Source organism: Condylostylus longicornis, unplaced genomic scaffold (assembly GCF_029603195.1).
Source record: "Condylostylus longicornis isolate FDR11 unplaced genomic scaffold, ASM2960319v2 ptg000048l, whole genome shotgun sequence".
In the NCBI taxonomy this organism is placed as follows: domain Eukaryota; kingdom Metazoa; phylum Arthropoda; class Insecta; order Diptera; family Dolichopodidae; genus Condylostylus; species Condylostylus longicornis.
Window position 1 is genome coordinate 10,153,465 of NW_026578017.1, and position 110,657 is coordinate 10,264,121.

Here is a 110,657-nt window from a genome sequence, read left to right on the forward strand (position 1 = left end):
TTTAGCTTATATTCTTTTAGTTTGGGAAATCTATGAGTATCATAAATTAGAAAATCGGGTGGCAAAGGAAAATTTTTTAAATTTTCTAATAGCTATTCTGGTACTCCTAACGCTTTGCATTCGAAGTGCTCACAAGAAAAATTGTATTTTAAATTTCAAATAAATTTCTAAATAATTGTTTGCCAAAGCATGACAAACGAGGAAAGTAATTTTTGGTTAAAAATTTTTTTTGTTTAAAAGGTACTAAGAAGACAAAATTTTTAAAACAAAAATTTCATACACTTTCAGGAATTACTGTTTTATAATTAAAATTGTTCTAAAAATTGATGAATAAAAAAATTTTGAAAATGAAACTTAGAATTTGGAAAAATTTGAGATTTCTTAATGATATTTGGCCAATATAAAAAAAATTTTGCATATGCAAAATTATACCCTATCCTAGTGGATATAGTTTACATAATAAAGTTACTCATCCAAAACTTAAACAGAAAGCCACAATTAGATCCATTTTTCCTTTAAGCGAAATGTATTTAGTGTCGCGTTATTGAATTTCATTGAACAACTTAATTTTTGAATATTGTAATTTTTGATATATTTATGAATTTTACAAAAAAACACACCTATTTAATATTATACTTGTAAAAACATTGCTTATACTCCTCTACTTAACATATAATCAAAAATTTCCTTGAAGTTGGCAATTTTTCATAATATGTTTTAATTACGGCAGAAATATTTCATACAAAATTCCTTTACTTAACAGAAACTTAGCTGTTAGGTCTTAAGCCAGCAGTGTCCCGTTAGGATTCACACATGATTCCTCGGCATTTGCGTGATTTCCCTAAAGCGCTTCCGGTCGTAATTTCTTAAAAGCCCCAAACACACCCTCTATAAAATTTTTTTTTCCACTGTGACTACTCGTGCTGTGACACGAATATATTTCTTATATTAAATAATATATTTCATTAAGATTTTTTTATATTTAATTGCGATGAAAATTAAATTTAAATAATAAAAATTTTTTAAAAAATATTTTCAAAAGTAATTCATTTGGTTATTTTTTTTTTTATTTTGATTACAGAAAGAATTATTCCTACCAAAATCTGAAACAGTTTCTCCACAACACGGCGAACAAAGAAAATTTCCAGCTACTGCGCCTCCCTCAATGAAAACTAAGTGGCTAAAAGCTTTTAAAAGCCTAAAGCCGGCTGGTTCAGCGCAACCGGAAAGGTAATTTTCAAATACAATTTTTTATTTAGATTTTAAATTTTAATTTTTGAAAAAATCAATTTTGATTTTTTTTTAAGTTTCTTCTTTTATTTTTCAAACAAATTTCGTCAATTTTAGACGTTCAAAAATTTTATTACTTCTATTCTATACAAAATGTGAATTAACGCAATTTTCTTTTCTAAAAGAATATACTCGGAATATTTTCATTTCAAATACTCAATACACCATGAACAATTTATTAATAAACAAATTTCAATATACAAAATAAATTTTCATAATTTTATTTATTCTTTATTTTAATCAAAATTTTATTTCTCTTGAAATAATTGAAATTTATTATTTAGACTCTATAACGTCTGTAATTGAATATTAAAGTGAAATGAAATTTTATTTGAAACAAAATTTTAATTTTTAATTCTTGTACAGTATATTCTCTGAAAAAATGATTTTATTTTTAAAAAAAAAACATGAATTATCTCTTAAATTTAAATTAATTACCGAAAAACTATCATTTCATAAAATTTAACTTAATCATATTTTCCAAACCTGAAAAAGAAACACGTCTAAAATTGTGTTGAACAATAAATACATTGCAATTTTATTAAGGACATGAAATACTTACCAATACAATTATAAACTTATATGTATAGGATTATGATCAAACTGTTATATAAAATTTTTATGTTTTGCAAAAGAAATTTTGTTTGTTTCAAATATGTGTTAGAAAGTCTACAAAAATAATTACACACACTTTATGTTATTTAATAAAATGTTAGGTTTAAGTTTGTTCTACGGATTGGTGGTGGAATTTTAATATTTTGTATGATTGTCAAATTAACGTATATATACAAATATAATGTTTTTTTAAATAATAAGTGCTTTAATTTTTAGGTCTAGGTTTAAGTGATTATTATGTCTGCTATAAGCTGTATCTACTATGGCCTCTCATATTCTTGGAAAATGGTTTAATTTTTACTAGCAATTTATTTGTATTTAACCAATTATACTCGTTTAAACCTATTTGAAGACGTGATCTGTGATCCTTTTCTTAAATTTTTTTCAACCCTTTTCTTTTTGTTCATTTTGTTATATCTATAATAATTTCTTCGTTGCTATACGAACAGATCGTATTATAATAAAATAGTTTCCCATTTTAACACTTACCGTAAAAAATAAATATTGAAAATTTATTAAAGGGAATCAGATGTTGTAAATAATGTTAATTTTTCTAGTTTTACGGTATAAAATTTAATAAGAATTCGGGACTGTATAAAATTCTTGATCACTTATTACAAAATTTATTGATAAGTTACTACCAAAGATATTGACAAGGCATTACGAATTGTTAAAATTACCAAAAGTATTTGGCTTTTCAAGGTTACTTCTATTTGGAAACGGAAATAGATTCAATTGCCTTCTATCATTAAATAATTAAGAACTGGAATTTAAAATGATTTGTAGAAATTTTTATTTTCTTTCTGATTAAGAAATTTGTCGTTCTAAACAAGAATAAGTTTTGTTAAAAATTTATCTTTTAACTAGTTCAACAGAAAATTTCTTTAAAAACCTATTTATTATACTTCAATAACAATATTGTACCCTTTTAATAATTATAGCACTGCTTGTTAAGGTACATACATAATACCGTAATTACCCGGGCATTGATTATAGTATGTACTTTGTACAATTGAAGACGTTTGATAATGAATTTAAATTATTAAGAGTTTCATTGACCAGTACAAATAAACCTGAAATAATTTGATCATAAAATTCGTACATTTTCATAAAAATAATTTTGTTATTATTCAAATTTTGCAAGCATACTCATAACTTGATAAAAAAAAATAAATTTTATATTTAAGAATTTTTTTAAAATTCTCAATTCAAAAGTAGAAATATTTAAAAATGAATATTCTCAATTTTTGAATTCAAATTTAATTTTTTCAATAAGTGCATGTCATTTTGAAAGAGAAACGATAAATCTGATCTCGTAATAATGCAAAAAATTCATTGATAATTTCTCAATTTGAAAATTAAACCATATGTAGTTGCATATGTGATGCTGGAATTATATGTGTATCCATCACATATTGTAAATATTCACAATTACAATGTGTTAAGATAAGTATGTGTATATATACGAAAATACAATAAAAGTATTGTGTCCAACAAGTGTGACAAAATAATAATATTCTTGGCATTGCAAAATTTAAATTACAATGTTCTATCACAAGAACACTTTAATTTTTAAGTAAATACAAACAACTTAAAATAGGTATAATCCCTATAGAAATTATATAGCCCTTTTTAGCATATTTTTTCTGAAAAATTTTGAAAAAATTACTGTAATTAATTTTAAATGTTCATTTGTCATTCTAAGTCTCCATTTTGTGATTGCCTTTTTAAAATATGAAGATAAATTTTTATTAATTTTTTTTTTTTTGACAAAACTTAGGAAAACTTTTATTGTCTCTCAAATTATAATTCGCACTAATTTTCTGGAAAAACAAGCAAGTTGCCATGATTGCACTGAAATGTTTTTCAAACTTCTAGATTCGACCAACCAGATTTATGAATGAAATTTGAATTCATGCAAGTAGCATTTTTTCTTGAATTATTTATTTAATATTATAATTTCACCTATTCCACATGATATATGGTACAACAAAATAAAATTATGTTAATTTTTTCAATCCCATGTCTATTTTAAATTCTCTAAGTCCTAAAGCTATTAATAAAATTAGGAAGCAAAGATGTACTTCAAAATTTTATAGCGAAACACAATGTGCTTTCATATAATCAAACGACGGTGTGCGAAATATAAATGCAACTTGAAAGACGCATTTCAATTTTTTCTCGTTGTCTAATTTTGAATCTGCTGTCTGTTAAAACAGCATATACGATTTGATAGCAATTTAAGATCATTGTTATTGTTTCATTTAACAAAATTTTTAAATTATCAAATTTTTGAGTGCCGCTTTGTACCTTGATTATGATTCACTCGGCATAATTTGAGAAAATTTTTCAGTTGTTAGATTTTGTAGTGCATATTTGCCTTTTGATTATGTTTGTAACCTAAAATAAAATGTGCTATTTTACAAACCAAAGGTTCGATTGTAATAATATATTTTTCTTATATACAATTTTATATACAAACATACACATGCATAATAACATATTATCATGTTTTCCTTTGTGGTATCATTGCACACTAATGTGTAAATATGTTTGTATATATATTATTTTATTTGTATTTTAATTTCCCCTAACAAGTTTTATTACAATTTTTAAATTTGCTTGCTTGGAAATAGATTAAAAAACTAAGAAAATAAAAATGAAAAAAGAAAAAGAAAAGTTCAAATAAAAAATGAAAATTTTCTTTTCTGTTCGAAAAATAAATTTTAGAGTATTATCTCGAACTATGTGTCTATATCCTTTTTATATAAACTAAAGAATCAAGTTTCTTATTAAAAACCCATGTACATATGCATATAGGTACTTTGTAAAAGCTAATAAAAAAAGAAGACTTTTTCTTTTATTTTTGCTTTTGTCGTTATTCTTGTTGGTCTTCCTTTCTATTATTTCCTTTTACATACATACACAATATAATAATTTTGTTCTAGTTTTTCATTTTTTATATTTTTATTTTTCTACTTTATTTTTTTTTACTTCGAAAAATGACTATCGCAGCTCAAGATGTGCTTAAGTAGCATTAAATATTAAGAGGATCGATAAGGTGTGAAAACAAGATAAATTTTATGTGAAATAAATTCTTTTTATATGTATGTGCACATAACTACACACAAATATATACAATAAAGAATTTCCACAAAGAAAAGAATAAAAATTTAAGAAAAAACATTAAAATTAAAAAAAGACGAAAAGGAAATTTTATTATCAATAAAAAAAAAATAACAGGAAAAGAAAACGACCATAAGAAAGTAATAAAAAAATTTTCCAAAAGAAAAATTTTTTAAGTGCAAAAAAAAATAAACATTTTTCAAAGATTAAATTTCCAGTTCCAAAAATTTATATAAATAACTGTTCGAATTCGAAGGAAAAACAAGAGTCTTGGAAATTAATGTCCTATTTAATAAGAACATTAAAATCAACATTAATATTGAGGAATAATATTGGGGAAATTTGTTATTGGAATTAATCAATGAAAACATAGAATATAAAAATGGAATTTTTATTGATTAAACTTCAACAGACAAATTTTTTAATCAAGGCAAATTATTCATAGATATGCAAATAGATTTTTTGTTAAATTGGGTTGAACGTCTGTATTTTGACGAACAGGAGAAGCTAATTTAGGAAATTGTATTTGTTTTTTAATTATAATTTATAAGCAAAATACAGGATTGGATTATTAATTTGATCATTTATGTAATTAATAAGTATTTCAAAGATTTCTCTTGAAAAATTATATTTAGATTGTGAAATAAGATGTGCCAAAATAAAATTTGTTACAGTAATAGTTTTTTTATTAAAAAAAAATTAATTTGCAATTAACAAAATATTAAATTTACTTAAAAATTATATGATATTGTGTAAGACTGTTCCTAAATGAAGGCAAATGTTATGATTACAGCAAAATCATTTCGTTAACACTTAATTGATGCCAAAAAAGTCATATATTTTAACAGTGGTCAATTGAACCCACTCAATCTTGAATTCTAAATAAAAGCATTTATTTTGAAATTTTCACAACTAATTTCTGAATTGAATTTTTTAACCCAAGATTTATGAATTAATTTTTAACATAACTCGGTCCAAAAGAATTATGCCTTTTTAAAAGAGCCAAAACACGGACAAAAAAATCCAATTTTTTGGAAATATTAGAGTATTTGTGAAATATCACTTTAAATTGAAAAAATTATGTCGAAAATTAAAATTTTTGCACAGTCTTAAGTAAATGAATTGTTTGAGCTAAGCGCAATTGCGAGTTATAAGCGAATTTTTTAAACTGATTTAAAGCACTTTATGAGTGGTAGTTGCCGTTGTCCTGGAAAATAAACATAACAACTTTTTGCTTTATTTTAGTATAATTTACTTCTACTTCAAGTTCAACTCGAATTAATGCGAATTCTTGACAAAACATTAGGTTGACGATACCGTTGGACACATAAATCATTTTATCACTACAAATTACCGAAGTGCTTTTTGCTCAAAAAAATTTTAGAGTATATTTTGGAAAGTACTGTAAAAATCAAAAACATACGAACAAGTGAACAAGAAGAAAATAGAGATTTTTAATTAAACACGGCGTAGTTGCACTAGAACATGGCATCAATTTAATGTTAAATCTTTATTGTTGTTATTCGAATTTAAGCCCATAATTACAATTGATTAGGTCACCCTTATTCTGTAGCCAAATATTTTTTATAACCCTTTCAAATTGGGACTTAAATATATTTAAATCACAAAAAAAATTTTTCATCATAATGTAATTTTTGTGTTTTTTAATAAATGAGATTACGTAATAAAAAATGCAATTCAAGAATAGTTTTGTGTATGTAAAAAATGTGCAAATCTAAAACGGTACACCCACACAAACAATAATTGTTTTAATTTAATTTATAAAGTTATTCATTTTTTCCAATTTTTTTTCCAGATATCTGAAATATTTTCAGTATTAATTTAAAATTTGATTTATCCATTAAATTTCAAAAATAAAAGCCAACAAGAATAAAAATAGAAAATTGAACATTTTTATTTGAAATAATTTTATTTTAATGTGTTTAAAGAAAAAAAAAACAACAGACAAACAAAGAAAAATTCTTTTAATAAATCAGACACAAACTTAAACAAAAAGTTTTCAAATGAAATTTGGTATGATTTCCTAATATTAAAAAAATTTTCAAATTTTTTTTTGCTCCATGAAACAATGCGATTAAATAATTTGAAAAATTCTAATGGTTGAAATTTCAAAAAAGCTAACGAAAATTCTTATTAAAAAAAAATATTAAGTTTTTTTTGTATTTTCAAAATACTCGAAAATTATAAAATTTAAAATTAAATTTCCACAACTATTTCCGTTACAGAGAAGCAAGCAATTTTTTATACTCTCTTTTCTAATATTATACAAGGATTACCTATATATAAGGATTTTATAATGTTACCTATACAAAAATTATTTAAATTGATTTTTATCAAAATATTTTGTAAACCATATCCAAAAACCAAGAAAACAAAAAACAACAAAAACTCTTTTCAAATTTTTCATCAAACCGTAACCACAAACCTTACGTTACAAATACCTTGTATTATATGTTATATCTGTACTATATATCACCTAATATTCATACAGTCACACTCCTTAATTGAACATATTATGCAAGTAAAATAAAATATATTACTTTTGTTATTGTATATTGTACGTAATATGATCGAAATAATAATTTAATCGAAAATTGAAAAACAATCAATCTTTGGTTATAAAATCGCAATTTTATATAGTGTATACCTATATACATCAAAAAATTACATCATTTGGCTATATTTTCTCTGCGTTTTATAAATTAAAAATTCCAATTCCAAATATTTTACACACCTTTTCAATTGTGCACAAATTCTATTGCATGGTGTAAAGTAATATTCTTCAGAACAAATTTATTTTGTACGTACATATGCATGCATATATATAATTATATACAGTGCGTGCTCAATCAATTTATACAGCCTCTGTCGCGTCAATCCTCTATATGTTCTTATTTACTCTAACATTCTATACATTTACGTAAATTTATTATAAAATAATCACTATAATATACACTCATATAGTTATACATATTAAGTTTCCTGATATTTGCATATTACTTATATTTCAATGAGTTAATCCTTGCATTCAATCCTATCAGAATAAATTTATAAGAAAAATAAAAAGGGAAACTGTTTTATTCTCTTAACACGCAACAAAAATAAAAATTCAATGAATACAATTGGAAAATTCGAATAATCACAGGGTTATTTATAAAACAACAAAGAGAAAAAAAAAAACAAAAATTTTCTTATTTTTTCTCTTGTTTTTCATTCAATTTCTCAAATTTTTGCCATTTTATATGGTAAAATTTCCAATTGATTGTGTAATAAAAAATTTCTCAATTTACAATTGAAAATTTTTTCTTCATATATAATACATACATTCATACATATATGTAGAGAACAGAAGACTATATGAAGTGGCAATAATTTAAATGAAATCATATCCAGATTACATTACACACACATACATTAACATTAAAAGCAACATTATAAACATTATGGGTGTGTGTGTTTAGTTATCACATATATTTCAATATGAATAACCGCGATTACTTTACAATTCATAGACAAATAAGTATGTTGTTCACCTGTTCAACAGAATGTTTGGTTATATCGTCGTCGTCGCAACTTGTTATAATTGTTTTTTTTTTTGCAGGTTTTCACATATTTTTACATGAACATACTTAATCCTGATACGGCCTTGTTACGGCATAACCTTTCCCAATATAAATAAACGCAACCACAAAATGTACATTAGAATAAATTAGCGTATGTATATTTGGATGTGTATCTGTAGTAATGATATAAAAAAAAGATGACGGAATGTTTTTTAACTCCTCATTTTGTTGTTTCCTGTTTTACTTATTTTTTTTTATTTATTTTGCTGTGATTTTGTTGTTCTCTTCTGTTATTTTTCTGTCTGCATTTTAATATAGAAATTTTGTCTATCAAAGTATCAAGGTCGAATGATTTTAGTATTTTGTTTAACAATAAAACGGTAGCATAAATTTTATAAAAGAAACGAGAAAAAAAATAACAATTTTTTTGTTTTATTTAAAAATAAAAAGGAAGTGAAATGAGAACGACGCTCTTTATGTTTATATAGAAGAGTTGTGGGGTTTAAATTTAAAATTATCCAAGTTCAAACAAAGGCCATAAATAAATAGAAAAAACACAAGTACAAGGTCTATATAGATTAAAAGAAGAGCAGTAGATAAAAGATGTAAGAGTACTCGTTTGCATATAAGACACTTGAGTTTTTGAAATAGCTTATAGTATAAGAGCGTCAGTGATTTTCATATAAACTTAACTGTGAAACAAAGTAATTTTAATCCTGGACAAATTGTCTGAAACTGTAATTTTGTATTAAATCTTACTAAGTAATGCTTAATTTAAAATTATTAAGTCGTTTTCTTTTATTTCAAGATTCATTGAATTTATCTATACAATTGCTTTTGAGATTGTAATGCCAAATATTCCACTCATAATTATAATGTATTCGTATAATTTTTTCACTTCCTTATAATACGAATACCATACAAGAAATATTTAAGAGCATAAACATATGGTTTAGAAAATAGTGGATTAGATTCACGTACGTTAGACAAAAACAACATGAATTTTAAAAAAGTACAATTTTTAAAACAATAAAAATTTTTTATAATATTAGTGTACGTTATAATACTATTATTATCGTAAGTTTGAGACTCTTGACAGTACTCATACAATTACAATTCTTAACTTATTTGGAAACTTGAAGCCGTGAAATAGTTAAAGAAAAGATGAATTTATTACTCCCATAAATTATTGATAATACAAAAACAATTTTTGCAGCTATAAAATAATTTCAATCTTCAATCCGAAACCCGATTAAAAAAAAAATTAAAAAAAATGTGCTTATTAGTTTCATATTGCCGTCGGTTTACCATTCCACTTATTCACAGAACCTTCAATTCGTAAACCGTTCAAGAACGACTAACTGAGCTTTTTCTAAAAATTGACTCTGAACTAGAATATATTTTAATGCAAAACCTTTTATCCTTGAACAAAATTTTTACATATCCTTCCATGCTTTATGGTAAGAAACCACAAATCTGCACAAAATGTTTTTTTTCTGAATCTTTTGACGTAATTTTAATTTTAGTAATCCTGATTTTTTGTTCTTAAATCGTAACTGTTTGGAATTAAATTAATTAAGAATTTATATTTATATTTCATACGTCAATGAAACTACTATAAAACAAGTTTTATCGTATTTCTATATAAAAGTAAAAAAAATAACGGTATGTCAAAATAACAGGCTTATTAAGACGTTTAATTGTATACTATTATAAGCAATAGGAACACTCAATGATTGAAGGAAATGTGCTGCTTACAAACTATTTGAATCGAGCCAAAGTTAATTTTCGTTTTTCACTATTGCCTGCTTCCCCCTACACCCTCTCCTTCCGTTCATTTATCCATATTTAATATTGAATAAAATATTCCCATTTTAGTTTTTTTTTTATTTTATTTTTATAAAAGAAATATGGCTTTCGAAATAGATCATTACACATGAAAAAATTTTGCTGGGTTTCTTTATTCTTTGTGTATATACAATCACAATAAAAATAATTTCGATTGAATATTCGTTTACATAATTGGAAAAACCCACCAGTCATTACACATCTGCTCATCAGTGTACTGTTACCATTATTTATTTATTTGTTAGAGAAATTTTTTGATTTTTTTTTTGTTTTGTTTTCATTTTATTTTTGAAATTTTTGCTTAACACCATTGTAAATTCACTCACTCTCTTCACACTTGAATGACGACGAACATTTCTGATTTTAACTCACTTATTTTTCCTTTTTGTGTTGTATTTTTTTTTTCGTCGCTTTAATGTTCCGCTGGAACGGAAATTGAATTGATTTCTATTAATAAAAATTTGTATATCCCGTTCTCTCTAAAAACAAAGGAACAAAATCCAAAAATGGAAATAGAAAAAAAATAAAAACATCACATTTATCGCATGAATGTTTTTCTTTTGTTTTTTTTTTTGGTTTTTCCAAAAAAAATTCTGTTATTGTGTTGAGCAATTTTGTGTTAAACATAACTGTGTACGTAATTTCAGTTGTGTTGTTGTTTTGAGCGAGTAAAAATGGAAAAAAAAATCTTTATTTTGTTTGTTTCAGCTTTATATTTTTTCTTTCTTCTTCTCATTTCTATGATATATTTGGTATCCTTTTTGTTATTATATTACCGTTATTATTCTTATACATACAAGTATAGTAATTTTATTAATTTGATTGCATTGTACACGTCTGTATATACATTTGTCTTATACCAAAGATGTATTAGTGTATGAATGAAATATCTTAAGAATGGAAAACGAAAAATGAAAAGAAAAATTATAGGTTTTGTTGCGTGTCAATGGCATTTTATTATATATGGAAAATATACATGAAGGATGATCATAATGAATCAAAGAAAACTTGGAAAAAAAATGTAATTGATTCTTTATATTCGATTTTACTTCTAATTCTTATCAAATAATTTATCATACGTGCGGGAAAAATTTTCAATATATGTTTTTTAATACAAGACAAAAATCGACGAGGAAAATGAATAAAACCATATTTTATTGTTAGCCATTTAAGAATATTGTGACTGAAGATAAGGTTTCTGAAAAAAGTCAAAATAAAAATAAATCAATATGTTTTGTAATTTCGTATAAATATTGTGTATAGACTTACGCGCAGCTTTGACCATTCTGATTAGTTCAAGTTAACTATATTATGACTGTAAACATAACCACTATATAAAATTTTTATATATTGTATATGTAAAGTGATTCTGCAGTAAAAAATAGATAATAAAATGAAAGTGTGATAAGGGCAAAATAAATTACTTGTGGCCTACGTGACTTTTCATATTTTTATTCTATCATAAGAAGACAAAAAAAAAATTCTTTGTTTCAATTCTACTAAATAAATGAGATTAATTGACCCGATGCTTTTGTTCAACGAAATCCCTTATAGATATTTAAACATTTATTTATAGGAACGCTTGGCATAATTTTTAACTACCATAAATTAAAATTTTATGCTATGAAAGTATAGAAAAAAAATAATTTATTTTAATTTTGTATATTGGACATGAATTACAATAAAACTGTTTAATACAGCCTTGATATTTATTTATTTGATTGCTTGTTCTCAGCACTTTTCCAAAACAAAAAATTGAAAAAATATATTTATTAGATTCACTTCGTCCGTCTGTCCGTGTGTCTCTTTAAAAAACTTCTACATTCTTCAAGATAAAAAACTGAAATTTCTGGAAACTTATTTCCGTGAAAGAAAACTTTCACTTATCTTACCCCACTCTAAAAGTCATAACCTCTTCCGAAACCTAAAAATGTTATTTTTTATTGCAGCGAAACTTTGAGCATTTTTCAAATTCTGCAATGGTGGCTGGCTTTTTCTATTGCGGCATGTCATATTTGAACCTTAAAAGAACAAAATGGTCGTTACAATTTACCGTTATCGAAAATTCATTTTTCAAATTTTCAATATCATTTTTCTTCAAGATCTGAGGTTGTATGAGTCTAAAATTTTGGCATCTTATAGACACTAATAACATTAATTCATTTCGTTAGAAGAAATTTTTTTTCTACCTCCACCTCTTCAATGGTGGAGGAGGATTCTACCTGAAAATGCAAGCTTCAGAAATATAAAAAGTAACGCTAAAATAACGCTAAATGCCTACCATATAAAAAATATTGTTATTCTTTACTCACGCCATTAACCCTTAAATTCGAGCATTATGTTAACGCCTCTTTCAATTTTTGTTTTTGTTTATTTCATTGTATTCAACATTGCTCCTCCTAAATATATGCAATTTTTTTTTCTTAAAAGCATTATTTTCATTTGTTGAAGAGAAAAGCGCTGCAATACAAACCATTGGTTTGACACAACTTTATTTTGGTTTTTTCGAGAATATCTCAAATGCATTGTAAATTAGAAAAGTTTACTTTTCCAATGAAAATTATCTTTTAGATGTCTTTCACAAAATTTTTCATTTAGATTAATACCAAAAATATTTTCACACAATTTTCTCAAGCACCATATTAATTCGTATACAATTTATATAGCAACATTGATTAATAATATTTATTCAAAATATTTTATATTTTGCATAAATAATTAATTATATTGTTTGCAATAATAATGAAAATTAAATAATAAAATCTGATTACGTTATTATTCTGTATAAGAAAATTTCTGTTTACATAAGAATTTCATAAGAAGTGTAGGGTATTCGTTTTATAATCATAGTAAATTGGTAAAGATTAGATAAATTTGTAATTTATATTTCTATGTAAAATTATTTGTAAATATACTTTAGAAATTTTCATATTTAATTATAAATATAACGTACTCTTCAAAAAAGAATATTTCTTTGAAAACAAATTAGATTTTATAGAAAGCATGAACACTAAGTTAACAAATAATGGTCATTGTTAGCTTAAATGCACTTCTGTGCATTTATTTCAACAAAAATTATTTTTAATTCTTTAATAAAATTTTTGGAATGTTAAGGGAATCTATTAAGATTACATTAGTTTTCTTAAGAAGCTATTAAGAATGATATAGTAGTTTTTAACAGTTTCAAATAGTTGGTTTCGTAGACGAACAGAACTCAAATAGTAAAATTTGAGCAAAATTTGATCCATCGTTTTAGAAACTTCAGTTTCCCATCTCTGATATTCCCGAAAAACTTGTTGGTTTATAATCATTTTAATCAGGCAAAGTTGAAATATTTAAAATAAATCTTCTATGATATTTTGTTCATAAATTATTCATTACTTAGTAACCTGATTTCGTTACAGTATACGTGATTTAACCTTGAATTAAAATATTTAGATCCATTCTGTAATATTTTTCATTTCTTTCCAGGATCATAACAACGAATTTACAAATTCTATTTAAGAGTATATAAAACCCCAGCACATTATGTTTAGCACGAGCAGGAGCTCAACTACAAATTTTGTTAAGAAAATCTTTTTATTTTTTCTGAATTATAAAGCAAATTTAATTAACTTCAAACAATAATTATTTTAATATTTATTTTTAATCTGGTTTTTAGTCCGTTTCCTTGTTAATGTAGATTTTTTGTAATTTTCTTAATAATTTAAATTACATGTATAATAAATTATTTTAGTAATTAAACTCAAATTAATATTATTAAATTTTCTATTTTCACATAAAAGTGGTTAAAAGTTCACTTAAGTTTTTCGTTTTCCTTTTGTATGTATTTTACTTTTAATTTAGTACCTACTTTAAAAACTCTATATAAAATTTTTGCAATTAAAAACTTCTTAAAATTTAAGAAAAAAAAAAAAACTTCAAACTTAGGATTTTTAATTCTTTAATAAAATTATTTTTAATATTTTTTTTTGTTTTTCCTCTTTTATATTTTGAAAATTCTTTAAAGTTCCATGTGCATGCTTTATCAGGCATTTTAATATTAAAAAATTCTTCAAAAACTACAGACTGTTTTAAGGATAAAAAAAGAAAAACTCGAATGCCTTTTCAAACAAGATGAAAAAAAAAATATATTTTTAGATTTCTTATTGAAAAAACAAAAATTTGTTCTGATTATGTTTTTTAGGTTACGTATACACTAAAGATTAAACAAAAGTGATTTTAAATTGATATTTATGGTATTTTTCATTATTAAATTAATTTTATTGGAATTATTTTCAATGTTGTTTTTAAAAAAAAATTATTTTATTAAATATATTCTAATGAAAGCTTTGGTTTGTAATGTAGCACATTTCCTTTGAACAGAGAAAATATCATTGTTTAAAATTATTCTCATATTTTGGGTACATTAAATTTATATTAGTATATTAAAAAATATTGCATACCTAAAGGGTGAGAACAATTAGAATAGAAACGTAATTATAATCGCATTAGCTCGATAGTTAATTAACATTTTTGTGATAAAAACGCATATTTTTTGATATAGAAATTAATTGCGTTTATTTTTCCTGTTAGCTTACAGTTTCAGGAAAACGAAAATTCCAATTTCGCCGAATTGTTAAAAAATTAAAGTGCAGCAGCTTTCCACTATTTAAACAATAGAAGCCAGAAGAAAAAATTTTTGGAAATTTCTGAGTTCATAACTTTTAGAGTAGAAGAAGTCGGTAAAAATTTTTTTCTATAAGAAAATTTATAATTCTATATATTTGTCAAAAAGATTTATTTATCGATGTATGCTCGTACAAGCGGATAAATATTCTATTTTGAAGGCATACGAATGGAAAGGTGTACAAAAGAACGGTCGAACGGTATGAGAAAAAAAAACTATTTTTTTTTCTTAATTTTGTTAGATACTATACAATTAACTATCAAAACTCTAGCTAGTCTTTACAGTTAATAGCTATATGATATTTTGAAGTTCAAAATAGCTACTAAAACAAAATATTTATAATTAGAACTTGAACAAATTTTAATAATAAATTTTTTTCCTTTGTATTTCTCAATGTACTCAATGAGATTTCAATTGTATATTTACTTTGTTTTTTTAAAGAGAAATAAAAATATTGTAATAATTATAAAAATAAGATACAAGAGACAATTTGAATATTTTCTCAAGGACAAAATAGTTATACTTATGATTTTCGTTTTGTGTCACTCTTCTTTCTTCATCGTTCTTGTTATATACGTTTCTTTTTACTCTACAGTCTTTGATTAGTATTCAAATTATTGATATTTTCAGCTTATTATTTTAAGGATAAAAACCAAAGTATAGTAATTTAATTGGATAACTTTACCTTTTTAAGAGTCGAAATCTTTAAAATAATTATAATTCTTAAGAACTTTAACAGCATATCGCATTATTATTAAGTAGGTTTATTGTAATTTAAAAATTTATTATTAACGTATATTATGATAATTATACAAAAAATTTTCAAAATAAAATTCCACCACTTTGAGAGAGAGAGACAGAGTCACATTGAATATCTAAAACATCATAAAAATCATATTTAAATTTTGTTTTTTTTTTTTTTAATTTACATTGTGTTTCAATTATTTAAGATAATTTTAAGATTTAATTATTATTAATTATTTAATATTACAAAAAAAAAAAATTTATAATTATATTAATTTTAATCATATTGTTAAAAACAAATTACTTATTAATTTAAAAAAAAAATAACGAAAAAACAAATTTTCTCATTATACAACAACAAAAACAAAAAAAAAATTATCAAACAAAAGAAAATTTTCTAAATTAAAAATATCATTTCTTTGGATGCCTATTTTATTCCCCCATACCAAATCATAATACAGAAGTTCAAATCTTAACATGTATCACGCAGTTTCAACAGTTTTAACTTTAAGGTAAAAAAAATTTCAAAAAAAAAAAAAAAATTCTTAAATGAATTTAAAATAGGAAAAAAAAATTAAATTAAATTTCATTATTTATTTTAATTATTAATGTGTGTATCAATGTTTCTCATTTTTAAAATATCTAATATACATAATAACGTTATATCTGTATATAAATATTTGTTAATATTATAATTGTTGTTTACATAATATTATTATATATGTGTCTGTTTGTAAGTTTTAATAGATAGTTTATTATTAATTATAATTAATTACAAAATAATACTCAATTACGAGCAAAAATTTGTGATACAGAATATCATATACTTTTAGTATAACATATACATATATACGATATACATATACGTTTATAGAACTTTGTATGTAATTACTATAAAATTTATTTCAAAGTAGATTTTGTATATTGTACGTAATTTTTCTTTTTTATAAATATTATGTAATTTAAAATGATATTCATAAAAATTTTTGGTTGTTTTGTATATACAAATATAAATATAGATTTATGCAATATGTACACATTTGAGTATATTATAAAAAACATAATGTTTTATACAACCGAACTATCATATAGTAATAGAGAATTAAAGTTTTAAAGCGATATTATATAATATAATTCAATTTTAGGGTTGGATCTCTGATACTAGCAAAATAATGTTAGAACTAACGCGGTTCAACAATTGTTCTTTATGAATTTTTAGAATAAAGTTTAATTATTTTACTAAAATTTTTCCTAAATCTCAAATTTAAAGAAAACTGCATGTAACTATTTAACCATGTGTTAAATGATTAAACTATTTGAATGCTAAATATAATCATTAATAAGAGTAGATATTTATAGCAAGCTGTCTTCTACTAAATTAAAGAAGTTCCACTTAAATATCATTCACGAATATATGAAATTTCAAATAAAATTCATGTGATCTATTTACAATATAATATTATACCGGTTCTGTCGTCTATCAATTCGAAAGAGTTAATACATGAATTATATTAATTAAAGAACCAGAAAAAAAAATTATTTCCATTAGAATTGTTGTGATTTTTATAATTAAACGGGTTGAACTATTATTGTATATGAATTTATGAATGCGATCACATTGGCACAACTAGAGCCTGCTAGATTGAGTGTAATCAGTTCGTTGCAATAAATTTGTACCTTAATATATTTAATACCTATAGAGTCTATTCTACACTATACCAAAATTTAAAATAAACACGAAATTACAAACTAATTTATACATTAAGAGTTTTAATTGTAATGGTATATATGTATATATTGTATATTTAAGTATGTATATAATAAATTTCGGAAGTATGTGTATTATGTATATTGTGTCTATTATTTTGTATATTATTCATAGTCACACGCTATAATTATTTAAATTATGTATATGAATTTTTACATGAAATCATGATGATGGCAATAATGGGAATGGAAAATTTTTTTATTTTTGTAAGATTCTATAAATATTATATAAATGGTCACATATGTAAGTTGTGGAATTTAAAAATTTCATTCTTCAGTATTTTATTTGACTTGTCATTATTGACAATAATTATTGTATCCAAATTAAATTGCTTAAAATTTATTTGAAATTTCTAATAAATCAACTTTATCTACTATATTTTATTATTCATCATTTAAAAGAATATTTAAAATTTTCTACTTACCTCCAATTCTACCAAATTGGTTTTATTGAAGATATTTTTTCCTTGAAATCTGTTTGAGATTACTGCTCACATTTAAGAAACAGAAAAACCAGTTACTATATTAAGATATGTTCGACAAATGTACTAAGCTTACTTAAATCATTCATTTAAGGAATTTATTTATTTTACATTTTATTTTTTTCTATTTATTACTCGTATGTGACCGAAAATTTTAAATAACAAACCGAATCTCATCGAAATTCATCATCTCATCGATGGGCTTCTTAAATAAAATTAAAATTCCAATTCGATTGATCGGAATTCTAAAATTATTTTAATTCAAATATTTATAGTCTGTTACTATGAATATATGTATGTAATAAGAATGCATTTCTGGCTCTTTATATTTTTAGTTTCATAATATTTTATAGATGTTTTTTTTTTATATAAATGTTTAAAATGTGACATGATTCATATTTGACTTTAGAAACTTTCTATATTTTTCTATAATTGTGTATAGTCTATTTATTTCTATATAAATTTAATAAAAATTTTCTTTCATTTTATCAATTACATACATATATTATATAAAATATATGTATACAATTACATACTATTTTATTGCTATAAAAATTTTCTCACATATTTACACATAACTACCTATATACTTCTGTTATTCTACATAAAAATTATTTTAATATAGTTTTGAAAATATTTTCTTTATTTAACTTAGTATTGTAAATAGAATTAAAAAAACAAAATTATAAATGAAAATAAAATAATTACAAAAAAAAACAGACAGAAAAAGGTAAGGATTTAATAGGATTTAAATCGTATAAAAATTTCTAATAATTTAATAATTTATTAAATATAACCTACATTTAATTTTAATTAAAAAAAATCAATAATATTTAAATTGGAAATTATAGATTTTGCAAGTGTATATTAGATAATAAATATTGAATTAATATTAAAAGTGAAACTAAAATTAAATATTCTCCTTATCGTAAGGATATTTACTTAGATTTCATAAACTTTTTATTTATTAGAACACACAATTATAATTTTACAGTATATAGCTTACACAAACGTATTGAAATTGTTAGAGAAAATTTACACTATATTTACAAATTATCCAGGACAATTTTATAATTGAGCAATAATTATAACATAATATTTAGTTTCCGCTTTAGTAAAATTTTAAAATGCTTTAATTAAATATTTATTTATAGTAAATATTTAGCTATAATATTACAATTCATAGGAAAGCAATATAATATTAATTACAAAAGTAATTTAAGATGAAGTTGCCATATTACATAATTGCGTGTTGGTTGTAACAAATTAAATGCAAAGTATCTGTGAACTTAATTATGTCGCATTAAGACTATGTATATGTAAGACTCCAATATAAGTAAAACTAAGCATTTTTAATCAAAAGAGCTATAACTAATTCTTATAGGTATTCAATAGAATTTAATCATTGGGTCATTTTATATCTGGTATACGAAAATTTTTACTTTCTTAGCAGAAATTTTTATTTTTCCTTCTGCATTTTAAATTAATAATCGAATTTGTCATCACCTCATTTCTCACTTGCGAAAATCACTCTGCCTCAAATGAAAAAATGATTTCTATACACTTACCTTATCCTTATCCGGTAAATCATAAGATTAATCATAATTTCTCATTATCAAAGAGAGTACATAATTTCTTATTTGTTTTTTCCAACTCATTTTTCATAACAAAATAGTGTTCTTAATTATAGTTATAAGTTTAATCGGAATTGCTGTTTATAATCGAAAATATGAAGGCACAATAGTAAGGTTACATTACAGTAATAATTTATTTTAAAATTATAAAATGAAGTAAGAGGAAATTTAATAAATGGTAGCAACTGCTCCATAAATTTAATTTTGTTTTGAGGTAAAAGGATTCGAACCATATATGGGTGCGATTTATTAAATTTAACTACTTCATAGAAAATCTTTCCATTTAAAAGAAGTGAAATCAATCTATAATATAGGAATGTTTTATTTACTTATACCCAAATGCATAAATTATATACTTTCAAATTATATTTAAAATATCTCAAAAGCGATAAAGATTTGAAACTTTTATACATATACTTAATTTTTTCCCTTAACAACACATTATTCTCAAATTTCATATCGATGCATTGAATTTTAAATCTTGTTTTTGTGAATTTTTCGAATTCTTCATAAAATATTTTTTTTTGCATAATGAAAAACTTTATAAATAAATAAATTTAAAAATATTTCCACATTTGAATTGAATTTATTTTCTTTAAGAATTTTATTAAAAAAAAATCGTTTCTTGCTAAACAAATCTCAATTTTTAAAAGTTTTAGCAAAGTTTATTAAAACGAAATTATTCAGGATGCACTAAAAGTAACTTTAAAATGACATTCAAAAATTCCGGATTTTCATACTAAATTTCAATATTGATCCAATTGATCTCATGAAATTCAGATTATTAAAATTGTTTGTTTCGATTTTTTTTTTATTACGATTTATCATAAGTTTTCAATTAATTCAGAAAATATAAATTTATTTTTAACTTTAATGAAAAGTGAAGCAAATTCATTTTTTTTTCCAACATCATCAAATATATTGCAAAACGATTTTGAAATTTCAATTGCAAGTGTAATTTTTTTATGTTTGTTAAAACTACTAAACGCCATATGTAAAGAGAAAAATTCTTCATGAATCATGAAATTTTTACGAAAATTGGCTAAAATATTTTATTGGCTCTGTTACATTAGCTGCTAGACCTATACAATATCACTATAGAAAATAAGATTTTATCGGACCTGTAACACATACATAGACTTTCCTGACTGTAATAAAGTAAGGCGTGTTGAAAGATATTTACGAAATTTTAAAATGTTTCTTAATTATATTTAACTCATGAATAAGGAATGAAAAAAAGCTATTAAATATTATTTGTTGTCAACTCATCTTTGGATAATCCATTGATAAGCCTTTTAAGTTAAAAGAACCGATTTTTAGAGTCTTTATGTTCAAATCGTCAGAGTTTGAAATTCATATAAGTATTTCTATACTTTTTTTTCAAGGCATCTATGTAAAATTTGAAAATAATGTCGTTAAAGGAAAAATTATCAACTTTCTTATTCCATATTTCGAATCTATACAAAAATTAACTCACCATTAGTTTACTTTTGCTTTTGAAAGCAACGAAATTAGTCGATCACCCTCTCCTTATGCTTCAAAATCATCTTTCCAACAGATTGTGGACGTGTAAAAATTTTTTATTTTAAAAAATCTTTTGTTTTATAAAATGAATAACAAAAATGTTTTTAATATCTTCTTACGAATAGAGAACGCTATAATTTTAATACATCCCTAAAATTATGCAATTTTTTTATATTTACGCTACGAAGCTATTACATAATCTTTTATAGAGTTTTTATAAATATGTAATATAAGTAAATGAAGTAGAATTTTTCTATTTCTATTTGAACTATTTTTTTTAATTTCAGCATACGGCAGTAGAATGTTGACATAATTAAATTATCTATACGGATCATAATGTCCTTAATTACTTTAAAGAAAAAAAAATTCTTTTTTTTTTTTGTGGACGACATATTTCTCTACAATAACCTTATCTACTTTGCTCTAATGTTAATAAAAATATTTTAACTCCTTTTATATTCTTTTATAAACCTATCCGTAATGCTTTACTATAAAAAAAATAAATGGCAATCATTATAAAATAACTCCAAATTGAGTTTTATATACCTTCCTATCCTTATAATTTAATTTCTCACAATTTTTTTTTTTATATACGTACCATTTAATTCGTATCCTTTTTTTGTCACATTTTTGTTGAATGAAAATTACAAAAGAGTAAATTTTTATCTTTATATCAAAATCTTTTTCTTTTCCCAATGTTTATGTTTTTTTGGCCCCCTTTGCTTCTCTATTCATCTTATCCTTTAATATGGTTATTATAAATTAGCACAAGGAGAGAAAAAGAAACCTTGTGGTTGGGATATATTATGTAATAAAATTATGTTGGTTTATACACATAAAAACGAATTGAAAAAAAAAATGCAAAAAGAGGAAGAAAAAAAGCATTCAAGATAACCGTAACTTTTCTAGAAATCAAAAACATTTTAAAATTTATTATCCAAAGTTGCACGAGTCATGATTTTTTTATTTTATAAAAAGAACGTAAATTTGACATGAATTTTATATCATTTTTGAATTTTCGAGTTCGGGAAATTTTTCCAACTTTATCATTAGCATCTTACTAGATAATTATCTTAAGTTTAAAGATTTTAAATCTTAAGAAATTCAATAAGAATCCAAATACTCCAAACAATAACATTTTAATCTAACAATGAAATTCCATGATTCTCACATTTAAGATTTAGTGAATTAATTAAAATATAATGAGTAAATCGTTGATGTAAATGGAACGGAAATAAAATTTTCCATCAAATTCAATTCAAACTAAATAAATGTTATAATAATTTTGAAAACATCCTGATTAAGGAACTTTACTTTAATAAAACTTCAACATCCAATTAAATTTTTGTCCTTAGAAATTTTAACTTCTTATACGGAATCATATAAATATATGCACTTATCATGTAAAATTTAAGCATTTTGAAGATATTCTTTTTTGTTCCTCAAAAACGTATTTATCACAGACCATGAGTAAATTTAAAAATTTATTAAAGGATTTTACAAGCAATCTTTTAAAAAAAATTTTTTTGTCGTTTTGTTTACTTGGTTTTGTTTATTTTATTTTTATATTTTTTTTTTGTCAAAGCAATAAGCTTATTAAGATAATGTCATTCGTTTTCAACAACTTTGGATTTAGATATATACAAAAACACCACCGACAACACAGAAAAAAAATTTTTTTTTTTTTACAAAAATTTTCTCAACAATTTTTTTTTCTCACTGCTTTTGTTAATACTTCTGGCTTAAAGAAAATTGAGTTTGTTATTATTTCAAAAACAGATGAAAAATAAAATAAAAAAAAAATTTATTTTTGTATTTTCAAAATTATTTATAAAAAATTTAAAAATGTTACGAGTAAATAAAAAATAAAAGAGATTAATTGCCTTAACTCTCGTATAATAAGGAAGAATTAAAGATTTTGAATAAAATAAGTGTAATTTTCATTCATATGAAGTTCAATTGATTTTCTCTTCTCTGTTAACCGCCAAAATTTATGCAATTTTTTCAATATTATAAAATTTAATACAATTATATGAAAAATTTATAATATAAAAAAAACTCATTTAATTATAGAGAAAAAAATGTTTTTGAGCAAGTTTTAATTGCATAATTTATTCAAGACATTAGATTTTCAATGAAATGAAACTATATGTATATGATAAGCAATATAGGGTGCGTATCAATAATTGAAGTTATGGGCTCCGAAATAACAAGAACTTAATGCAATTGAGAACCATATTCGTTAAGCAGCATCTGTTTTTAATAGTACTTGTACTTCTATATACTTCTTCTCATAATAGTAGTTTGTCTTTTCAAAGTCTTATATAGTTTTCCCAATACTGTGAACTAGAAAATAGGCGAAATATGAAAATAACTAAATATACATACAGGTACAAATTATACGCAAAGTAGTGAAACTATGAAATAATGTAAGTCGAAAACGTTCAAAAAGACGTTATATTATGATGGCAAAACTGAAAGGATTGTAATTTTCAAAGACGAAGTACCAAATTTCCGAAATCCAAAAAATTAGTAAGATACTTGAGAGCCCCTGAATATACAATTCAATATTAACAAGATCCCCTGTACTTTAATGGATTATTTTTATTTTTAAATATTTTTTTTTTCTAGTTTCTCTAATTTAATTACGTAAACATGTGAATTTTGTAAAGAAAAATATTAAAAACTAGAGAAGTTTTTGAACCTCAACTTAAGTTTTTGATTACCTTACATAACACCGCATAATTTTAACTAATGGTACTTAAATAAAATTATTAAATTAGTGCTTTTCTTCTAATAATTTTGAACTTTTTTAAAATAACAAATCTGAAATTCAAGAAATGCCAACGAAAAAAAATTGAAAACCAAAATCTTTTAACATTTTAGCCCTAATTATTTTAAAAAAAAAACTATTTTTATTCTTTCCTTTTACTTGTTCTTGTTTTTTTTGCTGAAAAATTCACACTTATTTTAATTTACAAAAATGGTTTCAAATAAAAAATAAGAGTATTTCCACCACGATAATTTAAGAAAAGTAAAAAATCTTAAGCATAAAGAAAGAGCGAAAAAAATTTTTTTTTTTTTTTAATTTTTCTAAGGACTTGCGTAATTTTCCACTGAAATTAATTGAAAAGCATAAAACGAATAAAAAAAATTTTATTTTTCTTTTTTTGTTTGGTTTCTCTGGAAATTTTTATGTTTTATTAAGGAATTGTTCGCGCTAGTTATGCTGATGGTTTTAAATCGCAATTGTATAAAAAGGATTTTCCATTTGTTTTGTAAAATTTAATTTAAACTAGATTTAAAAGAATGCTATATTTGTTTGCAATTGTAAAAAAAAGTTTGCTCTTTGTATGCAATATTATGAATTGAATGCTATTTAAAGATACCGTTACTTGTAAGATAAAACATGATTACGTTAGATTTTAGAATAATATAGAATTTTTATCATTTTAACATCTGAGTAATATTCTTGCACATATGGGGAAAAATTGGAATGCAAAACATGTGAATATGTTAAATCTCCAGATAGCGCTTTTCATCATTTACAAAATATTATTGAATTTATTGAGTTTTCCGAAAGGTGTTCTATAGTAACATGAAATTATAGCATTTATTGTGCTTTCTGATTATGCTATAAGTGTTGAATTTTATATCAGGGTTGCAAAAATAACTATCTTACATATTCAATTTTATATAATTTGGAAAATAATTCTCTTTGATAATTGGCATCATTTGAATATAGATTTTTGTTATAAGGATGCATTTTTGATTCATTCAATTTCATTTTCTTTTTTCTTGTAAGTTCACACAGAATATTTCATTTATGACGGGTTCTTTTGTTAAATTACCACAAAATCAACTAAAAATAAACTTGTATAGTTAAAAAAATTAATTCATCATGGGAATCATTCATGGAAATTATTAAAATTATATTTATCTTATTTCAATCGACATCATATTTTAATTTAAAATAATTCGAAAAACTTTTCAAGTAAATCTTTTATTTAATGGTGTAATTTTTATTAGAAAAAGCATTATTAAAGGAATGAAGTGAATATGAAATTCAAAACATCATTATCTCCTAAATTTCATAGAAATGCGATGTTACACAAAATTCTCTTGTATGTTTATCGTATTTTTGTAGATTATAATGTGTGCTTTCTGCAATTTCAAAATACATGCAATTTCATTTCATTTTATTATTTTCATGTCAAAATTCTTTTGTTTAAAGACAAAATGTGGTTTAAAATTGAATAGATTATAATTTCAACTTAACATTTGTATTACGAGTAAATAAACTTGTTACAAATTCAAATGAAAGAAACTTTTAAAAAGAAAATTTTAAATTGCAATCTTCTTTGCTTTCAACATTTTGAATTTGAAATTTCAAATTTGGAAAAAATATTTTCGCGTTCAGTTTAGTAAAGTAAATAATAATGTGCTCAACTAAACACATATATTGTCAGTTTAAAAACTAATATGTTCATATTTTAATTGAATACTTTTATGTTAAAGAAAAAAAATTTTTTATAAAGAAGAATTTTGTATGCATTATTTAATACCAACACTAATGTGTCAGATTACAAAGCGCGAACAGTATATATTGAATGGAATTCTTTAGAATTCTTACATTTTATCTTAAATTTTTCTATTTGAATTTTCGTATAATGTGACTTTCACTAGTATATGGCTTTATATACTCAAATAGAAAAGTAGAAGTTGAGAAATTGTTTTTTGGTTTTCAAAATGTTGGCTGTGTACTGATATTAGTGATGTGCGAATGCTAGCATCGTTCAATTCGTTGTTTCAATATTCTTTACTTCGAGGAATTGAAGTAATCGGTTCATCGTAGATCAAAAATTCTCGTTACTCAATACTCGCACATAATGGTTCCTATGGTCACATCATGTGTCTAGTATTATTTATGTTATATAGGTAATGGGATAATTAGAGTGTGACAGATTCTCATTAGAATTGATTCATGTGTAATTGTTGTCGCATAGACAATATTTGATGTAATTAACATCATTATTATGATGTTAATTACATTAAATATTGTACTTATGTAAAGGCGGAGAGAATTTATGAATTTTTTTTTAAAAGCACTCCGCTCTTAATAACGAACAGGAATATACTCTTAGTAAAGAAGTTTTGATATTTTGGGAGCCATAGCTCCTATCGTCTTAATTCAAAAAACGTACTCCCCGAACCGGTAATGGTAACGAAAAAGTAACGGTACGTTACTACTTAATCCATCATGAACTATAATTCGCATTCTATTGGCAAATTAAAGCTCATGGCCGACCCTGAACCTTAATCTTTCATAACGTTAAGTTGTTATAATCTTCAATACAATAACAAATAGCATTTATGTCATAACGTTACTCGGGTAATTACTTAAAGACCATAAATTATTTATGTATCTAAGCGTCGTCGTGTCTAAATCGATTATTTTAAAAATTTAATTGCGATTTTCCTTTATAATTTTAAAGAGAAAGTACCGGTTAATTTTAGTAACAATAACAAAGTGTTTGAGTACCAATACTTAACTAATAAATTTTAATTTTGAATTTAAATTTAAAAATTTTGTGTTCTTATAAAGTAAATTAGATCGGAATAGTTTTTATAAAGACCCACCACAATAGTTTTTAATAATTTTTAAAAATTCACAAAAAAAGACATATTTTTATTAAAGAAATGACACAGTGTTCAATGCAAAGTTCAGCTTTCTGAAACTTCCTTTCGTTAAAATATCAGTTTTTGCCATTTCTTTTAATCTAATATCTTTTATTTTATATAAAAACTCACGAAGTTTCAGGCAATTTTTATTTTTTGAAATCAATTTCTTTTATTTTGGATTTCATTAGAACAACAACCCGAAATATTTTATAATGTTTTTTTGGTCGTTTGATAAAATATAGAGAGTAAGATAAATTAAAATAAATTTTCCATTTTAAAGTCCCCCGTATACGTGCACAATCATTCCTACATTTGATGTGTTCAGAAACAAAAATAATAAATTTATTTGTTCGTAGGAGAGAAAAATAATTTTATAAAAATTTCTTTGCTATAACAATTATTTTCGTTTTTTATACAGCTTCGAAAAATTTCCTTTGAAGTCTTTTTAATAATATAAGCTTATATATGTATATTTGAATGAATGTGTGTGTGTATACAAAATTGACATTTGCAACATATTATGGTATCAGATCAATTAAAAACGAAAACAAAAAAGTGTTAGAGGGTGAATGCTGCGAGGCAAATTAATTTTCTTTCTTGTACTCGATCTAGATTTCTTTAGCATAGTATTTTTATAATTTGAAAATGGTAAAATATGTACGTGTATGTGAATATATATTGTTCTCAAGTGCAGAAAAAAACATACATATATCGTATACTACTCGTATATATCTGAAAGAAATTAAATTCTATTATGGCAAGATTTTTATATTTTCTTTTTCTTTTTCAAAAATTTTCAATTATTTTAATGTTTTATACATCGAGTATGCTAAAGAATTCGAACAGGGTGCTATGCAATGTGCACTCTTATCAAGTCTTATTTAAGAAAACTAATGCACCATTAGGATAAAAGCGTAAACATGAGCAAGAACATTGCTTCAGATTTTATTTTTTTATTATTTTCCTATCATGCGAAATAAATAGTTGTCTAAATTTTAGACGATCCAAAAAGTAATCGATAGGCTTCAGTAATAAGAGTGTCAAAGAACATTAAACATTGAAACTTCTCGAATTTTGAATCCCACAAGCCATTTGCGGTTACAGTGGAAAGTCCGTAATGACATGAGTGTAAAGGTTAAGAAAATTTTTACAAATTTAGTTACAGAGCCTTTTCGCTAACCGACACTGAGAAAATAAGGGCTCAAGAAATCTTAAATGGGCTGACAAAAAATAACTCTTACTACTATTATACAAAATCTGTTTTACCAAAAAAAATATTTAAATCACCCGGTTATATTTGAAGAAAATATTTAGTTTAAGGCTAAATTCTTAAAGATTTTTATTTTGAAAACAGATTTGAAAAATAATTTTCTTGTTTTCGTCTTCAAATTTGGGAACCTAAAAATCTATACAATTTGTTCAGAAAGAAAAAACTCTATATTTTACTTAAACAATTTTATAAAGGCAACTGTGTCAATAATTCAATTAATAATGCTAATTATAATAATGTCATAGACATTACGAACGTGTTAATTTTATTATACATGAAGAATTTATACAAAGACGATTTAATTATTGCAGAAATTAGTATAAAATTTATACGTAAGAAATTGTTGTATGAAGGATATTGAGTTAGTTAACTGCCCTTTACTTATCAAGTTACGGTAGCCAAATGTGAACATGAATTAATTTATAAACAGAGACTCAACTACTTGCTTTATTTAAGAAAAGATTTGTATAACATTGCATTAATTTATATAGCAGTTCTCATACAACACGAAAAGTTAATGTGAATAACATGAAATTTATTAAGGTTTTCCTTTGAAAATTTTAAAATCTTAAAGATTTCAAAAACTAACACTCAAATTACATTTTTCTTAAATTTGCAAATTTAAATACAAAAATTGCCTGTTGAACGAAAATATTTGAACCAATTACGAATGGAAAATTTAAAGTACCATCCAGGTTTTATTAAAAAAAAATTTCTTTTCAAATTATATTTTTATATAAGATGAACAAAAGGTACATTTAAAGGAGGCGTTAAAATGTAGAACAAACCTTTGAATATTATTACTAATTTTATAAATTTTTTTCACTCTTTCCTCTCACACACATTTTTATTTTGCTTTTTATACAATTTTATCCTGCTCTCATAGTAAATTCTAGTTATTGTAAGAAGAATATTGTGAGAATATATAGGAAGAATTATTGTTAAAGTCGTCTTCATTTAATTTATTCGCGACATAATTTTAAAATTGGAATAATTGTGTCATTAAAATTTATAATTCATAACTCTATAAAACCTATTCCCCCTACTTATTTTTATTTTCTTTTCCTCCCTTTTTAAATACATATTTTAGACAATTACTGTGCTGCAATTGCAACATTTACATGAAAATTTAATATATATCTGTACGCACACCTATACATAGACGAATTACAATGTAGGTTATGTGCAATGTAAAAGGAAAGTAGAGTTGTCATTTATCATAATTAATGAATTAATTTATTTAAATAAATTAATTCCACTTTTTATACCGACTGTATTATATAAGAGAAAGGAGGTATTGTGATCGTATCATACTTAATATTTCCTGGGATTAATTGCAACGGAAATTGTTGCATCATGCAAAAACGTGAAAAATATATTTTATTCAGTGTGACGACATGTTGGTCAGACAATTTGTCTGTCAGTGAATTTGTGATCTGGATTGTTGATGAAACAATTTTGATAAAGATTTACATCTGAACTTATTTTGATTTTAGGACGATTTAGCCAACGTTGTCGATAAATTCGGGTCCGCCAGTGTGACTAATTGCTTAACTTCAGGTCAAATCAAAATTTTTAATAGTTTAAAGAAAATTAAGCTTTATATGGAGAGTGGAATATTAAAAATATTTTTAAGTGGAAACTCTACGTTATAACAAACCAAATTAGGTGGTGCAATTTAGACTTTTTTTAAAGTAACAAATTCATTTCCTCACTATCACGAGGAAATAAACAAAATATTTTCACTAGAGGCCGATTTTCCATTTTTTAAATGTATCATTTGAGCTCTGCTTACAGGAAAACTTTCTGAAAAACTTTTCAAGCAAACTAGACCCCAGAAAAACAAACATATATTAAGTTCCATATATTTATATTTTTGATACTCATAAAGGACGTTTTGACAATCTTATGAAATCATTTAGCTAAACTACCGAGAATGAGATTTATACACATTGGAAATATACATTGCAGTCGTTTAGGTGCTGATCACTTCAAATTATTTTTTTTTTAATTATGTAAGTACATCCTTTTTTGCATTTGATTGCTTTATATAATAAATAATTTATGAATATACGTTATACACAAAAGTATGTGTGTATGTATGAGGAATAATTATTTTACTTTATGAGTGTATTTCCTTTACAATTTGTTTGCAGTAAAGGGAACTCTTTTATTTTAAATGAATTCCTCTTACTAAAAATGCAAATTCATTTTTATACTTACTATGTATGTATTTCTTCTCTTTATAAATTTATTCTGATACAGAAATGTACGTGTACACCTTTCTTTCGTTGTTGTTCTCCTATAATAATGTTACCAGATCTGTAGGAGTGTTATTTTTCACTGAATTGCAGGATTCAGCCATTAATTTTTTTTTTTTATTCAATTGGGTTTTCTAATCGAGATTTTCTAATCGAGTTTTTAAGACCTGATCTATGGGATTGTTATTACTCAAAGATGATTTATGTCAAATTTTAATAACTTGAATTTAAAAAATTATAGTATATCAAGATTATCTTCCGCATTAGAAAATTCACTTAACTCCTCAGTTATACTGTCTCAATGATGTTAGATGACCGATTTGTTAATAATTTTCAACAAATTCTTGCTTAATACTAACGTGACGTCATAAATTTTTTCAAAAAGGAGTGCTTTTATTATTGAATTGTGTTATTCATTATTTTCTAATTTATTTGATATTTGAGAGAATCAGTGAATGATTAAATTCTAACGATTTTTAAAATAAGTCCACAGATATTTTGTGAGAATTTTGATAAATGAATATAAAGCAAAATATCTAATTTTTGAAATTTTCGAATTCCAAAAATAATTCTAATTGATATTTCTAATGTTGTTTTTATATAAAGTAAAACTTTTTCGAAAAATTGATATTGAAAATTTTTGTTCCAATTAATTTAAACTAATATGTGCAATAAATTATTTTACAACTCCGAATTATTTTCCGGGAAGAAGTATAAAATTTTCAATTGTAAGTGAAAAGTACATATATAGAATTGTATCGAGCTTACAATTGACACATTCGTGACCAACTGTTGTATGATGGAAGGTGAGAATTCAGTTTCTTAAAATTAATGGAAATTAAAGTATCAGACGATTATTTTAATTAAACCTTACAACAATCCTATTGTTACAGTTCACTTAATAACACTGATTTATTTAATAATCTATAATTAAGATTTTTAAGTCCATAATATAGAAATTACAATTATTATAAAAGGATTACCATAAAAATTATATTGATACCTATACAGGGTGATTCAGAAAGCTATACACAATATACCATTGATTAGAAGATCTGAAATGGGTAAAACTTTTGTTCCGGGCTGGGTGTCAGATCTCTAGGGTTTCCGATTTCCAGGGGTTTTAACGAATTTTCACGAAATTTTTGCTTATCCAAGTTTTTTTAGTTATAACTTCCATTCTGAAAAAGATAGGAACTTCAAACAAGCAGTTTCAGAAAGATCTATTAAAGGGTTTTAAATAGACATGCTGCCTGATTCTTTATTTTATGTACCTTCAGAATACCAAGCATTAGAACTTTAGGGAAAATCACAACTTAATATTTCTTTGTCAAAAAATTTCGAAAAATACGAATTTTTTATCCAAAAATTTGCAAACTTCTTAAAACAAACATCAAATTTACCTATGAAATTCACCTAATTCGGCGAAAATTTATGTTTTCTTTCAAATCTATTTCTATTCAATCGCATATTTTAAATTAAATTCTTTACTGGAACATTTCTTTAGTTGCATCAGCGGTACATCAATATTAGTTTTTCTAGAAATATGTTTAAAATTTATTAATTCCATTAAATTATTTATCAATTATTTACTAGCTTCATAATGTTAATACATTTCATTTACAAACTCCATTTTCTTCAAAAAAATTAAATTTTCCTATTGAAAAAAAAAAAATTTTCTATGAGAATAAATGTCAAAATTTGTATGGCATGTCTTTAAAAATTCGCTCCAGCTGAATAATTTTCATAACTTCAGATGCCAAACGGTGTTTAGATTTCAAAAATATTTTCTTGAAATTTTTAAATTGCACCCAATGTGAGAAAAATGCAATTAAAATTTCAAACCATATAGGTACCATTTTTTATAAAAATTGGGAAAAATAAAAAACCTATCAATTTTTTTTACCAAGAAAAGTTTCGAAAAAAATTTTTGATTACTAGATTTTTTTTTGTTTTTCATAATACAAAATTCTAGTTTTTCTTTTTAAAAATTTCAAATTTTTCAAAATTAATTTTTGTTTTTCAAATTAAAAGTTTGTATAAAATTTCGTTTTAATTTTATTATTTTGCTTATCAACGGCTAATAAAAATATCAACTGTTGTGCATAAAAATGTTCGAGGGACTCTTGTCATCGAAAATTAATTATAGTTCATAACTACTACCTTTAAAATCTTGACATAGAAATTGTTTTTGTGCTATATCTGCTGTACCATAAAATACTTTTTAATGTTTGAGGAGGTAAATTAAAGCTTACGCAGCTAGGCAAAATTCTATAAAAAAAATTTCAGTTTTCAAATTACGAAATTATCTATGGCTAGATAAAACAGAAAAAACAAAACAAGTGAAAAATTTGATTTTCCTTAAAGTTCGAATGCATGTTATTCCGAAGGTACATATAAAATACAGAATCATGCAGCTTTTTTAAGCCCTTTAATAGGCTTTCAGAAACTGCTTGTTCCTATCTTTTTCAGAACGGAATTTATAATCAAAAAAATTTGGATAAGTAAAAATTCGTTTAAATCCCTGGAACTCGGAAACCCTTGAGATTTAGCACTGAGTCCGGAAAAAAAGTTTTACCCATTTTCGATTTTCTTACCAATGGTATATGTTGTTGTATGCCTTTCAGAATCACCCTGTGTATATAATAATTTTAAATTCACTCATATAACAAATTACATATTTATGAGTGAATTAAATCGCACCCTTTAAGTTTGTATATATATATGTATTTCTTTATTAGTAACAATTAAACTTAGATATCTTACATAAAAAACTTCAACAATTTGTCAAAAATATAAACCTAAAAATAGTGGTCTAATATTATTAACATAACTTTAAAATTTGATTTTTTATAACTGTAATGACAATAAAAACTTAAATATGGGTTAGAAAAGCAATATATAAAACTACTATTGTATTCTTACCATTACACATTTGTATATCATTAAACATATTTTTTTTTTATCTTTAAATTTATAACATTCTATACCCACCTATAGCCGAAAAATTTTAAAACTAACCAATTGTTATCTTGACTAAATCAAAATATTGTTTCAATGTTATTTTTAATATTTACTATCTCTTTATACATATTTCTATAATAATTTATCCAGGCCAAAATGGTTAATTTAGCATTATGAATAGATTCACTGAAAATTCAACTTGTCCCGTTATAGTCGAGCAATATATTTGATATTTCCTTGTGTAAATGAAACTCTGTTTCATATACAAATTTCAGTATTTTACTGAACTTATTTACTGTCCAAAAAAGCTGAACTATTACTTTATATTAAGTGGGAGCTAGAATTTTGAGACATTTAGAAGCTTTTTTGAGTCCGAAAGTTTTTTAAAAATTAGTGTTGTTTTTCCAAAAAATTAGTTATTCATATTAAATAAATTTAGGCAGCCCGTAAATGGTCTCTGTAGAAGTTCCTACAACGAAGAGGAGGAGAAAATGGTTACTCAACTTCTATGCTAATGTCTGGTGCTGGCGAACTCTAGGCAGAGATTTTGTAGGTAATACTCCTTCGGTCCCAATCTATCCTTTAAAAAAACAAATTATTTACGACAATTTATTTTAAATCAAAATATTTCGTGAAGAAAAAGTAATTGAGAGGATAGAGGAGTAAATCCGTGCAATACTTCCATGTATTCCAATTTCGACATACAGTTTGATTACGCCATTAACTCTTTTTCATTTGAAGATTGCACGATTATTAACGAAATACAACTTCTGTGTTTAATACAAATTAAATTACTCATAAAATTAATGAAAATTTTTTGAGGTTTCCCTAGCATTATTTAAAATACTTTATTAATCGCATTGTCTACAACATATTATGTATATGTATAAGGCTAATGATTGTATTAATGCGGGCTCTTTTTTAAAATATTTTAATGTTGCCATTCATAATTTGTTATGAAAATATTAATATTGTGTGTATATACTTCAATGAACAAATTATATATGTATGTATAAAATCACAAATTATAATTTTAAATTTTGTAAAATGAAAAGATAAATGGGTCCGAAAAAAATTCACTGCAAAAGGGCTCATAGAATTTTACGACTAAAACTTTTATCCTTTGTTTCTTTTTTTTTATATTTTGTACAGTGCCATTTGTAATAAAAGTTTTTAGCTACGTGTACGAAAACATAATATGTGTGTATGTGCATATTATTACTTTTTGTATTCTAATATTTATTTAAGTGAACTTTAAAACTTTTGCTGTATATGTGTTTGAGTAAAGAGTAAAAAAACTAAGTGTACATACATACATATACACAGTTGAAAGATGTAGCTATCAAAATGATTTAAACAAACAGTATAACAACAAATTAAAAGACCAAAAAAAAAGCAAATAAAAAATATGATAAATGTTTTAGACCATACAAAATTTATTATCCTTTCGTAGAGAACTTAAAGTGTTATTTTTTTATTTTTTATAGTTACATACATGTACATATAGTTCTGTTGTCTCCTTTTCAAGTGTACATCTGCTTTTTGCAATTTTCTATTATACAAAGAGAGTAAAAATTCTTATTGTACTATATTGCTTCTCTTTTAAATAACAAAGACAAGGCAACTAGTATTTTATTATACATATATGCAGTTTAAAAAATAGTAAAAGAATTTTAAAACGAAAAAACAAGACAAAAATAATGATACATAGAAGTCACAGAAGTCCTTTAAAATTAATAATACAATAGCACAGAGAGAGAGAGAGAAGAAAAGAGATAAAAAATCATTGTATCTGTGTTATATTTGTTTTCTATTCATAAAAATTTTATATGAGCATAACAGAACTTTGTGTCAAATGAGTAAAAATGTCATAACATTTATGACATACATATATGTATATATATATATATATATATATATATATATATACATTTTAAATTGTATTTATGTCATACGCATAATATTTTATATAAGTTGTGTATGTATGCATAACATACAAAAGGAAATAAATTAATTTAAGTGTAAAATGTAAAATTCTTGTGATTTTGAATTTATTCTATATTATGTGCGTACAAAATATATTGCACCTACGAGATAACAATACCGTATATTAAAAATTTATAATATTACAGGATTTTTAAATTTAAATTTTACACAAAGCTGTTGAAAATGAATTTTTTATTTCTTTTCGTGGAAATATTGTGGAATATAGGTACTTAAATCATTTGCAAAATTACTTTATATAAAACAAAATTTCTAGGCAACAAAAAAGTTTTCATGTTAATTTTAGAAAATGTTATCGTAATTTACACTTTTTCTTAAACCATCTGTATCTCGAAAGCTAACAGTTTTCCAATTTACCATTTTTTTGTTTGAAGCTCAAAGTGCTTCGTCCCGACATTGAAAATTATTGTGGAATGTCAGTTTCATATGAGCAATTGCGGCAACTATAATAAGAGCTAATAAATTTTTCATGAAAGCTATTTGAATTACTTATGTCATAAACTTCACTAAAATTATTTACACTACAGTTTATAAATCAAAGTACCTGATAGCTTAGTACCTGATACTCTTCCTGATAAATCAAAGTACCTGATACTCTTCATATTATGGCAATTTTGTTGCTCGGGGGTGCGATATATAGTTTTAAACACTTTAAATTTTAAGATTTTTGCTTTTACAATTATATTTTTATGTTAAACGATAAAGAATAATTTATTTCAATCATTTGTAAAGTGGTTGCCATTTCATTTGATTTTTTTTTTTTTTTTTGGTTTTTTAATTTTTTGTTTTATTCCACAAAGTTGACTTTTTTTATAGCATTTTAATGAAAAATTTACATTCATAATAATATTATGGTAAAAAATAAAAATATTATGGTTTAGGGAGAAAACAGCTTTTAGCAATGAAACTATTCACATATTTTTATTTACAAATGTAATGTATAAGAGGGTCTTTTATTTTTTTTTTGTTAAAAAACAGATTCTCCTTTTATGTTTTAATTTAGCTGTTAATATTTTTAATATGTTGATATGAATCTAAAAATTAAAAATGATTTTATACATTTTATGTGTAAAGACACTCGAAAGCCTAGTATAAAATACACTTAAACTATATGCAAAAAATTTAATTCATTTCTAATGCTTGTAATTATGAACATATTATTTTTTTTTTGTACAACTAAAACCACAAGGGTAATAATATAAAATTTAATGTATTTTTGCATATTTATAGGAGTAAATTTTATTTTTACATTACATTGAATAATTCAAAAGAGTCATTAATATAATTTTAAAAAATTTTCATTTAAAAAAAAAAACAAAAATGCAAAACATATTCATATACGAATTTGGAAGAGTTTATGAAAATTTCAATCCTATAATATTAAAAAGAAAAAATATTTTGAGTTGAAAAAAGAGAAAAGTGTCGCAGTTAAAGCACCTGATTTTTATATTATTAGACTATACATACACATTATTATTTAGGTATATAATGTGATTCCAACTATACATATGTGAAATTATTAATTAAATAAAATTTTGTAAATTAAAATTCTTTTATGAATTCAAGCACCATTAATAATAATGTTCGTATATACAGGGTTGTTCAGAAAGCTATATACAAAAACATATAAATTAGGTAAACTACCGGGTCGAAAATTGGTAAAACTTTTGTTTCGGACTAGGTGCTAAATGTCAAAGGTTTACGAGTTACTGGGATATTAACGAATTTTCATGAAATTTCTGTTAGTCCAAGTTTTTTTCCTTATAACTTCCATTGCGAAAGAGATAGGGCCTTCAAACGAACGGCTTTTAAAAGGTTTAGTAATAGGCTTAAAATCAACATGTTATTCTTGTGTTTTATGTTGTTTCGGTTATGAAGTATTCGAACTTTAGGAAAAAGCTAGTTTTTCTCTTTTTTTATGTTTTTAGTTTTCTTTAACCCGATAATTTTGTACGAAATTTTTTCATACTTTGAAATTTTTTTTACAAGATTTTAAACACAGTTGCTTAAGCTTTAATTTAAGTCCTCAAACGTAAAAAAAAAATTTTATGGCACGGAAGATAGAGTAGAATAGCCATTTCTCTGTCAAGATTTTAAATGGCCTAATAAATTTTAAAAAATCAAAGCAATTGTCAGTAATAATTTTCATTCATATAAAGTGCTGTAATTATCAACTAGTTTTACCAATTTTCGACCCTCTATCCAGTAATATATGTTGTTGTTATACCTTTCTGAATCAACCTGTATATACTATGAAAATGTAATTTTCAATTTCTTGTAAAAAATATTTTTCAGTTATGCATTAAGTAATTGACCTTGGCTTGGTTGAAAAATTGTAAATTACACTTTTTACCTTTTTTAAGTTTTATTTTTTTTTTTTTGATGTCAAATTAAACTTTTCTTTGAATAATTATAAATGGAAATGCACTCTAAAATATTTTTGTTTTACAAAATTGTTCTTAATGCACTAAATTTTATTCTTATTTAATTGATTTTTAAATAATTTTTTTTTTGTGCAATATTTTTATGAAATTATGAAAAGAAATATTCTTTAAGTTCGATTAAGTGGGGTTTTACAATTTGTTTTTTTGAAAAATGAAAGCAAAATGTTTGAATAATTAAGAAAAATTTATAAAAGAAAAATTACAAACATTATTAATGAAAATTCTGTCGGTGTTTAAAGTTATTAGGACAGGACTGAGCAGAACAAGAGCAAGAAGAACTTTATCTTCCTTTCATATTTTTCCCATTATTGTTTGTTATCAACGTGTGTTAAAACTTCAATACTTTTACAACAAAAATTATCGTTAAATCATTAAATTTGTAAAAATGTTTAAGAATAATATTACGTATAGAATTCTTAAAATTTAAAAATTTTTTAAAGTTTTTTCAACTTAACAACTTTCTTTGAGTTTAACACTTTTCCTTTCTTAGACCCATATTTCATTCGATTCAAATAGTTTTTAATTTTAGTAAAGAAATTTTCAATTTGTGATTTCCTCTTCTCTGAAATGAGTTCCAAATGGATTTTAAAACGTTTCTTTTCTTCTTTTCTGCAAATTTTTTCAGGTGCATTTTATTTTTCGCCAGATAAAATTAATTTCTTGAATTGAAATTTTAGTCCACAACATTCATAAATTCTTTGAAAAACCAAGATTTTAAATTTTGATATGTGAATTGAACAGAATTTTGAGTATTTTAAAAATATTTTGTAATTGTTGGAATTAATTTTAAATTTTTATTGTTTTAATTTATTATTAAATGCAATCGATGATGAAATATGAATAAATTTACCTCTTAAAATTGAATAGTAAAATATTACCGAATGAGATGGCGGTAACACCAAATACTTTTATTATTGTACTCAAATTTGAATTTATTGTGTTAGGAAAAATTATCTTAACAAAAAATAATATAAATTTTTGACAATTGACAACAATAGCCTGATGTTTGATAAAATCTCGTTCTACTCATTTGTTCTTAGGTGCAATCAAAGTGAACTAACAAAAAATTTCAATAGTAAAGTAAACAAGTACAAAATTTTTCAAACGAATTAATTTTAAATAAAATTGAAATAATAAGTCCCCTATACCCGAAAATTTCAATATTTGTCCCAGATACTCGTAAATGCATTATAAAAATATAAAAATTTTATTTAATTAAACAAAGTCATACAATCTGTGCGAAATTTAATTGTATAAATCTTTTAAATTTGATGCTCCTGTTATCTCATTATACACAAATACCCTTCTTATAACAATTGTTTTCTTATATCTATGTATGAAATTTAAAATTTTTCTTTTAATTAATTAACTTGAGTATATTTTCTTTTGATTTTAAAAAAGTTAATAAAATATTTCAGCAAATCCATTCTGCTTTCTTTTTAATGCTGTGTAATTTATGAGCAAATAAATTTTTATATTTCATTTACATTACTTCTTGCTAAATGTAAAATGTATGGGAATATAAAAATCTAAAATAATAGTTTTGCTTTAATGAATATGCAAATAAAATCTCTTTAAAATAGTTAAATTTAATTGCATTTTAATTTTTATCGAATATTTTCACTTTTTCTTTTCATTAAGTAATTGCAAATAAAATTTAAGCAGTTTTTATACTTTCAGTTTAGATTGCAAAACCATCACTAATTAAATGAATTTTAAGTTTATGTACTCACAATGTTCATGTACTCAAATACAAAAGAAGAGTTTGGCTACTAAATGTTCTCAGGTTGTACTACATAAAAATGTTATTTTAGTTTGAAATTTCTATATTCACTAAAATATTTCACTAAAAAATATTTTTAAATTGAATTTTTACACAAAAATAAAGATACTTTTAATACAACTGTAAAGTTTGAGTGCTAATTTATAAGGAAACTCATAATTTGATTGAAAATTTAAAAGCAAAGCCCGGAAAATAACCAAATTCCAAATTTAATGAACTACACAAAAATTAAATTAAATTCCTTGAGGCAGTCGAATAAAAAATTATTCTTTAAAAAATTCTTGATTGACTTTTCAACTCTTAAGAAATGAGTTGTTGACTGAAGAATTAAGATATAAGACTGTTTTTTTCCTATCATATTACTCCCTAAAAACAACAACTTATTTAATTAATTCCATCATTAAAACCGATTGCTTTATTAAAACAAAATAAAAAAAAAATTCCTATAATTTTTCCAACCAGGAATAAAAAAACTTACACACAAAAACACACTTATTATTTCTAGTAAGAAAAAAAGCATTTCTCATATATAAAAATGTATTATACTTTTTGCATCCTTTCTGTATATCCTTTCCAAAAACCTAAAATAAAATTAACAAAAAAAAAAAAGTCACTGAAAAAAAACGAAAAAGAAAATCAACCTAAATGAGGGAAAAAATATGCATAAAAAGCAAAACGAAAAAAAAATTTATATAATTATTCTTAACATTTCAGGAATAACATCTGCTTACAATTATTTCCTTAACATTTGAGAAAAAGAAATTCTCTGCGGGGAGAAAAGGGAAGAAATAACAAAAAAATCTAATAATTTTGTATATATGTAAAAAATTAAAGGATACTATTCCATATGCATGCTTCAAATGAACTATATTATAATATTGTACTGCTGACTGCAGGATAACCGAGGACATTTTTATGGGCCTTTATATGAGGAGACTCAAAAAAAAAAATTGCTTTTTTTTTTCTATAATATTTTGTTCTGTGTTGCTATTTGGTTTTATAGTGTTTTCCTTATTTATTTTATTTATTTTTAATTTCATAGTTGGATGAATTTTATTTTGTGTAATTAGTGTGCCACAAGTGTAATTACGAGATGAAAATTATACTCTTATTCATTTACTTATACTTATGCATATATATAATATAGAGCAGTTATTAATGAATTCATTTTGCATGCCACACCAAAACAAAATATTGTATGTGTGCATATAATAAGGTTTTCAGAGACCTTATTTAAGAATATAATGTTAGAATTTTGAAATTTACTTAAACAAATATGAAAAATGCTAAAATAATAATGCAATGTTGCTCTTATTATACGGTGTGCATAATAATTGCTGTACATTGTAAAAAAAAGACACGGTTACTGTATATAAGTATAGTCTAATGTAGTTATCGAGGAAAGTTGTTTTTAATTATTAGAAGAGTTTTTTTTTAATTAAGTAGGAGAAAATATTATAATTATTCGTACATAATTTTATTTTAATAAAGAAAAATGTCTAGACATCTTAAATTATTGAGAAAAGAAACAAAATATATATTTGATGCAATTATAAATCAACGAATTCTATTATAAAATTTGCATTCATGAAATATAGAACTAGAACTTTCATTATTATATATGTGTACACGAAGAATTAAAAATTAAAAGATTAAAAATTATCACGAATGTGTACATCACTTGGTATGGGAATCGTCAGTGTCATTATTTTGAATAAATTCTGCTTTGTTCCGAATATTTTAATTGCTAGTTATTTTAGAATTTTCCGTCGATCTGGTTACTCAATTAGACAACCAATATGATTGAGTATTTGTAGGTACATTTAAAATATAATATGTTGATGTCTTTTTTATTACACGCCGTTTTTGCTGCATTGTTTAAAATTACAGAATTCTGTTTGCCAAACAACTAAAATTATATATGATATATGAAAATTTCAGAATTTCAATATGCATATAAACTAATAATATATAAACTAGTGGAAATATTTAAATACATTTGATACAAATAATATACAAAAAATGTAATGTGATCAGCACATAATCGACCGCAATATGCATTATTTAGTTTAGCGAAAGTTTTATATAAGAATATAAAAATGCCTTTCCGACAGACCTGCAGACCAACAGTCCGACAAACCGGTAGATCGACAGACAAGCAGACCGGCAGACCTAACGACCTTCAGACAGGCAGACACACCAATATGCGAACCTACTGAAAGGATCGACAGACAGACAGACAGGCCGACATCAGACAGAGGCAGAGAGCGACATCTTTCTATAAATAGTTTGTTTACGATTCGCTGTCATGGAGAAATGCTAATTTGACATCCCAAATTTGATGCCATTACATAACCTACCCTTAATGTATTAAGTGCGTCGGTAATTATATCTGAAAAAATTCATCTATGCATAACTATGTTATGAATTTTTTAAATATTTTATAAGCTACATGAAAAAAAAATTTTTTAAATTTACAATATGATTTTAAAATTTTTTGCAAGTAAACAATGTTTTTCCATATTATAAATTAGAAAATGACACGGAAAATAAATGGGTAAATAATAATGAAATACTACTATACTATAGAGTAAATAAAATATAATATTACGTATTATATACATAGTAATCTACACAATATATAGTTTGTTGTATATAAGCAAAACTAAAATTATATAACATGCTATTAAAATGTAGATATTGTTAGTTAATTAAGTTTTATTTAAGTTAATTAAGTTGTAATAATTACGCTAAATTAATTAATTATTAATAAAGTAAAAATAGGTATATACATACATTCATAGCTTAACACTTAAAATATTTATGTATGTAAAACAACACAAATTAAAAAATAATAATTAAAATGAAAAATAAAATTTAAATTTAAGTTTCAGAAAAAAAAAAACATATACGTATGTGTGCTTGTATTTAGGTGATAAAAAATGTTCACATTTTCTCACATTTTTTCATTTTTTTTTTTTTTTTTTTTTTATTTTCTATAATTTATTCAAATTTTTCATTTTCGGATTCATGCATTTTTTAAAGCATCCTAGATATTTTGTTTTTATTTTGTTGTTTATTTTTTATTATTTTTTTTTTTCATTCAAATTCAGATTTTGTTCTATGTGTTCATTATTATTATTATTGCTTTTTTTTTTTTTGTATATGATGTTTTTGAAATTTGAATGCAAACTTTGACAAAAATTTTTTTATTTACATGTATTTTTATTATATATGCATATAATGTGTATATAAAAACTTATATATACAATATATACAAAATAATTGAGTGTATTTGTGAATATAACAGGGTGTTAATCGTTTAAATAAAATTCATTGTTACTTATCAAATTTTTCTAAAATAGATCACGAATATAAACAACAATAAATCATATAAACATTCGTCTGCATTCCGAATCCCCTAATAATTTTGATATTGAATAAAATTTATAAAACTAAACAAAAATTCACATAATTTCCAAATTTCTGAACAACAGATGAAATTCTTAAAGTATTAATTTTTTAGTTAATATTACGTACAGATCATTATCAAATAGAGCTGTTCATTTCGCTAACAATTTAAAATTCAAATTGAGTTCCAATATCAATCTCCTTTTCGAAGGATCTTCTCATAATATTTTAAATTAAATAAAATATTGTTAAAAATGCCGCATATGAAAACAAATGTCATGAGAAGAATGTTATTGAGAAATGAAGTTAATTGGTAGTATTTGATTAGTAAATGTTACCATATGTTCACAATGATTATATTTCGATTTATTTCTGTTTTCAAGACTCCAACAATATTTAATTTCTAAATATGAAAATGAAATCCAATGAACATTTCTGTTTTTGGATTTTTGGTTGGAATACATTTATTATAATTTATATATTATAATAATAATTTACTGAATTTATACAAAATTTAAAGAAGTGTATACGAACGCTTTTTTATCTTTACTTTTATCTTTTCTTAAAAAATCTAAAATTTCGGCTACTAAATGGCTAGTCGAATTAATCTTTAAGTTTTTAAAATTTTTTATGGTTGTTTAAAACTCATTATTTCTTGAATTATTTTTTTAAAACTCAAAAGAAACTCAGCCGCCTGTGTCGTTTGAGTGTTCAGTGCTCATTGAAATTCTTACTTATCAATAATTTGTATTCTATTTATTATTCTCCTATGTTAAGATTAACACCCTGTATATAATTTATAAATATTTTATTTGTAAACAATATTTAATATTCAATTTCTTACTACATTTATATATATTACACTTATATATAATGTGGGTGTGAGTAAAATTGTATTTTTTTTTCTATTTGCAAATATAATTGTATACATTTAAATAAAATATATATATATAGATGTTTTCGTTTCGGTGTTGTCATACTATACGTTTTTTTTTTAAATATTTCATATACTTAGTTCTCTTTAATAACATTTATTTATTGATATATAAGTATGTATATTCTTATTTAAATAAAATTTTGTATAAATCTATATACTTATATCCTTATATAATCGTTTCTACATATTATCTATTATTTTTTTTTAATCTCTTTCTTGTACTCTATTTAATTTACTTATACTTCTATATAAGTATACAGCATTAAAAATAACAATGATCGTTTTTAATACAATGTTATTTTTGTGAACATTTACAATGTTATATTATGTGTGAATTGTACAATTAAATTTTCTTTTATTCTCTTATTTCCAATTAATTGTTCCTTCCTATAAATTATAATAAAAAAAAAATGAAAATATTTAAACAAGGTGTATTTAAATGAACTTTTTCAATAATAATTATTGTTGCCATTAATGTTCTTTGATTATATAATTTTCGTTCAACCATATATATAAGTATTATTATTATAAATTTATATTACTTATACACAAAAAACTATGTACCAAAAAAAAAAAAAAGTGAAATTAAAATGAAAATAAAATTAAAAAATTAAAAATTTTATAAATTACATTTTACACATAAACACAAACAAAATTGTAATTATAAAACATCCAGAAATACACATACTCATTTACGGTACATGTACACAGCAAGAGTGATGTCCGAATTTTAAGGCAAGAGAACTTAAAACCCAAAACAAAAGAAGAAAAAGAATGACACCCAAATTAAGAAATATGACAAAATTTTTGCCGAATTCTTATCGAAAATTTAATCGTGCATTAAAAGCTACAACTCTTAAACAATGTTTTGTCTGCTTAAAAATCAACTTATTTTTACGTTTCTTACAGCAAACTCGCTAATCTCTTATTCACTCTATAGGCTTTAATTTGTAATTTGTAAATCATATCATTTTTTTAATAATATTTATAATCACTTTTAAAATTGCTTGTTTTACAATTACATTAGAATATTATAATAATATGTATGTAAACAATTTTTTTAAAAAGACAAATTATAGAAAGTTTTAGAGCAAACAACATAATATTATATATTTAAGATTTTTAATAAATTTTAGTTTGGAAAAATTACAATAATACTATAATTTGTACTATAACTTATATGCAATACTTACTCGAATACGACAACACTGTAGAACTAATAATTCAGATACTGATTTTAAAAATGTTATTAGTTTAATTAACAAATTATTTAAATAGAAGCTAATCTTCATGTAGTTAATCTAATATAAAGTAAGAAAAAAGCTAGAAATTTTACTATAAATTAAACAAAATTTAAACTTTTGAAATTTTTGAATTACATTTAAAGTTTTTGAATATATAACATTAATTTAGAACTTTTTATATTTATTAATATATATTTTGTGCACATTGGTTCACTAAATATAGTGAAATTGATTTGCGTTAAGAAAAAGGGAGGAAGACAGTTCTTCAATTTTTTTTTTTAAACAACTAGATTAACAATATTTTATTTAATACAACACTTAATGTCCTGAATATTTCCATTTATTATTAATAATATTTCCAGATATTATAAATACTATAAATATTTAAATAATAAAGTTACTTAAAAATAATCATTGCCTTCGTTTGTAAATTATGGTTAATATGCACAGAGAAAAATGCCTAGACCTACATTTTCTCTTTTTCTTTTTTGAAAGAGAATGTCGTTTGTTTAATTAAAAATTTCAATATGTTTTTTTTTCGCTTTAAAAATTCTCTTCAAAATTTAATTGGAAAATATTTTCATTTAAAATAAAAATAAAAGGAAAAATGTCACATTTCTCCTTATAACATAGCAAACATTTATGTATATTCCAAAATGAGAGAAGACAAAAAATAACATGATCAGAAGATTTTCAACTGAAATTCCAAAATGATCTGATGATAAAAAATATGAACCGAAAATTTTCAAATGAAGTAGTTTACTCAATATAGATTTACAACCGGCATAATAATCTTATTAAGAAATAAATTTTTCATTTATAGAAATTAACACTCTGTATTGCGATTTAGCACACTATACTTAAATAAATCAGAAAATTAAAAGGCTAGATGTAAAATTTAGAGTAGTTTAATAAAAAAATTTAATTTTAATTATTTTAAGTATGTAATCTAAATTCCATTCGATTAAAATTCCTGACATCACTTATTGCAAAAAAAAAAAGTAAAACAACCATAACAAAAGAAAAAGAAATTTTAAATACATTTTACATTAAAAACAAAATAAAAAATAATAAAAAATAAAAACAAATAAAAAAAATTATAAAAAAATATTAATAAGTTTTTTTTTTCATGTTTGTTTTTTTTCTCTCTTTTTTCATCTTTTCTTTTATATACAAAAGGCGAAATGGTGCTACTGGTGGAACACAACCAATCCGACCAAATGAAGATGGAAGTCACAATTTATCCGAGTATACCTACAAAAAGATCACACCATGTGATGTTTGCTCACAAATCCTCCGAGGTAATTAACCTAAAAAAAAAAATGAAAAAAAAAGAAAAGCAAAATAAAATGACAGTATCAAAAAAAAAAAAAAAAAAAAAAAAAGGAGTGAAAAAAGTTTAAGAGGAAAAACAGAACCATATGAGCACAAAAACGATGCTGCAAAAAAAAAACAAACAAGTGAAAATTAAAATATACCTATATACACATAAAAATCCCATTACATATTATAAAACTCCTTCGTGAGTTGATTACCATATTAACGTCAGGATAACAACATAAATAAGCATACGAAATGATGTTATAACTTGACATAATAATATGCGAAACCATTCCTTTTGCGTGTTCTTAATTTCCATCATGAATTCGTATACACAATACACAAAATATATGTATACGACAAGAGTGTATATATGTGTATAAGTATATCTTAAATATTTGTTGATTAATGTTATTAATGTATATTTTCCTGTACTTATCATAAAAATGCTGCATAAGACACTGAACAGGATATGTTCAAGTTATAAACTAAAAATAATACAGGATGCCAATGTATAAGAGTGTATATATACATTATACATATACTTTATAATGTTCTCTTAAAAATTAATGAAAATTTATATGAAAAAAAATATTCTTATCATTATCCTTAATATTTATATCCAAAACCTTGAAGAAAACGTTTTAAAAGGTAGATTTTCGAGTTTGAAGCTTTTGAAATTTATTACTCTTTTCAATTTTTCTTAAAAACTAATACTAAATTTGAATCAAACATAAAAATATGATCTATGGAAAATTACAGTTTAAATGCAGTTTACAGTTCTTCTAATTTGAAAGAATTGTAAGAAAATGCAGAGAGTCGAATTACTGCCGAAAACTGATCTCGTTCGACTATAATTTTTAATAAATTACGGCAACAATTACTAATCTTAACAATTGTATCTTTCGTAATAGGTCTTTCGTCAATATATTCAATGAATAAGAGCATTTTTATACATTTACGAACGTATATTCGAAGTTTACCTTTTCCGTCCGTCCATTCCAACGATAACTCAAAAACTAATTTAAATAGACTCGCCAAATTTCCACAAATGATTTATATAGTAAATACCGGAATCATATATAAATTAGATGTGATCGGGCCAGTGGTTCGATTAGCTACCTTACAACATTAATAGTTATTAGAATATATCTCAGAAATTAATGAAGCTATGATATTGAAATTTCGCATAAACAAATATATTATTAGCGCTGTTATGTATGATACAAGTCTAGGAAATTTCTTGAGTCGTTGTGGTAGATGCCATAAAACTTCCATAGTTTTTTGTTTATATTTTAGAACTTACTTCAGGGACAGTACTGACATTTTGTACAAACAGACACGGTAATATATAGCCACTATTTTCGATAGAAGCTATGATAGCTGTTATAGAACTTCATATGTTATTTGATTCTAACTTCAAATATGGTAAAATGGCCATTACTTTCAATAAAAGTCTTTGAAATCGAATAAATATATGTGGTAACTGCCATATCTGTATAAAAGCACTTAAAATAAATAAAAAACTAGGAGTACGTGAATCATTACTATATTGTAAAAGAGTGTGAAAAATTAACATACAACATTTAAAATCATTACATACTTAATAAATCAAACATTTAAGTTAGCCAATTCAATTGAGTTTGTTAATTGCGAAATGTGTTCAAAGCTCTATGTAAAATATCACTCCCACTTTTTCTGATACAGGTCAAAGATAGTGCACAATAAAGTGAAAAATTCCAATTTGCAGTATATAGTATTAAACTTCACATAAGTATTATGAAAGACTTGTCGAAATCTAAAATTTTTTGTACAATATTTGCATAACTTGCCAAATATTTACAAACTGTTCATATTAAAATTCGCTCTATATATAAATGAAATATGAGCTAATTTCTTTTAACTTTCGTATTTTATCTTAATCTAACCTTCATAAATTTTATTCGTTTGAACAAAACATCCTGTAAACGTAAAATATTTTCCTGTTAAATATTATTCCGTTCATTAGAATCATCTTTTTCGTATCATTTAACACATTTATAATATAATATGCATATACATGGTGTTCTACATAAAAATTATATATGTATATGTGAAAATAATCGAGTCATATACATAAATCATATTTATTAAAACTACCTACTTAAAATTTCTACATAACAACTAAATTCTCACACTATCCATTAATAGTACATAATAATATTTAACTGTACGTATGTGAAACTTCAAGGAAATAATAGGAATGGAGAGAAAAATCTGAATAAGAAAATAAAATAAAAGAAAAAAATTATTTTAATATTTTATAGATGAAGAACTCAATTTAAACGTGTTGTACAGTTAAATATTAACTGTTAAATTACAGTTAGAGTGAGTACATAAACACATACCTAATACATATACGTTATAGAATAGTGAATCAACCGTTGAAAATACAATAGGTTCTAATATTATTCCCAAAAGAATTATTCTAAAAACCACAAATAAAACAGAAAAACAAAAACAAAATAAAGCTATAACAAAAAGCCAAAAAAAAAAAGAAAATTTATTTTATGGTTTTGTTTATTATTTCTTTAAGAAATCTAGGATCAGAAATCTTTCAAATTTAGCCATATCCAAATATTTTATAATATTATAAAAAAAAGGATATATGGATATACAAATTTATATGAAAATCAGTGAGAAGGATAATGAAAAATTCGTAAAAGTTACATTTACATACAAATACGGTACAAAAAATAAAAAAAAAATCGGGTAAAATCAATGATTTCTAAAGCAGCACTTTTCCCTTAAGCAAATATAAGTATGTTCTTTTCCTTTTTTAAAAACATTCTCTTTCTCTCAAATAGCTACATAATTCTCATTTATATGAAAATTATTTTTTGTAATAAGAAATTATTGCATACTTATCGGAGAAAATTGAAGAATTTAAAATGGACTCAACATGATGGTCAAATGTGACAGTTAGTTAAGTAATTAAAGATAAATGATTATATTGAAGAAGATTTGAAACCCTTTTGAGGTGGTAAGGGCTGATCCGAGGAACGTTCTCTAGATAGAGGTACATGCCATTAATAAGTGCATGTAAAATCTGTTAAAGGACGTTATCGAGGGCAGCAAGTAACTTTTATTTTTGATAATTTTTTATTTGAAATAACACTTTTTTTAACAACCAAACTTATTTTTAAAATTATAGTTGGTTACATAAATTTGTAAAAACATCCAATCGTTTAAGAAGCAGAAAAGTGAAATTTTTCTAACTTTATAAAGCAATAACTTGGAAGAGGAGGGGGTTGGAAAAATAGACAATTTCTAGAAACGAAATAAGTATTTTTATCAATAGTCTACAAGTCCCTAGAATTTCAAACGCGTACAATTTATCGTTCAAAAGAAAATTTATATAAAAAATGTTGAATAAAAACTTCAGCGACCATTTTGTCATTGTGATATGAGGCTATTCTACTTCATTAGAAAAATAATCAAGGTGCTATTTCTAGGCATTTTCGAAACTTTAACAATGTTTATAGTAAAATTTCAAAAAAATTGTAGATTTAGAACTATGAAAAACTTAAATATTTAGAACTAGGTAACCATTTTCTTCTAAGGGAATTCCAGCATTCTATCTTAAAACGGGCTTTCAATTGAACGGGCTGGTAGCTGTACGTACCGGCAGATGAATAGCGGGACATAGGGAAACTGATAAGCATATTTCTTTCAATAATGTTGGAAAAGTGATAAAAGTAGAAAAACAAAAAAAAAGAAGAATTTCGTATATAAAAATTTTACATTAAATGAATTATTCAATACACGTGTTTGTTTTGAAGATTAACTCATAAAAATGGAAGTTGAGTGTATGAAACACATATATGGTATAGTTCTGCATATACAAACATAATATCAAAATATCGTATTAACGCAAAACCATGTAGATCTTAGAAAATGTACGTATATGTACATATTAGAAAATAAAAAATGAAGCACTGTTCACTTCTTAAGAGCAAAAGAAAAAAACTTTTAAAAATTAAAAACCAACAAAAATTGAGGATTTTTCTTCTTTACTTTTGAAATTCTTAAGTTTATTCTAAAGATTAATTTTCTGTTCTACTCAAAAATGTTGAATGACTATAGAAAAACCACCTCCTCCACATTTCTATCTTTATATATTCCTTTCAATTTATGCTCTGTTGTTTTGTTTCTATTCTTAATACACATACGAACAATGTCAAATTAGTGGTTTCTAGGTAGCACTTTTCCCTTTATCAAAATGAAAATCCTGCTTTTAAAAACAATCTACATTTGTTAAAATTACTCACATTCATATACTAAAATATAGTGAGACAATAAAAAATTAAAGGGGCGTTAATGTAATTAAGGGTTAATCGTTATAAGAGAAATTATTATATTTTTTGTTGGGATGGCATATACCACTAGCTTTTGATATTTATAGAAATTTGGGAAAGCTTACAATTCCGGAAATATAAGGGGCAAAAAATTCAAATTTTACAAATTTCGGGAGACTACAATTTAAGAGGGATGGAGTTGGGAATAAAGTTTGTAAAAAAGGCACTACTTCTTTGCATTTGCAAAATTTCAAAAGTGCTTATGGTTTAGAGTTACAATTGAGGCGCTATATCTTTTAAAGGGTTACCTCTCTAAATGTAAAAATTTTCTATCAAAAAAATTCTAATAAAGATCTATGTATATGTATCAAATATCAGGTGAACAATTTTTGCAAACATGTCCACGAAAGGACGGACAGAGTGAAACTAATAAGCACTTTTATTGCAAAATTTTTTTGGAAAATTAGTAAAAAACGAAGTTATTTCGCTTAAAATATTTTGGAAATTTTTTTTTGTCTTAATCTTAATAAATATCTTAATTTCATTGTGTTTTATTTTTTTTTTTTAATTTTTGAAATTTTCATAATTATTATATTTTGAGTGACAATGTTCGTAAGCATGTATGGGAAAAAGTATCAATCAAATTCATTTCTTAAATTGAATTTTATTTCATTTTGAATAATTCAGTAGATTGTTGTATATTTAAACTATTCAAAAATGTATAGAGTATAGTGTAGTTAAAAGAATATTTCCGTGGAAAATTGTAACATTGTCAATCAATTTGACTGAAATTGTTAGACGAAAATTAAAAGATTTAGGGAATTGTGGAAATATAAAAATGCTGATCATAAACTAATAAGTAAAAGATGAGTAATGAAAAAATCTTGCCACAATGTGATACTCGCTACTAAATCAAGATAAAAATTTGTTTGTTTAATACTTAATTGTAATTTACCTTGATAAATCTATTAAATGGTATTAAAATGGCATAAAAATTTAATGCAATGAAAGAACGCGCTTTGCAAATTTTTGTTAAATTCCAATAGATTGGAATGTAATTGAATAAATTGAAAAACATGAGACAAGTCGGCTTTAAATTTAATTTTTGGTGTTATTAACATATTTGTACCAACACTTGTAATTGATGTCATGCTTCAATGGAACACGCAATATGTTTTTACTTTCAAAGATTAGGAAGCAAGCTTGTTGAATGTACCAAACCAAAAACCAAAACAAGTACTTCTTTACAATTAGATGTTCTAAAAACTCTTGGAATGAAGTTAAGCATTACATATCTTGAGTATGAATCTGGGAATACAACAAGATAAATTTTGAAGTAATAAATTTTTCGAAAACTTTTCGTGAAGAATTCATTTGTTCGAGCTGAGTCTTTAAAAATTTCTATTTCATAAACGTTGGCAAAAACATACTTAGTTACTTACTTTAAATTCCTTGTCATTAATTACAATAATAATTAATAACATGAAAATAACAACTACAGCGCGAGTTAAAATCAACAATGTTTACTTATATTATCCCTTCTATTTCTACGAAGCAATGAATTTCCAAACAATTTTAAAAAAATACTCCGAACTAAAATATTGCAGGGGAAACTAGAACTACGCAGATTAAAAACTTTTTTTTGAAATCAAAAAACTTTTTTATTTTTTCAGTTTGTATCACAATTTTTAATTGCAATCAAATTACAATTGCAATTAACTCTAAAAATAATTTAAAAATAATCAATAATTTATTTTTATATTCATTAATTTTTTGTTTTTCTATTTATGTCCAATTTATTTTTAACAAAAAGGACATACACGTCAAGGACTTCGATGTAGAATATGCAAATTAAATGCTCATGCGGATTGTGCACCCAATTTACCGAATAAATGTGTACCAAAGCAAAAATTATTAAGAAGGCAGAAAAGTACATCAGAGTTAGAAAATCGTGTTGATATAGAAGAAGAAAGTAAGTTTTATTTACAAACAATTTTTTATTATTATTGTTATTTTATTCAAATACAACAAAAAAGATAAAAGCAGAAAAAGTTTATTGTCATAAAAATATTAAAATAGGAAAAACAACCAAAAGAAAGAAAATTTTATGAAAAATGGAAAAAAAATTTTTCCTTCTTTGAATTTTTTTTTTTGTTTTAGTTTTCTTAAAGTTTTCTTTTTGTTTTATTATAATTTTTAGTTGGTTTGTTTTATTTTTGACTTATTTTTGTTTTATTTCCTGTAATTTTTCTATTAACAGTTTACTAACAATTAAAAATCACTGCTTAAATGAGAAGAAAATTTTAAATTACGACGTCTTTTCTTTTCTCAGAGAATATTATTTAAATACCTATATATGTATACATACAAAAAAGCAAAAAATTGTATGCACAATGTACTTCGTACTTACTTGTATACATTTTAAATGCATACATTTGTGTATTTTGTACAGTTGGTAAGTGTAACAGTCTCTCAAAGTTACTTGAACTCATAGATACTAGCAATGTAAATTTCAAAATTGATAAATTTTTCTTTATTCGTAACCTTCCAAATCTAAGAATATTTTTGTTTTAAACAACTAAAGGTTACCAGCCTATGTAATTTTTTACTTAATTTTTTATTTCTAGAGAAATCTTAAGATAAGCAAGAAGTGTATTCTAAGAAGCTTTGTAAAAAACCATAAACTAAGAATAAGTTCAATACGTTCTTTTCTTTGATTGAAAAAACGGTTGTTCAGTTAGGAAAACCTTAATTTTAGAGACATCAATTAGGTATCTCTTATTTTAAATTATAATCACTTCACTTTTATATCTTGTGGTTCTAAATAATATTATTAGTGAAAAGAGAAAAATTTGTTAAAACTATTAATACACTTAAAATAAAGAAAACATTCACTAAACAGCAATATTGTAATTGAAAAAAGAAAAACTCCAAATCAAAATCATATTTAAAGGATTTCGAAAGTGAAAAGAGAAAAATTTGTTAAAACTATTAATACACTTAAAATAAAGAAAACATTCACTAAACAGCAATATTGTAATTGAAAAAAAAAAAAACTCCAAATCAAAATCATATTTAAAGGATTTCGAAATTTATAACCATATCGATATGTCAAATTTAACATTATACTTATTATGTACATACACGGCCTGTTTAACTTACTTGCATAAAATAAAATTGCTTATTGACAAAGGAAATTTTATATTAAAGCAATATACTTTACTAGATAATTAAGTTTCGACGAACAGATCGAATCTATCGCGTGTCAAACATTCACAGTTCCCTAATTGAGGCTACTCACTCAATACTTAAGTTACACACTATATTTTCACAATATTTTAAAATTTAAAAAAATTACAAATTTGTATGTATTGAACACCGAATTCAGTTGGCAACTCTTTTGTAATCATTATCAGTTACAATATTTTCTTTAACAGTTATTTTTTTTTTCACTAAAGTACTGAACAACCGTTAATTTTTTTTCATTTGTCTTTTATTCTACTTTTCTTGTACTACGGTAATATAAAAGTTTCAACTTAAAAGATAGAAGAGAGACAAACAAAAAAAAAAATGAGAAAAACAAATCCCGAAGGTGTAATCGGATATTTTTTTTTTGTTATATTTTCTACTAGTTCTTTTCGTTCTCTCTTTTCTTATTTTTTTTAGCTCTACTTTTGTTTTTGTTCTCTCTTTATTTTAATTCTTATCTGTTTTCTTATTTAACTTGTGTTTTTCTTATAAAGTAAAAGAAGTGTTAGTTTCTATTTATTTTTAATACTGTACTCTGGAAGTATATATGTATGTGTATATATACATATTACATACATAATTACTTATAAATAAGTTATTATTCTTCTTGATTTTTTATACCACTTTGAAGTTGTTTTTTAAGATTTTTATTTTTTTTTTGTTTTACTATTATTTCTGTTGTATTTTAAGTAACTGTTTTGCTCTTTTTTTTTATTTTTTCTTTTATTTATTATTGAAGTTTTAGTTTATTTCTAAGGTTTTTTTTTTTTTGGAAAATGTGAAGAAAAAAAAGAATATTAAATCTTTTGGCAATACTTTTTTGATGTTTTTCTTTAATTTTGCTCTCCTTTAAGAGAAAATTTGTGAAAAACAAAACTAATAATAATAATAATAATAAAACTTAAAGTTGTATTATATAAGGAGTCTTCAACTTAAACATAAAATACATACATATCTAAATATACAGACAAAAAGTGGTATATCTACAGGGTAGCCCAATATTAAAAATATTCAAGTTTATTATTCATATAGAAGAGAGAATAATAAAAATTTTGTTATTCAGGAACCTAATTACTGAAATCCTTTGAAATTCCTCGGGCATTTAGAAAATGTATACATTTACTTCTTCTTCGTTTCTGCAAAATAATACATGAAATCGAACATACATACATAATATGAAATCGTAATATACAGGGATCGTAATGTCACAGGAATTTCAAAGAAAAATATGAGATAATTTGCATATTACAAAGATAAGAATGTTTTTTTTTGTCGTTGATTTAAAATTATTTACATGGTATAAAATTCATTTGCCTGTAAGAGAAGTTTTCAAAACGTCCTTTTCTCCCGATAACTCCTCCTATGATGAAAAGCGTTTAATCCCGCTAATGAAACCTTATAATTATTTTAAAAAATTATTATTGACCGGAATTTGTGATAATTAAAATTAATCTAATTAATTATCATGAAAATTTCTTCACTTTTATTTAGTTTTCTCTTTTAATTGCTCAGCTTTTTCTCTCTTGATCCTCTTGAATATTGTGAACCCTGTCTGTGTATGTATGTATGTAACAAAAAAACTAGGTTTTCCTTATTCATTGTTTTTTTTAAATTAAATAAAAACAAAACAACCAATCTTTTTTTTTCTTGAAAATAGAAAAAGGAAACAAATAAAATCGAAAAAAAATTTTCTATTTTATATATAAAAAAAATTCTTATAAAAAAATTTTTATAGACAATACTGGTATAATAGTACGCTATTAAATTAAAAATTGAATAAATTGGTTAGGATTATTATAAATTTTTTTTTTTACTTAAAAATAAATAAAATAAATTACTAAAGTTAATTTTATGGTTTGAATTTTTTTCTTGAATAAATTAAACAAAAATTTATTTTTATGCATTGCATATACCTTCATGCATCTTATGTAAAATAGAACAACAATATTTTGATTCCATTTTCTATATTATTTTATTTATTAAATTTCGAAATTAATTACCCAAATGCATACCGGTAATTTGACCAGAATAGGAAAGAATTTTTCATTATTTAAAAAGAAATTTATTAAAATATTAAATGGCCCCAATGAATTATTAAGTATTTTTAGAAATAATTTTTAAAATAACGTTTTAAATTATTAAAATATAATTTTTTTATTTAAAATATAAAATAAAATAATAATTTTATTGTTGTGCACACATATTAAATTCCAATAATAGTAAACTCAATATAATTTTTAATTAATGATGAATTAAAAATCTATATAATTGTGGCAATCGTTGTAAATAATTTCAAAGAGAATTCTTCAATTCTGCATTTAATTCAAATTAATTAACAAACTTACATTTTTCTACTGACTTTATTGATTTTCTTGTTTGACAAATAATAAATTTGTATGGAATTTTATTTACCTAGATCTATATTATATATGATCGAATTCTTAAAATTTTTTTGAGAAAAATTTTTGAAATTTCAATAATCGCAATCGAATAGTTATCTTTTTTGAAGCAGATGGGCCGGTTTTTAAAGTTGAATGGAACGCATTCTGCCCATGGATCGCAATTTGCCGACGACTGTTGTAATGAATTGTTTTAAAAGCGTTTTATAAGAGTGAAATTATTTCTAAAAATTAATGGTTTTGTTGTTAAAATAAATTAATTTAAAACATTTTTAATGTTATTAAAATAAAAATAAGATTGAAAAGGCAGTCGATTTTTTAGCAACTTCCTTATTTGAATATCTTTTAATATCAACGATAATTTCGAAATAGAGAATACACGAATAAAGATAATCTTATGCTTGAAAATAAATCGAATGATGATAAAAATAACCTGAGATTCAAATTTAACAAATCTGAGTTAAAGGCACTTAATTCTAAAATTTTTATTTTACCAAAATTTTCGAAATTCGCATCAATCAATTTATATTATACCAATATTGTCTTTCTATGAAAAACAAAAAAAATATATATATATATATTATTTTACATAAAAATACACACATTTTAACACATTCAAACAAAAATATTATTAATAAACCAATTAACATTTAAATAATATTTCACATACTTATTACATAAATACTAAGCACATACAACCATATTATATAAATTATTCATTAAGAACATTATTCACATTATTAAAAAAAAAAAAATCGTCATTTGATAAATTAAATTCACAAATCAGCACTAATATATTTAGAGTAATAATAATTAATAAGCACACATTTCCAAAAAAAACACATACCCAATGCTCACATAACATTCAACATAATCCAAATCCAATTTTACCATAAGGATAAAAGAAAAAAAAAATTTATTATTTTTTAAGCACTGCTAAATTTTGTTTTGTTGATTGCCAAATAAATTATGAATACCAAATGGAAAACAATAAAAAAAAAATTAATAGAATAAAAATATTGCATGCGAGAAATTTTTTTCTTTCATGCTACATTTTTTTTTTTAATATACATATTATTATACAATATTATGTTACATGAGATAAACTAAAAAAAAATCATTGCGATAATAATATTGTTATAGTTTTAATGGTGTTTTAGTAAAAATAATTGAAAAATGCATAATTTATTTGTTTTTTAATTTTATACCATAAATAATTTAATCTTAAAATTATTTAGAATTTTGTTATTATAGATTAAAATCAAAATTTATTCGAATATAAAGTAAATCCACAATAATAGGAAAATGAAATTGGTGAGAATAATATTTTCCGTACATTTTTTTTTGGAATGAGAATAATAAAGTGAGAGAACTCGTTGCCTTTGTTGAAGAGAATTAAAAGTTTGAGCTAATATTTCTAAATCTTTGGAAATTAAAAATACTAATTTCATTCTTTTCAAGCTAGGATGACTAACTTCACGAAATATTTACAAAAGTAGCTATTTAGTAAATTAAAATAATTAGTTTGATTGCTATATATTAATTTGAAATTAGCAATATATCAGCCCAACATCGTTCAAGTTGAAATGGATTTAAAAACAGTTCTAAAACAAGAACTGAAATGTAAATAATAAAAAGTTTTAACAATTTTTTCGTAAAATTGAAATTCATTAACTGCAAAATCTGTTCATATATAAGCTAGTATACGATGCATTTCGTATTGAATAATACTTTCTTTCGTCTTAATCACACATTACAAGCGTTGCATGCATTAAATAGTAGAAACCTCCGGCATACTAGCAATTGGCACTATCAAATAATTTTTTGATTTCTTTTTTTTAATTGATGGCATTTTTCAATTATTTTCACATTAGTACCTTAAAAATATTTTTTTTTTGTTTTGAACGACTCAAATTTCATATATATTTTATCATTATTTTTTTAATTTTTAAGCAATATTATAATTTTCTATATTATTATAACAAAAAATATTATTGGAACGAAAACGCTTATCATATTCGATTTTCTTATTTATTTTTCTTTTCCTTATTTGTTTTTTTGTATTGTTTCCTTTTCCCTTTCCAAAAAAAAAATCGACCAAAAAAAAATTACTAATCAAATTGAATCATGTATATACTGCAATATAACCACCCTGCAAAATTAATCAAAAATTGGATGATGCCTGCCTCTCCGCAAAATTATTGATTGGTCAAACAAAAAAAAATCAAATTGCAACCAAAAACCTCAAAATTTTTGCTGCATACTAAAAAAAAAATAATCAAATAAATTTTAATTGTAAATTATTTGCAAATTTTGTTTATATAACAAAAAAACAAACATTTTTTTGCGCTGCATCATATATTTCAAAATAACATAAAAATCTACCATTAATAATTTTTATAATTAAAATCACACGTGTCACATATTTTAAATTCTAACAATCTAAAATAACAATTAATCAAAATTAATCGCACACATATAAATAACAAATACTAAAAAAAAAATAAAAATAAAAAATCAAAACACCACACACACACACAAAAACACAAAAAACATATTATGAAAAAAAAAAAATATTAGAAATTACGGAAATCGATCAAATATATCGAGTCCTAAAACAAGCTGGTGAAATTAAAAATAATTCAGAAAAACCAACAACATCTGTACAACCGCTTTCGCTTGCATCACTCGGTAAACCAGATTCAATAGCAGCAATAGCAAAAGCAGCTGCATTACAACAGCAACAACAGGCACAACAACAGGATCAACAAACGCAACAACAGCAATCACAACAACAACAGGATATTCCTATAGTCAATGTACCTGAATGTCCAGAACGTAGAGTATTACCGTCATCAGGAACAAGTCGTTCACCTAGGGGACCAACCTCATATAAACCACCACCATCTTCAATAAGTAAAAGTGGTGGATTAACAGCGCCTTCAATACAAGATGTTTCTAGTTCAGGTCCGAATTTTTAAGAATTTTCTCACCAATTTACTATTTTTTTTTTAAGTTTTTAACGTAGTTAAAAAAAAAGTTATCTGCAACAAAAAAACAACAAGTTTAAGTAGTTATAGTTTTTTTTTTTAAGCATTTTTATTCAAACATTTTCTTTTAGAACAAACTTTTTTATGTTTTCTCTTCTTTGCTTCCTGTATAAACTTTTTTATCCTATTTTTTTTCGAAAATTTATGAATCTTTAAGAGTTTTTATTCTACATAATTTTAGCCTTTTTTTTCTTTTACTACAACAAACCTTCTACTATATTTTTTAGATAGTAAAATGCACCTTTTTATCTTTATCAAAAGGAACGGCTATCATGCTCCGAGTCAATAACTTAAAACAAAATAACAGATGTGAAATCTCAAAAACTGCTATTCTAGACTATGCTGAATCAAGTTTTGTATTGCTTTGATGGGGTGTAAGTAATTATGCCAATAATGCAATTCTAGTTTAGCTTAAATTACAAAAAAATAGGTAAAAATTTATTGAATAATATGGTAACGTTCCTTTTGATGAGGTAAAGTGTCCAAAAGTTGAATAATATCAAAATATAAATAACAAGTAAACATGTTATATAACAAGATTATTACAATTATTCTATTTTATATCTCTTTTGTAATAAAAACATTCTATCCTTTTTCTCTCACTCTCCTGTAGCGTTTAGATTCAATAAGTACTTTTAAACTTCTTTTTCTAATTTTCTATATATATAGTTCACCAATTAATTTTTCTAAAATCAACTCTTTAATTGGCTATGGAACTTTTGTTTAATTAAAGGGAACGAACAGAGATGTTGAGAAGCAGTTGTTACACAAAATATAATAGAATAAATTTTAAAATACAGTAGAACCTTTTCATTTTGAACTCTCCAAAACCATAATATCACTTCAAAATAGAGAAATTATGTAATTATTAGAAAATTTCGAATATAAAATTGGATTGTAAAGCGAAGAATTTGTTGTTTTTAAGATTTCAATTCTTATTATGAAAATACAAGAGTTTGAAAACTTCAAATACAATCCAATGTAACAAAACGGCAGTATTCGGTATTGTAAAAAAACAAAGTTTTGACACCGACATCAAACCGTATTTAAATCCAAAACTAAACACAATGACAGTGCATATGTATAGCTACAAATTTTGGTTTTGAAATTTTTGTTCAAACTTACTTTAAAAATAACATTATAAACATTATTACCATTCTCCTTAAAATAAGCAGCCTGTTGTCTATTTTCTACAACAAAATTCAACGTAAAATGTTAAATATTAGAGTTATGTCAATTTAAGTACTAACTAACTCGTCTGCTGCCAACTTAATTTCGTTAAATCTTCGAGATCTACCTACATCTGTATCCTAAAACACCACGTAAGGTTTTACGCGGCTGTTCATAATGTTTTATTAACATTTTATTACTTTCGCTATACGTGCAAATGCCACAACAAAATAATATTCAATATAAATTTTTATAAAGTTCCATTGCTAATTTTTTAAACTTACTAGATAACCTTGTAATAATAACATTAGTAACATTTAACAATGCAATAATACAGCAAATTTTTATAAATTTATTAAGTAAAATACATACATATATACAATATTCAATCAAAAAACAGAAGCATGGCCGAATCAATAATAACAATATAAAATTACATGTAGTGATGCCAACTTACTTTAAACAAAAAGAAATATTATTACGTTCTATAATTTTAACATTAAATTATTAATAAAAAAAAAAAATTATTTCAAATATAAGATTAAAACAAAATTGAGGTTTTTGGTAAAAGTGTTGTACAAATTTCAATGTTTAGAATAGTTTATTTTTATTATGTATGTTAGAATTTAAAAAAAAAGTAACACTTCAAATATAATATTTAAAATAAAAAATATTTTAAAAGAGCTGTGAATTAACAACTTACTTTTGTGCTTAATTAACAACTTTAATTAACAATTTTTTAAATCTGTCACTTCTGAACAGAGATAACAAAACTTGCTTGCAGAGATAACAAAACTGAAAATATTACAACTTGCTTGCTTTTTAAAACAGAAAATTTTTGTGTTTGGTAGTCAGTTAGTAAATAAGAAGTACATTACAGTGCTCTATTTGCGAAATTTAGTGTTTTTCATCTAATTGTAATAAGATCTCCTGATCTGTAGCTTTATGTAATCAACTCATATTATTTCAAAACCTGGTAAATCTGGTAAAACTAATGACAATTACATACAATAGCTAAGAAAATAAGTCCAAAAATATGTTTGATTTTCTCTTGAACTATAAAAATTTTATATGCTGTTTTTAATTTTGTTGAAGAATATTCCTAAGCTTTATTCTATGTAAATAAGAGAAAAGTTCCTTAGTCGGCAAATTAATTATATTCTTTCATATTTTCATTTGACCCTGTTTAAATCTGCATTTCCACGAAATTTGCCTGGTTTCGGTAATTTAAAGGTGGTGACAAATTAAAACTTAAAAAACGTCTACGTCTTTGATTGAAATATATTTAATAAATTAACTAAATTTTTTTTGTACAATGATTTCAAAACAATGATTTCGGATACGCGGTCCTACAAGTCCTATAATTTAGTTTTAAAACCATAAATTTATTTAGTCTGTATTATTATTCATAATTACGAGAAAATTATAATTTGCACTTAGGCAGTTTTGATTTTAAAATGAATATTTATAATTTAAGGTTTTGGGAATCACAATCAATCATTACTCATAATTTTTATATAGCAGTTTTTTTTTTTAATTTTAATTAAATCCTTTTTCAAAATTAATCTTCGATGATTTTATTTATGCATTATGCAACAATGCATTATTTTCACACATTGAAGGCTTACAAACTCAATAGATTTTCAAATATCTCGAAAATTTTTAAAATAAACAAAATATTTGAAATATGTGCCTAAAATTTTTTTTTACTAATAATCTTTCAAAATACAAAAATTTAATACCTTTTATATTTTCATCTAAATTAAAACCAATATTTTTTAATTATCATAATGGCAGCATAATGAATTTATGATGCAAAATATTCTTTTTAATTTAAACCTGAACGATTAAAAATAAGTACTTATTAAAAAAATTTGAAAAATATTTTCCATATTCCTCAACATAAAAAATAAATTTGTAATCCGGTATAAATCAATGTACTGGGTTTAATTAACTAAAATTTTAAACAAAATATTGTCGAGGATTAAATTGCAAAACCCTAAATTTAGCGTTATTTATACTTGGAATCCGCAAAAAAATAAAAAAATTAATTTCAATAATTTCAAATTCATAATTCAATATGCTTTGATATAAAATATTTATTGATGCCATATTTTAAATTTTTTTAATAATATTTCTACAGGGTGTTTGAATGAGAAATTGGAACACATCAAATTTTTTTAAAAATATTCCCTGAGCAGCTCCTATAGAACTAAATCAGATAAAAGACAAATGATTTGGGAATCGGACATCGAAGTGTCTAGTTTTTAGATTCCCTCTTATAGCTTAAAAAATATGGTACACCAAGAGAACAAATTTAATTAGCAAATTTTGAAGTCTACAAAATTAAAAACTTTTATGCAATATACGAAATTGAATCTAAGGTCAAATTTAAAATTTTAGAAAGAATTGTAACAACTTTTCTCTTAACTTTTGTTTATTTACAATTATTAGATATTAATATATTTATTTGATTATGTCAAGAAAGCTGTCATGCATTCAATAATCATTGCGAAACAAAAAATTCAATAACGTTGAGAGTTCGAACAATTAAAACCTTAAAGATAAGTTTTTGATGTCTTTACGGAAACGTTATATTGATCATACTTCATTGATCTCGTCAATTTGTTGTACTAATCCGCATTCAGTCAAATTTATAGCCAAATTTATAATTTTATTTTTATATCATTTTAGATGAGGTTCAATTAAATTTTGTATAATACCTAAAAGGATGTGTACAAATTTTTTTAAAAACTAATCCGCGCACACATTGTTCATAAATTTTTAGAAATCAAAAAAAAAAATTGCATTTAAATTTCCGCTTTAATTGAGTTGGAAGAGGAATTTTTAAAAATGTTTTTTAATTTATCACTAAAAAATCTATTGTTATTTTAACGTCAAAATGTTTGTTATGTGGTAATGTATATTTCAGTTTCAACATTCATACATACAGAATTGCATATGTATGAACATAATTTATAAAATTTTTCTGATTTTTTAACTTCTTTATTATTAAAAACCATTTGATTTTTTGTTTTATTTATGGAATAAAAATTTTAATCTGTCACATCTCATTAAAATTTGGACCTAAAACAAAAAAAATGAGTTTTACAATCCGTAATTTAATTTAAATAAAAGATCTTTCCCTTAAATTACGAGTTGCCAGAATTTCCTAAATTTAGTGTTTCTGACAAATATTGACAATGTTGTAAATTGTCATTAAATTACAATTGAATTTTACTTGCAATTGCATTAGCCTAAAAAAGACATACGAGTATATGCCTAAATATATGCAATTTTTAGTTTCACTATAAATTATTTTTATGAAGATTATGCAATACGAATATTTATCAATAATAGATATCTTATAAATAATTTTTTAAAAATTATGTAGAAGATGTCTTAATTTTATAAAATATTTCTGAACATAGTTCTGTACATAATTCAAAAAATTGATTTGTTTTCATATTGAAAAGCAAAACAGAGCTTATTCTTGTTTTGGTCTACCGGAATATTTCATTATTACCATCACCACAATAATTTGCAAAATAAAAGCAATACGATGTCATATTACTATGTAGGCGTATATATGTAAATATTATGTCAATGGTAAGAGTCAAAGTAAATTGTAACGTTTCAATTAGAAATTAACCACTTAAATAACATTGCTTGAAGATTTTTCGAAAATTCTTATCCTATATAACATGAGAAACTATTTGACCATTGTTATTTATCTGTATAATAGAGTAAATGCAAAAATTTAGAAATATCCCATTTTTTGAAAACTAAAATTAATCGAAAATCAATATTAACCATTAATTAAAAACCTACCATTACATGCAAACCTAAAGGTAAAACATTTAAAGGTAATTGTAAAAATTTATAAAACTAAAAGTAACTAAAATTTTAAAGTAATGGAAGTATGTAAAATTCGCCTCATTGGTAACTATACGCATAGACAAAGTTGCAATGAATTTAAATCTACGTTATTGTTTCAAAAATATCCCAAATTTTATTTCAATACTCTATTGCCCATAAAAAAGTGATTTCAATATTGCAACTGCACTTAAAAAATCCAAATTTTAAATCCAAATTTAGCGATCCTATTGTCATTTATTCAAATTCTCTTCAATTGCCTTTAAACCACCATTTGTTCATTATTAACTATAAAAGCGATTTTGATTTAAAAATTTAACAATAAAGAATAATCCTCTTTTTGATTCTCCTGTGTAAACGAAAATCCATTAAGATCATACCAATAAAGGGAAATCACAAATAATTTAAATTGACAAATAAATTGTGTGTGCATAAAAATCAAAATAAAAACAAAAATTTTTTATTCTCTTTAGCAACTCTATTTAAAATTGTTAAATGCAATATTCGCACACAATCGACGTTCTCTTTAAAATTATCAAAATAAAAACAAGTTATTTTTAGTGTAATGCAAGAGACGTAAAATTAATTTTTGCAAATTTCTAAGAATAAGTCTTCTTGCACCATTTAAATTAATTCCCTTAAGCTCTAATTGACCTTTACTATTACTTTATGGAAAAAGTCAAAGAAAATGTTGTTGCTGATAAAAGCAATTTTTTTTTTTAAATTATTTTTTTTTCACTTACATTCGCTATTACTGTTAGAAATTCAGTTGGAATCAGATATACGAGTACTAGAGTGGTTTAACAAATATATAAGTCAACATTGGAACATGGGACACTATTGAAATAGGAGTATTAAAATATTCTTAAGACAAATTGTATTGTTCTCTTTTATATTATCAGAAAATCTTAATTTTGAATGAATTCAAGTATCTTTTCAAAATTGTGAAAGCAGTGCTATTTTTAATAAACTGGCAGGTAATTCACCCTTTCTCGAGAATTTTTCTACAGCCTGATCGTGAATCTCGCTTTTTTACTCACTTTTTATTCACTCTCAAATCAGAACTCTCAGTATTTTCTAATGGATGTTTAACTTTTCCAATAAGATTACTTATTTTTTTAATTGGATTTTTGCATCTTTTCTTAAATTATTGACTGAACCTCTCACTTTCAAAATCAAAGTGAATAAGTTTTGTATGCTTTTTTGAAAAAAACAAGATACGCAATACGAAATAATTCTTCCAACTCCGAAATTAAAAACATTTGATTGTTACCCACAATCTTCTCACTTTTCGAGTAAAACAGCAAAATAGACGATCAGGCCTTTAGTGTAAATTTTGAAGTTGTCCATAAAGATCGAAAACTTTTTGTCCAAATACGTATAAAAATTTGTGGTTCATATGAACAAAATTATATTTTCATCATTGCCACAGAAAATTACAAAAAAAGGGATATTTTTCGATCTACTCTAATTTCTATACACTATACACTATGTTTCTATGAATCTATTATTGCTATTCAAAAACAATTCGAAGAAAACGCAATTGTAAAGGACCTTTTATACCTTTAAATGTTATTTCTATGTATATAAACGAATTAGTATTGAAAACTCATTGATAGCAATTTCTCATGTCGCTAAATCCAATTTTTCTCTTTTCAAATTTTTTAAAAATTTGGAATAATTTTTCTATACTGAAAATAATTTTAGTAGGTATCGAAAAATTGAAATTTTTTCTTAATTTTTTTATTGGTTTTTCTATTAATAGGAAGAAAAAAATTTTAATGTATAGAAGACATAGCAAAAAATATATGGAGAGTTTTTCACAGTTATATTTCATTTGCACCGGAAAAAACAATTCACATTGAAAAACGTGCTAGCAAGCAATTGAAGCATAAATTTTATCTCTATCCTTTCTTCTTTTACCGTTTTTTTTTTGTGTTATTTGTCTTTTTTGTTTCCCATTTTACAATATAGGGCTAACAAAAATCTTATCGGTTTAAAAAACAAAAAAAAAATTTTTGAATGGAAAACTGAGAAAATTGATGTGTTAATTTCTGGCTACAGTAAAAAAGGATATTTTTCATTTGGATATGTGAATAAATTTTCAATGTAGAAATTTTTATATTTAAAGCATAACGATAAATAATTTGATCTGGGTAGAGAATAAGGCGTGATAATTGTAAAATTGCAATATACATTATAATATTTAGCACAAGAAAGAACAGTTAAAATAAAATAATCTCGTTTTACAAAAAAAATAGTTTTTTTCATTAAAATCCTTTAGTATTATATAGGTAGCCAACTAACATCTGATAAAATTTTGTACATGAGGCGCTTGATTGAGCTTGAAACAAAAAAAATTATCTGGAAAATTCAATAAAATTTGAGAATAATTGAATACCGACTGGTTATTCATTATATATTCAGGAATATAACAGTTATAATTGATGATTTTATTCTTGATAATGAATCAATTAAACCATTACGAAATATTAAATGTAAACCAAGTCAATTTACTAAAACTTTGCATAAAATTTATTCCATCGAATTTACAGCTTAAATTCTTCTTTTGCAGAACAAATGATGAAAGCAAACAAATTTTATTACTACTTTCAATTAATTTATGATTCAATATTATTGTACTAAAATGTTGTACATTTCCGTCACCTTATTGCTTCGCTTGGACCCCGCCAATGCTTGACATATATTCTATCTCTATAATTTCTCATATAATGGTTTCAGCATCTTTGAAAAAAAAAATATAAATAAATTAAAATAAAATTTATTGTTGTGATCTTGAAAAAAAAAAATAAAATAGATTATATATAAAGATTATCGATTATATTGCATCTGCAGGATTTTACAGCAATAATAACAGCGGTAGCAACAATAATAGTAGTAATAGTAGTGTTATGTTACCAATAACAAATACAAACAATCCATATTTATTATTACAACAACAAATGCAATTACAACAGCAACAACAACAACAATTCTTACAACAACAATTACAACATCAATCATCAATATCTACAATAGCACCAACATCATTAACAACAACTGTAACTGATAGTTCAGGATTAAGAAGACGTTTATTTGCTGGTTTTCGTCCATTATCCGGTTTTGGACGAACAATAACTGGTCGACGAAATCGCTCACCACAACATCGATCAATATCATTGCCCGAAAGTAATTACGTCACTACTACTTCTAACTGTAATTTTTCCATTTTTTTCTATCTTTTTTATATTTACAAAAAAAAAAAAAAATTACTTTATATTTATATTTGCCACTCCTTAAAAATATATTCGATATATAAATGTACGTGTATGATACTTTATAACACTTTTTAATTGTTTCTCATTTTTCTGTTTATTAATTTTATACGAAAAGTGATAATTCAAAAGAGCATTAAAAAATGGTAGATTCGGAAAAAAATTTGAGTTGTGATTTTCGACAAAATTTTTTGTTAAATTTTCCCTTCACTCCCAGAAACCTCAATTTCCAAATAATTTAATTGTAATCTAATTCGAACTTCATTTCGATGTAAATCTTCATTTCGAATATGTTATTACTTAACATACGTTATGCTTAACTACGTAAAGCAAATTGTATTTCGATGTCAGCTTTTAAAATATTGTCATTATGATCACATTCTTTAAATATTAAATCAACTTTGGACACCCCTAAATCTGGAAAAATTTGAAAAAAAAAAAAATAATTTCTGTCCAAAAATCATTTATTTTATTTCTTGTGTTTTTAGAATTTTACTGGAAATCTGACAGACTATAATTGTATTTTAAATTCAAAATAAAAGATTATTTTATAAAACTTTTTATTACAAACTCCACCTGTAATCGAAAATATCATTCAATTGTTGCAAATGCATCCTTATTTTAAATGCAGTTGACTCTATTAATATTTATCAATAGGAGAATACTTTGTTTGTTGACTGTTTTTACAAACGACGTTTCCAATTGCAGGCTCTGTAAAATATAAAATATAAATTTTAATTTTTAAAACCACCAAATGCCTTTTACATTTCAAACGTGGTATTAAGTATAAACATTCAATATCGCCATTCAAATTTCAACTCCAACTCTTTTAACAGACTAAATGTCAATAATGTTTGTCGCAGTATCAACGTTTTGAAATGAATTATCACTTTTTGTGAAATTACTTTGGTTCCATCTTTATTTTTTTTAAATTCCAAAAAAATTTTCAATTTATTTAAATTATACCAGCACTTAATTCAAAATTTACTCACAAAATATCAATAATTGGAATTTTTAAAATTAATTTTTTTTTGTATAATTTGAAATTTTTTATGTTTCCATTGTAAGTTTTTTTTCTGTTATTTTTTGGTCAAAAAGGGAAATTATTAGTAAAATTACATTAAATTTTAAATACAGCACTGTTAAATTTAATTTTTTTTTACTTTTTATTCATATTTCATAAATTAAATAATAATATTATGTAAAATTCGAATAAAAAAAAAAAACATTTTGTTTTTTGTTAAAAAAATAATTTTAATATTAAATGTGTTTTGTAAGTTCCAAAAATAAAAAAAGAATCGTGCCGAAATTTTTTGTCGCCATGAAATAACACCATATTACATATAAACATGAGGAATTAAACATGAGAAAATTTAAATTTTGTTGAAAAATTTTCGAATTATTACAAATTAATAAAAATGGAAAATTTAAATATTCAAATATTATTGAAATATTAACTGGAAAATATACTGAAAATTAAAATATAACTAATAAATTTAAACACATTAGAGTCAATTTCACTAAAAAGAGTAGTTTTTAACTTAAAAAAACAGGAAACACAACCGAATTGAAGAACTAGAAGATATAACAGAATCTTAATTGATATTAAAGTGAAAAGAACACAAAACAAATTGAAATCACGTAGTTTTCCATGATATAACGCACCTAGTATCGCGATGTTACACACATATTTTACAATACGATTTGTGGTTTCTACAAAACAGTTTACTAAAACAGGTCAAAAATTGCTGTTATTTAAAAAAAATACATTTATTTTTGATTTTTGCAGTGTTGTCAGTCATTTTAGTAAATTACTGTTCCTAACATTTTGTTACTTGTGTTCTAACATATAAAACGAATTCAAGTTTTACCATTATCCGCTATCTGAATTTGACTAAATTACATTTTAAACTATTTTTTACTCTGACTCTGGACTCTGAATATTACAGAAGACATTTAAAGTAGATTTCAAGTAGATCCATCGAACAATTTTACCCCCCACTTCCTAATAAAATTTTATTAGGAATAATGTGCGTTGTTTATTTTCATATGGTATTATTTCAAGGAGGCTTCAAGTTAATGTTGCATTAAAGTCCTGTTATAAATGTTATACAGAAAAAAAGTAACAATTTTTTACACACTTTTATTTTATTTTTGATATTTTGTTTTTTTGTTGTTTTTTCTGTCTTTTTTTTCACAATATATATGTGAGAGAAAATTTACCATTTTCATGTACAATATTCAGATAAGCCCTTTTATGTTTTGGTAATTTTGGATTACCAATTTATTATTATTGCCGTAGGAAGGAAAATTATTTTATATAAAAAAATTGAACACAAAAAAAAAATAATTTAAAAAAAAAATTGAATGGGCATGATACAAGAAATGCAGTTATTAAATGCAGGAAATTCATATTGGGCTATAAAGATAAAATCTTTTATACATAATATAGAGGTGCTCATCATCCTGTATTTCATTAAATTTATTATGTACATATATTGTATTTGTTTTCTTATATACTATAAAATGTTATCCTTACCTTACAAATACATGATATTAATGTTAATAATGTAAATATAAAACACATACACTCACAAAATATTTAAAAATTGAAAAAGTGAAAATTTATCGGATATAAATTTAAACCATACACCATAAAACTGTATTTTAAAACCGGATATTTATAAATACTTTAATAAAGTAAATATAGAATTCAAAAAAATTTTTGTAATCCTGTGTATACCATGCACAAGTAATTTTTGAAAATCTATGAATTTTTATTTATACAAAAAATTCCATTATTTTTAATTTAAATACTTACATATGTGCGTAAACAAGCAAAGAATTATAACATACCCGGAATTTAAGACATTAGAGCCGAAATATTTCGAAACAATTTTATCCTTTTAAGAACATGACAAGCTTAGCAGATATTTCAAAATTTCAACACGATCGGAGATATTCTTGTTACTCTATTTAATACAGAATTTTTTGTAAAAAATGAGAAACGAGAATAAATTGACAAATATAATTGAAAAATTCGGAAAAATTCAACCCTATCATGAATTCCTCCCTTAGAATCCTACTAATTACGAGCTTCATTACGACATAGACTTTTGAATGATCATAAATTCCTTCCGTGGAGATTTTGTATCACCAATGGCAGCACCATTTTTTAGATCACAATTTTATTTCAACTGTCCAATACTTATTTATATTATATTGTTGCAATTTGAAATTAAAATATAAAATGGAAAAAATGGAAAAAAAATTAGCAAATAAGAATTCATTTCCCTTCATGGTAGATGGTTTAGAGGATAAAGAAAACACAAAATTTTTAACTTTAGAGAAAAATTCAAAACCACCGTGCTCTGAAGAGTGCTCTAAATTTAAAAATTGCTGATTACGTGTGATTATTTATTTCGTAGGCCCTTGACGTGTATTTTTACTACATTGAATTACTAATTGAATATTAGTAATTTGGAATTGAGAGTATGATAATTATCCGAATTTCAGGGCTACGAACGGATTTCTCTTCACATTGTTATAATTTATTATTGTTATACAGGTTCAATATATAAGAAATTTCATTTTAATTAATATAAAAACTTTTTTTGTTGTGTTATAAGCTTACTATCAGCTCAGCATTATCTGTTTTCTGTTATATTTCTCAAGAGAAATTTAAATATTGAACTGTTTTCAGAAATTCCTACTTTGAAGTCTTATAACACGAGAACGAGGGTCCAAAAAAGCAAAATATCGCTACGTGGTTTTGCTTGTTTGGACGCATTCTATCACACTGCTACGGGAGTATCATCGAGTTCTCGGACATCCTTTATAATTGAAAACGTTTAAAAAATTTCAATGTTAAACTAAAATCGCAAAATCAATTATATTACCACCATTAGATTAGATTCAAAGTATAGGAAAGAAAACAAAAAAAAACAATGTCTGTAGATTAATAACAAAAAAATACCAAAAATTATATACCCAATACAAGAGCACACACGTGTACAAAATGTGTTTATAGTCCTGTATGTTTACATATTTATGCAATATATAAAATTGTATATACACATATTGTGTATAAATAATAATATTTTCTTACAATTTCATTTTTAAATATGGTGCTAGGGGTATGTGTATGTGTGCAAAGGTAACACTAGTACAACATAAATAAATCTCATGACCTCTTATTTTATGCTACACTTACACATTTTTTTTTCTTTTTATATAATTTCTTATATATTTTAGTTTAGAGGAATAAACTTAATAATATCCTTGAGATGCAAAGTCTATGGTATATATACAATATACATGTGTATGTGTATAGTTGCAATGGCATTACTTTTAGTTGTTTAGATCCCATAATAATAAAATATACTACATGTATTACCATTATTTATCAATATATACATGTACATATATATACCAAGTGTGTATAAATATTTACATATTTACATTTATAGTTTTTTTTCGTACATTTGCACTACATCCAAAAAATATATACCTATATAAATTTTGTATGTGTAGGTCCCCGTTATATTGAATAGTTTATCATGTTACCTTACTGCCTTCCTCTTAGACCTTTTTTTTTTAGTTTTTTATTATTTTTTGGGTTTTTTTTTTTAGTGTTATGATTATGTTTTTATCTGCCTGTATAAGTCTATACAAGGTTAATCCTTTTTATGTATATATATATATATATATGTCCTTTATGAAAACAAAACAAAAAACAGCATTTTTTGTTCACTAGTTCAACATTCCTTCCGACATTTTAGAGTAATTTGGTGGGTTAGTTGGAATGTTTGTTTTTTTTATGTTTGTTGATTCTATTTTTTTTTATTTTCTTTATTTTTTAATATTATTTTTTTTTTTCATTTTGAATTTGGTGTCGTTTTTTATATGTCAAGAGACCATTGCTATAAAGTTGTAGCATTTAGTATGCAAAATGTACCATCAAGAAGCAATATAGAATAATGAAATGAGATATGATGAGTCCTATAGAAATATTTGTGCATATAGAAGAGACGATAAAAAAAATAGTTATGAAAAGGAGTAAAAGAGTAGGAAATAGAATAAAGAAATGAAAATAATATGATGAAATGAATCTGTTCCTTCTTTATGATATTATGATTTTAGAATGTGAAAAATTAAAATATAAAATTAATTTTTTTGTTTTCACTTTTCCTCTCGCTGTCTCTGTCTCCCATTAATTGTCCTTGTTGTTCTCATATAAATCATTATTTATTATGAAGTAAACTTTTATACTAAAATTTATGTTAATTAAATTTTTACTCGAGAGGTTATTTAAGAATAACTTGTTTTTATATTATTATATTACTACCACTGGAACGAAATATCTAATTTATATTTACAACTATATGTACATATTAACTAGAATTAAAATTGCGTAAATAACACAGTAGAATCAGTTTAAAAAATTACATTCAATTTTATCTTATTTGTATAAGATATTGTAAAAAAAATCTCTTAATTATTATGATTTTAATTCTCCATTTAGAAAGTTTAAAATTCAAATATAAAAATTTTCACTTTACTCATAATTTTAGATTAATTGTAATATCAAACGAAGCCTTAGTAATCCGAAATTTGTGATAATAAGTTTTAAATACAAAATCAGAATTATTTTCCAATATTTTGCATATTGTCAGGGGTATTTATTAGAAAATCCCCTAAAGATATGCAAAATAATTTTAAAAAATTATAAAAACTTAAAAAAAGTCAATTCTGAACTGTTATAAAATGATTCAAATGTTTTTACAATATGATTCGTGTACAAGTCTACAACAATTGTAAATATTAAGATTAGTTTACATGGCTAAAAAATAAAAAATTTTTTTTAATGAATAATATTAAGAAACATTGTGAAATATTAAGACACATTAGTAAGTGGTTAAATTTCTAAACTTTCAATCATATATAAATGTTAATAAAATCAAAACGAAAAATACAAAACAAGTATAAATTGTATGTTTTTAATAATTTAGAACTCATTGGCTTCATTGGCGTCAGTTATTGGATTAGAGACGGTAAAAAGACAAATAAAATTAAAAAATGCAAGTAGCTTTGTAACAGTAGCTTTATAATAGTAACTTTTCATTACGCTCTAATTAATTACTTACTTAAATAGGGCAGTTCACACTTAAATAAAACAGAGACCAATATGATATATTGTTACTTTTTCAAGTTCCCTAACATACAACCAATATGTAACTAAATTTTAATTATTTGACATCTAACTCGTATTGTTGTCTTTTTTGTCAAAGTTTCTATCAAGGTTTCAATAAATTGAAGCTAAAAGAACTGAAAAATTCTAATTGTAAGCTTAGATAAAAAATACTCCCTTTACATACAGCAAATTAAGAATTAAATGTTATACAACCACATGCATAATTTTTAATAATTTTATAATTTATTTTTTGAAATTTAAAATTCAAAATGTATACTGCAATAAAATTATTCACTTTTGCTGTAAAATAAAATTATCTAGTTTTTTTTTTTTGTAATGAAAAATTCTATGTTTGTGTTTCAATAAGTTTCGTCACATATATTTTCTGACATATATAAGTTTTAGTATACATAATTATTTAAGTAGATTTACATTTCAAAAGTTCTATTTCAAAAATGAATTTCTAAAAAATATGCAATAACTTGGCATGCATTTATGAAAGCTAGATCTTTCTAATTTAGGAATGTGTTAATAGGAAAATACTAAGTAATAAATTGTAATAAATAAAATATTTTTTATATTCATTATTTATACAATGTTGAAGGAGAATAAAAATAGTAATGGCAACTTTAATAAAATAAGGAAACATTAAATGAATTAACATACATATACAAATTTGCATGCATGTGTTCAAAATAAAAATTTTAATTAAAATTACAATTACATAAAATGCTTTTGATTCTTAAACTTTGTTTTCTTTTATATTAGAAGAGATCTTTCAATTTTCAAGTTCGGCTCTATATTCTTTAAATACTGAGAGGTAAATAGAGGAATATAAAAAATTCCCCTCTTTATCATCAATAAAAAACAATTTTATGACAATTTTTGTGTTGTCAAATCAATTTTCAGAATACATGAGAGAACAAAAGAACAGAAAAAGTGAAAATAGTGAACATTTTAAGAATTTAATATATTGCATCTGAACGTCACAAATTTTGAGTGGCTGAAATGATATAAACGTAGAAAAACATTTAAAATAAATTTCTATAAATTTTGGTGGCGTGGAAGAGGGTTGTGATATACTGTCATATTAGTACAAAATTTTAATATTTCGAATCAAAAATTACAATTTAATTTTAGTCAATTTGTAACTTAATATTTATAGTGAAGTAATATTCATAAAAAAAGTGACTTCCTGAAATATTTTGGTTATTATTTATTTTTTCATTTCGTAAAATTTTCGTAATAATTGACCTTAAACTTCTTGATTTCTAAATTCTACAACTTAAAAACAATTATTGAAAATTGTTTTTTCTTTATTTAATTCTACATATACGAATGGAAAGAAAATTTTTCTTATTTAACAATATTATGGTATTATTAATGTCAATTACTGTTATTTCCAAGAAAAAATTCAAAATATAATTACTAACATACAAATATATTATTATAATTATAAAAACGTATATATATATATATATATATATATACCATTATACACCTTTAAATTATACATATCCATTATATTTTTCCAGGTAAATACACTTGTTTGCCATCACGAATTCGTTTACCATCACGCGATTCCTCTAAAATACATCATTATACTTCTGTGGAAACACCACCTTATCGTCAAATCAGATATCGTATTATTCGAACATCAAGAGTGTGATATTCTATGTATTAAAGCATTTCAAAAAACAAATTTATACAATATTATATACGAAATATAATATACTCGTTGCTATTTGAATTCAAATGAAAAATTTATTTAACAAAATTGGCTTGAAAAATTTCAAAATTTGAAAATCCTATCTTCCTATATAAAATGTAAATTTATGCAATTAGAAAAACAAATCAATAGCATAATGTTAATTCCAAAAACCAAAAAAAATAAATGTAAGTGATAATAGAGTTGATATTAATTTTTAAAATTTCAATCTGCACAAAATTCACTGTTTTTTTGAAATGATTTTCCAAAATTTTTATATATATATATATATAATTATATTTATTTTTCAATAATAAAGTAGAATATCACAATGTTGATTTAAATTTTCATTCAAATTTCAAACATTTAATTATTAAAAAACAAAAGAAATTTTTTCATTATAAAAATTTCATTTCCATTTCGATTAAAAAAAAAAATTAATCATATTCATTTCAAGAAGCAAAAAATTAATAAAAATATTTCCCATTAATTTTTTTAGATGGGAAAAATTAATAAATATTTTCATAAATACAAGACATAAATTCGTGAAACAAGCAATTCGCTCTATAGTGTGTTCAAATTCTTTTTTAAAATTTAATTTTAAAATCACTCCATAATTTCTGTACTACGGTTGAATATAAATTTTAAGTTACAAACATTTTATGTATGTAATATGAAAGCTGTAACAAATATGAGTACTTTTACATATGTCATTCATCCTTATTGTAAAACACGTTGTCCCTTTTTCAAAAATTTGCATATATTTATTTAAGAAATGGCACCCTAATATAGTTTCAATTTTATATTATAATCTCCAATAATGTTTACTGGCGACATTAAAACCGTAAAATACCTATGTAATTACTTAATTACATGTATTTATAAATGGTAATCTTCATAAATTTTAGGATGAGAATTATTTGCGCAGAAAATTGATATACGTATATATGTGTATTAGAAGTTAGTTAATTGTATATTTTAAATTTCTTACATATCATTGATCTCATTTATTAATATCCTGTCAATTCTCTCATTATCTTAATATTGTAAAAAACTATAAATCTAGCCTAAAAGTCAAGTATTTTAATTGAGAATAGAGCAACTCGAAAATTAATTCGAGAATTATTTTCTCATCCGTGAAATTTTCAACATTTGAGCTGTTTACCAATGGAGTTGGTTTGAGAAACTCAACATTCCGTATTTTGTTTGATTAAAATTTAATTTTTCCCTTAATTATTGCTATGTATATTACGTGTTTACCTTAAAACTAACGAATTTCTATCATTTAGATCTATATATAGGCTTTGATTTAAAGTGAGAGCGTCAAAATGTGATTCGTCTTTTGAAAATTTAAACACTTTCAATTTGAAAACTTATATTTTTTGTGTTTTATCATTAATTTGTAGATTTTTTTAACTTTGGTTTTCTTTTTACTTGTTTTGTACATTTTTTTTTGTTTTTCTTTGGATTTTGTATAATTAAAATAGTTTTTCACACATTTGTTTTTAAATATAATTGCAAATACTATAATCAAAATAATAATAAAGTTTACAAATAAATGTTTATATACCCTATTTGTGTCTATAGGATGCAATTAAAAAGCAACATTTTTAAATTAGAACAAAAAATGTTTCTCAATATACAAAGACGAAAAAAAAAAAAAAAGAGCAATGATGTTGATGTGATAAATTGGTTTTGAGTGTCGGGTTATTTTATTTTACTCTCTTTTGCTTTCTTTTTCTGTTTTGGTTTTATTTTATTTTTTTTTCAATATTTTTCTTCTAATCCAACTTTTTCTCTCTTAATTTTCTCACGTTTTCAAAAAAAAAAAAATATAATGGAGTTCTCAATTAAAAATAAAATTGTATATAAACAAAGTGCTTTTTATTGAATTTGAACAAAATAATTTTGAATCACTATTACTGATAACTCCGAATTGTAACACAAAAAAAAAAAATATTTAAGAATAATTTGAAATTCTATTTGCAAAATTACAAAAATATAAATTGCATAAAATAAAAAATTGTTTAGAAAACCGAAGAGTTCGTCCATTTGGTCAACCATTAAGTTTTGGTCCCGATGATGAAGATGATTATGATTATGATAATGATGACGTAAAAATTAAAAAAGATGATGAAAATGATCATAATAAACAGAAATCAAAGAAGACAGAAGATGATGAAGAAAAATTTAAAGTACCAGAAATACCACCAGAAATGTTACCGCCACCAAGGAAGAGTAATTTGAAAAGACCGAAATAATAAGAAATAGGTTTTCTTTTCGTACAAGAAAATTCATACGAGAAAATTATATTATGAAAATTTTTGTTAATTTTGAAAAAGAAATAAGAATAGAAATTTTTTTTTCTTATTTAAATTTTCTTTTCATTTTTAATTTGTTTGTTTTTTTTTTATTTAAAATTAAATTTATTTCTATATTGTATTATAAAAGAAAAATGAATTTATGGTATAATGAATATTATCAATTGTTGTATTGTACCATATTTAAATTTTAAATAGTTGAATAAAATATGAATTTTTATCATAAAAATTAAATTCTTGACTTTAATAATAAATGACCCCATCCCATATATACCTGATTTTGCCAGATTGTATTTCATATACTTAATCGGGATAAAATCTATCGGTTCTATTTTAGTTCTTATTTATTTTTAATTGTATAAGAAATTAATTTTGCTATAGTAAATCTTATATAAAATATCTTTTATCTCTAAAAATTAAATAAATAATTATTTTATTTCAAAATTATTCAAATTTATTTCTTTGAGAGTGATTATATATAGAGAAATGAATTTATTCAGAATATTTTCGTTTGAAAGTTTAAAAATTCCCTTATCACATGTGCATATCAAAATAAATTTTAATGTAAATGTGAATTTGTTAATCTGATAAAATACGATCAGAGTATATAGTATTGAAAATTAATAAAATTTTGTACAATAAATTCTAATAATATTTTGATTTCCCAAATAAAATGTATTTAATTGTACTATAGTTTATTATAATTTCATGGAGCAGATATAAAATTAAATTTTAATTTTAATGGGTGTTGATCATCTATAAAAGATATGCTTTCTCCTTTATCTTATAAGGCTATTATAGTTATAATGTCCCGGTTTGCTCTTTATATAAATATAAGTATCATCAAGATATTGTGGTAGGTTTAAAATGTGTCTATAAACTACGTTCCTGTAGTTCGAAAATTATAAAAATTAATTACAAATATAAAGAACGTTTTATATTTAAAATTTATAATTATAAATGCAATCAACAATATTAACATATTTATACTCTTGAATATCTGATCTAAAACAAAAGCAGAGATTTTTAATTAGTATACTTATTAGAGATTATTTCTTTTTAGTAAAAAATGTCACCCCATTATGTAATCTAACAAAAATAATGCATAATATTTATTAAATATATAATATTATTTGAGATAATTTGACTTAACTAAGTGTCATTAATTAGCAAGTGTTATATTTTAATATTTTGTTGAATACAATGAAATATTTTACTAATTAAGAAGGAAAAAAAATTTGTATACAATTTTTATTATGAGAGATTAAAAAATATAGTTCGCCTCATTTTAATACAATTACTTAATTAAAATTAAGTGGAAAATTACTTATACTAGGACTAAAAGAAATACATTTTATGCAATGTCATTTCATTTCATTTCAATTTTTTTTCGAATTGATTTTACACTCGTCGTACCCCAAATATTTTCACTATGAAATCAATTTAAATAGTATAATATATAATTTAATGTATACGTATTATATATTTACACACAATTGTATTAAATATCAAAATAAATGAAGTATTTTTCTTATAATTAACTAAATAAATTTTTATTTAAACAAATTATAGGACAGAAAATAATAATATTTCGAAAAATAATATAGAATGTTGAATAAGAAACCTTGCATGTTATTTATAAATTTATTTTTAATATATGTATATGTGTGTGTTATTTATATATATAGTTAAATATCACGTTTATATACTTATATAATTGTATATTTTTCATATAATTATAAATTGATTGTTAATTAAACAGCATTTTTGAACAAATGTGTACCAGTTTATTTGAAAAAAAAATATATTTTATAATAAAATTGCATAATAAAATAATTATAGGTACATATATAAATATATATATGTATGTGTAAGTCAATGTGTAAGTAGAAAATTTTTGTTATTTTTTATTTTTGTTGCACTTTTTCATTTCTTATTACATAATTACTGCATACTTAATGAAAATATCATCAAATGTTTTACCCGTTTTTAAAAAATATTTGTTGTACAATTTTTGTATTTGATTTGCGATTAAAAACGGCCATGCTAGTACAAAAGTTTTGCTTTAATTTTTTTTTTTATTTAAAAATCATTTTATTTCTTAAACTATTAAAAGTTCACCACTGCATTCCATTAATTCAACACTTCAATCTCACCTATATTTTATATAAAAATAATAATTAAGATTTATGAATAAAAAATTTTTTAATAAAATTAAAATAAATATAAAAAAAAAAAACTACAAATATTTTTTCTAAATTAATTTCAATTTTGAATGTCAATCAATTTAAAATAAGAAAAAAAAGTAGAAAATTGATTGAGATTTTGTTTATAAAAAAATACTTAAACTCTGACATTTATAACTGATTTGAATAACTGTGAGTTAACAAAGTTTGTCATTTATCTATTTTAAATTACCTTTTTTTTGAAAAAAAAGAAGCTACTCAAAAGTAAAGTGTCTTCATCACAATTTGGAAATCAATTAAAAATTTTGACATTTGAATAAAAGGTTACCCAATTTAGAATAACGAATTTTATATGACTACATTTGACTAGTTATAATCTCCACTTCCTTCATGTTTTAAACAATAATTCTACATATAACTCAATTTTAACTCAAATCTGAAAGGAGAACTGCCATGGAATTGAATTTTCTGCTAAAATGAGCTAAAAACTAATATAATCGGTAATTAAATTACCTGCTGGGATTTCCGTAAAAAAATTGTAATATTTATATTAATCAATTTTCAATTATAAATGTTAGATTATAAGTTTTTTTTTATAAGCATACACTTACCTTCAATTTTAAAATTTCAAAACAAAAGTATTTCTTTTATACCAGTGCACTTTAATTGAAATTAAAAAAAAAATGCCCTCCTATAATTTTTTTTTTTCATTAAAATCAAATTAATTACTTTTTTTTTTCCAAATAATTTTACTTAATTTTAAATCTAAATCAGAATGTGTTATTTTCTTTAGACCGTATTTTATATTTAACTTAAAAACTTTCTTTACACTATAATATTTGTAACAATTTTTAAATTTATATCTTAAAATATTAAAAAATTGTCAAAAAATTTAAATTCATTAAAAAAAAAATTGAAACAAAAAAAAAAAGTATAAAAAATAACGTAAAAATTTAATCAATTTTTACATATCGCCTCCACACACCTTTCTCGCAATTATATACGTATTCGAAAAATCACAAATGTATGTAAATACCAATTAAACAATTAAACAATATAATAGCTCCGCACTCGCCACGCCGTCAGAAGCTTAATCTTCGTATGAAATCATTAAGTTTGGATTCACCAGAATCCTCTGAATTACATGGTCAATTTCGTAGACGTCCTGCTGCCGGCCCAAGTACATATTATCCAGGTGGTGTCGGTGGAGGAGGTTCTGGTGGACATTTAGAGCATAGCACACCACCTTCTAACAACAGTAGATTACATTGTAAGTAGATAAAAACACAATATTAGCCAAAAAAAAAACAAACAAAACAAATAAAACAAAATTTTTTTTTATTATTCCGAAAAGGACAATTATTTACAAAAAAAAAAAATTTAAATAAATAAAAAAATATTAAAAAATTGTAACCAAAATTTTTGTTTTTGATTATTTTTTAAAGAATTAGTTTATAATACAAAATTCCCTCTATATTACTAGTATATACAATTTTTTGAGAACCCTAATTTTTAATTTAAAAAAATTATATTATAAAATTTAATTCCAAGTATTTTTTTTAAAAGTATTTTAGTATTTAATTAATTAACCAGATTATTATAAGTATAAAGAATTTAAAATAAATTCTTCAGAGGTAGTTTTTATTTTTTTTTTCTTTTATTATAAAAATATTTTTCCATTAAAAGTAAAATAATATTGCTTATATATTTAAATATATAAACATTATGTAATTGAATTTTAATTGTACGAGTACATTATTATTGTACAAGTAAAATGGTATATGAATTTTTATTTTTGCAGATTAAAGGTATTTCTACTATTATATACTTATAGTATTCAATATGAATATAGCTAGTTATAATTTCTATATGAAACAGTTTTAATAAGACAAACTTAAAGAGTATAATTTATTTTAATATAATTCATACAAAAATTTGCACTGGAAAAATAACAGAATAATAAAATCTTCGTTAGCTTAATCCATATATAAAATCATAAAAATTAAAATTAAAATATTTATAAAATTACAATAAATAAATTAATTAATCTTGAAATAAATAATAATATTAATATTAATAAAACACATCACAAAACAAGAACAAATTAAAAGAATCTACGACTTTATTGTTAATCAAAAGGGTAACTGCAAGGAAAAGGAATTCCCCTAATATTTATGAAACAATAAATTTGTATAAGAATACGATTACATCCATTACCATAAGCCATTCAACATTTCAAGAGTTTTTGCTTTGAAGAAGAATGTTGTGATATTGTTCAAATCACTGCATGCGATATTTTTACCTTTTAAAATGAAAATTTGCATATAGAAACTTTATACTAACGCAAAGGCTGTAAGTTTTTCTGCTTCAACAATTTTTATTAAATTTAAACTATTTAAATTTTATATAGAATACAAGTCAAATTTTTACTTAACTTGTATATTAATTAAAACAAATTTCAAATTTTTATAAAACAATTGCATACTTTTAGGATGACATATAATAAAGTTATAACAAATATTAAAAAATATGAATATTGTTATCATGGAAAATTCGAAACAAAAAAATTTAATTGGAATTAGAATAAATTATTTACTACTTTTAATAAATACTTATTTTAAAATGCAAGTTTTATTCAATTTTACTTAAATAAATTGAAATTTCCAAATTAATTTTGAACCTATATTGAATTTTACAATCAATCTAGAATTTCCTATTAATTGAATTTAAAAATTTTCAAGATGAATGATTATGGAAATAGTTAGATAAGATTAGAATTTCAAGATTGTTTAAAAATCATTATACAAAGTAAAATTCCCTGAAGCCATGTGATTTAATTTAAGACTTTCCTGTCATAAACTAATTAATATTTTGCTAAATATCCGATTATTATCAATAATATTCAACTTTTCAGTATTACAGATTTTTGTAAATATCGCAATATCAAATTTTATTACAAAACTTATTTATCGATAAAAATGTCTTACAAAGAATTTTTCAATCAAATTTACAATTTAAAATTGTTTACTCATCTCCTGAACATTGCAATATTTTGTGCATATGTTTTGGAATTTCATATATAGAAAATAATCTTCTATTTTAAAATTTTAAAATTATTTTTAAAAATATTTAAAAATAAACTTTTATTTAAACAAAAAAAAAAGAACACTGAAACATACACCATATTCATGTAGCTTTGTATAAAACAAAAGAGAGAGAAAAAAAAGAGAGAAATACATAATGTATATGTGTATAAAATATATTTTTATCTCTTTTTTTTTACCATCATTCAACTCAAATTGAAGCTTATCACTTTTATTTATTTTTTATTCATTTGTAAATTTATAATTTTATATATTTATAAATATAATCATGTACTTTAAAAGTAGTATTAAATTTAAAAATTAAATATATTTTATATAGAATGTATTTTTTTAATTATAAAGTTATTAAGTAAATAATTATATAATATAATTTATAGTATATACACATAATCGAAAACAAAACAAAAATTGCAAATTAAATTGCAAAAAAAATTTCAAAAAATTGACAAATTAAAAATGTCAATTTTATTAATTTTTAAGCACAAAAATATTTTTAATTATAGGGTTGGAGATTGAAAAATAATGTAAAAGAGGGCAATACGAAACAAAAATATTTACATAAATGAGCCAAAACATGTTAATTACATTAATATTATTTTATTAATATCGAAATATATTTGTTAAATTTTAATATAATTTAAATTGTTTCAGAAAAAATTCTTAAAAATCTTGAAATCGTTCAATTTTAAAATCAAAATTTGCAATTCAAAAATTCTAACTCTATAAAATTTGGTAAAATAATGATTTTGCTCTAAAAAAATTTTCAAATACATAATTATAAAAAAATTAAAATCTTATTTTTTAATATTTTTCATAATTGTTTGAAATAATTTAATAAAAAATTTTTAAATTTTGAATATTGCACTATGATATAAATATTTTGTAAAACAGTAATATTTTTACAATTGCTGTAAATTCAAATTTTTCCTAAATAAAAATGAAAATTTCACACAACGATAACACTTTATTTATAAAAAAATTTACATTTTAGTTTAGGCACAGAATTTATACGATTGCTAAGATTGATAAGAATTTTTATATAAACTGTTTGACTTTACAATTTTATTCAAACAGGGTGTTTTACCAATTATTGTAATATTGTTTAACACAGTAATTAATAATACTGTGCTCCTGTTCAAATTTATCTAAGTTTCGATTAGGTTTTCTTCAAACAAACTCAAAAAGCAATTCTACATTTTCAAAAATAAAACTCATATAGCACTTAAAAGGGCTATACGGATTCTATATTATTCTAACTATAAAATATTCGTAAATGTAATAAGCATTAAGCCAGTGTTATTAAAATAGAAAATTCTATTTATTCTTTTTCTGTTAAACTTATATTTTTTATGAATTTAATCGTACTATTCAAAATCGAATTTAAAATTTATTTTTATCTCCAACACTATACTTAATATAATATATGGTCCAGTACAAATATCACAATGTTTGATTCATATTCAATTATGACATACTGAATAAACAGATTAGTAGTATATTTTCCATAACATATATAATATTAAAAGTTTTACATGTTTCATATTAAGTAGTTTCTATATATATAAAGTATATTGATATATATAAAGTATTATTGAGTATAGTTTAAATATATACAAATTTTGTTTAAATATTTTATAGTATGAAAAGAAAATTTCTATAAGCTTTCTGCTTATTTTATATATTCGTTAATATTATTTTAAAGTTCTTCAAATATAAATTATAAAATTAAAAAAATATTAAAAATTAAATTTTGTTCTTAGTAATTTTATCAGTTAACATGAATATATGTATATATATAACATTCAATATTTATATTATTATATTACATACATAATTATTTATAAATAGTGTAAAAAATGTAGAATATTCAAAGTTATATTGTAAGTAATCACATTAAAAGATTTTTTTTTGCTATAATTTTTTTTTTATATAGAAAACTGCAAAAAAAAGGTAAAAACAAACTATAAATTTTTTTAAGTTTTTTTTTTTAATTTTCTTATAAAAAACAATAAGAAATGAATATTAAAAGAAGAATTTAAGTTAGAAAAAAATTAATAGAAAAAATTTTTAAACAAGATTAGTTGATTTTAATTTTTCTTTTAAATTTTTTTTTCTCTTTTTTTTTTTACTACAATTTGTATAAAGTTACACACGAATATTTAATTAAATTTTGAAAGTAGTTTTAGTATTAATTAAAATATATTTTGACATTTTGAAATTACTGAAATTTATATATGTACATATGTGCAAATATTTTATATACTATAATTTTATATTAACATAAACTTTAATTCAATAGCTCCGTCAAGTCCACCACAACAAAGGAAACTTTTATATGCGAATCGAGGTCTTCGTACAGGCTCCGTAGAATTACCAGATGAAGTTGAGAAATCATTATCATCAGCTAGTACATCACCTTGTCCATCACCAGTTAGACAACAACAGGTAATTACCATAATTGTAATATAATTAATCTTTTTAAAAATTGTTAATTGGCATTAAAAATTTTAGCATAAATCACAATTTTAGCATATAATTATTTGAAAAAAAAATCCTATCCTAATCCTAACAAGTCCTTATCCCCAATACCTATACCTTAATAGTATTGTATCATTAAGAAAATCTATAAATAATGATTAACCAAAAAAATTATGTCAGTTTTTCGGACTTTTGTAATTTTTTTAGCTTCCCAAGTTATGAAAACTCGTTTAATAGAGGTGAGTTTGAAACCAGTATGGTTATGTGGTTGACACAGCAGTTGTGCGACCAATCCTCACCTATGGAACACTGGTGTGATGACGGGCGATGGAAAATACATGTAACCAGATGGATAGGGCTCAGATGGTATTATTGGAGAGTTAAGTTCGACGCGCACAGATGCCTTGAATACGCTTCCGGCGGAATCACATATAGCTAAGTTGCGTCGTGAGACTCAGGGAGGCTAGATGAGGTGGTTTTATTCACCGACGACTCCAAGGATGACAATGATGTCGGTGTTATAATTCTCTCCTTGGAATACATGAAGTATCTCCCTTTTGTGGGTAGTTTTATCGTAATAACGGGTAGTGACCGACAGCCGGTCTGTGATTCTAGCCTAGAATCTCCTCTTATCTGGTGGGCAAATACTGTCGTGAGCTGCCAGGGGTGTTATTAAATGAACGTTAGTAAAGATGTAACTTCATAAAAAACTCAAATGTCCTAAAACTGGTCAGATTTTCAAAAATCATCAATTCTATAAACTTGTATGTATACGCCTAGTGCTTTTATCATTTACGCTGCGTTAAATTTGCATGATAATGGAATAAAATTAAATAAAAATTTCAATTTAATCAATATATTATAAGTAATAATAATGCGGTCTTTGAATTCTCTATTTTTTTTATTAATCGGGAGAATTTATAATTAATTTAATGAATGTTTTTCATTTAAATAGCGTTTACTACATTTATAACTCTATAATTTGGTTATTCACACATAATTGGAATGTGTTAGGTAAATAAATTATTTCCATCAATAAATTATGCCACCGCAATATTAATTTTTTATATACGATTCCTATATAATATAAATCAGTGTATGTGTATCCCAAGCACATATTTTCATAACTCATATACAAAATTAATCCCATATACAATTATCGAACTTATATATAGCATCGAATATGATAATAATAAAATATTTATAAAAGGTATCGGTAAAAAGAAACCGCACAATTTTTTTTTATATTTTTCACTACACATAGTCCTTTTTCTACAGCCCCTATTATCCTAGTTTGTTTTTATTGTCGTCGTACGTGTAATATTTATTTAAATAGTTATGTACATCATAATTTGATTATATGATGCTAAAGTATGTTTAAAATCGGTAAGGCAATTTAATAATAAAAATAAAAATCACCTCAAATTTTAAATAATTATATGTAAAGCACAATTTGTGAAATGAATAAAAAATTTTCAATATTTTTACATTTTGCCTTTTATTTATTTTTATTATTTTAATTTTATATTTTTATATATGTATGCATATAATGTAAAATTTACATATTTTTTTTTTATATTTCCAATTATTTAGAAATCACATCGATTACTTCCCACGAATCTCTATGTGGTATTGTATAATTTTAAAGCGAGACATGGGGATGAACTGGATTTAAAAGCTGGTTATAAGGTAAATATTTTGAATGTTTAAATTTTTAAAATTTTGAATAGTTAACGCAAAATTATGTTCCTATGTAATTCTACTGTGAATAGATATTAAAAAAATCCATTTTTTTTATTAATATCGATATTTTAAAGATATTTTTATAGAAACAGCTTTAAAATTACCCCAGCGAAATTATTGTATTTGCAAAAATTCTAATAAATTTATTTGTTACCATAATTTAACGAAAACCTTATAAGAGATTGAATAGGCAAATTTGTTGCCTCCTGAGTAAAACTATGCAAAAATCGTCTCATCTTAATCGTGGAAAAATCTACACAATCGGATCCACAGGTAGTTTCCATTTTCCTCAAAATTGAAGTGTTATAGAAAAATTTATGATACCAAATTCGTGCTTTGCACGAAAATGTTATTATCAGAGAAGTAAAATACTTCTGTCTACTTTAGGACTAACTATTTAAGAGATTTAAAAAATACATGATTCGAAAATATATTTTAACATTTTTAATTTGATTCGAAAATTTATTGAAGAAATACTTTTGTCTTTTTCATTAATACTCAAAATAATTTTATTCTCCTCGAATCTCTTTACACCATGCTCAATTTTCACCAAAGTGAGAGTACGTAATTCAAACTTAAATTGTTAAACTCTTTTAAAGCTTTTCGCTACTCATTTCAAGATTCTACCATAAATTAATTTTTATATTTTTTGTATACTCACATTAAAATATTTTGTACATGTAAGATAAATTTCAATCGAAAATAATTTTAATATAAATTTTTATTAATATTTCTCCTTTAATAATCAACTATAATCATAAATTGGAAATATTTCACATTTAGTTTGGCAAAAAAAGACCAAACCCTTAAATCAACATAAAATGAAATTCCAAAAATATTCAAGAAAAAAAAAATTTTTTTTTTTTGTAAATTCTTAAAACTTTATTTGGCCCATCATATAAAAGTTTTGTTGAACATTCATTTTTACAATTCTCAATATTATCATAACAATTACATTTTATATTCATATCCTTTTTGAAAATTATAAATCAATTCAAAATCCCTCCATATAAACACACCTACATTATATAATGTAGTTACAATAAAACATAAATAAAAAAAATAATATTAATAAATTTCACTAAATCAACACAAAAAAAAAAATTTTTTTTTTTACATTTTATATTAAAAGTATGTAGCTATAAATGATTTACTATTTTGTACAAGAATATTGTATGCCTATACAAATAAATACACATGTATGTGTAGAAATATAAAAATGTACTGTGTCAGAATCAGGACAATCAAAAGCTCGTATCATCATAATAATTTCCATAACAATTTCCCTCACAGTTTTTAAGTCATTTTTATTATTAAGCACTATACGAATAAGTCACCTATATATTTAATATACATATATTATTATGTGTATGTATACATAACATACAACACACAAAAATATTAAATAAATCTCAGTTGAAAGCGTCTTATGTTCCATCCATATACAATAATAATGTAGATGTAAAAATTTTATAACGCAATAAAAAGTGATAAAACAACGTGTCCGTTTTTTATGTTTTTCATAATATTATTTTGCATATCCTTTTTGTCTATATTATATTTTTATTTGTTTTTTCCTTTTTTTCTTTTTTTTGTAATGAATGGGCATTTAATTCACATATATACATATAGAGAGAGAGCGAGTAACATGAAGTTATTGTGTTTTATGAATTTTAATCATTATTTTTTATTTTTGTCCACTAAATACTAAATGGAATTATGATATAGAATAGAATCATTTGCATATATGAGCTACATCATTATTTAAACAATGTGTGAATTTTTTTTTTATACTCGTATTTTAAAAAATGACTTTAGTGGTCGACTTTATTTTCTACGTACGTGTCTGTATAATGCAAAGGTATGAAAAAATAATTAATATTTCATTTAGATGTTTGTTAGACCAAACATTTTTAATTTGCATAGGGATCAAAAGAGAGTTTGTAAGATAAATAAATTATTGAGTAAAAGAAATTAATTAATAAAATTAATATTTTATTTAACTCTTCGATCCGTCCGAACCTTCTCTTCGTAGCTTCCGGGCATTTTTCAGGCGAATTTAATAAACATGCATGTATGGATTTAAAGCGTTGTAACTACAATAAAACTTAATTAAATAAAATATATTTCTTGTAATATTTCTAAACAGTATTGGGTATTTTGTTGTACCTCAGTAGAACCAAGAAAAGGTTCTAGAGACATTAACTTGTCTTGAGATGTCCATCTCTATTTAATTCGCTATCTTCAAATTCACTCTCTGAAGACGATAATCTACGTGGAATATTTTTTTTCCTGGGAGATAAAAATTCGCTTTCATCACTTGAAACATCACTTTCTTCATCAAGGTTCTCAAACTCAACATCACTTCCCGATAAGTTTTCTAAAAACTCTTTGTTGCTTGCCATTTTAACCATTATAAAATTATTTAGAAATATTTCCTGAATTCAAAACTAGGCTCTAGGAGCAACAGGCGGATAGTACTTATAGATAATAGTATAAAGAAAAGATAATGTTCATAAGAATAAAATATAAAATATTTCGGTATTACAATTTCCGACTCCTATAACCTGCGATTATAATCAAAAATTTGTAAAAATCGAATTTTAGTTGACGGTAAATTTTAGCGGCTCTTTTTATTTTTTAATGTTTATATATGTATGTTATGATGTAGAAGAAGCCAGCCACTACTTTTCTGTGTTTGCATAATTTGAAAAATGTTTATAGTTTCTCTACAGTGAACAGTAACGAAACGGCATTTTTAGCTATATGTTTTAGTGAGGGAGAAAAGATAGGTAAAAATTTGTTTCTAAGTAAAGATCTGTATATATATATGTGAAATTTCAGCTTTCTATCTTCAAGGCTGTAGAAGTTTTGTAAACATAATATCCACGGACAGACAAATTGAATCTAATAAGCAATATTTTTCCAAAATTTTTTTACAAAAATGCTAAAAAGAATAGTAAACACTTTACTTATTGGAGGTGTACGCACATTATTATGTATTTGCACAGAAATGTCATCTAACATAAAATGAATTAAGCTCTACTATATATGCAGTAGCCACTAATTGCATGATTTATACTTCAATACATACATACATATGTACAAATGTACACATTTTCTAATATTTTTTTCAAAACATTTTCAAATGCAATTATATAATTTTAATACATGCGGCATTGTGTTGTCACTTAACCTTCAATAATTGACTTACATAATATGCGATGTGTATACAGAAAATAAATCATTCTCGTTTATTTGCTAAGTCAAATCTGCATTGTAAGAGCAAAATTTTTATTCAAGAATGTGACCTAATATTTTGTTGAAATGAAAAATGAAAGAGAAAATATGAAATTTGTTCACTTCATTTTTTGAATAGTTCTAAGTACACTTAATAATGATACAAAAATGTATTGCAGAATTAATATTCTAAACATAAAAATATTTATACACGAGTATAGAATAGATAGGCGGGCACAAGAATGCATGCATGTGTACCTATAGAAATTTTGAAAGAAATTGACATTATTGAAAGTCAATTGACTTGTTTGGCACAAGGTTAAATATCAACGAAAAAAAAAGCCTATAGTATACATATTCATTTATTCATACGTATGTATGTATATATGTATAAAGGGTGATTCTGAAAGGTATACAACAACATATACCATTGGTTAGAGGATCGAAAATGGGTAAAACTTTCGTTCCAGACTGGATGCCAAATCTCAAGGGTTTCCGCGTTCCAGGGATTTTAACAAATTTTCGCGAAATTTTTACTTATCCAAGTTTGTTTTGATTATAACTTCCGTTTTGAAAAAGATGGGGGCTTCAAACAAACAGTTTCTGAAAGGTCTAGCGAGGAGCTTAAAACAAAGATGTTGCTTGATTCTGTATTTTTTGTATCTTCGGAATACAAATCATTCAAACTTTAGGCAAAATCAAATTTTCCCCTTGTTTTATTTTTTCAGTTTTTTCTAATTATAGATAATTTCGTAAAAAATTTTTTTATAGTTTTGCTGCTTAAGCTTTAAATTAAGTCCTCAAACATTAAAAAAAATTTTTATGGTACAGGAGATATAACGCAAAAACCATTTCTATGTCTAGATTTTAAAGGCCCCATTTTTCCCTATTTTTGATTTTTACTTATTTTAAGCGGTGTAATTATCAACTATCATTAACTTTGGATGACGAGAGTCACTCGGAAAACAGTTCATATTTTTAAGAGCCGTTATTTTGATAAACAAATACGTTAATAATAAAATTGAAACGAAATTTTATACAAACTTTTTATTTAAAAAACAAAAATTGATTTTAAAAAATTTGAAATTTTTGAAACGAAAAACTAGAATTTTGTTTCATGAAAAACAAAAAAAAATCTAGTAATCAAAAATTTTTTTCGAAACTTTTCTTGGTAAAAAAAATTGATAGGTTTTTTATTTTTCCCAATTTTTATAAAAAATGGTGCCTATATGGTTTGAAAATTTTAAATGCATTTTTCTTACATTGGGTGCAATTTAAAAATTTGAAAAAATAATTTTCGGAATCTAGAAACTATTTTGCATCTGAAGTTACTAAAATTATCCAGCTGGAGCGAATTTTTACAGTCATGCCATACAAATTTTGACATTTATTCTCATAGAAAAATTTTTTTCAATAGGAAAATTTAATTTTTTTGAACAAAATGGAGTTTGTAAATGAAATGGTATTAACATTATGAAGCTAATTAATAATAATTAATAAATAATTAAATCGGATTAATAAATTTTAAACATATTTTTACAAAAACTAAAATTAATTTGAAAGAAGAAAAACATAATTTTTTTCCAAATTAGGTGAACTTAATAGGAAAATTTGGTATTTCTTTTAAAATTTTTGAATAAAAGAATATTAAATTGAATTTAATTTTAATTTTATAATTTTTATTTTATAGGTTTGATTTTAATTAAATTTTTGGCTCACAATATTTGAAAAAATTTTCAAGGTTCTAAAAATTTTTCTACAGAGTTATATAGTCAGAAAAAACTGAAATAATAAAATAAGGGAAAAATTTGATTTGCCCTAAAGTAGAAATGCTTTGTATTTCGAAGATACATAAAATACAGAATCAAGCAGCATGTTCATTTTAAGCCCTTTACTAGGCATTTCAGCAACTCATTATTTGAAGTTGCCATCTTTTTCATAATGGAAGTTGTAATTCAAAAAACTTGGATAAGTAAAAATTTCGTCAAAATTTGTTGAAATCCCTGGAACACGGAAACCCTTGAGTCACCCTGAATCACCCTGTATAAACTTTTATTTCAATTTTATTGATTTACATTTTTATTTTTTTTTCGAAATTTTATGATTTTATACCTTCTGTCAACACACGCATTGACGCTGAATTACATTATGTAATAGATAAAGAAGAGTACAGGGTAGTTCACTACAATTAAAAACTTACACTAAAATTACTTAATTTTTTTAATAAAATTGAAAGTGTTTAATATCGAACATTAAATTACAATATATTTAACAAACAGCTAAATAATATTTTATTAGAGAACCATTAATTCAGAAAATGTAGAATTCAGTAGGGTTGTGGTAAAAACCAGGGAAGGCGCGTCGAAATTCTTTTGTACAAAAGCTATTATTATCGTTAATATTGTGAAATTCTTATTATATGAAAGTATATCTAAAAATATAGACATGTCAATCACACCCGTTTAAAAACAGGTCACTTTTTTCTTTACTAATTTTAATTTACGAGTAGAACTTATATTTACAAATTTTTTACTCTAAGTATAATGAAAACGTTCTATTGCAACAATTTTCTGATTACAATACCATATAATTTTGAACAAATCTGGAAAAAGTCTAAAAATGATTAGTCTTAAAAAAAAGACTACGCCTACATTTAAATAAATATTCGATTATATATCGCTAATTAATAATTAGGTCCAGGCATAAATTGAGTTGAAACAGAGAACGTTTACGATACTTTTCTTAAGACTCATATTCTTTCATAAGGTTTAAAGTGGAATTTACTATGGAGTCAAAAAAATATAGGTGCTTTCTCTCTGACATGATTTTAATTAAAATTTGAATTACTTTCAAAAATTTCTAATTACGAAAAGAATGTAATATTGAACTGCAAACTTACATAGCAAAAATATCGAATATTAAAAACTTAATATTAATATATATTATATTTTAATCAATATTAAAAACAAATTCAAATTTATTAAAATCCTTTAGAGTATAATTTTAGTAATAATTTAAGCTTCACAGGCACATATTGAACCGCTCATATATTTCACCAATTATCATTAAATTTTGAATATGAAATCACCCTATATATAAAAAATAATCTTTATATTTATATACGATTAATGCTACTGGAAAAAATCATTTTTGCACACCTCTTACATTCATTTAGTCATATAATGTACATATTTACATACCGTTGTAACGTCCTTGAGTAACTTATAATAGAACCAGAGTATATTCTACATATTCTACTTATAACTCAAAAATTTTATATCACCTAAACTTTTGTGTACACAAATAATAATAATATGTTAGTGAAGGTATGAGTTTTTTATTTTTTAAATGGGACTAAATTTGACATGGGTGCTAAAAGAAAAGGTTGAAAAATTTTTGCTTTCTTTTCTTGTTTTTTCTATACAATTTTTATGTAGTATTTTTTGTTTCTAACATATTTCGATTAAAAGGTGATCAGTATACATAAATGTTAGTATGTACATACATATGTACATACAGTCATACAAATATGTGTGTATTTTTAAATATAAGGAAAAAAAGAACTGTTTTCTTCCTAGCTTTGTTTCCATCTTTTCTATTAATTTGTCGAATCATCAAGTGAATAATCAAAATTTAAAAAAAAAAAATTCATAAAATCAATTAATTATTTTTGCTTTCCCTCTAGAAAACCTTTAACAATATTTTAGTTATTGGGCGTTTGGCATTTTAATACCAATATAGAAAAAATAAACAAACTTCATTCCTATAAGAATGTTAAGGATGTGAAGGATGGTTGTTATTGCTTCATTTTACCTTTTTCTCCCATATAGATTTTATATATCATCAGTTTTCATTTTTAATTAATATTAATTAATCTTATAGAGTTGCAGAATTATATATTGTAATAGAATTAATGAGGTGTTGGCATACTCGACAGTAGAATAAAGTTATTAAATTAAAGAAAATTTAGTTATTAAATTAAATTTACTTTCTAAAATTTTTAAGTAATAAAAACATAAATTTTCTTAAATTTGATGGTCCAATTCTATTTAAACTGAATTTGATTTCGTTTGATTTACGGGCCGGTTGCTATTTGAACAAGAGATAGAAAAAAACTAATATATTTCAATTGCTCTTATTGACTATGACTGCTCAGTTTAGATTTTGTAGCGAATTCAGTCACTACTCTTTTGATGTATTGAAGGTATACTGCTCAGAAATGTCACATTTTTAGTTGTAATTTGTTACTACTGCCACACCAATATTAAGTATTTCTATGTTGTATAGCCTTTTACCACTGATATACCATTTTTTACCAAAAATTTACAAAAATACATACCCAGAATTCTAATAAATTACACCAAAAACACAATGCTGTTATTTATTTTCCCATATATTCTTCAAATATGTAGTTAGAAAAACAACTACTCCTTTCATGTTTTAAAGAAAAAATGTAAATTAACAAAGCAAATGTTCTTATTCGCATATACTTTTCGAAAAGTTTAAGAAAAAAAATCATTCCAGCGTGTTAACTAATGCACAAATTTTTCGGGTGTCACCACAACCGAATTTATTCTCTTTTTTTAGCAAGGCTAAATAAAGTAAACATTACGCGTTAATTATTCATTTAAAATAGATTGAATAATTTTTTTTTATAATAATTTTTTTAATTGCAAACAATTTATGTAATTTTAGGTGACGGTCATAGACACATCAGATCCTGATTGGTGGAAAGGTAAATGTTTAGGCCGTATAGGATATTTTCCTTCAAAGTATTGTGCTAGATTAAATGCTGGTGAAAAACCATTACAAGTAACACATAATTTACAAGTATCAGATGGAGAACGAGGAGAAAATATGACTTTACTAAGGGATCAAATAGTTATACAGGTAATATAATTCTTCTCTCACCTCTTCTTTAATAACATATTATCGATGATTGACTGTAAAATTTTCAAATTTTAATCAATCTTCAAAAAAAAAAATAAATTGTTCTTTATTTAGGTTGGCGAAGAGCAAAATGGCATGGTATTGGTACGTTCAGCAGACAATCGACAAGGTTACTGTCCAATAAAATATTTGCAAGAAGTGTGACAGCCAGAAGAACCAAGCTATGATCGTGATCGAGATAAATTAAAGAAAGCATCAAATATTATAAGTAGTATAATTAGTAGTAGTAGCACTAGTCGTCAACAAGATAAAACTAAACGTAGAATTAGAATATCAGATATTGTAACAAATAATAGTAGCAGCAAAATTCTTCAATCACAAAAAGCTCAACCACAAAAACAGCAACAACAACAACAACAAAAGGAATCACAAAGATCTCAAGATTATGATCAAGAACAAGATATTATTAAAATAAAATATTCGACAAAATGTAAAAATGATAAAAATTGGGAAAATTGGGAACGTATACGTGAACAAAAATTAGAACGGATGAAAAGTATATGCTTTGAAAGTTTAAAACGCGAAAGAATGAAATATCAGAGGCCACCAAAACCAAAACAATTAGATCCATCTTGGTATACTGATAATATATATTCAAATCATTCAATTGATTTGGATGAAGATTACATTCCAGATTGCTTTAAATATAGTACATATAGACGTTTACGTGATATTAGTGAAAATGATGAATTTTTTATACCCGATGATTATTTATTACATCGTTCAAGAAGTTGTAAAGATTTTTTACAAGGTCATCCACCGATTAAATCACGTAGTTGTTGTTTTGATGGATATGATGAAAATTTATTATATCATTATAATCAATTACATCATCATCATCATCATTTAACACCAGAACAACAACAACAGCAGCAACAAACTCCATTATTATCATCTTTAACAAAACCGGCAGTGCCAAAATCATATTCATTTAGTGGTAGTCGTGTCGCTAAAACAAAACCATTCGATGTCATGGATTATGAGTTACCAACATCAAAATCATTTAGACGTGATAAAAAAAATTTAAGAAAAGCTATGGATCATTATTTTCAAGATCCGCCACCAACAAGGCAATTTCGGTAAGTTTTATAAAATTATTATGTATTTTTTTTATTTTATTGTAAAAGTAATTTACTCAAAAAATAATTCGAAATTAAAGTAATCTAAGTATAACAGGTTTATTTAAAATAGTTATGTATTATAAGCAATAATATTAAAATTAAAAAAAAAACTATTATATAGGAGTACGATTATAAATTTGGTAGTAAAGTAAAAAAAATATTTTAATGAAAAATTTTTCGAAAGCTTGTTTTTCTCTTACTGTTTTAAGAAAAAATAATATTTAGCTTCACTTTTGCAACTAAGATCTTTTGTTTTATAAAGAGCAGCGGCTAAAATTATATTCCAGTTTTTGCTGCCCGTATGATTTTTTTGTAAATATAAGAAAATTATTCGTATTTCGACAGGAAAGCTCAATTTAAATTCAATTTTGTCCGCTCTTTAATATTTCACTCTTTTGGGAAATAAAAATTTCCTGCGATGTACCATCAAAATTTAAAAAAAAAATATTGTAGAATAAATTCCAATTACTAGTAAACTACAAAGCAAAAACAAATTTCAACTTTAAACTTAATAATAGAATTTTAAAAGGAATACATAAATAACATGAGCTTGAAATATTGCCTAATCACAGGTTAATATTTTCGATTAATTCAAGAATCTGAATGTCTACCTCAATTTTAAAGAGTTTTCGATTTAAATCTATTTTGTAATTAATTCATTAGCAGTTGACATTTGTGTTAAAAAAATGTTGGCAATAGAATCTAAACAAATTATAAGTTACATTTTACTTACACGTACGAGTAGCTTTTCATTCGAAAAAAATTTAATATGGTCAGCACATTACCGACCGCAATGTGTATTGTCTATAGATAAGTGAAAGTGCACACGCGTGCAAACACAGACCGACAGACCGACAGGTTGGTAAAAAAAGTTTATTTACATTTCCCTAACATGGAGAAGTACATTCCCACCGAAAACTCGATATGCAAAAATTGTTGCCATCACATAATCTACCTATTGTTTACACAATATGGATATAATAACAATAAATAATAACAAAATAATAACAAATTGTTTCACAATAGGAACTTTTAGTAGCTAGAATACCAAAAGGGAATAGTATAAAACAGAACTATAATATAAAACAAAATTATGTTCAATCAGATGAAAAATTCAAATCAATTTGTACTTTAATTGAGGATGAATATTGATTAGATTTTTATAATAATATTATAATTTATCAATAACAATTTCTTGATTATCCTACCATATAACAAAAATATCAATTACGGATGATAAAACGGCGCCAAATAAAAAATATAACAATATTTTTTTTGCATATAAATTTAATTATGATTTACTAGACGCGGGAATATTTTTTTTTTACAATGTAATCGTGAAAATCATCACTAACATTTTTTTAAGCATGTTACTGCTATCATGATATTGCCTTAAGCGAACAATTTAATTATTTATATCATATCAACAATTTGGCTTTAAAAAAGGATATTTTGTGAAAATTAATCCAGACGTAATGAAAATAAAAAAAAAAATTTCCGATACAACAATAATGTATGTTTCATAATTATATTCCATTTAATTAAATGAAATAATAAATTTAATATAATTTTCGGTCTTTTCCTGTTCTTCGTTTTGTTTTGGAATAAAAACTTTCGTACTTAATCTGATTTACATTTTTTTTTGTTCTATATTTTAATAACTTTCAGCTCATTTAAATATTAATTAATTTACGGTGGCATTATTTATTTAATTTAAATTAATTTCATTATTATATTTTACAATATGCGAATAATACAAATTGTATAACTTTTCTTCCAATTTTTTTTTGTAAAAATTTAAATTAATATTGAAAAAATGAAACATTAAAAAAATTAAAAGAAAGACAGAAATGTTTCGCAAAAATTACTGTATTTCAATTAATTATTTATGAATTGATTACATTATTAATGATTTTTACAACTTTATTTTATTACAATATATTTCTCTAAAAAAAATATATATGTATTGTAATATTGTAATTACAAATATTTAAGATTGAAAGTAGCCATCATACGAGAAATGTTTTAAAGATTTTTCTTCTGTAAGATTCACATAAATTTTTGATAAATTTTAAACCCATTCTAATTCCCATAAATATTCGACATTTCATGCCATTTATTTATTATCTACATAATAATATTTGCAAATTTGAATAAACTTTAAATTTCAATAAATTTCTTTTAAACAGGTTACTCAATTAATAATAATGTGTAAATTAATAATAGCGTATATAATAATTAATATTAATGTGTATCACAATTCTACCATATACCTAAGACATGAGAAAGAAATACGGTTAAAAATGGCGGCTAATGGGTGATTGAGGTAAGGCAAATAACTGTGTTTCTCAATGTTCAGTTATTTACCGCTAGATTTTGGCTCTCATAGAATTTGGGAAACACTTACAATTTTAGAAAAATAAGGTGCCGAAAATTATCAATTTGTCAAAAAATAACATGCATGGTTGTATCATTGAAAAGCACCATATGACATTTTCACTGTGTCATTAAATTTTGCAAGTGTAAAGAAAGCTCAGTTGTTAAGGTGAACATTTGCATAACAGAATAGACACACGATTTTGAACGGTTGTTGTATATTTTTCTGTTCTGTCATTGAAGAAAATTTGATATAAAATAAAATTTGCAGTACTCTATTTTTCTCAATAATCCCTAAATCAGATCAAGTAGTATGATAACTTATATATCAAATTGAAGATCAGTTGACAAGCTTACTAATGTTGTTAAAAGTGAACAAAGCTCTAATGTTACGCTATCTAGAAACCTAATCAGTAGAGATTGATTTTTAGACCCTGTAACTCCGAACCTATTGTGCTGTGAAAATCTTAACCATACAAAGGTTTTGTCTACTCATGAAGCCCTATACAATGGTATATGGCAGCACACTTTCATACGAGACACTCTGTATACTCTCTATAAAGTATATTATTACTATATAATTACTTATATTCTGGTATACAAAATTATTGACATGATAATATAAAATATTCCCTATTTAAAATTGAAATAATAAATAAAGAATCACGTAATAAAAATATTTTTTAAAAAGTAATTATGTTGAAACGGTCTTTTAAAATAAGAGTGTTAGCACTTCATTTATGAAGCAAACCTAAACATATTATGTACTCTTGGAAAGTACCATCAGTTATTAACACTATTAGAAATAACCATTAAAAAATTAAAAACCAACAAGCTTTTGAGAAAATTAACGTGAAATTTTTTTTTGTTTATTATTTTAAAACAAATTAATTTAAAAAAAAGTATTCAACGATATTTTTATATATAAATTAAAATTGTAATTTGAGTATGTAGTTTTTAAAAAGATATATGTATGTAATTATGTATTTAATAAAAAACCAAAATATTTAACCAATAATAATATTGATAAAGTAAATAAAATATTTTGAAAATCAAAACAATGTATGTACGTAAATTTATATAGATATTTGAAATAATGTGCGTAACTCTATATAATATATGTGTGTGTATTTTCAAATATATACAAAATTAATTATAATATAATATTATATATGTAAGTATTTCCCGCTAATAACCCTTATATATATATATACATAAAATATTAAATTAAATATTTTATATTCGTATCCTTTATATATTTTAATATAATTATACAAAGGAATGCTCAATTAGGGTAATTTGCCTCAATATATTATAAAATTTGCTGTAAAATCGAGGTTAAAAATATTGTTGGTAATATTAATTATTTAATTTTTGCTAATTATATTTTAATATTTGAATAATTGCTAATTTATAATGATAAAAAAATTTTTTATATATATATTATATAATATATTAAACCGTCTTTTAAGGTAAAATAAAAAAAAATATTATAAATAATTTATTGATTAATTTTCTATATACGCGGTTTTTATTATATTTATTATTCTAATTATTATTATTTATTTTTTTTTGATTTGTTGTATTAAATGAATAATATTATAATTTCATTTCAGTAAAAATTTTATTATGCTAATATTAAAAAAAATCAAAAAAAATTATCCTTTTTAATTACAGTTGCTATTGTGCAATGTTCTATGATACGCTTTGAAAAAGGCCGGTCGATAGTTGTTGTAGGTACACAATTAATTGAAAAAAAAAGACAAAAAAAAACAAATTGTTGAATAACAATTTTACTAAAAAAAAAAAAACAAAGAAAAAAAAATGAGCTAACATATTTTAATTTTTTTAGTATTTCGTATACATTTTATATAAAATTATTAAATAATTATATTATAATTATGCAGGATGTCCGAGATTTGATGGTATTCCCGAAGCGAAAATAATAGAACACGCTCAGATTAACAAAACATATTAGGAGATATTTTCCTTTTCTTGTTCTCTCTTTTTCGACTTACATATTATTGAAAATTCTCAATGCTCATAATTTTATAATGTCCATAATTCATAGAGAACATAGATAATACTCATAATTTGAAATTATGAACACTGAAAATAAATTATTAGAAATTTAAAGAAATTTCTGGAAGTATGTAAAAAAAGATGTAAGAAAAATTGGTAAACTAATTTTAAAGGTTTCATTCCATCCGAAATAACGTCGGGACCAAGGTTTTTTTTCAATTTACGAAATATTTAAATGCAAAATCAATATAAAAAAAATCAGTTCCAACAAGTTTCCATTAACTCTTATTTACTTACGATTCCACACAACATACATGATAGTTTTTTATACCCGTACGAACGTATGTTCGAAGGGTATACTAAATTTGCCTTACCGTTTGTAACGCTAAGAAATAACGGTGTTAGATATAGACTCAAGTGTATGTTTTTGATCAGCGTCAAATTCTGAGTTGATTTAGCTTTGTCTGTCCGTCCGTCCGTCCGAACGATAACTCAAAAACTAATTGAGCTAAGTTCACCAAATTTTCACAAATGATTTATGGTAGTAAGTGCCAGAACCCCGTTTAAATTGGACATGATCGGGGTACCGGTTCGGGTAGCTGCCATACAACTTCAAAATTTATTTGGCTATATCTCAGAAACTATAAAAGTTGTGGTATTGAAATTTCACACAAACGAATATATTGGTAGGGCCAATGTGTTTCATAAAAGTCGTTGAAATTACTTGGCTCCTTCTGGTACCTGCCATACAACTTCAAAAGTTATTTGACTATATTTCAGAAACTATTAAAGCTATGGTATTGAAATTTCACACAAACGAATATATTAGTAGGGCCAATGTGTCTCATAAAAGTCGTTGAAATTACTTGGCTCCTTCTGGTACCTGCCATACAACTTCAAAAGTTATTTGGCTATATCACAGAAACTATAAAAGCTGTGATATTGAGATTTCACACTAGTGAATATATTAGTAGGGCCGATGTGCTTGATAAAATTCGCTAAAATTTCTTGGCTCTTTCTGGTAGCTGCCATACAACTTCAATAGTAGTTTGGCACAACCAGTATTTTGAAAAACACAGTACTGAAATTTTGCATAAATTAATATGGTAATACGGCAACTTAAAGTCATAGTCTGCCCCCTAGTTAGTTATGGCACATTAGTTATTCGCACATACGATAACAAATTCGTACGGGTATCACAGAGTTGACAAGGTCAACTCTACTTTTTTTCTCGTTTTTACTTAAAGTTTTACATATGGTAATAATATCAGGAATAACATGCCTTCGGACATCCTGTACATACATAATAATAATTATATAGACATATACATATGATTTAAAGGATATTTTCATTAATAATTTTTCAAAAAAAAAAAACAAGTAATTATTAAAAATCAAAGTTAAATAATTTTATTTTCGTAAATCGTTAACTTGCTTTTGTAGAAGTTTATTTCTATTCCATTTTTCGTTAAATTGGATGATTTTTTATTGTCAGTAAAATTTATTGGTTGTAAAGAGAGGAACAGTAATTCTTTTCATAAAACATATACATTTACATTATGTTATGGATTTTATACTTGGCCAAAAAGAAGAAAAATGGGATAAATTTGTAAAAAACTAGAGGCATTTTAATACTACGCTATGATTGAATATCCCTTATCAAATTGGCTCTTGTGATGTCTTCAGTGTTACCCGCTTGTTGTTTTATTTCCCGCATCTATACTAAAACTTTCCATATACAAATTCATTTTCTAAACTAATTAATTTGAAAATAAATTTTTTGAACGCTATTAATTTTTTTTTTTAATATGAGCTAATCTCCGGTTTTAACTTTTTTATTCCTGGAGTGGGAATGCCGTATAAATAATTCAAATTCTTGAGCAGCTAGGGAATTCGAATGAAGATTTGATAAGTTTTAATGAATATATTTTCGAAGAATTTTCTTGTTGAAAATTTTTGAATGCGCAATAGTGCTCCTCAACTCTAAAAGACTTTTTGACCAAACTCAAAGATCGGAAATTGTAGACATTCATATCGCGAACCAATGTCGCATAATGCTGATTACCAATTTCACTTAGTCATTTGACACAATTACGTTCAAAAAGTGAGGAAAAGTTGTATATCGTCGACCGGATAGGTAATGGAGAAAACAACTAACATGATCATGCCACTAAGAATTCATTAGGTCTTTAGTTAAGTCAAGTCACGATATCGTTTACGACCAACAAAAATTACGCCAGCTTCCCAATTGTCCTCGAGAATAAAAACCTTAACAAGACCAAATTAAAACATCAGCAGCCACATTTTTCTTTGAAGGAAAAATTCAATAAATTTGCTCTTTTTTCTTCTAATTCTCTTTACGGTCAAACACTTTTACTGATAATAAAAATCATTCAACTTAAATCAACCTTTACAATTGGACTTTCTAAAATAATGCAAAAATAATATAGAATGTACTTTTAATTAGAAAATGTAGATTTTTCTTTAGACAAATTTAATTGTTCAATAAGATCATTAGAAAATAATTATTAATTTTATTAATTCATTTCATTTATTTACAATATTAGTAAAATTGTTAATTTACTCAAAAGTTTATATACCTACATAAATTAATTTTTTTTCTAGTTAGAAAATATATAGCTATTTCTATGTACTTAAATATGAATTTTTTTACAGTTAATTAATTTAAATTTTATACGTACATGTATTTTTGTTATTTTTGTAAATTATATCATAATTATACGCGGCCCTTATACAAGAATTTCATTTGTCAGTCTCTAATCTTTTAACATAGGATTTATACAATTGAAAATTTTACCTATATTGCTATTAGTAATGCCATTATATATTTTTAGGCATTAATAATTATTAGACATATAAGGCATTAGTTATTAGTATAATTTCCGTAATTAAAATACATAATTCGTACATACATGTGGATCATTTGGATATGTAAATTCTCGGAAACGGTCATCTACTTCTGATTCGGGCCTTTTTTACCGGAATTATTTCGAGAGAAATCGGCAAGTCTTTTTAGCCCATATGCCAATTCTGAACACTTTCTTGTAATTATTTTTTTGTTTTTATTAAATCTTTGGCTGTTTTTATTTTTTCAATTTTTATTCTAATAAAATTTAATTTTTTCATTTAGATTTTACATAATTTAATTTTTAATATCAAGTTTTTTAATATCATAGCAAATTTTTATATTTAAGAGTAAAAATAATGTAGTATCACTTTTAGAATTAGATAATATTAAAATACCTTCTAATAGAAAAACTAAATAACCGAAACGGTAATAATTTATAAAAATTTTTTTCAAATGTTAATCATCTGATTTTCAAGTTATTTTATTATATTATCAAATGTTTTATACAGTACTTTCACTATTTACTTGCCTTAAAAAATTAACAATAAACAAATACGCTCTCAATGAATTTAAAAAATTTGTTGAATTTAAAAAATCGTAATTTAAGGAGCTAGTTAATCTTCATACTATTATTGCTCATGTTAAAATGAGACTGTAAACTCTTACACCTACAAAAATTAATAATAAACATAAAAGTTGGTTGTTAAAGTGATAAAACAACAACTTTTTATGAATGACTTGTATTGGGACCTATAGGCAATTTGGTAAAATTTCTTCTTCAAAGTATAATTATGAAATCAAGAAAATTTTATTCGCCATTTCTTTACAAAAAGCAAGTTTCGATTTAGCGAAATTCGACTAAAACGAATTATTTGATTTTTTTTCAATTATAATTTTTAATTTTTTTAAAAAAAAGTATTATTAATTGTAGTTGTTAAAGTATAATAATTAAATATCCTTCTATATAGTAAGTAATAAAACTAAATATTTCGTTTCCTCATTGTAATATTAATGCTTTTATAATTTAATTAATAATATTGTAGGTTACTTGTATTAATATAGAGTTGTTTTTAATAAAAGTAGGTTAAAATAAAATATTAAGTGAAGTTTAAAATTTAATTAAATTTTAAATTGTTAAATGCAAATATTTATATTTAATTTCCCATTAATATCATCTTAGATTACATAATATTAATTATAATAATACTTGTATTATATTTTAATAAAACTTAAAAATTTTAAGTCAAATTAAAATCATAAAATAATTGTATAATCACTCAAAATGTAAAATAAGAAACTTTTCTATCTTTCATTACTTAGAATAACAAAAATATTTTCATTCTGTGATATTTAAATAAAAAAAGAAAACAAAAAAAAACAGAAGGCCTTTATTCAAATCAGTCATGTAGGAAATTTTAAAAATTTTGTTTTTATATTAACCATTCTATTTGAAGTTAATTAAATGTTATTAAAACTTTCAAAAATTCATTTATATTTTACTAATTCTCCTAACAATTCTTCTAATTACAAATTGAACAAATAAAATTATTATTTCTTTTTATATCATATTTTTCTTTCATTTACTTTTAATATAGATGCTGTGCTCGTGACCGCTGCACCAATCCCAAGTGCCTTCTGGAAGAAATTTATAATTATAATAGAAGACGCGAACGTCGGCCCCATGTTAACGCAAGTCGTCGTAATTTGATTGCAGAATGGGAAGAACGCAATATTAATAGTAATAATAATAGTAATATTAATAATCGTAGCAATAGACCACCATTACGTTATTCGAATAGCTGTGAAGAATATTGTACTTATCGTCGCCAGCCTGGTATCAAACAACATCGACCGTGTTATAGTTCAGATTATGCATTAGATCAACATTTTTCTGATAATTTTATTGATAATTCACCAACTCAAACTGGCCCTGAAATAGTTTATGATGATGAGTATCCATGTCATGAAAATGATTCATCAAATAGACCAAAACGTCATCATCATTTTCATCATCATCAACAACGTGATTTATATGAAACTGATTTAGAAAATTTTATACGTGATGAGAGATCACGTTTAATGAATCAAGATAAATTTTTAGATGATGATGAAATATTTTTAAGAAGACATCAATATCAACCGAGACGTAATAAGTCAATGATAGAAGTAAAACCACCAAATAAATATGATGATGATACATGCTCGGATTCAACTGAAATGGAATTAGAAGATTTCAATTTTGATATTGAAAAATATTGGGAGGAATTAGATAAACCACCGAGCCCTATCGATTTAGATATGCAACAAAGAAATATGAATAAAAATTTAAAAACTAAAAATGTTAATGTCGGCTGTTATAATAATGGTATGCCAATAAGTGAGCACGATCGTGAACAAGAACGTGCAATTATTAAAAAGAATTTATTAGATGGTTTACCATCACCTCCGCAACAACAGCAACCAATATCACAACATATGCAACAAATGCATCAGCAACAACAACAGCAACAACAGCAACAACTATCACAAAATCATCCAAATAATTTACAATCGGATTTTCATTTTTTTGATCATTCTGGTTCACCATTTCATCATAGGTATTCTCATAAAATATATCCTGAAACAACACCTATATATAAATATAATAACTTTTATAATCCACATGATAATTTACATAATCATAATTCAAATAATAATCAACATCAACATCATCACAATAATAATAGTAATAATAGTGCAATTAGTTTAATTAATAATATATTCTCAATTTATAAGCCAAATAAATATTCACCCTTAAACTGCCAATTAAATAATTCTAATATTAATAATAATTTATTAAATAATCGTGATTATATTAATAATAAACCATCATCTACTGGTATTATAAGTAAAAAAATGAATGTACCAAGTACAATAAGACCATTAGGTGCTCCACATTCTGAATATATGAATTCAATGAAACGACCATTAATTGTTAGTACTGAACAACCTCATTTTAAAATAATTCCAGAAAAGACTGGCTTAAAAATTTCTCCATTATTTGAATTTGGTGATAAAAAAAATAAAATGAAACTTAAAAGTACGAATAGACCATTAATATTCCCTCACTGATGGTGCTGGACCTTTCCTTGGTAGAAAGGGCGATGATATTTATTTGGTTATTTGGTTTGGTATTGTACAAAATATGGAATTCAATTCACAAATGAATATTCTTTTAAAATAAATTTTTTAATTAATATTTAAAATTTTTTAAAAAATTTATTACTTTCATTGTTTCAAACTTCATTTACAAATTTTCAATTTCAACAACAAAAACAAAAAGTCGAACCAACATTTCATTTAACAATTTTCATCATCGCACTAAACGAGGAAAGCATTTAACTTTTTCAAATCATTTTAGTTTTACTTTTAAAATATGAACAAAATAAGGATTAATAATTAATACTATGTGGATTTAGTATAAGTATATTATAAACAGATAAGTAGGATATGAAAAGGATATTAGGAAAACAATCAAGTATTAAGAAAATTTATTGAATAAAAAAATATTATAAATGAAAATTTTGAAACTATTCATTTTAAATTTATTATACATAGATGTAGAAACGCATGTTACTCAATTTTATAATCTTTGAATGAAATTATTTTCATAACATGTATTTTTTGTCAAAAGATTTAATTAATTGGTACGAGTATGAAAGTGTAACAAACTACTTGTTTATTTCTTTTAACTTTAGAGAATTAAAATAATTTTTAAGACTCTTGATTTCATTTAACTAAATATTTTACTGTACTTGACCGATAGAATCTCTTTAATTCCCACAAAATACGTTTTACCAACGTATTTAGTTCAAGCTATGTGACTCCAAATTAAAGTAGTCGCTTGAATTTGAAATTTCTTTTATAATTATTTGTGTAAATCTTGTTAGCTGTTCAATTCAAAATAGAATTTGTAATTATTTCTTACTCACATATTTTATGAAAATGTTTTGACTGAGTGACATTTATATGAATTTAAATCCTTAAAATTAAATCCGCAACGGAACGGAGTCTCCAAATGAAGAAAATAAGTTTCTCTCCAAATCCGAAAAATTTGTACATTCAAAAGGAACTCCGGACGGGAAATACTTTTTTATCAGAAAACAAAAATTTTTTTTAGAAAGGCATTTAAAAATTTCTCCAATCTAAAAACTTTTTCTGAACATCAGTTCTGAATTCTATCTATAATACCAATGTTTGAAATTTCTTCTTAAAACATTTCCTCGAAATATTTAATTTCTAACGTTTATAATTGCATATAGCATAATTGTATTGAACAGAAAATTTATACTTAATTAGATCTTTTGATGAAATTTACATTATTAATAATATTCAAAACTGCGCTTGAAATATTACTCAAGCTTCTTCATAATACATACATACATACTTTTATAATTATTTATTAGTTAATCATAAGTAATTTAATCGAATGGTGACACCAGTAATGATCGTAATGATATTTTGCTATATTAAATGAATGCCTAACAAAATTATATTTTAATAATTCAAATACTGCAAAACAAGAAATAATCAAAGAAGAACTCAAGTTATATAATGTAATGCTTTTAAAAACAAAAAAAAAAAATAATATGGTAAAATAGAAAAACTTTTTTTGAATGTGTTAAAATTTAAGAATGATCAAAGATTGTAATGAAATTTTTTTGATATAAAAAACATTTGAATATTTTTTGGATCAGATCCAAATATTATACAGATAATATTATAGAAAAAGATCTTAATTATAGTAATAGAAAAATAAAAATTTGATAAAATTTTAGTTAGAAATTCGAAAATATTCAAAAACTATTTAATATTTATTAAAATTACAAGAAAAAATAGACAGAATTGAAAAAAAAAACTGCAATAACTACTGCAACCGAAGTGAAAAACATAACAAAAAATCAATCAACAAAAAACATAAATTTGCATATATACACAAATATAAATATAATTACAATATTATATTACACAGAATTATATACATAAATATAATTATACATAATAAAATAAAATTTTTAAGGATTTAGGAAAAAGAAAATTAAAATTTATCGCTAATGATTTAGGAAATTTTTACGAAACGTTCTAAAATATTTAAAAATAAATGAATATTAACAATGAAACCGAAACTAATTTAAAAAAATTACAATCTCAAATTTAAATAACACTATTATAAACATAAAATACAAAAATAAAACTAAATAAAATTAATATTTTATAATTAAGTCCAAATGAAAGGAAAGAAAAAAAAATAGAATAATACAGAAATCTTTTACTTTCTTCTAAAATACTTCTTTATATATACTTTTACTTTTTAATATTTTTATACTGTACAAAAAATACAATAAAATTCATAAATATATAATATGTTTGCTTTTAATTTAAATAAATTAATTTATCATTAATTCTTAAATAATTTTCATAAGTTATTATTTGATAAAATAATAATCAAATTATTTAAAAAATTTTTTCCTAAACATTTCAGTGTTATTAACAATAATTCTTTAAGAAATATTAAATTCCTTATTTTAATTTTAGAATTATTATAGTTTTTATATAAATTTAAATAATTTTTGAAATATTTTTTTTTTTCAGTCCTTAATTAATTTAAAAGTAATTAATAATTTTTACTTAAATATGTGTGAATCAAAATTGTAATATAAATTTAATTTTCAGGATTGTATTAATTTTCTAAATGAAATTTAAATATTTAAAAAAGCTTAATTTGGTCATATAAGGTAAAATTCATCTTGAAATATTCTTTAACATTAATTTAATTTTTTATTCAAAAATTGTTAATTTTAGAATATAGTATAAGTTTATTTATAAAAAGTACAACTTTTTAGAAAAAGGTATTTAATTACTAAAAAAACTTATTTTGAAATACAAGATCTTATTTTATTTTAATTTATAAGTCAAAATAATTAATTCGGAATATTCAAATTCACACAATGGTTAAAAATTTAAAATATTTTCAAAATCGCATTGAAAAAAATTTCAAAAAATTAAACTCTTATGGAACAAATTAAATTTTTTCTTATTTCGCCCATAAGTATTTATTTTTTTTTTAACATTTATATTTTAAAGATAACTAATATTTAAATAGAAGTTTTGATTAAAAATAAGAACATTTTATTTATTTATTTATGCAGAATTGTACTATACCTATAAAAAAATTATTCTACATTAAAATTATACACTATCACTTTGTTTTTTTCTATAATTGCCGCCAATTTAAAATAAAATAATACAAAATCGCTCAAATTTTGTACCAAATTTTTGAATTTTTTCTATAAAGAATGTATTAACTTAAACTATACTAACCTACTATACATATTCAAATGTAGGTAT

General features: G+C 23.6%; 1 pseudogene; it reads left to right on the forward strand.

Annotated features, from left to right (window-relative positions):
- The first annotated feature begins 1,079 nt into the window (after positions 1 to 1,079).
- LOC129611215 (uncharacterized) lies at positions 1,080 to 109,562 on the forward strand (annotated as a pseudogene).
- Positions 109,563 to 110,657: the final 1,095 nt, after the last annotated feature.